The following is a 144,179-nucleotide window of genomic DNA, read 5'->3' as shown; positions in this document are numbered from 1 at the left end:
CATAACCCACTTTTCACCCTTAATGAATGAAATTCCAGGTAAAAACTCCTTTGCCATGAAGAAGATCCAAATTCAACCAGTTCAGGCTAGTAAACCTGTTTGAAAGACCTTTTTTCAGTGAAATGCAGCTTAGTGCAAAAACAGACTGCTCTCGCTCTGAAACGCTCATTTTTCACATAAGCCACTTTTCAGCCTTCGGCGACTGTACAGTGCTAAAACAGCCTCCAATCGCTCTGAAACGCTCATTTTTCACATAACCCACTTTTCAGCCTTAATGAATTAAATTCCAGGTAAAAACTCATTTGCCATGAAGAAGATCCAAATTCAACCAGTTCAGGCTAGTAAACCTGTTTGAAAGACCTTTTTTCAGTGAAATGCAGCTTAGTGCAAAAACAGGCTGCTCTCGCTCTGAAACGCTCATTTTTCACATAAGCCACTTTTCAGCCTTCGGCGACTGTACAGTGCAAAAACAGGCTGCTCTCGCTCTGAAACGCTCATTTTTCACATAAGCCACTTTTCAGCGCTAAAACAGCCTCCAATCGCTCTGAAACGCTCATTTTTGACATAAGCCACTTTTCACCTTTAATGAATGAAATTCCAGGTAAAAACTCCTTTGCCATGAAGAAGATCCAAATTCAACCAGTTCAGGCTAGTAAACCTGTTTGAAAGACCTTTTTTCAGTGAAATGCAGCTTAGTGCAAAAACAGGCTGCTCTCGCTCTGAAACGCTCATTTTTCACATAAGCCACTTTTCAGCCTTCGGCGACTGTACAGTGCTAAAACAGCCTCCAATCGCTCTGAAACGCTCATTTTTCACATAAGCCACTTTTCACCTTTAATGAATGAAATTCCAGGTAAAAACTCCTTTGCCATGAAGAAGATCCAAATTCAACCAGTTCAGGCTAGTAAACCTGTTTGAAAGACCTTTTTTCAGTGAAATGCAGCTTAGTGCAAAAACAGGCTGCTCTCGCTCTGAAACGCTCATTTTTCACATAAGCCACTTTTCAGCGCTAAAACAGCCTCCAATCGCTCTGAAACGCTCATTTTTGACATAAGCCACTTTTCACCTTTAATGAATGAAATTCCAGGTAAAAACTCCTTTGCCATGAAGAAGATCCAAATTCAACCAGTTCAGGCTAGTAAACCTGTTTGAAAGACCTTTTTTCATGTGAAATGCAGCTTAGTGCAAAAACAGGCTGCTCTCGCTCTGAAACGCTCATTTTTCACATAACGCACTTTTCAGCCTTCGGCGACTGTACAGTGCTAAAACAGCCTCCTATCGCTCTGAAACGCTCATTTTTGACATAAGCCACTTTTCAGCCTTAGGCGACTGTACAGTGCAAAAACAGGCTGCTCTCGCTCTGAAACGCTCATTTTTCACATAAGCCACTTTTCAGCGCTAAAACAGCCTCCAATCGCTCTGAAACGCTCATTTTTGACATAAGCCACTTTTCACCTTTAATGAATGAAATTCCAGGTAAAAACTCCTTTGCCATGAAGAAGATCCAAATTCAACCAGTTCAGGCTAGTAAACCTGTTTGAAAGACCTTTTTTCAGTGAAATGCAGCTTAGTGCAAAAACAGGCTGCTCTCGCTCTGAAACGCTCATTTTTGACATAAGCCACTTTTCAGCCTTAGGCGACTGTACAGTGCTAAAACAGCCTCGAATGGCTCTGAAACGCTCATTTTTCACATAACCCACTTTTCAGCCTTAATGAATTAAATTCCAGGTAAAAACTCCTTTGCCATGAAGAAGATCCAAATTCAACCAGTTCAGGCTAGTAAACCTGTTTGAAAGACCTTTTTTCAGTGAAATGCAGCTTAGTGCAAAAACAGGCTGCTCTCGCTCTGAAACGCTCATTTTTCACATAAGCCACTTTTCAGCGCTAAAACAGCCTCCAATCGCTCTGAAACGCTCATTTTTGACATAAGCCACTTTTCACCTTTAATGAATGAAATTCCAGGTAAAAACTCCTTTGCCATGAAGAAGATCCAAATTCAACCAGTTCAGGCTAGTAAACCTGTTTGAAAGACCTTTTTTCATGTGAAATGCAGCTTAGTGCAAAAACAGGCTGCTCTCGCTCTGAAACGCTCATTTTTCACATAACGCACTTTTCAGCCTTCGGCGACTGTACAGTGCTAAAACAGCCTCCTATCGCTCTGAAACGCTCATTTTTGACATAAGCCACTTTTCAGCCTTAGGCGACTGTACAGTGCAAAAACAGGCTGCTCTCGCTCTGAAACGCTCATTTTTCACATAAGCCACTTTTCAGCGCTAAAACAGCCTCCAATCGCTCTGAAACGCTCATTTTTGACATAAGCCACTTTTCACCTTTAATGAATGAAATTCCAGGTAAAAACTCCTTTGCCATGAAGAAGATCCAAATTCAACCAGTTCAGGCTAGTAAACCTGTTTGAAAGACCTTTTTTCAGTGAAATGCAGCTTAGTGCAAAAACAGGCTGCTCTCGCTCTGAAACGCTCATTTTTGACATAAGCCACTTTTCAGCCTTAGGCGACTGTACAGTGCTAAAACAGCCTCGAATGGCTCTGAAACGCTCATTTTTCACATAACCCACTTTTCAGCCTTAATGAATTAAATTCCAGGTAAAAACTCATTTGCCATGAAGAAGATCCAAATTCAACCAGTTCAGGCTAGTAAACCTGTTTGAAAGACCTTTTTTCAGTGAAATGCAGCTTAGTGCAAAAACAGGCTGCTCTCGCTCTGAAACGCTCATTTTTGACATAAGCCACTTTTCAGCCTTAGGCGACTGTACAGTGCAAAAACAGGCTGCTCTCGCTCTGAAACGCTCATTTTTCACATAAGCCACTTTTCAGCGCTAAAACAGCCTCCAATCGCTCTGAAACGCTCATTTTTGACATAACCCACTTTTCAGCCTTAATGAATGAAATTCCAGGTAAAAACTCCTTTGCCATGAAGAAGATCCAAATTCAACCAGTTCAGGCTAGTAAACCTGTTTGAAAGACCTTTTTTCAGTGAAATGCAGCTTAGTGCAAAAACAGGCTGCTCTCGCTCTGAAACGCTCATTTTTCACATAAGCCACTTTTCAGCGCTAAAACAGCCTCCAATCGCTCTGAAACGCTCATTTTTGACATAAGCCACTTTTCACCTTTAATGAATGAAATTCCAGGTAAAAACTCCTTTGCCATGAAGAAGATCCAAATTCAACCAGTTCAGGCTAGTAAACCTGTTTGAAAGACCTTTTTTCATGTGAAATGCAGCTTAGTGCAAAAACAGGCTGCTCTCGCTCTGAAACGCTCATTTTTCACATAACGCACTTTTCAGCCTTCGGCGACTGTACAGTGCTAAAACAGCCTCCTATCGCTCTGAAACGCTCATTTTTGACATAAGCCACTTTTCAGCCTTAGGCGACTGTACAGTGCAAAAACAGGCTGCTCTCGCTCTGAAACGCTCATTTTTCACATAAGCCACTTTTCAGCGCTAAAACAGCCTCCAATCGCTCTGAAACGCTCATTTTTGACATAAGCCACTTTTCACCTTTAATGAATGAAATTCCAGGTAAAAACTCCTTTGCCATGAAGAAGATCCAAATTCAACCAGTTCAGGCTAGTAAACCTGTTTGAAAGACCTTTTTTCAGTGAAATGCAGCTTAGTGCAAAAACAGGCTGCTCTCGCTCTGAAACGCTCATTTTTGACATAAGCCACTTTTCAGCCTTAGGCGACTGTACAGTGCTAAAACAGCCTCGAATGGCTCTGAAACGCTCATTTTTCACATAACCCACTTTTCAGCCTTAATGAATTAAATTCCAGGTAAAAACTCATTTGCCATGAAGAAGATCCAAATTCAACCAGTTCAGGCTAGTAAACCTGTTTGAAAGACCTTTTTTCAGTGAAATGCAGCTTAGTGCAAAAACAGGCTGCTCTCGCTCTGAAACGCTCATTTTTCACATAAGCCACTTTTCAGCGCTAAAACAGCCTCCAATCGCTCTGAAACCCTCATTTTTGACATAAGCCACTTTTCACCTTTAATGAATGAAATTCCAGGTAAAAACTCCTTTGCCATGAAGAAGATCCAAATTCAACCAGTTCAGGCTAGTAAACCTGTTTGAAAGACCTTTTTTCAGTGAAATGCAGCTTAGTGCAAAAACAGGCTGCTCTCGCTCTGAAACGCTCATTTTTCACATAACGCACTTTTCAGCCTTCGGCGACTGTACAGTGCTAAAACAGCCTCCTATCGCTCTGAAACGCTCATTTTTGACATAAGCCACTTTTCAGCCTTAGGCGACTGTACAGTGCAAAAACAGGCTGCTCTCGCTCTGAAACGCTCATTTTTCACATAAGCCACTTTTCAGCGCTAAAACAGCCTCCAATCGCTCTGAAACGCTCATTTTTGACATAAGCCACTTTTCACCTTTAATGAATGAAATTCCAGGTAAAAACTCCTTTGCCATGAAGAAGATCCAAATTCAACCAGTTCAGGCTAGTAAACCTGTTTGAAAGACCTTTTTTCAGTGAAATGCAGCTTAGTGCAAAAACAGGCTGCTCTCGCTCTGAAACGCTCATTTTTGACATAAGCCACTTTTCAGCCTTAGGCGACTGTACAGTGCTAAAACAGCCTCGAATGGCTCTGAAACGCTCATTTTTCACATAACCCACTTTTCAGCCTTAATGAATTAAATTCCAGGTAAAAACTCATTTGCCATGAAGAAGATCCAAATTCAACCAGTTCAGGCTAGTAAACCTGTTTGAAAGACCTTTTTTCAGTGAAATGCAGCTTAGTGCAAAAACAGGCTGCTCTCGCTCTGAAACGCTCATTTTTCACATAAGCCACTTTTCAGCGCTAAAACAGCCTCCAATCGCTCTGAAACCCTCATTTTTGACATAAGCCACTTTTCACCTTTAATGAATGAAATTCCAGGTAAAAACTCCTTTGCCATGAAGAAGATCCAAATTCAACCAGTTCAGGCTAGTAAACCTGTTTGAAAGACCTTTTTTCAGTGAAATGCAGCTTAGTGCAAAAACAGGCTGCTCTCGCTCTGAAACGCTCATTTTTCACATAAGCCACTTTTCAGCGCTAAAACAGCCTCCAATCGCTCTGAAACGCTCATTTTTCACATAAGCCACTTTTCACCCTTAATGAATGAAATTCCAGGTAAAAACTCCTTTGCCATGAAGAAGATCCAAATTCAACCAGTTCAGGCTAGTAAACCTGTTTGAAAGACCTTTTTTCAGTGAAATGCAGCTTAGTGCAAAACAGGCTGCTCTCGCTCTGAAATGCTCATTTTTCACATAAGCCACTTTTCAGCGCTAAAACAGCCTCCAATCGCTCTGAAACGCTCATTTTTCACATAACCCACTTTTCAGCCTTAATGAATTAAATTCCAGGTAAAAACTCCTTTGCCATGAAGAAGATCCAAATTCAACCAGTTCAGGCTAGTAAACCTGTTTGAAAGACCTTTTTTCAGTGAAATGCAGCTTAGTGCAAAAACAGACTGCTCTCGCTCTGAAACGCTCATTTTTCACATAAGCCACTTTTCAGCCTTCGGCGACTGTACAGTGCTAAAACAGCCTCCAATCGCTCTGAAACGCTCATTTTTCACATAACCCACTTTTCAGCCTTAATGAATTAAATTCCAGGTAAAAACTCCTTTGCCATGAAGAAGATCCAAATTCAACCAGTTCAGGCTAGTAAACCTGTTTGAAAGACCTTTTTTCAGTGAAATGCAGCTTAGTGCAAAAACAGGCTGCTCTCGCTCTGAAACGCTCATTTTTCACATAAGCCACTTTTCAGCACTAAAACAGCCTCCAATCGCTCTGAAACGCTCATTTTTGACATAAGCCACTTTTCACCTTTAATGAATGAAATTCCAGGTAAAAACTCCTTTGCCATGAAGAAGATCCAAATTCAACCAGTTCAGGCTAGTAAACCTGTTTGAAAGACCTTTTTTCAGTGAAATGCAGCTTAGTGCAAAAACAGACTGCTCTCGCTCTGAAACGCTCATTTTTCACATAAGCCACTTTTCAGCCTTCGGCGACTGTACAGTGCTAAAACAGCCTCCTATCGCTCTGAAACGCTCATTTTTCACATAAGCCACTTTTCACCCTTAATGAATGAAATTCCAGGTAAAAACTCCTTTGCCATGAAGAAGATCCAAATTCAACCAGTTCAGGCTAGTAAACCTGTTTGAAAGACCTTTTTTCAGTGAAATGCAGCTTAGTGCAAAAACAGGCTGCTCTCGCTCTGAAACGCTCATTTTTCACATAACGCACTTTTCAGCCTTCGGCGACTGTACAGTGCTAAAACAGCCTCCTATCGCTCTGAAACGCTCATTTTTGACATAAGCCACTTTTCAGCCTTAGGCGACTGTACAGTGCAAAAACAGGCTGCTCTCGCTCTGAAACGCTCATTTTTCACATAAGCCACTTTTCAGCGCTAAAACAGCCTCCAATCGCTCTGAAACGCTCATTTTTGACATAAGCCACTTTTCACCTTTAATGAATGAAATTCCAGGTAAAAACTCCTTTGCCATGAAGAAGATCCAAATTCAACCAGTTCAGGCTAGTAAACCTGTTTGAAAGACCTTTTTTCAGTGAAATGCAGCTTAGTGCAAAAACAGGCTGCTCTCGCTCTGAAACGCTCATTTTTGACATAAGCCACTTTTCAGCCTTAGGCGACTGTACAGTGCTAAAACAGCCTCAAATGGCTCTGAAACGCTCATTTTTCACATAACCCACTTTTCAGCCTTAATGAATTAAATTCCAGGTAAAAACTCCTTTGCCATGAAGAAGATCCAAATTCAACCAGTTCAGGCTAGTAAACCTGTTTGAAAGACCTTTTTTCAGTGAAATGCAGCTTAGTGCAAAAACAGGCTGCTCTCGCTCTGAAACGCTCATTTTTCACATAAGCCACTTTTCAGCGCTAAAACAGCCTCCAATCGCTCTGAAACGCTCATTTTTGACATAAGCCACTTTTCACCTTTAATGAATGAAATTCCAGGTAAAAACTCCTTTGCCATGAAGAAGATCCAAATTCAACCAGTTCAGGCTAGTAAACCTGTTTGAAAGACCTTTTTTCATGTGAAATGCAGCTTAGTGCAAAAACAGGCTGCTCTCGCTCTGAAACGCTCATTTTTCACATAACGCACTTTTCAGCCTTCGGCGACTGTACAGTGCTAAAACAGCCTCCTATCGCTCTGAAACGCTCATTTTTGACATAAGCCACTTTTCAGCCTTAGGCGACTGTACAGTGCAAAAACAGGCTGCTCTCGCTCTGAAACGCTCATTTTTCACATAAGCCACTTTTCAGCGCTAAAACAGCCTCCAATCGCTCTGAAACGCTCATTTTTGACATAAGCCACTTTTCACCCTTAATGAATTAAATTCCAGGTAAAAACTCCTTTGCCATGAAGAAGATCCAAATTCAACCAGTTCAGGCTAGTAAACCTGTTTGAAAGACCTTTTTTCAGTGAAATGCAGCTTAGTGCAAAAACAGGCTGCTCTCGCTCTGAAACGCTCATTTTTCACATAAGCCACTTTTCAGCGCTAAAACAGCCTCCAATCGCTCTGAAACGCTCATTTTTGACATAAGCCACTTTTCACCTTTAATGAATGAAATTCCAGGTAAAAACTCCTTTGCCATGAAGAAGATCCAAATTCAACCAGTTCAGGCTAGTAAACCTGTTTGAAAGACCTTTTTTCAGTGAAATGCAGCTTAGTGCAAAAACAGGCTGCTCTCGCTCTGAAACGCTCATTTTTCACATAAGCCACTTTTCAGCCTTCGGCGACTGTACAGTGCTAAAACAGCCTCCTATCGCTCTGAAACGCTCATTTTTGACATAAGCCACTTTTCAGCCTTAATGAATGAAATTCCAGGTAAAAACTCATTTGCCATGAAGAAGACCCAAATTCAACCAGTTCAGGCTAGTAAACCTGTTTGAAAGACCTTTTTTCAGTGAAATGCAGCTTAGTGCAAAAACAGGCTGCTCTCGCTCTGAAACGCTCATTTTTCACATAAGCCACTTTTCAGCGCTAAAACAGCCTCCAATCGCTCTGAAACGCTCATTTTTGACATAAGCCACTTTTCACCTTTAATGAATGAAATTCCAGGTAAAAACTCCTTTGCCATGAAGAAGATCCAAATTCAACCAGTTCAGGCTAGTAAACCTGTTTGAAAGACCTTTTTTCATGTGAAATGCAGCTTAGTGCAAAAACAGGCTGCTCTCGCTCTGAAACGCTCATTTTTCACATAACCCACTTTTCAGCCTTAATGAATGAAATTCCAGGTAAAAACTCCTTTGCCATGAAGAAGATCCAAATTCAACCAGTTCAGGCTAGTAAACCTGTTTGAAAGACCTTTTTTCAGTGAAATGCAGCTTAGTGCAAAAACAGGCTGCTCTCGCTCTGAAACGCTCATTTTTCACATAAGTCACTTTTCAGCGCTAAAACAGCCTCCAATCGCTCTGAAACGCTCATTTTTGACATAAGCCACTTTTCACCTTTAATGAATGAAATTCCAGGTAAAAACTCCTTTGCCATGAAGAAGATCCAAATTCAACCAGTTCAGGCTAGTAAACCTGTTTGAAAGACCTTTTTTCAGTGAAATGCAGCTTAGTGCAAAAACAGGCTGCTCTCGCTCTGAAACGCTCATTTTTCACATAAGCCACTTTTCAGCCTTAGGCGACTGTACAGTGCAAAAACAGGCTGCTCTCGCTCTGAAACGCTCATTTTTCACATAAGCCACTTTTCAGCCTTAATGAATGAAATTCCAGGTAAAAACTCCTTTGCCATGAAGAAGATCCAAATTCAACCAGTTCAGGCTAGTAAACCTGTTTGAAAGACCTTTTTTCAGTGAAATGCAGCTTAGTGCAAAAACAGGCTGCTCTCGCTCTGAAACGCTCATTTTTCACATAAGCCACTTTTCAGCCTTAGGCGACTGTACAGTGCAAAAACAGGCTGCTCTCGCTCTGAAACGCTCATTTTTCACATAAGCCACTTTTCAGCCTTAGGCGACTGTACAGTGCAAAAACAGGCTGCTCTCGCTCTGAAACGCTCATTTTTCACATAAGCCACTTTTCAGCCTTCGGCGACTGTACAGTGCTAAAACAGCCTCCTATCGCTCTGAAACGCTCATTTTTGACAAAAGCCACTTTTCAGCCTTAATGAATGAAATTCCAGGTAAAAACTCATTTGCCATGAAGAAGACCCAAATTCAACCAGTTCAGGCTAGTAAACCTGTTTGAAAGACCTTTTTTCAGTGAAATGCAGCTTAGTGCAAAAACAGGCTGCTCTCGCTCTGAAACGCTCATTTTTCACATAAGCCACTTTTCAGCCTTCGGCGACTGTACAGTGCTAAAACAGCCTCCTATCGCTCTGAAACGCTCATTTTTGACATAAGCCACTTTTCAGCCTTAATGAATGAAATTCCAGGTAAAAACTCATTTGCCATGAAGAAGACCCAAATTCAACCAGTTCAGGCTAGTAAACCTGTTTGAAAGACCTTTTTTCAGTGAAATGCAGCTTAGTGCAAAAACAGGCTGCTCTCGCTCTGAAACGCTCATTTTTCACATAAGCCACTTTTCAGCGCTAAAACAGCCTCCAATCGCTCTGAAACGCTCATTTTTGACATAAGCCACTTTTCACCTTTAATGAATGAAATTCCAGGTAAAAACTCCTTTGCCATGAAGAAGATCCAAATTCAACCAGTTCAGGCTAGTAAACCTGTTTGAAAGACCTTTTTTCAGTGAAATGCAGCTTAGTGCAAAAACAGGCTGCTCTCGCTCTGAAACGCTCATTTTTCACATGAGCCACTTTTCAGCCTTAGGCGACTGTACAGTGCAAAAACAGGCTGCTCTCGCTCTGAAACGCTCATTTTTCACATAACCCACTTTTCACCCTTAATGAATTAAATTCCAGGTAAAAACTCCTTTGCCATGAAGAAGATCCAAATTCAACCAGTTCAGGCTAGTAAACCTGTTTGAAAGACCTTTTTTCAGTGAAATGCAGCTTAGTGCAAAAACAGGCTGCTCTCGCTCTGAAACGCTCATTTTTCACATAAGCCACTTTTCAGCCTTCGGCGACTGTACAGTGCTAAAACAGCCTCCTATCGCTCTGAAACGCTCATTTTTCACATAAGCCACATTTCACCCTTAATGAATGAAATTCCAGGTAAAAACTCCTTTGCCATGAAGAAGATCCAAATTCAACCAGTTCAGGCTAGTAAACCTGTTTGAAAGACCTTTTTTCAGTGAAATGCAGCTTAGTGCAAAAACAGGCTGCTCTCGCTCTGAAACGCTCATTTTTCACATAAGCCACATTTCACCCTTAATGAATGAAATTCCAGGTAAAAACTCCTTTGCCATGAAGAAGATCCAAATTCAACCAGTTCAGGCTAGTAAACCTGTTTGAAAGACCTTTTTTCAGTGAAATGCAGCTTAGTGCAAAAACAGGCTGCTCTCGCTCTGAAACGCTCATTTTTCACATAAGCCACTTTTCAGCCTTCGGCGACTGTACAGTGCTAAAACAGCCTCCTATCGCTCTGAAACGCTCATTTTTGACATAAGCCACTTTTCAGCCTTAATGAATGAAATTCCAGGTAAAAACTCATTTGCCATGAAGAAGACCCAAATTCAACCAGTTCAGGCTAGTAAACCTGTTTGAAAGACCTTTTTTCAGTGAAATGCAGCTTAGTGCAAAAACAGGCTGCTCTCGCTCTGAAACGCTCATTTTTCACATAAGCCACTTTTCAGCGCTAAAACAGCCTCCAATCGCTCTGAAACGCTCATTTTTGACATAAGCCACTTTTCACCTTTAATGAATGAAATTCCAGGTAAAAACTCCTTTGCCATGAAGAAGATCCAAATTCAACCAGTTCAGGCTAGTAAACCTGTTTGAAAGACCTTTTTTCAGTGAAATGCAGCTTAGTGCAAAAACAGGCTGCTCTCGCTCTGAAACGCTCATTTTTCACATGAGCCACTTTTCAGCCTTAGGCGACTGTACAGTGCAAAAACAGGCTGCTCTCGCTCTGAAACGCTCATTTTTCACATAACCCACTTTTCACCCTTAATGAATTAAATTCCAGGTAAAAACTCCTTTGCCATGAAGAAGATCCAAATTCAACCAGTTCAGGCTAGTAAACCTGTTTGAAAGACCTTTTTTCAGTGAAATGCAGCTTAGTGCAAAAACAGGCTGCTCTCGCTCTGAAACGCTCATTTTTCACATAAGCCACTTTTCAGCCTTCGGCGACTGTACAGTGCTAAAACAGCCTCCTATCGCTCTGAAACGCTCATTTTTCACATAAGCCACATTTCACCCTTAATGAATGAAATTCCAGGTAAAAACTCCTTTGCCATGAAGAAGATCCAAATTCAACCAGTTCAGGCTAGTAAACCTGTTTGAAAGACCTTTTTTCAGTGAAATGCAGCTTAGTGCAAAAACAGGCTGCTCTCGCTCTGAAACGCTCATTTTTCACATAAGCCACTTTTCAGCGCTAAAACAGCCTCCAATCGCTCTGAAACGCTCATTTTTGACATAAGCCACTTTTCACCTTTAATGAATAAAATTCCAGGTAAAAACTCCTTTGCCATGAAGAAGATCCAAATTCAACCAGTTCAGGCTAGTAAACCTGTTTGAAAGACCTTTTTTCAGTGAAATGCAGCTTAGTGCAAAAACAGGCTGCTCTCGCTCTGAAACGCTCATTTTTCACATAAGCCACTTTTCAGCCTTAGGCGACTGTACAGTGCAAAAACAGGCTGCTCTCGCTCTGAAACGCTCATTTTTCACATAAGCCACTTTTCAGCCTTCGGCGACTGTACAGTGCTAAAACAGCCTCCTATCGCTCTGAAACGCTCATTTTTCACATAAGCCACTTTTCACCCTTAATGAATGAAATTCCAGGTAAAAACTCCTTTGCCATGAAGAACATCCAAATTCAACCAGTTCAGGCTAGTAAACCTGTTTGAAAGACCTTTTTTCAGTGAAATGCAGCTTAGTGCAAAAACAGGCTGCTCTCGCTCTGAAACGCTCATTTTTCACATAAGCCACTTTTCAGCGCTAAAACAGCCTCCAATCGCTCTGAAACGCTCATTTTTGACATAAGCCACTTTTCACCTTTAATGAATGAAATTCCAGGTAAAAACTCCTTTGCCATGAAGAAGATCCAAATTCAACCAGTTCAGGCTAGTAAACCTGTTTGAAAGACCTTTTTTCAGTGAAATGCAGCTTAGTGCAAAAACAGGCTGCTCTCGCTCTGAAACGCTCATTTTTCACATAAGCCACTTTTCAGCCTTCGGCGACTGTACAGTGCTAAAACAGCCTCCTATCGCTCTGAAACGCTCATTTTTCACATAAGCCACTTTTCAGCCTTAATGAATGAAATTCCAGGTAAAAACTCATTTGCCATGAAGAAGACCCAAATTCAACCAGTTCAGGCTAGTAAACCTGTTTGAAAGACCTTTTTTCAGTGAAATGCAGCTTAGTGCAAAAACAGGCTGCTCTCGCTCTGAAACGCTCATTTTTCACATAAGCCACTTTTCAGCGCTAAAACAGCCTCCAATCGCTCTGAAACGCTCATTTTTGACATAAGCCACTTTTCACCTTTAATGAATGAAATTCCAGGTAAAAACTCCTTTGCCATGAAGAAGATCCAAATTCAACCAGTTCAGGCTAGTAAACCTGTTTGAAAGACCTTTTTTCAGTGAAATGCTGCTTAGTGCAAAAACAGGCTGCTCTCGCTCTGAAACGCTCATTTTTCACATGAGCCACTTTTCAGCCTTAGGCGACTGTACAGTGCAAAAACAGGCTGCTCTCGCTCTGAAACGCTCATTTTTGACATAAGCCACTTTTCACCCTTAATGAATTAAATTCCAGGTAAAAACTCCTTTGCCATGAAGAAGATCCAAATTCAACCAGTTCAGGCTAGTAAACCTGTTTGAAAGACCTTTTTTCAGTGAAATGCAGCTTAGTGCAAAAACAGGCTGCTCTCGCTCTGAAACGCTCATTTTTCACATAAGCCACTTTTCAGCCTTCGGCGACTGTACAGTGCTAAAACAGCCTCCTATCGCTCTGAAACGCTCATTTTTGACATAAGCCACTTTTCAGCCTTAATGAATGAAATTCCAGGTAAAAACTCATTTGCCATGAAGAAGACCCAAATTCAACCAGTTCAGGCTAGTAAACCTGTTTGAAAGACCTTTTTTCAGTGAAATGCAGCTTAGTGCAAAAACAGGCTGCTCTCGCTCTGAAACGCTCATTTTTCACATAAGCCACTTTTCAGCCTTAGGCGACTGTACAGTGCAAAAACAGGCTGCTCTCGCTCTGAAACGCTCATTTTTCACATAACCCACTTTTCAGCCTTAATGAATTAAATTCCAGGTAAAAACTCCTTTGCCATGAAGAAGATCCAAATTCAACCAGTTCAGGCTAGTAAACCTGTTTGAAAGACCTTTTTTCAGTGAAATGCAGCTTAGTGCAAAAACAGGCTGCTCTCGCTCTGAAACGCTCATTTTTCACATAAGCCACTTTTCAGCGCTAAAACAGCCTCCAATCGCTCTGAAACGCTCATTTTTGACATAAGCCACTTTTCACCTTTAATGAATGAAATTCCAGGTAAAAACTCCTTTGCCATGAAGAAGATCCAAATTCAACCAGTTCAGGCTAGTAAACCTGTTTGAAAGACCTTTTTTCAGTGAAATGCAGCTTAGTGCAAAAACAGGCTGCTCTCGCTCTGAAACGCTCATTTTTCACATGAGCCACTTTTCAGCCTTAGGCGACTGTACAGTGCAAAAACAGGCTGCTCTCGCTCTGAAACGCTCATTTTTCACATAACCCACTTTTCAGCCTTAATGAATTAAATTCCAGGTAAAAACTCCTTTGCCATGAAGAAGATCCAAATTCAACCAGTTCAGGCTAGTAAACCTGTTTGAAAGACCTTTTTTCAGTGAAATGCAGCTTAGTGCAAAAACAGGCTGCTCTCGCTCTGAAACGCTCATTTTTCACATAAGCCACTTTTCAGCCTTAATGAATTAAATTCCAGGTAAAAACTCCTTTGCCATGAAGAAGATCCAAATTCAACCAGTTCAGGCTAGTAAACCTGTTTGAAAGACCTTTTTTCAGTGAAATGCAGCTTAGTGCAAAAACAGGCTGCTCTCGCTCTGAAACGCTCATTTTTCACATAAGCCACTTTTCAGCCTTAGGCGACTGTACAGTGCAAAAACAGGCTGCTCTCGCTCTGAAACGCTCATTTTTCACATAACCCACTTTTCAGCCTTAATGAATGAAATTCCAGGTAAAAACTCCTTTGCCATGAAGAAGATCCAAATTCAACCAGTTCAGGCTAGTAAACCTGTTTGAAAGACCTTTTTTCAGTGAAATGCAGCTTAGTGCAAAAACAGGCTGCTCTCGCTCTGAAACGCTCATTTTTCACATAAGCCACTTTTCAGCCTTAATGAATTAAATTCCAGGTAAAAACTCCTTTGCCATGAAGAAGATCCAAATTCAACCAGTTCAGGCTAGTAAACCTGTTTGAAAGACCTTTTTTCAGTGAAATGCAGCTTAGTGCAAAAACAGGCTGCTCTCGCTCTGAAACGCTCATTTTTCACATAACCCACTTTTCAGCCTTCGGCGACTGTACAGTGCTAAAACAGCCTCCTATCGCTCTGAAACGCTCATTTTTCACATAAGCCACTTTTCACCTTTAATGAATGAAATTCCAGGTAAAAACTCCTTTGCCATGAAGAAGATCCAAATTCAACCAGTTCAGGCTAGTAAACCTGTTTGAAAGACCTTTTTTCAGTGAAATGCAGCTTAGTGCAAAAACAGGCTGCTCTCGCTCTGAAACGCTCATTTTTCACATAAGCCACTTTTCAGCCTTCGGCGACTGTACAGTGCTAAAACAGCCTCCTATCGCTCTGAAACGCTCATTTTTCACATAAGCCACTTTTCACCCTTAATGAATGAAATTCCAGGTAAAAACTCCTTTGCCATGAAGAAGATCCAAATTCAACCAGTTCAGGCTAGTAAACCTGTTTGAAAGACCTTTTTTCAGTGAAATGCAGCTTAGTGCAAAAACAGGCTGCTCTCGCTCTGAAACGCTCATTTTTCACATAACCCACTTTTCAGCCTTCAGCGACTGTACAGTGCTAAAACAGCCTCCTATCGCTCTGAAACGCTCATTTTTCACATAAGCCACTTTTCACCCTTAATGAATGAAATTCCAGGTAAAAACTCCTTTGCCATGAAGAAGATCCAAATTCAACCAGTTCAGGCTAGTAAACCTGTTTGAAAGACCTTTTTTCAGTGAAATGCAGCTTAGTGCAAAAACAGGCTGCTCTCGCTCTGAAACGCTCATTTTTCACATAACCCACTTTTCAGCCTTAATGAATGAAATTCCAGGTAAAAACTCCTTTGCCATGAAGAAGATCCAAATTCAACCAGTTCAGGCTAGTAAACCTGTTTGAAAGACCTTTTTCAGTGAAATGCAGCTTAGTGCAAAAACAGGCTGCTCTCGCTCTGAAACGCTCATTTTTCACATAAGCCACTTTTCAGCGCTAAAACAGCCTCCAATCGCTCTGAAACGCTCATTTTTGACATAAGCCACTTTTCACCTTTAATGAATGAAATTCCAGGTAAAAACTCCTTTGCCATGAAGAAGATCCAAATTCAACCAGTTCAGGCTAGTAAACCTGTTTGAAAGACCTTTTTTCAGTGAAATGCAGCTTAGTGCAAATACAGGCTGCTCTCGCTCTGAAACGCTCATTTTTCACATAACCCACTTTTCAGCCTTAATGAATTAAATTCCAGGTAAAAACTCCTTTGCCATGAAGAAGATCCAAATTCAACCAGTTCAGGCTAGTAAACCTGTTTGAAAGACCTTTTTTCAGTGAAATGCAGCTTAGTGCAAAAACAGGCTGCTCTCGCTCTGAAACGCTCATTTTTCACATAAGCCACTTTTCAGCCTTAGGCGACTGTACAGTGCAAAAACAGGCTGCTCTCGCTCTGAAACGCTCATTTTTCACATAACCCACTTTTCAGCCTTAATGAATGAAATTCCAGGTAAAAACTCCTTTGCCATGAAGAAGATCCAAATTCAACCAGTTCAGGCTAGTAAACCTGTTTGAAAGACCTTTTTTCAGTGAAATGCAGCTTAGTGCAAAAACAGGCTGCTCTCGCTCTGAAACGCTCATTTTTCACATAAGCCACTTTTCAGCCTTCGGCGACTGTACAGTGCTAAAACAGCCTCCTATCGCTCTGAAACGCTCATTTTTCACATAAGCCACTTTTCACCCTTAATGAATGAAATTCCAGGTAAAAACTCCTTTGCCATGAAGAAGATCCAAATTCAACCAGTTCAGGCTAGTAAACCTGTTTGAAAGACCTTTTTTCAGTGAAATGCAGCTTAGTGCAAAAACAGGCTGCTCTCGCTCTGAAACGCTCATTTTTCACATAACCCACTTTTCAGCCTTCGGCGACTGTACAGTGCTAAAACAGCCTCCTATCGCTCTGAAACGCTCATTTTTCACATAAGCCACTTTTCACCCTTAATGAATGAAATTCCAGGTAAAAACTCCTTTGCCATGAAGAAGATCCAAATTCAACCAGTTCAGGCTAGTAAACCTGTTTGAAAGACCTTTTTTCAGTGAAATGCAGCTTAGTGCAAAAACAGGCTGCTCTCGCTCTGAAACGCTCATTTTTCACATAAGCCACTTTTCAGCGCTAAAACAGCCTCCAATCGCTCTGAAACGCTCATTTTTGACATAAGCCACTTTTCACCTTTAATGAATGAAATTCCAGGTAAAAACTCCTTTGCCATGAAGAAGATCCAAATTCAACCAGTTCAGGCTAGTAAACCTGTTTGAAAGACTTTTTTCAGTGAAATGCAGCTTAGTGCAAAAACAGGCTGCTCTCGCTCTGAAACGCTCATTTTTCACATAAGCCACTTTTCAGCCTTATAGGCGACAGTACAGTGCAAAAACAGCCTCCTCTCGCTCTGAAACGCTCATTTTTCACATAAGCCACTTTTCAGCCTTAGGCGACTGTACAGTGCTAAAACAGCCTCCTATCGCTCTGAAACACTCATTTTTGACATAAGCCACTTTTCAGCCTTAATGAATGAAATTCCAGGTAAAAACTCCTTTGCCATGAAGAAGATCCAAATTCAACCAGTTCAGGCTAGTAAACCTGTTTGAAAGACCTTTTTTCAGTGAAATGCAGCTTAGTGCAAAAACAGGCTGCTCTCGCTCTGAAGCGCTCATTTTTCACATAAGCCACTTTTCAGCCTTAGGCGACTGTACAGTGCAAAAACAGGCTGCTCTCGCTCTGAAACGCTCATTTTTCACATAAGCCACTTTTCAGCGCTAAAACAGCCTCCAATCGCTCTGAAACGCTCATTTTTGACATAACCCACTTTTCACCTTTAATGAATGAAATTCCAGGTAAAAACTCCTTTGCCATGAAGAAGATCCAAATTCAACCAGTTCAGGCTAGTAAACCTGTTTGAAAGACCTTTTTTCAGTGAAATGCAGCTTAGTGCAAAAACAGGCTGCTCTCGCTCTGAAACGCTCATTTTTCACATAAGCCACGTTTCAGCCTTAGGCGACTGTACAGTGCAAAAACAGGCTGCTCTCGCTCTGAAACGCTCATTTTTCACATAACCCACTTTTCAGCCTTAATGAATGAAATTCCAGGTAAAAACTCATTTGCCATGAAGAAGATCCAAATTCAACCAGTTCAGGCTAGTAAACCTGTTTGAAAGACCTTTTTTCAGTGAAATGCAGCTTAGTGCAAAAACAGGCTGCTCTCGCTCTGAAACGCTCATTTTTCACATAAGCCACGTTTCAGCCTTAGGCGACTGTACAGTGCAAAAACAGGCTGCTCTCGCTCTGAAACGCTCATTTTTCACATAACCCACTTTTCAGCCTTAATGAATTAAATTCCAGGTAAAAACTCCTTTGCCATGAAGAAGATCCAAATTCAACCAGTTCATGCTAGTAAACCTGTTTGAAAGACCTTTTTTCAGTGAAATGCAGCTTAGTGCAAAAACAGGCTGCTCTCGCTCTGAAACGCTCATTTTTCACATAAGCCACTTTTCAGCGCTAAAACAGCCTGCAATCGCTCTGAAACGCTCATTTTTGACATAAGCCACTTTTCACCTTTAATGAATGAAATTCCAGGTAAAAACTCCTTTGCCATGAAGAAGATCCAAATTCAACCAGTTCAGGCTAGTAAACCTGTTTGAAAGACTTTTTTCAGTGAAATGCAGCTTAGTGCAAAAACAGGCTGCTCTCGCTCTGAAACGCTCATTTTTCACATAAGCCACTTTTCAGCCTTATAGGCGACAGTACAGTGCAAAAACAGCCTCCTCTCGCTCTGAAACGCTCATTTTTCACATAAGCCACTTTTCAGCCTTAGGCGACTGTACAGTGCTAAAACAGCCTCCTATCGCTCTGAAACGCTCATTTTTGACATAAGCCACTTTTCAGCCTTAATGAATGAAATTCCAGGTAAAAACTCCTTTGCCATGAAGAAGATCCAAATTCAACCAGTTCAGGCTAGTAAACCTGTTTGAAAGACCTTTTTTCAGTGAAATGCAGCTTAGTGCAAAAACAGGCTGCTCTCGCTCTGAAACGCTCATTTTTCACATAAGCCACTTTTCAGCCTTAGGCGACTGTACAGTGCAAAAACAGGCTGCTCTCGCTCTGAAACGCTCATTTTTCACATAACCCACTTTTCAGCCTTAATGAATTAAATTCCAGGTAAAAACTCCTTTGCCATGAAGAAGATCCAAATTCAACCAGTTCAGGCTAGTAAACCTGTTTGAAAGACCTTTTTTCAGTGAAATGCAGCTTAGTGCAAAAACAGGCTGCTCTCACTCTGAAACGCTCATTTTTCACATGAGCCACTTTTCAGCCTTAGGCGACTGTACAGTGCAAAAACAGGCTGCTCTCGCTCTGAAACGCTCATTTTTCACATAACCCACTTTTCAGCCTTAATGAATGAAATTCCAGGTAAAAACTCATTTGCCATGAAGAAGATCCAAATTCAACCAGTTCAGGCTAGTAAACCTGTTTGAAAGACCTTTTTTCAGTGAAATGCAGCTTAGTGCAAAAACAGGCTGCTCTCGCTCTGAAACGCTCATTTTTCACATAAGCCACGTTTCAGCCTTAGGCGACTGTACAGTGCAAAAACAGGCTGCTCTCGCTCTGAAACGCTCATTTTTCACATAACCCACTTTTCAGCCTTAATGAATGAAATTCCAGGTAAAAACTCATTTGCCATGAAGAAGATCCAAATTCAACCAGTTCAGGCTAGTAAACCTGTTTGAAAGACCTTTTTTCAGTGAAATGCAGCTTAGTGCAAAAACAGGCTGCTCTCGCTCTGAAACGCTCATTTTTCACATAAGCCACGTTTCAGCCTTAGGCGACTGTACAGTGCAAAAACAGGCTGCTCTCGCTCTGAAACGCTCATTTTTCACATAACCCACTTTTCAGCCTTAATGAATTAAATTCCAGGTAAAAACTCCTTTGCCATGAAGAAGATCCAAATTCAACCAGTTCATGCTAGTAAACCTGTTTGAAAGACCTTTTTTCAGTGAAATGCAGCTTAGTGCAAAAACAGGCTGCTCTCGCTCTGAAACGCTCATTTTTCACATAAGCCACTTTTCAGCGCTAAAACAGCCTGCAATCGCTCTGAAACGCTCATTTTTGACATAAGCCACTTTTCACCTTTAATGAATGAAATTCCAGGTAAAAACTCCTTTGCCATGAAGAAGATCCAAATTCAACCAGTTCAGGCTAGTAAACCTGTTTGAAAGACTTTGTTTCAGTGAAATGCAGCTTAGTGCAAAAACAGGCTGCTCTCGCTCTGAAACGCTCATTTTTCACATAAGCCACTTTTCAGCGCTAAAACAGCCTCCAATCGCTCTGAAACGCTCATTTTTGACATAAGCCACTTTTCACCTTTAATGAATGAAATTCCAGGTAAAAACTCCTTTGCCATGAAGAAGATCCAAATTCAAGCAGTTCAGGCTAGTAAACCTGTTTGAAAGACTTTTTTCAGTGAAATGCAGCTTAGTGCAAAAACAGGCTGCTCTCGCTCTGAAACGCTCATTTTTCACATAAGCCACTTTTCAGCCTTATAGGCGACAGTACAGTGCAAAAACAGCCTCCTCTCGCTCTGAAACGCTCATTTTTCACATAAGCCACTTTTCAGCCTTAGGCGACTGTACAGTGCTAAAACAGCCTCCTATCGCTCTGAAACGCTCATTTTTCACATAAGCCACTTTTCAGCCTTAATGAATGAAATTCCAGGTAAAAACTCCTTTGCCATGAAGAAGATCCAAATTCAACCAGTTCAGGCTAGTAAACCTGTTTGAAAGACCTTTTTTCAGTGAAATGCAGCTTAGTGCAAAAACAGGCTGCTCTCGCTCTGAAACGCTCATTTTTCACATAAGCCACTTTTCAGCCTTAGGCGACTGTACAGTGCAAAAACAGGCTGCTCTCGCTCTGAAACGCTCATTTTTCACATAAGCCACTTTTCAGCGCTAAAACAGCCTCCAATCGCTCTGAAACGCTCATTTTTGACATAAGCCACTTTTCACCTTTAATGAATGAAATTCCAGGTAAAAACTCCTTTGCCATGAAGAAGATCCAAATTCAACCAGTTCAGGCTAGTAAACCTGTTTGAAAGACCTTTTTTCAGTGAAATGCAGCTTAGTGCAAAAACAGGCTGCTCTCGCTCTGAAACGCTCATTTTTCACATAAGCCACTTTTCAGCCTTATAGGCGACAGTACAGTGCAAAAACAGCCTCCTCTCGCTCTGAAACGCTCATTTTTGACATAAGCCACTTTTCAGCCTTAATGAATGAAATTCCAGGTAAAAACTCATTTGCCATGAAGAAGATCCAAATTCAACCAGTTCAGGCTAGTAAACCTGTTTGAAAGACCTTTTTTCAGTGAAATGCAGCTTAGTGCAAAAACAGGCTGCTCTCGCTCTGAAACGCTCATTTTTCACATAAGCCACTTTTCAGCGCTAAAACAGCCTCCAATCGCTCTGAAACGCTCATTTTTGACATAAGCCACTTTTCACCTTTAATGAATGAAATTCCAGGTAAAAACTCCTTTGCCATGAAGAAGATCCAAATTCAACCAGTTCATGCTAGTAAACCTGTTTGAAAGACCTTTTTTCAGTGAAATGCAGCTTAGTGCAAAAACAGGCTGCTCTCGCTCTGAAACGCTCATTTTTCACATAAGCCACTTTTCAGCCTTAGGCGACTGTACAGTGCAAAAACAGGCTGCTCTCGCTCTGAAACGCTCATTTTTCACATAACCCACTTTTCAGCCTTAATGAATGAAATTCCAGGTAAAAACTCATTTGCCATGAAGAAGATCCAAATTCAACCAGTTCAGGCTAGTAAACCTGTTTGAAAGACCTTTTTTCAGTGAAATGCAGCTTAGTGCAAAAACAGGCTGCTCTCGCTCTGAAACGCTCATTTTTCACATAAGCCACGTTTCAGCCTTAGGCGACTGTACAGTGCAAAAACAGGCTGCTCTCGCTCTGAAACGCTCATTTTTCACATAACCCACTTTTCAGCCTTAATGAATGAAATTCCAGGTAAAAACTCATTTGCCATGAAGAAGATCCAAATTCAACCAGTTCAGGCTAGTAAACCTGTTTGAAAGACCTTTTTTCAGTGAAATGCAGCTTAGTGCAAAAACAGGCTGCTCTCGCTCTGAAACGCTCATTTTTCACATAAGCCACTTTTCAGCGCTAAAACAGCCTGCAATCGCTCTGAAACGCTCATTTTTGACATAAGCCACTTTTCACCTTTAATGAATGAAATTCCAGGTAAAAACTCCTTTGCCATGAAGAAGATCCAAATTCAACCAGTTCAGGCTAGTAAACCTGTTTGAAAGACTTTGTTTCAGTGAAATGCAGCTTAGTGCAAAAACAGGCTGCTCTCGCTCTGAAACGCTCATTTTTCACATAAGCCACTTTTCAGCGCTAAAACAGCCTCCAATCGCTCTGAAACGCTCATTTTTGACATAAGCCACTTTTCACCTTTAATGAATGAAATTCCAGGTAAAAACTCCTTTGCCATGAAGAAGATCCAAATTCAACCAGTTCAGGCTAGTAAACCTGTTTGAAAGACTTTTTTCAGTGAAATGCAGCTTAGTGCAAAAACAGGCTGCTCTCGCTCTGAAACGCTCATTTTTCACATAAGCCACTTTTCAGCCTTATAGGCGACAGTACAGTGCAAAAACAGCCTCCTCTCGCTCTGAAACGCTCATTTTTCACATAAGCCACTTTTCAGCCTTAGGCGACTGTACAGTGCTAAAACAGCCTCCTATCGCTCTGAAACGCTCATTTTTGACATAAGCCACTTTTCAGCCATAATGAATGAAATTCCAGGTAAAAACTCATTTGCCATGAAGAAGATCCAAATTCAACCAGTTCAGGCTAGTAAACCTGTTTGAAAGACCTTTTTTCAGTGAAATGCAGCTTAGTGCAAAAACAGGCTGCTCTCGCTCTGAAACGCTCATTTTTCACATAAGCCACTTTTCAGCCTTAGGCGACTGTACAGTGCAAAAACAGGCTGCTCTCGCTCTGAAACGCTCATTTTTCACATAAGCCACTTTTCAGCGCTAAAACAGCCTCCAATCGCTCTGAAACGCTCATTTTTGACATAAGCCACTTTTCACCTTTAATGAATGAAATTCCAGGTAAAAACTCCTTTGCCATGAAGAAGATCCAAATTCAACCAGTTCAGGCTAGTAAACCTGTTTGAAAGACCTTTTTTCAGTGAAATGCAGCTTAGTGCAAAAACAGGCTGCTCTCGCTCTGAAACGCTAATTTTTCACATAAGCCACTTTTCAGCCTTATAGGCGACAGTACAGTGCAAAAACAGCCTCCTCTCGCTCTGAAACGCTCATTTTTCACATAAGCCACTTTTCAGCCTTAGGCGACTGTACAGTGCTAAAACAGCCTCCTATCGCTCTGAAACGCTCATTTTTGACATAAGCCACTTTTCAGCCTTAATGAATGAAATTCCAGGTAAAAACTCATTTGCCATGAAGAAGATCCAAATTCAACCAGTTCAGGCTAGTAAACCTGTTTGAAAGACCTTTTTTCAGTGAAATGCAGCTTAGTGCAAAAACAGGCTGCTCTCGCTCTGAAACGCTCATTTTTCACATAAGCCACGTTTCAGCCTTAGGCGACTGTACAGTGCAAAAACAGGCTGCTCTCGCTCTGAAACGCTCATTTTTCACATAACCCACTTTTCAGCCTTAATGAATGAAATTCCAGGTAAAAACTCATTTGCCATGAAGAAGATCCAAATTCAACCAGTTCAGGCTAGTAAACCTGTTTGAAAGACCTTTTTTCAGTGAAATGCAGCTTAGTGCAAAAACAGGCTGCTCTCGCTCTGAAACGCTCATTTTTCACATAAGCCACGTTTCAGCCTTAGGCGACTGTACAGTGCAAAAACAGGCTGCTCTCGCTCTGAAACGCTCATTTTTCACATAACCCACTTTTCAGCCTTAATGAATTAAATTCCAGGTAAAAACTCCTTTGCCATGAAGAAGATCCAAATTCAACCAGTTCATGCTAGTAAACCTGTTTGAAAGACCTTTTTTCAGTGAAATGCAGCTTAGTGCAAAAACAGGCTGCTCTCGCTCTGAAACGCTCATTTTTCACATAAGCCACTTTTCAGCCTTATAGGCGACAGTACAGTGCAAAAACAGCCTCCTCTCGCTCTGAAACGCTCATTTTTGACATAAGCCACTTTTCAGCCTTAATGAATGAAATTCCAGGTAAAAACTCATTTGCCATGAAGAAGATCCAAATTCAACCAGTTCAGGCTAGTAAACCTGTTTGAAAGACCTTTTTTCAGTGAAATGCAGCTTAGTGCAAAAACAGGCTGCTCTCGCTCTGAAACGCTCATTTTTCACATAAGCCACTTTTCAGCGCTAAAACAGCCTCCAATCGCTCTGAAACGCTCATTTTTGACATAAGCCACTTTTCACCTTTAATGAATGAAATTCCAGGTAAAAACTCCTTTGCCATGAAGAAGATCCAAATTCAACCAGTTCATGCTAGTAAACCTGTTTGAAAGACCTTTTTTCAGTGAAATGCAGCTTAGTGCAAAAACAGGCTGCTCTCGCTCTGAAACGCTCATTTTTCACATAAGCCACTTTTCAGCCTTAGGCGACTGTACAGTGCAAAAACAGGCTGCTCTCGCTCTGAAACGCTCATTTTTCACATAACCCACTTTTCAGCCTTAATGAATGAAATTCCAGGTAAAAACTCATTTGCCATGAAGAAGATCCAAATTCAACCAGTTCAGGCTAGTAAACCTGTTTGAAAGACCTTTTTTCAGTGAAATGCAGCTTAGTGCAAAAACAGGCTGCTCTCGCTCTGAAACGCTCATTTTTCACATAAGCCACGTTTCAGCCTTAGGCGACTGTACAGTGCAAAAACAGGCTGCTCTCGCTCTGAAACGCTCATTTTTCACATAACCCACTTTTCAGCCTTAATGAATGAAATTCCAGGTAAAAACTCATTTGCCATGAAGAAGATCCAAATTCAACCAGTTCAGGCTAGTAAACCTGTTTGAAAGACCTTTTTTCAGTGAAATGCAGCTTAGTGCAAAAACAGGCTGCTCTCGCTCTGAAACGCTCATTTTTCACATAAGCCACTTTTCAGCGCTAAAACAGCCTGCAATCGCTCTGAAACGCTCATTTTTGACATAAGCCACTTTTCACCTTTAATGAATGAAATTCCAGGTAAAAACTCCTTTGCCATGAAGAAGATCCAAATTCAACCAGTTCAGGCTAGTAAACCTGTTTGAAAGACTTTGTTTCAGTGAAATGCAGCTTAGTGCAAAAACAGGCTGCTCTCGCTCTGAAACGCTCATTTTTCACATAAGCCACTTTTCAGCGCTAAAACAGCCTCCAATCGCTCTGAAACGCTCATTTTTGACATAAGCCACTTTTCACCTTTAATGAATGAAATTCCAGGTAAAAACTCCTTTGCCATGAAGAAGATCCAAATTCAACCAGTTCAGGCTAGTAAACCTGTTTGAAAGACTTTTTTCAGTGAAATGCAGCTTAGTGCAAAAACAGGCTGCTCTCGCTCTGAAACGCTCATTTTTCACATAAGCCACTTTTCAGCCTTAATGAATTAATTTCCAGGTAAAAACTCCTTTGCCATGAAGAAGATCCAAATTCAACCAGTTCAGGCTAGTAAACCTGTTTGAAAGACCTTTTTTCAGTGAAATGCAGCTTAGTGCAAAAACAGGCTGCTCTCGCTCTGAAACGCTCATTTTTCACATAAGCCACGTTTCAGCCTTAGGCGACTGTACAGTGCAAAAACAGGCTGCTCTCGCTCTGAAACGCTCATTTTTCACATAACCCACTTTTCAGCCTTAATGAATTAAATTCCAGGTAAAAACTCCTTTGCCATGAAGAAGATCCAAATTCAACCAGTTCATGCTAGTAAACCTGTTTGAAAGACCTTTTTTCAGTGAAATGCAGCTTAGTGCAAAAACAGGCTGCTCTCGCTCTGAAACGCTCATTTTTCACATAAGCCACTTTTCAGCGCTAAAACAGCCTGCAATCGCTCTGAAACGCTCATTTTTCACATAAGCCACTTTTCACCTTTAATGAATGAAATTCCAGGTAAAAACTCCTTTGCCATGAAGAAGATCCAAATTCAACCAGTTCAGGCTAGTAAACCTGTTTGAAAGACTTTTTTTCAGTGAAATGCAGCTTAGTGCAAAAACAGGCTGCTCTCGCTCTGAAACGCTCATTTTTCACATAAGCCACTTTTCAGCGCTAAAACAGCCTCCAATCGCTCTGAAACGCTCATTTTTGACATAAGCCACTTTTCACCTTTAATGAATGAAATTCCAGGTAAAAACTCCTTTGCCATGAAGAAGATCCAAATTCAACCAGTTCAGGCTAGTAAACCTGTTTGAAAGACTTTTTTCAGTGAAATGCAGCTTAGTGCAAAAACAGGCTGCTCTCGCTCTGAAACGCTCATTTTTCACATAAGCCACTTTTCAGCCTTATAGGCGACAGTACAGTGCAAAAACAGCCTCCTCTCGCTCTGAAACGCTCATTTTTCACATAAGCCACTTTTCAGCCTTAGGCGACTGTACAGTGCTAAAACAGCCTCCTATCGCTCTGAAACGCTCATTTTTGACATAAGCCACTTTTCAGCCATAATGAATGAAATTCCAGGTAAAAACTCCTTTGCCATGAAGAAGATCCAAATTCAACCAGTTCAGGCTAGTAAACCTGTTTGAAAGACCTTTTTTCAGTGAAATGCAGCTTAGGCGACTGTACAGTGCAAAAACAGGCTCGTCTCGCTCTGAAACGCTCATTTTTCACATAAGCCATTTCTCAGCCTTAATGAATGAAATTCCAGGTAAAAACTCCTTTGCCATGAAGAAGATCCAAATTCAACCAGTTCAGGCTAGTAAACCTGTTTGAAAGACCTTTTTTCACTGAAATGCAGCTTAGTGCAAAAACAGGCTGCTCTCGCTCTGAAACGCTCATTTTTCACAAAACCCACTTTTCACCCTTAATGAATGAAATTCCAGGTAAAAACTCCTTTGCCATGAAGAAGATACAAATTCAACCAGTTCAGGCTAGTAAACCTGTTTGAAAGACCTTTTTTCAGTGAAATGCAGCTTAGTGCAAAAACAGGCTGCTCTCGCTCTGAAAGGCTCATTTTTCACATAAGCCACTTTTCAGCGCTAAAACATCCTCCTCTCGCTCTGAAACGCTCATTTTTGACATATCCCACTTTTCAGCCTTAATGAATGAAATTCCAGGTAAAAACTCCTTTGCCATGAAGAAGATCCAAATCCAACCAGTTCAGGCTAGTAAACCTGTTTGAAAGACCTTTTTTCAGTGAAATGCAGCTTAGTGCAAAAACAGCCTGCTCTCACTCTAAAACGCTCATTTTTGACATAAGCCACTATTCACCCTTAATGGACTAAATTCCAGGTAAAAACTCCTTTGCCATGAAGAAGATCCAAATTCAACAAGATCAGGCTAGTAAACCTGTTTGAAAGACCTTTTTTCAGTGAAATGCAGCTTAGTGCAAAAACAGGCTGCTCTCGCTCTGAAACGCTCATTTTTCACATAAGCCACTTTTCAGCCTTAGGCGACTGTACAGTGCTAAAACAGCCTCCTCTCGCTCTGAAACGCTCATTTTTCACATAACCCACTTTTCACCCTTATTGAATTAAATTCCAGGTAAAAACTCCTTTGCCATGAAGAAGATACAAATTCAACCAGTTCAGGCTAGTAAACCTGTTTGAAAGACCTTTTTTTCAGTGAAATGCAGCTTCGGCGACTGTACAGTGCTAAAACAGCCTCCTCTCGCTCTGAAACGCTCATTTTTGACATAAGCCATTATTCACCCTTAATGGACTAAATTCCAGGTAAAAAATCCTTTGCCATGAAGAAGATCCAAATTCAACCAGTTCAGGCTAGTAAACCTGTTTGAAAGACCTTTTTTCAGTGAAATGCAGCTTAGTGCAAAAACAGGCTGCTCTCGCTCTGAAACGCTCATTTTTCACATAAGCCACTTTTCAGCCTTAGGCGACTGTACAGTGCTAAAAAAGCCTCCTATCGCTCTGAAACGCTCATTTTTCACATAAGCCACTTTTCAGCCTTAATGGACTAAATTCCAGGTAAAAACTCCTTTGCCATGAAGAAAATCCAAATTCAACAAGATCAGGCTAGTAAACCTGTTTGAAAGACCTTTTTTCAGTGAAATGCAGCTTAGTGCAAAAACAGGCTGCTCTCGCTCTGAAACGCTCATTTTTCACATAAGCCACTTTTCAGCCTTAGGCGACTGTACAGTGCAAAAACAGCCTCCTCTCGCTCTGAAACGCTCATTTTTCACATAACCCACTTTTCAGCCTTAATGGATTAAATTCCAGGTAAAAACTCCTTTGCCATGAAGAAGATCCAAATTCAACAAGATCAGGCTAGTAAACCTGTTTGAAAGACCTTTTTTTCAGTGAAATGCAGCTTAGGCGACTGTACAGTGCTAAAACAGCCTCCTCTCGCTCTGAAACGCTCATTTTTCACATAAGCCACTATTCACCCTTAATGGACTAAATTCCAGGTAAAAACTCCTTTGCCATGAAGAAGATCCAAATTCAACCAGTTCAGGCTAGTAAACCTGTTTGAAAGACCTTTTTTTCAGTGAAATGCAGCTTTGGCGACTGTACAGTGCTAAAACAGCCTCCTCTCGCTCTGAAACGCTCATTTTTGACATAAGCCACTATTCACCCTTAATGGACTAAATTCCAGGTAAAAACTCCTTTGCCATGAAGAAGATCCAAATTCAACCAGTTCAGGCTAGTAAACCTGTTTGAAAGACCTTTTTTCAGTGAAATGCAGCTTAGTGCAAAAACAGGCTGCTCTCGCTCTGAAACGCTCATTTTTCACATAAGCCACTTTTCAGCCTTAGGCGACTGTACAGTGCTAAAACAGCCTCCTATCGCTCTGAAACGCTCATTTTTCACATAAGCCACTTTTCAGCCTTAATGGACTAAATTCCAGGTAAAAACTCCTTTGCCATGAAGAAGATCCAAATTCAACAAGATCAGGCTAGTAAACCTGTTTGAAAGACCTTTTTTCAGTGAAATGCAGCTTAGTGCAAAAACAGGCTGCTCTCGCTCTGAAACGCTCATTTTTCACATAAGCCACTTTTCAGCCTTAGGCGACTGTACAGTGCAAAAACAGCCTCCTCTCGCTCTGAAACGCTCATTTTTCACATAACCCACTTTTCAGCCTTAATGGATTAAATTCCAGGTAAAAACTCCTTTGCCATGAAGAAGATCCAAATTCAACAAGATCAGGCTAGTAAACCTGTTTGAAAGACCTTTTTTTCAGTGAAATGCAGTTTAGGCGACTGTACAGTGCTAAAACAGCCTCCTCTCGCTCTGAAACGCTCATTTTTGACATAAGCCACTATTCACCCTTAATGGACTAAATTCCAGGTAAAAACTCCTTTGCCATGAAGAAGATCCAAATTCAACCAGTTCAGGCTAGTAAACCTGTTTGAAAGACCTTTTTTTCAGTGAAATGCAGCTTAGGCGACTGTACAGTGCTAAAACAGCCTCCTCTCGCTCTGAAACGCTCATTTTTGACATAAGCCACTATTCACCCTTAATGGACTAAATTCCAGGTAAAAACTCCTTTGCCATGAAGAAGATCCAAATTCACCCAGTTCAGGCTAGTAAACCTGTTTGAAAGACCTTTTTTCAGTGAAATGCAGCTTAGTGCAAAAACAGGCTGCTCTCGCTCTGAAACGCTCATTTTTCACATAAGCCACTTTTCAGCCTTAGGCGACTGTACAGTGCTAAAACAGCCTCCTTTCGCTCTGAAACGCTCATTTTTCACATAAGCCACTTTTCAGCCTTAATGAATGAAATTCCAGGTAAAAACTCCTTTGCCATGAAGAAGATACAAATTCAACCAGTTCAGGCTAGTAAACCTGTTTGAAAGACCTTTTTTCAGTGAAATGCAGCTTAGGCGACTGTACAGTGCTAAAACAGCCTCCTCTCGCTCTGAAACGCTCATTTTTCACATAAGCCACTTTTCAGCCTTAATGAATGAAATTCCAGGTAAAAACTCCTTTGCCATGAAGAAGATCCAAATTCAACCAGTTCAGACTAGTAAACATGTTTGAAAGACCTTTTTTCAGTGAAATGCAGCTTGGTGCAAAAACAGGCTGCTCTCGCTCTGAAACGCTCATTTTTCACATAAGCCACTTTTCAGCCTTAGGCAACTGTACAGTGCTAAAACAGCCTCCTATCGCTCTGAAACGCTCATTTTTGACATAAGCCACTTTTCAGCCTTAGGCGACTGTACAGTGCTAAAACAGCCTCCTATCGCTCTGAAACGCTCATTTTTGACATAAGCCACTTTTCACCCTTAATGAATGAAATTCCAGGTAAAAACTCCTTTGCCATGAAGAAGATCCAAATTCAACCAGTTCAGGCTAGTAAACCTGTTTGAAAGACCTTTTTTCAGTGAAATGCAGCTTAGGCGACTGTACAGTGCAAAAACAGGCTCGTCTCGCTCTGAAACGCTCATTTTTCACATAAGCCATTTCTCAGCCTTAATGAATGAAATTCCAGGTAAAAACTCCTTTGCCATGAAGAAGATACAAATTCAACCAGTTCAGGCTAGTAAACCTGTTTGAAAGACCTTTTTTCAGTGAAATGCAGCTTAGTGCAAAAACAGGCTCCTCTCGCTCTGAAACGCTCATTTTTGACATAAGCCACTTTTCAGCCTTAATGAATAAAATTCCAGGTAAGAACTACTTTGCCATGAAGAAGATCCAAATTCAACCAGTTCAGGCTAGTAAACCTGTTTGAAAGACCTTTTTTCAGTGAAATGCAGCTTAGTGCAAAAACAGGCTCCTCTCGCTCTGAAACGCTCATTTTTGACATAAGCCACTTTTCAGCCTTAATGAATAAAATTCCAGGTAAGAACTACTTTGCCATGAAGAAGATCCAAATTCAACCAGTTCAGGCTGGTAAACCTGTTTGAAAGACCTTTTTTCAGTGAAATGCAGCTTAGTGCAAAAACAGGCTCCTCTCGCTCTGAAACGCTCATTTTTCACATAAGCCACTTTTCAGCCTTAATGAATTAATTTCCAGGTAAAAACTCCTTTGCCATGAAGAAGATCCAAATTCAACCAGCTCAGGATACAAAACCTGTTTGAAAGACCTTTCTTCAGTGAAATGCAGCTTAGTGCAAAAACAGGCTGCTCTCGCTCTGAAACGCTCATTTTTCACATAAGCCACTTTTCAGCCTTAGGCGACTGTACAGTGCTAAAACAGCCTCCTCTCGCTCTGAAACGCTCATTTTTCACATAACCCACTTTTCACCCTTATTGAATGAAATTCCAGGTAAAAACTCCTTTGCCATGAAGAAGATACAAATTCAACCAGTTCAGGCTAGTAAACCTGTTTGAAAGACCTTTTTTTCAGTGAAATGCAGCTTCGGCGACTGTACAGTGCTAAAACAGCCTCCTCTCGCTCTGAAACGCTCATTTTTGACATAAGCCACTATTCACCCTTAATGGACTAAATTCCAGGTAAAAAATCCTTTGCCATGAAGAAGATCCAAATTCAACCAGTTCAGGCTAGTAAACCTGTTTGAAAGACCTTTTTTCAGTGAAATGCAGCTTAGTGCAAAAACAGGCTGCTCTCGCTCTGAAACGCTCATTTTTCACATAAGCCACTTTTCAGCCTTAGGCGACTGTACAGTGCTAAAACAGCCTCCTATCGCTCTGAAACGCTCATTTTTCACATAAGCCACTTTTCAGCCTTAATGGACTAAATTCCAGGTAAAAACTCCTTTGCCATGAAGAAGATCCAAATTCAACAAGATCAGTCTAGTAAACCTGTTTGAAAGACCTTTTTTCAGTGAAATGCAGCTTAGTGCAAAAACAGGCTGCTCTCGCTCTGAAACGCTCATTTTTCACATAAGCCACTTTTCAGCCTTATGCGACTGTACAGTGCAAAAACAGCCTCCTCTCGCTCTGAAACGCTCATTTTTCACATAACCCACTTTTCAGCCTTAATGGATTAAATTCCAGGTAAAAACTCCTTTGCCATGAAGAAGATCCAAATTCAACAAGATCAGGCTAGTAAACCTGTTTGAAAGACCTTTTTTTCAGTGAAATGCAGCTTCGGCGACTGTACAGTGCTAAAACAGCCTCCTCTCGCTCTGAAACGCTCATTTTTGACATAAGCCACTATTCACCCTTAATGGACTAAATTCCAGGTAAAAACTCCTTTGCCATTAAGAAGATCCAAATTCAACCAGTTCAGGCTAGTAAACCTGTTTGAAAGACCTTTTTTCAGTGAAATGCAGCTTAGTGCAAAAACAGGCTCCTCTCGCTCTGAAACGCTCATTTTTCACATAAGCCACTTTTCAGCCTTAGGCGACTGTACAGTGCTAAAACAGCCTCCTATCGCTCTGAAACGCTCATTTTTCACATAAGCCACTTTTCAGCCTTAATGGACTAAATTCCAGGTAAAAACTCCTTTGCCATGAAGAAGATCCAAATTCAACAAGATCAGGCTAGTAAACCTGTTTGAAAGACCTTTTTTCAGTGAAATGCAGCTTAGTGCAAAAACAGGCTGCTCTCGCTCTGAAACGCTCATTTTTCACATAACCCACTTTTCAGCCTTAATGGATTAAATTCCAGGTAAAAACTCCTTTGCCATGAAGAAGATCCAAATTCAACAAGATCAGGCTAGTAAACCTGTTTGAAAGACCTTTTTTTCAGTGAAATGCAGCTTAGGCGACTGTACAGTGCTAAAACAGCCTCCTCTCGCTCTGAAACGCTCATTTTTGACATAAGCCACTATTCACCCTTAATGGACTAAATTCCAGGTAAAAACTCCTTTGCCATGAAGAAGATCCAAATTCAACCAGTTCAGGCTAGTAAACCTGTTTGAAAGACCTTTTTTTCAGTGAAATGCAGCTTAGGCGACTGTACAGTGCTAAAACAGCCTCCTCTCGCTCTGAAACGCTCATTTTTGACATAAGCCACTATTCACCCTTAATGGACTAAATTCCAGGTAAAAACTCCTTTGCCATGAAGAAGATCCAAATTCACCCAGTTCAGGCTAGTAAACCTGTTTGAAAGACCTTTTTTCAGTGAAATGCAGCTTAGTGCAAAAACAGGCTGCTCTCGCTCTGAAACGCTCATTTTTCACATAAGCCACTTTTCAGCCTTAGGCGACTGTACAGTGCTAAAACAGCCTCCTTTCGCTCTGAAACGCTCATTTTTCACATAAGCCACTTTTCAGCCTTAATGAATGAAATTCCAGGTAAAAACTCCTTTGCCATGAAGAAGATACAAATTCAACCAGTTCAGGCTAGTAAACCTGTTTGAAAGACCTTTTTTCAGTGAAATGCAGCTTAGGCGACTGTACAGTGCTAAAACAGCCTCCTCTCGCTCTGAAACGCTCATTTTTGACATATCCCACTTTTCAGCCTTAATGAATTAAATTCCAGGTAAAAACTCCTTTGCCATGAAGAAGATACAAATTCAACCAGTTCAGGCTAGTAAACCTGTTTGAAAGACCTTTTTTCAGTGAAATGCAGCTTAGGCGACTGTACAGTGCAAAAACAGCCTCCTATCGCTCTGAAACGCTCATTTTTCACATAAGCCACTTTTCAGCCTTAGGCGACTGTACAGTGCTAAAACAGCCTCCTATCGCTCTGAAACGCTCATTTTTGACATAAGCCACTTTTCACCCTTAATGAATGAAATTCCAGGTAATAACTCCTTTGCCATGAAGAAGATCCAAATTCAACCAGTTCAGGCTAGTAAACCTGTTTGAAAGACCTTTTTTCAGTGAAATGCAGCTTAGTGCAAAAACAGGCTCCTCTCGCTCTGAAACGCTCATTTTTGACATAAGCCACTTTTCAGCCTTAATGAATAAAATTCCAGGTAAGAACTCCTTTGCCATGAAGAAGATCCAAATTCAACCAGTTCAGGCTAGTAAACCTGTTTGAAAGACCTTTTTTCAGTGAAATGCAGCTTAGGCGACTGTACAGTGCTAAAACAGCCTCCTATCGCTCTGAAATGCTCATTTTTGACATAAGCCACTTTTCAGCCTTAGGCGACTGTACAGTGCTAAAACAGCCTCCTATCGCTCTGAAACGCTCATTTTTGACATAAGCCACTTTTCAGCCTTAGGCGACTGTACAGTGCTAAAACAGCCTCCTATCGCTCTGAAACGCTCATTTTTGACATAAGCCACTTTTCACCCTTAATGAATGAAATTCCAGGTAAAAACTCCTTTGCCATGAAGAAGATCCAAATTCAACCAGTTCAGGCTAGTAAACCTGTTTGAAAGACCTTTTTTCAGTGAAATGCAGCTTAGTGCAAAAACAGGCTCCTCTCGCTCTGAAACGCTCATTTTTGACATAAGCCACTTTTCAGCCTTAATGAATAAAATTCCAGGTAAAAACTCCTTTGCCATGAAGAAGATCCAAATTCAACCAGTTCAGGCTAGTAAACCTGTTTGAAAGACCTTTTTTCAGTGAAATGCAGCTTAGTGCAAAAACAGGCTCCTCTCGCTCTGAAACGCTCATTTTTCACATAAGCCACTTTTCAGCCTTAGGCGACTGTACAGTGCTAAAACAGCCTCCTATCGCTCTGAAACGCTCATTTTTCACATAATCCACTTTTCAGCCTTAATGAATAAAATTCCAGGTAAAAACTCCTTTGCCATGAAGAAGATCCAAATTCAACCAGTTCAGGCTAGAAAACCTGTTTGAAAGACCTTTTTTCAGTGAAATGCAGCTTAGGCGACTGTACAGTGCAAAAACAGGCTCCTCTCGCTCTGAAACGCTCATTTTTCACATAAGCCACTTTTCAGCCTTAATGAATGAAATTCCAGGTAAAAACTCCTTTGCCATGAAGAAGATCCAAATTCAACCAGCTCAGGATACAAAACCTGTTTGAAAGACCTTTTTTCAGTGAATTGCAGCTTAGGCTACTGTACAGTGCAAAAACAGGCTCATCTCGCTCTGAAAGGCTCATTTTTGACATAAGCCAGTTTTCACCCTTAATGAATTAAATTCCAGGTAAAAACTTGTTTGCCATGAAGACAAGGGCGCAATTTCCACTGGGAACAGGGGGGACATGTCCCCCCCACTTTTCAAAATCATATTTTTGTCCCCCCCACTTTTTACAGTTTGAAAACTAACAGTAGGCACAGGCTGTAGTTGCAAAACAACAAGAAACCCTGCGTGTACTGACCGCTCGGAAGCCCCCCTCCCCCTCCCCTCTCACTACGTGCTCAATCAAAGACACAGACAGGACGCGGCACAGCAGCAAAAAGATGAAAAGCAGCCGACAGCTCAACTTAAAGTCCTTATTTGGAACGGGACTAAAAAGGAAGAAAGAAAATGTGGGTTGATTAGTCATTACTTGCATTTCTAACTTTACTCTATACGCTATTGTAGCTAACGTTAGCTAACTAATATGTTAAACCAGGTGCTTAGCCATCTCTGTTTAAAACGTGTATGCAGCGCACTGATCACACAAGGAAGAGAGGAGGTGAAAAGAGACAACAACACCGTTACCTGTTGTATACTGGCCTCAGGCTGTACGATCGCTAAAACGCTGACGACCAGTGAGTAACGAGTTTGAAAGTAGCCTCTAACTTAATCAATCAATCAATCAATCAAATTTTATTTGTATAGCACTTTACAATAGCCAGATGGTACCCAAAGTGCTTTACATCAAAACAATAAAATAATACATAAAAACAATACATAAAAAACACAGGAAAGTGCTACAGTGCTGCAAGAAAACACAAGAAAGTACTACTAGTGCTGCAGGGTGTTAAAGGCCCTCCAAAAGTGCATTAAGTAAAAAACAGGCAAAATAAGTACACCTAAGAGCAGGACTACCCTAGTCAGAGTTAAATGCCAATCTAAAAAAGTGTGTCTTCAGCTTCGATTTAAAAAGGCTGAGGTCAGTAGTGGTGCGAATGTCAGGGGGCAGTCTGTTCCACAGCCTGGGAGCTGTGACAGCAAAAGAACGATCGCCCCACTGTTTAAGTCTTGACCTTGGGACCTCTAACAGGAGCTGGCCGGAAGAACGGAGGGCCCTGCCATGATCGCGGACAGTTAAAATCTCTGACAGGTAGGAGGGAGCCAGGCCATTAATGGCGTAAAAAACAAACAATAAAACTTTAAAATCAATTCTAAAACGAACTGGAAGCCAGTGGAGTGACGACAGCACAGGGGTAATGTGTTCACGCCTGGACATGCCTGTTAAAAATCAGGCAGCAGCGTTCTGAACAAGTTGGAGATGCGAGATTAAAGACTGGCTTCATGAACGCAGCTCAAACCAACCCGGTGCCTCAGCATGGTGACCAAGCTTTGATAAATACACCGGATCCGCGCATCCTCATGCATTTCAGCCGGGTCGCTACCGGAGCTAAATTTAAAAAGAAAAAGAAAAAAAAAAAAAAAGCGCTCCTTGCGGTGGAGCTGAGAACAGCGGAGTTTCCTCTACTTCAGCTGAACAGCTGACATGTGGTCAAGACGTACAGACCTGTCACAGTCTCACGGTGCATTTCATAATTATAAACTTCAACCTCAGAGCTCTCTGTCCTCAGACTGTCCTTACCTGTCCTGAACATCACACAGGGACAACATGGAGCCATGGAGCTGCTTGTGTGATTGGTTACTGAGTTGAGTTGATTTGTGTCTGACTGTCAGTCTGTGACCAACACTGTCTATGGTGCTGAAAGCTCAAGCAGGTTGATGTCTGGCTGAGTCAGTAGCTACCATGTCTTTGGTACAACACAAACATTAAATGGACACAGACAGTCTATAATTAACATGGTAGCTACATGACTTAGACATGGTAGCCACTGACTCAGACAGTGACCTGTGTGTGTGTGTGTGTGTGTGTGTGTGTGTGTGTCAGAGGGGGCGATCTGTGGCATTGTCTTCTGCAGAAATATTTAGTGTGACTAGCATGTTTAAATAATGGAATAAATGCAATGTTTAAATAACTATCACAAGGGCCCATCGAGAATGCTCCTCCCTCTCTGTGCTGAGACCCACGCTCCGCCACTGGCAGTATGGCTAATGACAAAATAGTAGGCTAGGGTTAAATAGAAATGGCATGATTTAAGCTCTACGCAGGCAGAAATCGAGCGCAATATGCGTGCACAAATTTGCCGTTCCTTCTTGTGTCCCCCCGACTTCTGAAACTAAAGTTTCGCCCTTGGTTAAGTATATTTCTCCAGGAAAGTTTCTTCTGCCTCTCAAGTTTATAATTACAGTTTATAATTCAAGAGAAGGTCCAAACAGTCTGATGACATTATTTTGCATATGAATTAGCTATGTGCTTCTGTTCCTTCGCAGACCATGTCAATAACACCCGAAGACATAGTGTAGTCGGATTCTCTGAGCACCGCAGACAGTTCAGTCCTTCTGAATTCTCCTTCACATCTTTCTTTGACCTAATGACGCTTTCCAACAAGGTCAAGGTGTGGTTTGGTAAACACTAGGAGGTCATTTTTGACTATGCGCGTTCCTCCCAAAACGGCGCTGACGTCCCCTGCAGAGTTTAATCTTGATATTTTCAACACGTCCTCTATATAAAATCACAATCGAGTAAATCGAAATTAAAAAAAGCGTCGAGCATGGAAACGTAATTTGTTACATACTGGTTGAAATAAAATCCTTGGTGACTACAGCTGTGGCTAGTGGTTGTGGCTAACCTAGCATGCCACCATATGCACAAAGGATTGTGCCATGAGAACAGCTCATGGCAGTCTATCACAGATGTTAATCATTAAAATCTGAATCACTTTCACTGTTTGTTTCAATCTCGTAATTTATGTATTTTGTAACGTTACAATCGACCTAATACGGCTTGGCTTGGCTTTATTCGCGGACTTCATGCTACGAGGATACGATAGACGATAGTAATTAAGGTTTCAAACATTTAGTAAATGGGGTAATTTGAATGTTGACAAGATAACATGCAAAAATTAATTTTAAAAAAATAGTGCCGCAAACATACCTCCAGTCCTCAGTCGACTTCCCGCACGATCCACTTCTCCGATTGCATTCACAGGCAGTGGGAAACTTCACTGCTCTAGGCAGTGGGAAACTTCACTACTGTTATGGCCGGTTACATGCTGCTATTCCGACATGCCGCTATTTAGACAGTGACCTCTAATTGTCGGAACAGCGGCATTAAAGTTATTTTTCAAGCGTCCCACTATTTCGACATTGTTTTTTGTAATTGTCGGAGACATGTCGGAATAGCGGCATGTCTGAATAGAGGCATGTCGGAATAGCGGGATGTCGGAATAGCGGGCGAACCCCGTTATGGCCTCAAATTGAAAGGAAACTTTTATCAAATGTTTCAATGCAAAAATACTACAGATTGAGGTAATTACTCCCATATTAAATAATTACTTCAAATATAGTTTTAAGCAGAGTGAAGAATACGAAAACTGCCCATTAAAAATTAAATAATCTTAATATTCTCAGTCATGCAAGCCATGGGATGGTTTTCATTAGTAAAAACGAGTTCAAATAGTTTTTTATCTTTAAATAATTTCAAATCATAAAGGGATTAAGAAGTTATACATGTATTAATAATCATTATTTATTCAGTTCCAGGAAATCAGTAATACCTGCCTGCCTTGAACGCAGCAGTGTTTTTGGAGGGAGTTTGGAGGTGCAGGTGCATTGAAAGCTCCCCTCCCCCACCCTGACTTGCACCTGACCTGACTGTGAACTTTCAGAGGAGCATGTAGTATGGCACTTATTCAATCTGAGATACAGAGCAGCACAAGTCTGAACTTTTTAAATGCTGTTTATCTTCAATAGGGATTTTCACATATTTTATACCCCAGGTGAAAAAGTATTATACTTAAATATATTAAAAATATATTTGTAGCATACAAAGGTTATTAAAAATATACTTTTACTTTTTGTGCTTAATTTGTAGTATATTTAATATATTTTAGAAAGTGTACTTTAAAATATATGTGATTAAGTTCATCTTTAATATACTAAAATTAAACATACTAATTATGCAATAATTAAAGTTGTACTTTATTGTACTTATTAGAAGTGTACTTCACTGTAAGTCTATTGTAAATTGTTCTAAAGTATACTTTTAAAAAGTATACTTTATTTCAATGCACTTATAGTAGTAGATTAGTATTCTTATTAAAAGTGTACTTATTTTTGAGTCATTTGTAATATACGGTTAATATACTTTATTAAAGTACACTTAATTTGCACTTCTTTGGAAGTAAACTTAGGTACACTTATTAAAAGTGTACTTCACTGTAAGTCTATTTTAAATTGTTCTAAAGTATACTTTTACAAAGTATACTTTATTTCAAAGCACTTATAGTAGTAGATTAGTATTCTTATTAAAAGTGTACTTATTTTTGAGTCATTTGTAATATACGGTTAATATACTTTATTAAAGTACACTTCATTTGCACTTCTTTGGAAGTGAACTTAGGTACACTTATTAAAAGTGTACTTTATTGTAAGTCTATTGTAAATTGTTCTAAAGTATACTTTTACAAAGTATACTTTATTTCAAAGCACTTATAGTAGTAGATTAGTATTTTTATTAAAAGCATACTTATTTGTAATATGTAGTTAGTATACTTTAAAGTGCCCTTAAATTTAACATCATTGGAAGTGAACTTAGGCACACTTATTAAAAATGTACTTTAATAGATAACTGGGAATGAAATGAAAACAAACAAACTAGCACATACATGCAATATGTAGAAAGTGTATTGCTAAGTAATTACTCCTTTCATAAGTACTACACTAAATTACCACTGTTAGAACTATTTAATATACATTTTATGAAGAAGTACAGCTTAAAACAAACTCAACTTCCTTTTGCACTCTTTTAAGTGTACCTAAATTCATTTCCAATTAAGTGAAACTAAAGTGCAATAAACCATACTAACTGTGTATTACAAAAGACTTGAAATCAGTATGCTTTTATTATGAATACTAATATAGTACTATAAGTACTTTGAAATAAAATATACTTAGTAAAAGTATATTTTAAAACAGACTTACATTAATGCACAAATACTTGATTGTCAGAAAGATATAAGTTTATTTAGCCTATGGAAAAAACAGTTACAGTACATTATAGTCAATCTGAGCAGGGATTTTAAAAAAAATATTGTTTGGAAAGAAAGGCGCCTAATTCAAATAGCAACGTTTGCATCTTTGCCGTCCAATCAGCGCACTGCGCTCAGCTCCGCCTCTTTGAGCTCCACCATTCACGGCGCTTCATTCTGGTCACGTTGCTGTTGAATGACATTGACCCGCTAAAGTCTCCGTCTCGAAGCGAAGCAAGCCCAAGCCTACTTCGGATTCACAGTAAGTACATTCAATGTTTTTATATTCTGATCGAATGGTCTCTATATTTTCATTCGTCACAACGGCTAATTTTATGATTTCGTTGGCGAGTCATGACGTGATTCAGTAACTTCAGTCATATTAGCTAGCCAGATAACCAACGTTAACGTTAGCTAACGTCAGTCTTACAGCTACTGTAACTGTAAGTTAACCTATTATTACTGCTCTTGGTAGCGGCAGCGTTACGCCTGTGTGTATGTGCTTCAGTAGCACAGTGTAATATTACATGATGAAGAGGAGCAGTGCGTGTGTGTGTAGAGTCTGTGTCTGTGCAGACATTAGCAGAGTAGAGGAAGAGGTTAGCCGTGTGTGTACAGTTCAGTATGTGGCCGAATAAACGCACAAGCTTCTCCAGACCACGTAACGTCGCTCCTATTGTTTTACCAACTGCTGTCTGGCAGCAAAGTGAAGTGTGTGTTAGCCCTGAAGCTAACCGGCTTCAGCGCAGGAGGAAAACGGACTCCCCTGCGCTCTCCCGTCCGGTCTGGGACCATAGGTCAGCACGTGTTTACCTGTTCACATTCAGTGTTAAGTTGTTTTGCTTAGTACACTTGTACAGTCTACTGGTTTAGCCTACATATTAACCGGTCGTCTAGCTGCTTAGTTTATGATTTCGATTTAAACAACTTCCAAGAAATAACGGACCTTATCAGCCAACCTGAAGCTTATGTATGAAAGCTGTTCATGTCTGCAGTAAGATACAGTAAAGGCATGTCAGTACAGTATCTGAATGCAAAAACGACAAAATAACGTGACCTCTATTGATCCTACACCAGTAACTTGTAATAGCAGCGCAAGAGTCAAAAGTAGAGGAAAAGATTGATTAATTGATAAATAAAATCAAAATAAATAAATGTATACATGATATACGCCTCTCACTGACCACAGTTGGATAATTGCACAAAAGTGAGCACATCTTTGTAATATAAAGATAAAATGCTGTGTAGCATTAATCAAAAAATATAGCCTGTAAATGTGGTAATTGCACAGAGATTGGTATTTCACAGGACTTGCGCACTTGTTCAGCACACCATGTTTATGCTGTGATTCATAGTTGTAACCACTGTTATTATTTCCATGTTGTCTTCAGATGAGCACTAAACCAACGAGCCACAAAGCAATGGGAGTAGGGGAGGTGGACGGTGAGACTGAGGACATTCGCCAGCTCTGGGGTTTGGCCTGCTGGAGGAGGCAACAGACCAGCCCCGAGGCAGCGCAAATGACATGATCTCTCCCAGAAGGTAAAGTACAGCAAAATATCCACCTATTACTCATGACCATGCATATCACTAGATGAGAAATAGTCATTCTGATGGTGCAGATTGTATTAATCTGACCATGGACTGTACACTGAGTGTCTCACTCCAGGCTGAATACAATTCTGATTGTTTCAGATTGAGAAATGCCCCATGCAGGCCTGTGGACAGACCACCCTCTTTAGAGGGTTCATGGCCTCTAGTTGTGGATTTCACACTGTTAAGGTGAGCTTTAGAAAAATTACATCTCGCATGTCTGTTTACATTGCTGTTATGCTGTTGCTGTTACAGCACATGTCATAATGCTGTTGTTTTAGCAGCCTGCCACTCAGTCTTCTGCTGATGTCCAGCCTGTGGTCTCAGTCTCAGCCCTTGATGCAACTGATAATGCAGCCCAGCAGTCTTTCCTGCGCCCCCTCCAAGTTTAGCTATGGTGAATATTGTTGCGGTAGTTAATGTCTTGTATGAATTGTTTGTATGCGTTGCATCATAAAATTAACTCATCATTATTGTTTCTCTTTCCAGTTCACTAAATCACGATTTGGTGGAGCACAGTCAGCCTCAGTAAAGCCGAATTTAGTGGCTAGAAGGACTCCCAGACCTTCTCCTTCTCCTCTGTCCCCTGTGAAGACCCCAAGCCCAACTTCATCCTCTGTGAGGCCCCGCTGCCCTGCTCCATCCTTTGTGAGGACCCCCTCTACGGCCTCTGTGAGGATTCCCAGCCCCGCTCCATCCTTTATGAGCCATCCTGTCTGCTGTTCGGGAGTAACTACTGTTGCAACATACACTACCCAGTGGGACTACGCTCAACAGTTCCTCCAAAGGTACAGTTTCTTTCTTGTTACATTATTTAATAACACAAGACATTTGATTTCACTCTTCAGTTGTATATTAATACATGTATATTTTCTTTTCATAAAAGAGTTTCTTCTCTTTAAATCCAGAGATTTATAACAATTTTATACATTTTACTTTGTTGGCATGCAAATTATATACGCACAGGGAGTTCATTCAAGACCCAGATTTTATTTGACTACCTGCTTATTTGACTACTTGTTAGGTTCTGTTGTGGGGATGACCATTGGTGGTTTGATAAATAATCATCAGTAATGTACCATTATGGTCACAGACTCAAGCCCTGCATATGGTTTGCATGTTCCATGTTTTATCTGTGTCATGCAATGTGGAGCTTGCACTGGCCTTTGTCCTGGTGTTCACAGTCTTGACTCAATCCCTCAAACACTTTGTCTTGTCACGAAACACTCTGGTCTTGACTCTCGGTAGACGTCAAAACAATACTTGCCATAAATGGACTGAATGGTTGTTGCTGCAATTATGGGTGATTCTTGTTCTTTAATATTGCAGCTTTTAATATCAGATTGGCCACTGACAAGAATCCCATAATTGCAAAACACAAGCTAATGATGTCACCAAAAAACCTGACCTAAAGGCAGGTCAGATGAGCTCCACACTGTCTGCATAAATAATGTTCATTTTCTAATTTCCTATGAATTATTACCAATCAATAACAAAAAATTAATAAGTAAAAGAAATAAACAAATGATAAATTAAAATTACAATCTTCACAACTATCAATTAAATTTTAAAGCCTTTTAAGTATATTTTTAACATACTGGTGGTCTTATATAATTGTACTGCAAGTGTATTTCAAATCAGGTGGTGGGTGTACTTGTGCAGATGTACTTTAGTACACTTAAAGTTTGTAAAAAGTTGTTCCAATTTAACATACTATTTACACTTTAAGTGTACTTAAGTAGTACTCAAGTAGTACTTAATGACTACTTGAGCACACTTAATTATACATAAAGGCGACAAAAAAAGCATACAGCATACTAAATATGTACTTTAGTACACATTTAGTATGCTGTACTTTAGTACACTTAAAGTTTGTAAAAAGTTGTTCCAATTTAACATACTATTTACACTTTAAGTGTACTTAAGTAGTACTCAAGTAGTAGTTAATGACTACTTGAGCACACTTAATTATACATAAAGGCGACAAAAAAAGCATACAGTATACTAAATGTGTACTTAGTACAGGCTGTAAAAGTATAATTCAGGTATAGTATTTTTTCACCTAATACGAAATCAAGTATTAATTCCTGCTTCATTTTTCCACAGACGCTGTGAGGGAGAAATTCCCAAATACGGAGGTCAGTGAGATCCGAGCCATGCTCCGAAGGAAGTACAATAATGAGGGCTATGCCAAGGTTAATCTGTGATCGTTTTTCCAGTAAATCTACTGCATTTTTTGTTTTATTTTGTTACAAACTGTTATGTTCGTGCAGCATTGTTTAATTGCCTGGATACCTTGGTTGAGAGGTTTTGTGTTTTAATATAAATAAATTTGATTTTGTTTTTTCAATAATTTGAAGTGGATTTCTTTCATAGAGCTGAGTAGCACACTTTTAGTGTACTAGTGGTACCAGAAATTAAGTAGATCGAAGTGCATGTGGTGACATTAAGTATACTTCTGTACCACTAACACAGTGTACTATACAGTACTAATACCTGCAACACCTATTGCACTTCAAATACACTTCTAAACCATACATTATAGTATAATAATACTATACTTGAAGTACATACCTTTTTGATGCTTAAATTGTGATATTACTTCACTATAAATGCATTCTTATTAACATAATAGTGCATTTGAAAAGTAATATAAATAGTCAGAGAGTGCACTTGATGTAAACTTGAAGTATTATATTTTGTATATTCATATTATACTTGAAGTATACCTTTTTGATGCTTAAATTGTGATATCACTGCATTATAAATGCATTTTTATTAACATAATAGTGCACTTGAAAAGTAATATAAATAGTCATAGAGTGCACTTGATGTAAACTTGAAGTATTATATATGGTATAATAATAATATACTTGAAGTGCATACCTTTTTGATGCTTAAATTGTGATATTACGTCACTATAAATGCATTTTTATTAACATAATAGTGCACTTGAAAAGTAATATAAATAGTCAGAGAGTGCACTTGATGTAAACTTGAAGTATTATATATGGTATAATAATAATATACTTGAAGTACATACCTTTTTGATGCTTAATTTGTGATATTATGTCACTATAAATGCATTTTAATTAACGTAATAGTGCAATTGAAAAGTAATATAAATAGTCAGAGAGTGCACTTGATGTAAACTTCAAGTATTACAAAGGCATGCTAGAATAATGATAAGTGCATTAAAAATACAATCCCACACAACTATCAATTTAATTTTAAGGCCTTTTAAGTATATTTTTAACATACTGGTGGTCTTATACAATTGTACTGCAAGTGTATTTCAAATCAGGTGACGGTGTACTTCTGCAGGTGTACTTTAGTACACTTAAAGTTTGTAAAAAGTTGTTCCAATTTAACATACTATTTACACTTTAAGTGTACTTAAGTAGTACTTAATTACTACTTAATTACTACTTGAGCACACGTAATTGCACATAAAGGCGACAAAAAAAGCATACAGCATACTAAATGTGTACTTAGTACAGTCTGTAAAAGTATAATTAAAGTATAGTTTTTTTTTACCTGGTACCAAATATGTATATTTAAATTACTATTGAAAATAAAATAAAAAATACAATTAGAATTTTTCTTTTCTATTAAATTTTGTTACTTGTAAAAAATGACTTATCATGGAAGGCTGAATATTGAGACAATATTTAGGAAAGACTGATATTTTAGCTCTGGCAGCTCATTGTAGTGACACTGAAGGTCAGTTTCTAAGCCTGTTGAGTGGCATCCTATGGTGGCATCCCCTCCCCCACCCTGAGTCCTCTCTTAACAGCCTTAGCTTTGAAGTCTGTCTTCTCCCTCTCACTAGAGAGATTTCTGATGCTGCTCGGGAAATTGCCTCCATACAGAATTGGGGGAGCATACGTCAGTCCGACCACCCAAAAGTCCGACTACCCATTAATCCGAGTTACTTTACAGTGTTAGGGTTAGGTTAAGGGAGATGTAATCAAATAATGCCCTATTTGCATATTTAAATATACATTCATGGAAACCTCCAATACAAAGGATGTTCTTATTCATGTCAGTGATCAACCTGTGAAGTTTCATGGAGATATCTCTTAGTTTAAATTTTTGCCCTATTCACCTCAATTATACAGGGGCTAATATTGTGATAAAAAAGCAAAAAATTAACTTGGTTGTCCATATAGCTTGTAATCCTACTGGGTCATAGATATTTTTCTGGTGGCCAACCTTTTATAACATTGCAAATGCAGCACCCCGGGTGGATCATCTTATTTGTCCTCCAACATGTCAATCATTCTGAGGAAATGCTCACGTCACGCTGTCATGCATGCTCTTTCCTGGCTCGTTTCCACTAGCTGCACGTGCACTTTGATTATTTATGTGTCCCATGAAATGTCTGCGAGGACTTTTACCCCAGTTGGTGTGACAGTGGAGCATTACCGGCGGCCCGGTGGATGGTGCAGCAGGGGCTCCACCGGCCGGGACCGCACAGTAAAGCCGGGGGCATGGAGGGGGTGAAAGGGGAGGCTATACAGTAGGATATACAGTAACATGTTTTAATAAAAGTATTTTAAACATGCACAGAACAGTAACACTCTTGCATAAAAGGTATGCCCCAGTGGTCAGCATAATCCGACTCGAAGCAGACTGGTGCATTGGTGTGCAGATTAAGAGGAATAACAGAGTTTGTCATCCTGAATGTGTACAGAGGGTTTTGAATAGGAAAGCTAAGTAGCTTTAGAAAGCTCTAATCATTATGGGACAAAAATATTTTTGTATGACACTTATTAGTGAGCAACATAAAAATCTGGCTAAATCCCTTCAATCCTGTTTTTTCACCTTTAATACCCCCTGTCTCTTTGGCTGCCATGCGGCCCCCTTTCACCCTAGAGACCCCAAAATTTGCATGGAGGTTGTCTTGGGGCCCCTACACAAGAATACGAAAGCAAAATATAAGTCATTTAGAAAAAAGGTCCTTTTCAAAAACCCAAGGGTGTTACGTCCTCTGACATACTGACAAATTTATAGCATTTTTTTTATAGAGGTCGCGGAAGTCTGAGCTTTTGATATGTTGTTCTGTAGCCCCAGATGAGTAGATAAGCATTGGTTTGGCTTTGATTAGACATCTACTTGTTGGTAGGCGGGCCTTCAAAATTTCACATTTTCAAACCAAATGAGGCTCACCATTCCAACAAACTGAATGACTTGAAACTTGTTATCTATTCCAAAAGCTCACAACTGCTGGCCACTAGGAAAGCGAAGCAAGCTCCAGAGGGAGTCGTATGCTAGCAGCTGCCATAGCTTAGCTTAGGATGGGAGCGGCCAAGATGGCGACCTGGGTAGATGCTTTCCTGTGAGCTCGTGGATTTTCAAAGAGTACCAGACGTTTAAAATGATCTAAATGGACTCAAAGAATGTTTTTTGCGTTTCCGAAGACAGTGAACTAGCTAGCTTATAAAGGAAAAGTTAGCTAACAGCAAGTGACTGGCTAGCACTGAAAATATGGCCAAAAAAGAAGCAAGACGAAAGGGAGGACTGGTAATGGAGCTGGAGTCTGATCAAACTTTCCCAGGCTTATGCTCACCTCTTCCTGAAACCCCTCTCAACAGCCCCAGCTCAAAGAAGATCCGCACCGAAACTTCGGAGGACAAAGTGGAAAGTGTGTCCAACACTGACATCTTGAAAGCTATTTACGGGCTGAATGACCGATTATCCAAGTTTGAAGAAATAGTGAATAAGAACACGGCGGAGATTATTGCCATGCAGGAGCATGTGAAAGGCCTTGGGATGCAGTGTAAGGCGACAGATGACATCGTAAAGAAGTTGAACGAGCGGACGACTACACTCCAGGAGAGACAGGAGGAGGCGGAGAGGTACAGCCGACGATGGAACCTCCGTCTTCTGAATCTCTTTATGTCAGACTTCCATTTTAGTTCCTTAAAAATTGCATCTCTTAATGTTAGAGGTATCCGTGACAGCACCAAAAGAAAATCTACTTTTATTTTCTGCAGACGTAAAAATGCGGACTTAATCCTTTTACAAGAGACGCACTCAAATGAAAATGATGTGAAATTTTGGAAAGCACAATGGGGTGATCAATGTTATTTTTGTCATGCCTCTCAACAATCTGCAGGTGTAGCCATTCTTCTCAACAAATTTAAAGGTATTATTATTGAATCATTATCTTCAGATGAGGGTAGATGGATTATTTTGGTTTTCAAACTGGATAACGCCTTTTTTATAGTCTGTAACTTATATAATTATAACAACACAGATCTAGCAAAGGCAATGTGTATGCAATTGTGTAAGAAACTTGAAGCTCTTAAATTGAAATACAAAGAAGCACAATTGATTCTTGGGGGAGATTATAATGATGCTCCAGATGATCTTTTAGATCAGATACCGATAAGAACAATCCAACATTCAAGATTTAAAAGCACTGCATTTATCTGTGAACAACTTTCAGTTATAGATGTATGGCGATATTTAAACTCTGATATCAAAGAATTTACCTGGAGTAATACAAATAGATCTTTACAATCCAGAATTGACCTGTGGCTTATATCACCTTCTTGCATACAATTTGTTTCAGAATCATCTCATGATTTTGCTCCCTTGTCTGATCACAAATTGATTAAAATTCATTTTGTAGGAACTAAACAAAAAGAAAGGAATCTACGTGGCTTCTGGAAACTAAATAATGATTTATTAAATGATGATATATTTTGTGATGTTGTTAAAAAAACAGCGAAACAGATATTCAGGGATACCGAAATGAATCACACTCAGAAATTGGAATACTTTGAGTTTAAGGTAAGAGAAGCAGCAATGAGACGAAGTAAAGAAATAAAAAACAATAATGCCTCTAAAGAAATAAGTATTATGAACGAATTAATTATATTACTGAAGAAAGATAGTCTATCAGAGGACGAAGAAATTAAATTGAAGAGACTGAAAGAAGAAATAGATGATACATATATTAACATGGCTAAAGGAGCCTTCATAAGGTCAAGAGCAAAATGGCTTGAACTAGGCGAAAGGAATTCTAGCTACTTTTTTGCTCTTGAGAAACGAAACCAAAAGAAAAACAATATTTCTGCACTCAAGATTAATGATATCATAACCACCAATCATTTGGACATTTCAAATTATGTTGGTTCATTCTACAGTAATATATACAAGTCAAATTCTCATATCAATGATTGCGATAAATATATTGAATTAATAAAAAAACATACACCAACTATTTCAGAACACTTTAAAACAAATTGTGAACGACCCATCACAAAACCTGAAATTTCAGAGGCAATCCAATCAATGAAAAAGGGCAAATCTCCAGGCAACAACGGTCTCTCGGTGGAATTCTATTTACATTTTTGGAACATTATTGTGGATCCTTTAATGGAATTATTTAAGGAATGTCATGATAGGAAAGAAATGTCCACAAGTATGAAACAGGGTATCATAACACTAATCCCCAAACCGGAAAAAGATCACTTACTGATAGAAAATTGGAGACCTATTACACTCTTGAAAATTGATTACAAGATTATCTCATTGGTATATGCTAGAAGGTTAAAAAAAGATCTTGGAGAGATTATTGCTGAAACACAAACTGGATTTATGACCAACCGTCATATCAGTTCAAACATAAGGCTTGTTCTTGATTTATTAGACTACTCTGACAACATTGATAATGACTCCCTTATAGTTTTTCTTGATTTTTATAAAGCTTTCGATACGGTGGAACATAATTTTTTATTTAAAGCACTCCAAACTTTTGGTTTTGGTCCAAACTTTGTATCAACTATCGAAATGTTTTATAAAAATATTGACAGTTGTGTCATACTATACCCAAACACTACCAAAAGATTTCCAGTCCTGAGATCTGTCCGTCAAGGCTGTCCGATATCGCCTTTTTTATTTTTGATTGTTGTCGAATTACTCTCATTACATATTTTAAATAACTCAGTAATTGAAGGTTTGTCTATTTTTGGTAAGGAAATCAAACTGACCCAACTAGCTGATGATACAGCATTATTCTTAAAGGACAAACACCAGATTGAAAACGCTGTAACATTAATAGACGAATTCTCAGCTGCTTCTGGACTAAAACTAAATAAATCTAAATGTGAAATTTTATGTTTGTTTGAAACAAATGTAAAAACCATATATAATATACCTGTCAAAAATTGTATTAGATATCTCGGTATTTTTGTTTGTAAAAATGTCACAGAACGCCAACAACTCAACTTCTCCCCCAAATTGAAAAAATCTAAAACTATATTGAACTTATGGCTTCAAAGAGATTTATCAATCTTAGGAAGGGTCCTTTTGACTAAAGCTGAAGGTGTTTCTAGATTTGTGTATCCAGCACTCTCCCTTAATGTCTGTGATTCTACATGTAAAGAAATCAATGATATGTTTGTTAAATTTGTATGGAAGAATAAGCACCATCATTTGAAAAAAACTTTACTTTCTGGTCCTAAAGCTAAAGGTGGTTTCGATCTACTAGACTTTATGGATTTAAATTTTACATTGAAAGTTAAATGGCTAAAGGAATGCTTAAAAGCTCCGGATTCATTATGGAATTTTATTCCACATAATATATTCAAGAATGTTGGAGGTCTCAAGTTCTTATTATCTTGTAACTATAATATCTCAAAATTACCAGTTAAGATGTCAGAATTTCATCAACAAGCTTTGTTAGCCTGGAAGCTAAGTTATTCACACAACTTTTCACCACATAAATCTATCATTTGGAACAACAAATGCATTATTAAAAGGAACAAATCACTGTATTTACAAAATTGGATAGATAAAAATATAATTTATTTAAAAGACTTATTTAACCCTAATGGCCAACTACTTAGCTATGAAGACTTTCTTACACAGAAAACATTCCCTATAAAATTTAAAGAATTTAGCTCAGTAATTAACTCAATTCCCAGCGGAATGATAGAATTAATGAACAGCTATAAAGAACAGAATGTGCAACATACAACTTCTAACATTCTTTATATAAACGGTATTGACATCCTGAGTAAAAAATGTACTAATAAACATATTAGAGAATGCCTCTACAATGCTAAGAAAATAACACCTAGAGGGAAATTCTTTTGGAATGCTATTTTTATGGATATTAATTGGCACAAGGCATGGCTTGTCCCTTTCAAATTCTGTCACAAATAAAATCAGAGAATTACATTAAAAAATACTACATAACATATACCCATCTAAGATGTATATTTCAAGATTTCTCGACATCGATAACAAATGTACCTTTTGTAAAATTGAACTTGAAAATGTAACTCATTTGTTTTATGGTTGTACATATAGCAGTACATTTTGGAAAGAACTTGAGAGCTATATTTTATGTAAAACAAAACATAAAATCAACATTGAGGGGAAGAACATTATAACGTATTTTGAATTCAAAGATAAGAAACTATGTACTATAGTCAACCTTTATATTTTATTAGGAAAATTTCACATACATAAATGTAAATTTCAGAATTCTTCACCATCATTTAAACTGTTTTTGATTGAGGTTGATTATTATTTTAAGTCTCTTAAATTAATTACAAATAAGAAATGTATATCAATAATGAAATTATTTTCATGGATTACAAGAAAGAAATTTCTTCTTTTTATTTGTTTATTTATTTTATTTTATTTTAGTTATTTGTTTATTGTTAATCTGTTTATCTCCTTCTTTGACTTAATTCTTAGATCGTTATTATATTTGTACACCTGTATTGTTACTAGTTTATGGAATGTGAAAATGTGAACTGGAATGACTGAATTATTTGTTATTGTTACAACTTTCAATAAAGTTATAAAAAAAAAAAAAAAAAGCTGCCATAGCTTAGTGTGGGAGCAGATGGCTATTTGTCAGAGCGGTCGTCTTATCGTGAGTCAGTGTGTTTACAGCAGGTTTGGATTGCGTTATCATGGACATGGTAAATTATTGAGTTTGTGGTGGTTTCACAAACTCCAACCTGTCACGACACCGAGTCCACCGGTTTCCTAGCAGAAAAAAAACGGTGCTATCTTCCGTGCCTGGGTGCGTGTTGTGCAGCTGAAGAGACGGGGCTTGACCTCTGCGTCAGCTACGAAAAACTCGGTTGTGTGTCGCTCACTTTAAACCAGAGGATTATCACTCCAGCGATCTGATGGAGTTCAACTGGGATTCCGAAGCAAGAACTGTGCGACCCCCCTCTCCCCTCCCAACCCCCGGTGTGGTGCGGTGCGGTGCCTTCGGTGCCGACAGCCTCATCTGGACCACTGTCTGTCAGCAGCTGCTGGTGCTGCCGCCCCGGCAGGAGACAGTCACGGATCAGACAGAGACTCAGCTGAACGTGAACAGCCACTTGTAAGTCTTGTTTATTAACATTTGCTAAGTACCCATTTACTGGACGTACATAAGAAGCAACGTGACATGTTGTTGTAGAGCAGCGCAGCTAGCTTGCTAATAAGGGAGCAATGCTAGCTGCAATGCAACGTTTTTTGCACAACCTATCTTATGAAAAGGCACTCGGTTTGCCAATATATGAAGTGTCAAGTTTAGTTACAGCCCAGTGACCCTGTTTGCACAGTTAAAACATTCCTAATGTATTTTATGCGCTATATTTTGAAGGATTTGGGAGACATCGGCAGTAATGAGGCAGGGGAGATGACAGTCAGTGCTGCAGCAACAGGCTTTCCCTGGCTCCTCAGTGCCACACTGCGGCTCACAGGTCCGTGTACGTTTCGTTAGTTTGATTTTTCCTTTAAACCGAACTGTCAGAAAACGAAAGTCAGCTGGTAATTTGGTTTTCCGTTTCAAACCAAAAACCAAAAAACCAAAATTCAGGCTGGTTTTTTCGTTTTTTGGTTTTTGGTTTTAAAACGAAAAAACGAGGAAACCAAAATCAAATTACGGTTAAATTTTGATTGTCTTTTCGTTTTTTGATCTTAAACAGCACATTAAGGCCGATGACTGACCGGAAGTGTCTGAACTTCAAAATAAAAGCCCAGTGAATTAAGTTTTAGCCGTAGACACTAGATGAATGGCCTATAAAAAAAAATTCTTCTTTGTAAATGTTGTGTTTTGAGCACATTAATACATATTCAAAGCTGTGTTTATTTTTACACATTAGCGACAAGCTCATCGTTTAGTTCATCTTCTCCTCGCTGCGCTGGGTCTCTGTCTCCGCTGCGCACGCTGTAGCGCTTCGCTTCCATTCAGTCAGATCATTTTCACAGCGTGTTCTGCCGCCCGTCTCCGGTCCCAACCGGGCTCCGGACACGGAGCAGAGACTGTCCGACAGGCTGTCCCTCTTTGAAGCAGAGGATGAGGTAAGCTTCACTCCCGCTTCTGATCTTAAACAACACTGAACTTCAAAATAAAAGCCCAATGAATTGAATTATAGCCATAGACTGTGCCGACTCAATCCGACCCTGAGATCTCCAACCCCGGGCATATTTGGCAGGTGGCAGCGGCCCCTTTATGGTTCTTTTCTACTGTCCTGATCGTCCCAGCTACACCCAGGCGCAAGAGGGCAAGAGGACTTCTTGTCCCACCACTCTCAGGAGTTGTAGTGGTAACTGTTAAGTGTAGCCTATTTGGCAGCTTAGATGAGGGGATCACCTCCGCCGTGCGTAATAGTCGCGCGAAAATGATCTGACTGAATGGAAGCGAAGCGCTACAGCGTGCGCAGCGGAGACAGAGACCCAGCGCAGCGAGGAGAAGATGAACTAAACGATGAGCTTGTCGCTAATGTGTAAAAATAAACACAGCTTTGAATATGTATTAATGTGCTCAAAACACAACATTTACAAAGAAGAATTTTTTTTTATAGGCCATTCATCTAGTGTCTACGGCTAAAACTTAATTCACTGGGCTTTTATTTTGAAGTTCAGACACTTCCGGTCAGTCATCGGCCTTAATGTGCTGTTTAAGATCAAAAAACGAAAAGACAATCAAAATTTAACCGTAATTTGATTTTGGTTTCCTCGTTTTTTCGTTTTAAAACCAAAAACCAAAAAACGAAAAAACCAGCCTGAATTTTGTTTTTTTGGTTTTTGGTTTGAAACGGAAAACCAAATTACCAGCTTACTTTCGTTTTCTGACAGTTCGGTTTAAAGGAAAAATCAAACTAACGAAACGTACACGGACCCTCACAGTGCAGCCTCAGACCTTCTCATCGTGAAACAGGTAGTGTAACATAACTCATATAGAGAATGTCAGCATTCACACTATTGTTCTTCTGGAATTTATTATTCCGTATTCCGTACGTTTTTCGGCTCGTTTCTCCTCCTACAAATTTTGAAACCATTCAACTATCAAAATCTTCAGCTCGTTAAGGACATTACTGCTTGTATTCTTGGCATTTCTATCTTTTATACTTTTGGAAATATTGAGCTTTTTCTGCAAAATTTTCCCCATTCATCCTTATGGGGATTTTTTCAAATTTCATTCTGCTACTACTTCAGCATACGTTCAGCTATAGAAACCATTCAACTATCAACATGTTCAGCTTTTTAAGCTCTTTCAGCACTTTTCAGCTTTTTCAAATATTCAGCTTTTTCAGAAAAAAAATTAATATGGAAGCAAATGGGAAAATCTTCAAATCCTCATCAAAACTCATCCACTTTCAAGCTCTTCTGCTCCCTCATACTTTGAGCTAGAGACACCATTCCAACTTTAAAATAGTTACAGGACCTTGAACTATTTGGCATGTCTTCAGCTTTTTAAAATCTTTTACGTTTTGAAATTATCACAGCTTTAGTTTTAAGGAATTTGAGCTTGTCTTCTGGGTTTATAATGGGTGTGTATTGCGTGAGCTAGAGTGGGTGACATCATCGCTAGAGTGGAGAGCAGCTGCAAAAACTCTCTTCAGCTTGATTTGGGTCCCACAGCTTTTACTTCACATAGACAATATATACATAGAAATGTAGGAAATCTTGTTGGCTTTCAGATGATGTTCTTATTTCAGATGTAGGACTTAAACTTTTGGCTGTAGAAGCCCTCGAGCGACAAGCACTCCAGCAACTCCCCCATAAGCTGCAGTGTTAACTTTGAGCCTAAATTTCTGGAGTGGAGCAGACGGTACCGGTTTTGTCTCTCGCTCTGGCTCCCTCATTTTTCACTTTACAGAAATAAAAAACACATTACATGGTTCAGCAATGTCTCCTGTTACTCACTGTATACATATTTTGGCCATAACCATTACACTTTTTGCTAAACCTGCAGGAGTTTGGGAGGTGTTTTCCCATTCATTCTTATGGGGACATTTTCAACTTTGGTTCTGTTACTGCTCCAGCATACAGTAGTAGCCGTTCAAAATGTCCCCTTCCAGCTGAAAGCCAGCCGAATGGTCTACGTTTTCCAGCCAACTTCCCTCCAAATCCCCTGCAAATCCCCTTCAAATCCCAGCCGCTGGAGTTGCCCCCCTCTTTCTCATGGGAGTGTCAATGTTTTACTGTAACCCCTCCCATTCATTGAAATACACGGTTTGACCAGGAGATGGTGCTTCTCTCACAAAATTCTCATCGCCCACAGTCATTCTGATGTTATCTGAATTTCCACTTACCGCCAGAGGCGGCACTTAAAGCACCTCTGGTGGTCAGTCAAAATTCATTAAACCGCAATTACATACATAATCATCATTTGATTTGAGCCATGAAATTATAACAGGCCTATGCGATGGCCAATATTTTATTCAGAAATGAATGCTAGTAATACCTCCCGTCAAATAGCCTATTTGATCACGATGTAATCATTATAAATCTCCATTTAAAGTGGAAAAATTTCAGGTGATGAAAAGAATTTTGGAAGATGTTTGCAGCTGTGCAGGTATTCAGTGCATGCCTTATGACTTAGGCCAGGGAATTAGCATTATCAGTTAGGGATGTTGCTGATGCTCATGTGTTTATCTACTAAACAGGATTTTATGTGTGTTAGGATGTGTGATGTGTGGTGTGCTGTGCTGTACTACAAGTTGAAAGTACTGTAACTAGTAAGCAAGCTGAGTTAGCATTATAATTGCTCAACCTTTTGTTTGCACTGAGTGGGCATTTAGTCTCCCATTGTCACACAAATCAGAGAGCCGAAATGCAGCTGGCGGGGGAGGTTATTGGAAGGCTGTGGGCCTGAACTTCTACTGAGCTAGGCTATCTCCTGTTACCATTTCATCAGCAGCCACAGTGTTGGGCAAATTACTCTGGAAAAGTGATTATAACCCTGTAAGACCCCCGTTGCAAAATTAATAAGTCAAACAATTTCCCAATTTTAAAATGCTGTTAGCTATACAAATGCAAAAAGTTGCAGGGGGAGTTTTACCCCAGGTGACATTTTTTTAAAAGGTATTAACTTCATTAGAAAATCTATGGCATAACTAGATCAGGCTCAGAATGGCCTAATTATAGATTCTTAAATTTAAGCTTGAATTGATGTATTTAATGAAAGTATGCTAGATTAATTACTGTGTATGTCATTAGCAATGACCAATGTTATGTAAAAAAGATACACAAACAATTTCTGAGAGCGAGATTAGTGGAAACTCCAGGGGAAATAAAGACTTACAAACATGGACCAAAACGGCTCCATAATACGCACAAAAATCAAAAAGAAATTATAGCTGCTGTGCAGCGATGGGTCGGGTCCAGGCTATTTTTCGCAAATTTAGGCAATTTAGAGCAACAAACAGGAGAATAGGAAGACAAGACAGTTGACATCAATGTTAAGTTTGGACCACTTGAGGCTTGAACCCACAACTTCTGGAACCATAGACTGTCATCTATCACTCTGAGCTAATTGGCAAGTGGCAATACAACAGTGGCTTCACAAACTGATTAAGCCATTCACTGTTGTGCAGGCAGATTTGAAACCACTGTGAAAAATTCAGTTATCAAGACAAAAATCTGAAAATACGCATATTGCAGCATGGAGATGTTGGTAATTTTAAAAATGATGGATTTGCTCCATAAGTGAATAACTGGTGTTTAGCTATGTCATTATTGCATTGACTCCAGTTGTTCCCATGAGAGCAGAATTCAAAATGTTCTCAAAAATTCAGTTTTTGAGATAAAATTCTGATATTCTCTCGGCACAAGGACAACAAAGAAATGAAAATAGTTTATTCTTGGTCACATCAAAGTGAAATACTTATTGTCCATCTGATTATCGACCCCTGGTTTAGACTACTGAGAGCAGAGCATTAAAATCACTGCTCCTCCCCGTGGACAAAAGAGACATTGCAGCTGGTTTTCACTCAGGCTGCTTAGGGGCGGAGCCTCACTGATGACGTCATCGCGGGGGATTACATTACCCTCATGGACCTGTAGGCTACCAGCCAAGGACCAGTCAAGGACCAGCCAAGGACCAGCCAAGGGCCAGCCAAGGTCCCATCATGGAAACAGGGGACATTTTGAGTGGCTACTACTGTATGTGCAGCTACAGAAACTGTTTGGCTGTCAAACTGTTCAGCTTTTTAAGCTCTTTCAGCCTATTACTTTTCAGCTTTTCAACCTTTTCATCCTTTTCAAATATTCAGCTTCATGTTCAGCTAGAGAAACTGTTCAACTATCAAAATGTTCAGCTTCGTGTTCAGCTAGAGAAACTGTTCAGCTTTCAAAATGTTCAGCTTTTAAGCTCTTTCAGTTCATTACTTTTCAGCTTTTCTCCCTTTTCAGCTTTTTCAAATATTCAACTTGATGTTTAGCTAGAGAAACTGTTCAGCTATCAAAATGTTCAGCTTTTTAAGCTCTTTCAGTTCATTACTTTTCAGCTTTTCTGCCTTTTCAGCCTTTTCAAATATTCAGCTTTATGTTCAGCTATAGAAACCATCCAACTATCAAAATGTTCAGCTTTTTAAGCTCTTTGAACCTATTACTTTTCAGCCTTTGACTTTTCAGCTTTTAAAAAAAGTCAGCTTTTTCTGCAAATTCTTGACCATTCATTCTCATAGTTTTATGCATTTTTTTATGCATTAGGCAAGTGTTTTCCAGCACATTCAGCAGATTTCCGAAATCACTTCAGCCGTCAGCATTCACACTGTATTTTCGCAGGAAATACAATTTTTTTAGTTATATATGCTATCTATATGCATTAGGGATGGGCATTTCGAGTAATTTTCTAACCGAGTACCCGAACCTGGTCCTAATCGAGTAACCGAGTAATAAAATATATGACTCATAAATGCGCTCTGTCCATCAGACAGCGCATTGCTGACACACAGCGTCGTCAGACAAAATATCAGGTGGTTAATAAGAGTAGATTGGAGTTTAAGATGCACATATGAGTTTATGACTGGGAAAAAAAAAAGTTTCCCCTCTGGACGGAGCGCATTTATACCCCGGGATTTTTTTTAAATTTTTTTTCAGTAATTAGCGGTGCTTATGCTTTCGTGTTTCTTGAACCTTAAGTGGTTTCGCATCGAACTCGTTGAGTGGTTGTAAGCCAGTTTAAGGTTACAAATGCGGTTACATGCTGCTATTCCGACATGCCGCTATTTAGACAGTGACCTGTAATTGTCGGAATAGCGGCATTAAAGTTATTTTTCAAGCGTCCCACTATTTCGACATTGTTTTTTGCCATTGTCGGAGACTTGTCGGAATAGCGGCATGTCTAAAGAGAGACATGTCGGAATAGCAGGCGGACCCCGAAATATTGCATACATGTTAATTTACGCATTATTTATTAGGATTTACGGGAGATTTCCTGATAGTAGTGATCACACACGGCAACAGAGCAACCATCTTGATGTAAATAAACGATCTTTGGCAGATCATGTTTTCCCATTGGATTTTAGCCCGTCATGTGATGGCACACGGGTCCCTATTGGACAGGCTTGACTGCTCGGCTTCTGGGTAAGCTAACGTTACAAACACACCGGTGGGGTCGGTGTAAAGGCTGAAATAGACGAGAAACAGAGCGACTATACACCCGGCATCGCCGACAATGAAATAATCCTAGGTTAACCAGTTAATAATTCGTAACCGATTAGCAGATTGTCTACTCGGGTACCCGAGTATCCGAGTAACCGTGCACATCCCTAATATGCATACAGGCGGTACAACTCCAACACTGTCTGACCTCCATTTTTAACACACTTGAACACATTCTGTGACAGAGCTGTTGTATGGGATTGCAGGTTGGACAAGGGTATATGTAGTAAACCAACCATTGAATGTATTAAGTTACATAATTGTATAAAGATTGACCTTTTATTATCCTAGCTTTCCAGGCACAGCCCAAGATGTGTCATGGTGCAAATTAATAGGTAATTTTCTTTTTTCAGGGCTACTGACAAGTTCATTGTGTGTCAAAGCCAGCTTATGTCTCTATTTACTAACTGCTCAGCCTGTTGTGGAGAAACTGAAGTAAGTAACTCCAACAGAAGGAAACATTAAGACGCAGGAGGGAACTTGTGCAAAAATAAAGCAGGTAAGGGTCTTCTTGTGATTTCTGATGAAAAAGTATCATAACTTGTATTTCAGTTTGTATATCTTGTGTTATTTATGTACTGTAATCTTCTGCCTTTCACATATGTCTTTCATGTCTGTCAGCATTTTTGGCTCCTCATGGATTCTCTGAGAGTGCGAGAGTGCAGCACTGTCCTGTCCTCGTCTGCTGCGGCTCCCCTTTCCAGATCCCTCCAGAAGATCAACAAGGAGGAAGCTGTTGGCATATTCACTGCACAGCATTCATGATTTAATACAGGACATTGATAACTCTGAGGCTTTTCATACTCATAACACTTTTTTTTTTTTAAAATGGTTCAGATGGTATATATCTTTTGATTATTAATGGATAATAACCGTTTTTTACAATCTGGACCTTATTTCTAGCATAAAATACAATCATTTACTCACCCAGATAACTTTGGTGTCATTACAAGTCGTTCCGACGAAATTAGATCCAGCTGAGAGCCGCGTATATCTGTATACTGCAAGTACACAGGGCAGTGCAATGAAGCCTCTAAATAACACATTATCTGCCGCAAAATTCGTTAATTTCACCAATATTTTGTTATGATACGCTACTGCTATCCCATCTGAGTCCGGGGTTAGCTGTTGGTCTGTAGGTTGACCTACTAACCTCTGATCTGGATGATGTCATCTCCGACCGCGGCGCGGCTTGTTGCTATCGCTAATGCTACGGTTCGTTTCTGCGTGTTTCCGACTTGTCTGAACAAAATGAGCAGCTGGACGAAGTTCAGCTTCCTCTCCGCAACCTAGACTTACTAAAGCTCTGGCTAGTTGCACTAAAAATGGACCCGAATGCCGAAGCGGAATGATTATTATCAGAATGAGCCGGGCAGCGGTCGGAGATGATATCGTCCAGGTCAGAGGTCAGTAGGTCAACCTACAGACCCTGGGTGTTGATAACCGCTAACCCCTGACTCAGAGGGGAATAGCACTAGCGTATCATAACAAAATATTGGTGAATGAACGAGTTTCGCGGCAGATAATGTGTTATTTAGAGGCTGCATTGTGCTGCCCCGTATACTCATTATACGGATATACGCGGCTCTCAGCTGGAGCTAATTTCGTCGGAACGACTTGTAATGACACCAAAGTTATCTGGGTGAGTAAATGATCGTATTTTATGCTAGAAATAAGGTCCAGATTGTAAAAAATGGTAATTATCCTTTAATAACATTTGGCACATCTGTATAATAGTTGCAATGTTCGTTAAGTTAACACTTAGTTTACATGTGTTGTACAGGATGTGCTTAATTGTGTTAACTTTAATTCATGAACATAATTTATGAAGGACATGTTTGTTAGCAGTCTTAAGCTGCTGCTGCTGCTGCATGCAGGTTTAACCATCAAATGCAGATCTGACTGTACCCTTCTGTTAAAGAAAGAAAAACCTATATAGGCTAGGCCCAGTGGACAATCTTCCTGCTGTATGCAGTGTAGTGGTATTCCTTTATTTTCTTTCTCTCTTGCACTTATTGGTATTTTTGAGATATTTATGCTGTTGCAAAATGTTGTTGTGTTATCGTGAGCACTGTCTATGAGAACCTGGGCAACCTCATAGAGTGTTTTGAGACCATCAGGTCAGACACACCTTTGACAGCACCATGGTGAGGGAGGCATCTGGCTTCCTGAGGATGCTGCAGGATGAAAATTTTGTTTTTTTCCTGCAGCTGTTTCATCAAATCATGCCTCATGTTGACATGATGTACCAACAGCTCCAGAAGAGGGACATTGACATGGTGTTCATCAAACGTGCCCTGCAGAACTTCACCAGCAGTGTTCAGGCCATCAGGTAAGATAATATAGAGTAATTATAATAATAGTTATGCACATGTTCATTACTTAATGTCAGCATGCTGTGATGGTTATAATGTATAGGAACTCAAAAGTAATGAGCCACTTTAGTCATCTGCATTTGTGTGCATAAGTAAGTTTAGCACATCCAGAAATAGTGATTTTCAGCCATTTCCAGAAAGTTGTGCAACACAGGCAATTTTTTATTACTTACTAGTATTACTGTTTTTTTTAAAGACAGTAATTATTGATAATGGCATTGACATACTGTAATCATATTCTCACACTTTTGATCTGTCTCCCTTCAGGGACCAAAGCTCCTCTCAACAGCAGCAGCAAGAAGCACCAGGTACCACAAGATCAAGGAGAGCCTTAGGAACAAGAGTAGCAGAGGCTGTCAAAAGAGGTATCTGCATTCATTACTGACCAATGATGTAGGCATACTCAAGTGTTGGAACCAAGTGATAAAGTCACAATCTCTGTTTTTACAGAGTTAGATTCAGTAATGGATGGTAGTCATTTTTTTTACTCACCCATTACTTGTCCATTATACTCACACAAGGATACAGTAATAAGTCTGCATGAATAATAAAATGCATACTTTGGAACTGGGAGACAGTAGATACAGTAGATCATGGCCACATTCATGCCAACACCAGTAGAATTTTTTTTTTTACAATTGTGTGTTACTGACTATACATTTTTATCATTTTAACAGATCTGTGAAACAATCCTGGGCCATGCCAAAGACAGGTTCTCCTTCACCAGCTACCTTGTGAGTGCCGTGCTGCTAGAGGCAGAGCTGTTTGACCGGCATCTGAAAACATTCCCTGAAGAGGCTCTGAATACCACCGTGAGGGCATACCCCATGCTACACAAGGAGAGGCTCAGGACTGAGCTTTCTCTCATCTGCAGTGCACTGGCTCTGTACCAGGTTCTACAGAGCTACAACCTCCAGGAAACCTTCTCTGAGACTGTGGCGCTGTTGAACATCCTCATAACCACTCCAATGACAACAGCTGAAGCTGAGAGGTGTTTCTCCACCTTAAAGAGGATCAAGACATTCCTGAGAAATACAATGGGACAGGAACGTCTGAATGCATTGGGCCTGCTTTCCATGGAAAGGGAACTTGTCAGGAACATGCCTGATTTCAATGAGAGGGTGATTGATCGCTTTGCTTGCTTGAAAGACAGGCGAGCTAAATTCCAATACAAGTGATGAGTGAGTGTGTTCTTAAATGGTGAGTTGTGTTATGTTGTACTCTCCAAATGTTGAATTGTAAATAGTTGTATTGATTGCATATTGCCAGCCAAATATAAACTGAATATGTTCTGGAAAATTTTGATTAATTACAGTTTTGATGATAGTGTAATTTGATTTGATTATCGCTATGGCATCCATGATGGCTATAAATTGTAGACTGTGCTAAATGTGATTTCATGGGCAAACTATTAGATGACAATGTATCTGTTAAAGGATAACTACCGTTTTTTACAACCTGGACCTTATTTCTGGCAAAATATATGATCATTTACTCACCCAGATACCTTTGGTGTCATTCGGCGTCGTTCGGACGAAATTAGATCCAGTGTAGCGGCGATATATCCATATAATGGGAGAGACGGGGCAGCGACACACAGCCTCTATATAACGCATTATCTGCCACGAAACTAGTTCATTTCATCAATATTTTGTTATGAAATGCTAGCGCTATTCCCCTCTGAGTCCGGGCTCGTCCGTTATCAACATCCGGGGTCAAACTAGCAGTAGCAGCTACAGGTAAACAAGCCGCGCTGTCGCGGGTGCGCGCTAGGGATGTGCACGGTTACTCGAATACTCGGGTACCCGAGTAGACAATCTGCTAATCGGTTGCGAATTATTAACCGGTTAACCTAGGATTATTTCATTGTCGGCGATGCCGGGTGTATAGTCGCTCTGTTTCTCGTCTATTTCAGCCTTTACACCGACCCCACCGGTGTGTTTGTAACGTTAGCTTACCCAGAAGCCGAGCAGTCAAGCCTGTCCAATAGGGACCCGTGTGCCATCACATGACGGGCTAAAATCCAATGGGAAAACATGATCTGCCAAAGATCGTTTATTTACATCAAGATGGTTGCTCTGTTGCCGTGTGTGATCACTACTATCAGGAAATCTCCCGTAAATCCTAATAAATAATGCGTAAATTAACATGTATGCAATATTTCGGGGTCGGCCTGCTATTCCGACATGTCTCTCTTTAGACATGCCGCTATTCCGACAAGTCTCCGACAATGGCAAAAAACAATGTCGAAATAGTGGGACGCTTGAAAAATAACTTTAATGCCGCTATTCCGACAATTACAGGTCACTGTCTAAATAGCGGCATGTCGGAATAGCAGCATGTAACCGCATTTGTAACCTTAAACTGGCTTACAACCACTCAACGAGTTCGATGCGAAACCACTTAAGGTTCAAGAAACACGAAAGCATAAGCACCGCTAATTACTGAAAAAAAAAAAAAAAAAATCCCGGGGTATAAATGCGCTCCGTCCAGAGGGGAAACTTTTTTTTTTCCCAGTCATGAACTCATATGTGCATCTTAAACTCCAATCTACTCTTATTAACCACCTGATATTTTGTCTGACGACGCTGTGTGTCAGCAATGCGCTGTCTGATGGACAGAGCGCATTTATGAGTCATATATTTTATTACTCGGTTACTCGATTAGGACCAGGTTCGGGTACTCGGTTAGAAAATTACTCGAAATGCCCATCCCTAGTGCGCGCGCAGCTCAGAGACGACATCTTCCAGGTCAGAGGTAGTAGATCAGCCTACAGACCCCGGATGTTGACAATAGACGAGCCCGGACTCAGAGGCTAATAGCGCTAGCATTTCATAACAAAATATTGATGAAATGAACTAGTTTCGTGGCAGATAATGCGTTATATAGAGGCTGTGTGTCGCTGCCCCGTCTCTCCCATTATATGGATATATCGCCGCTACACTGGATCTAATTTCGTCCGAACGACGCCGAATGACACCAAAGTTATCTGGGTGAGTAAATGACCATATATTTTGCCAGAAATAAGGTCCAGGTTGTAAAAAACGGTAGTTATCCTTTAATGTGTGTTTTATTGTGGAACCAAATTTATTGTATTTGAGACATTTAAATAGCCTAGCTATACAAAAAATACTGAATAGTATGAACATTTTATGTCTGGTGTTGCCATCTAGTGGTTGAACAGGAAAACCAAATTAATCAATGAAATGTGACACTGTAAAGCTGGCTATCTGACTTTTATTTATTATTATTTTAGCCATTGAATCTCTCTTAGCCATCATTGCAACTTTTGCCTAGTGGTGGTGAAACCGAAGCTTTCTGAAGCACTGAACCACTTTGACACAGTTGCCCGGAAAGTGATGCACTGCTTCGAAGCATTCGATACAGTCAAAATAGTGACATCTGCTGGCTGTTGAGGGGAAGAATTGACGTCATGACTTTCACGAGTCAGTTTTTAATAAAATGTATGTTCTCTCACCAAACTTGTGTCATAATGTTACTGTAGTCAATCTAAATATTCTATATATTCTGTCATTGGTAAGTATCAGTACTCCGACATGTATTAGATAATCAATACTAGTTTTTTTATTGCATGATACATGGTAGTAATCTGTACGATGTTGTGATGTGAGCATATCCGTAGCTAATGCGTAAACGGTAAGCTAAGGCACCAGTCTCTGACCAACTCTGCACTGACTGTCCTGACACCACAGCTCAATTTCTCTCTCTGGCCATTAATTCTCCCCCTGGTGTCTCTCTGCTCTCTAATGTGCATAATGGACTCATAGTTATACAGTTGTGGTCTGTCGTATTTGTAATTATACACATGTAAAGTTTCCTCGGGGTCAGAACCAGCACCACAATCCATTGTTTTTCTATTGTTCAAATCGACCGCTCTCCCTCTGCCTACGTCACTTCCGTTAAGGGTTTTTCGATGCGGAAGTAAAATTTTCTCCCAAAAACGGAAGTCTTATTTATAAATGTATATTTATAAATATAATTTTGAGAAAAACTTGTTCCTACATTATATTTCTAAGCATTGGTTTAAGGGGGGGGGGGGGTCTAACCTGCAATATGCTCTTTACAGTAGTAGCCACTCAAAATGTCCCCTGTTTCCATGATGGGACCTTGACTGGTCCTTGGCTGGTAGCCTACAGGTCCATGGGGGTAATGTAGTCCCCCGCGATGATGTCATCAGTGAGGCTCCGCCCCTAAGCAGCCTGAGTGAAAACCAGCTGCAATGCCTCTTTCGTCCATGGGGAGGAGCAGTGATTTTAATGCTCTGCTCTCAGTAGTCTAAACCAGGGGCCGATAATCAGATGGACAATAAGTATTTCACTTTGATGTGACCAAGAATAAACTATTTTCATTTCTTTGTTGTCCTTGTACCGAGAGAATATCAGAATTTTATCTCAAAAACTGAATTTTTGAGAACATTTTGAATTCTGCTCTCATGGGAACAACTGGAGTCAATGCAATAATGACATAGCTAAACACCAGTTATTCACTTATGGAGCAAATCCATCATTTTTAAAATTACCAACATCTCCATGCTGCAATATGCGTATTTTGAGATTTTTGTCTTGATAACTGAATTTTTCACAGTGGTTTCAAATCTGCCTGCACAACAGTGAATGGCTTAATCAATTTGTGAAGCCACTGTTGTATTGCCACTTGCCAATTAGCTCAGAGTGATAGATGACAGTCTATGGTTCCAGAAGTTGTGGGTTCAAGCCTCAAGTGGCCCAAACTGAACATTGATGTCAACTGTCTTGTCTTCCTATTCTCCTGTTTGTTGCTCTAAATTGCCTAAATTTGCAAAAAATAGCCTGGACCCGACCCATCGCTGCGCAGCAGCTATAATTTCTTTTTGATTTTTGTGCGTATTATGGAGCCGTTTTGGTCCATGTTTTTAAGTCTTTATTTCCCCTGGAGTTTCCACTAATCTCGCTCTCAGAAATTGTTTGTGTATCTTTTTTACATAACATTGGTCATTGCTAATGACATACACAGTAATTAATCTAGCATACTTTCATTAAATACATCAATTCAAGCTTAAATTTAAGAGTCTATAATTAGGCCATTCTGAGCCTGATCTAGTTATACCTTAGATTTTCTAATGAAGTTAATACCTTTTTAAAAAATGTCACCTGGGGTAAAACTCCCCCTGCAACTTTTTGCATTTGTATAGCTAACAGCATTTTAAAATTGGGAAATTGTTTGACTTATTAATTTTGCAACGGGGGTCTTACAGGGTTATAATCACTTTTCCAGAGTAATTTGCCCAACACTGTGGCTGCTGATGAAATGGTAACAGGAGATAGCCTAGCTCAGTAGAAGTTCAGGCCCACAGCCTTCCAATAACCTCCCCCGCCAGCTGCATTTCGGCTCTCTGATTTGTGTGACAATGGGAGACTAAATTCCCACTCAGTGCAAACAAAAGGTTGAGCAATTATAATGCTAACTCAGCTTGCTTACTAGTTACAGTACTTTCAACTTGTAGTACAGCACACAACACATCACACATCCTAACACACATAAAATCCTGTTTAGTAGATAAACACATGAGCATCAGCAACATCCCTAACTGATAATGCTAATTCCCTGGCCTAAGTCATAAGGCATGCACTGAATACCTGCACAGCTGCAAACATCTTCCAAAATTCTTTTCATCACCTGAAATTTTTCCTCTTTAAATGGAGATTTACAATGATTACGTTGTGATCAAATAGGCTATTTGACAGGAGGTATTACTAGCATTCATTTCTGAATAAAACATTGGCCATCGCATAGGCCTGTTATAATTTCATGGCTCAAATCAAATGATGATTATGTATGTAATTGCGGTTTAATCAATTTTGACTGACCACCAGAGGTGCTTTAAGTGAATTTCCACTGGCGGTCAGTGGAAATTCAGATAACATCAGAATGACTGTGGGCGATGAGAATTTTGTGAGAGAAGCGCCATCTCCTGGTCATACCGTGTATTTCAATGAATGGGAGGGGTTACAGTAAAACATTGACACTCCCATGAGAAAGAGGGGGGCAACTCCAGCGGCTGGGATTTGAAGGGGATTTGCAGGGGATTTGGAGGGAAGTTGGCTGGAAAACGTAGGCCATTCGGCTGGCTTTCAGCTGGAAGGGGACATTTTGAACGGCTACTACTGTAAGTCTTTTAGAATGTGAAAATTTCTAAAAATAAAGGGGTTTATTTGAAGACCTCACATGCACCGGGATGACCTTTGCAAGTTTCTGAAGGTTGTATGGGCTGGGGACTTCACAAACTGCAGAGGCCATGTCAGGATTTCAGCCTTCTCGGACAAAGCTTTGATCATTTATTAAAGAAAAGGGATTGTCCTGCCTTTTTATAATTCAAATGTGTTGGAGCGGTGTTTAGTTCAGTTGGTAGAGCACCCGCCCCATGTGTAGAGCAGGCGGCCCTGGTTTGAATCCTGCATTCAGCGGCCCTATCCTGCCTGTCATTCCCCCTCTCTGCCTCCCATTTCCTGTCACTCTCTGAACTGTCCTATTAATTAAAGGCATAAAAGCCCCAAAAATATACTTAAAAAAAAAAAAATTCAAATGTGTAAAACCTGTCTCTCTTTTTTTTTTTTTAACCTTAAATAGTCCCCTTTGACCCTAGTCAAAGTCACTCTAGGGTCTAATAAACTCAAATACAATTGGCCCATGTATCGCGTACCATCACATAAACGGTATCATCATTGCCAGACTTGGCCCACATCTGGTTAACATACTATTTGCCTTGTCAGAAATAGACCAGAAGTGCCGGCTTGATGCCAGATCTGGCCCAGACCTGTCTGCTACGTATATGGGCCACATACAACTAACCACAAATGGCCCACATTTGGCATGCCATTACATAAACGGTGCTATCATTGCCAGACCTGGCCCACATCTGGCTAACATACTATTTACCAGGTCAGAAATAGGCCAGAAGTGCCGGCTTGATGCCAGATCTGGCCCAGACCTGTCTGCTACAGACCTGGGCCACATACACCTAACCACAATTGGCCCACATTTGGCATGCCATTTCATAAACGGTGCCATCACTGCCAGACCTGGCCCACATCTGGCTAGCATACTATTTGCCATGCCAGATGTAGGCCATAGGTGCCGGCTTGATGCCGGATCTGGCCCAGACCTGTCTGCTACAGACCTGGGCCACATACACCTAACCACAATTGGCCCACATTTGGCATGCCATTACAAAAACGGTGCCATCACTGCCAGACCTGGCCCACATCTGGCTAACATACTATTTGCCATGCCAGATGTAGGCCAGAGGTGCCGGCTTGATGCCGGATCTGGCCCGGACCCGCTTGCTATGTGGGGCTGGCATTTCTAACAAGAAAACGGCTTGAAAACAATCTCACTGCACACACCTCTGCTGTGTGTGTGACTGCGGGCACAGCGGGGTTGGTTGCACCATGAGACATGAGAGGGGGGGATTCAATTACATTTTATAAAGATTAAAACACTTTGTTTCATGCTCTAGTCGACTGCCTATACCCCCTATGCCAAGAGCTGGCCCTGCCATCTCCTCTAGGACAAGTATCCAACATTTTAAACTGCCTCATTAAAACAGGTAACACACAACTGAACATCTGCTAGGCTTGCTAGCACAATGTTTCCTTCTGGAAGCGTGGCAAAGCACATAAAAAATACGGACCCGCCATTTCTGCTATTTTTTTCGACACGCACCCAAAATACAACTAAATGTTAGTATATTAACAATATGTGAACATTCAAAACTTACAGTAAGTCCAGTGAGGCTGACTGTTGCCACGTAGGTCCAACTTTCTGCAGTGCTCCGTGCTGCCTCTCTTCGGTGCTCCCCCCCTTTTATTGTATTTTAGCATGTTCAAGGCCTATTATTAAATTCCACCTATTTGAAATAATAGAAATAAGAAGACTTTACCATTCTTATATGTAGGCCTTAATTCTATTAACTTGTGCTTAAGTTGTGTTTTTAAGTTATGCTTACTTAATAAAGAAATATTTCAATTTAATCAAACATTATTAGTATAAAGTACATAAAAAGAAAGAACATGTTACACAAACTTGACGTAATTAAGTTAGTAGAACTTTTTTAAAACTTTGAGTATACAGTACTTAATCTATTTAATTAATTTGAACGTTCGGGTTTACAGTGTAGCATAAGCTGTATTTGACTGAAAAAAGGTCTTTCACTGAAGTTTCCTTGCCTGAACTGGTTGAATTTGGATCTATTTCATGACAAACAAGGTTTTACCTGATCTTTAATTCATTGAGGGTGAAAACTGGCTTATGTCAATTTTGAGCATGAGTCGAAATATACACAGTAGAAATAAAGACGAGACAATAGAAATACACAGAGAAATACAAATCACAGTAGAAATACACATCACAATAGAAATACACAGTGGAAATACACATCACAGTACAAATACACTAGAAATACATAGCACACAGTGGAAATACACAGTAGAAATACACATCACAATAGAAATACACGGTAGAAATACACAGCACAAAGTCAAAATACACAGTAGAAATACACAGCACACAGTGCAAATACACTAGAAATACATAGCACACAGTCGAAATACACAGTAGAAATACACAGCACACAGTAGAAATACACTAGAAATACATAGGACAGTCGAAATACATTGTACAAATACACATCATGAAGTCCAAATACACTGTAGAAATACACATCACAGTAGAAATACACAGCACACAGTACAAATACTATAGAAATGCATAGCACACAGTCAATATACACAGTAGAAATACAGAGCAGACAAGAGAAATACACAGTAGAAATACAGAGCCAACAATAGAAATAAACAGTAGAAATACACAGCACAGAGTTGAAATACACTTGAGAAATACGGAGCAGACAATAGAAATACACAGTAGAAATACACATCACAGTATAAATACAGAGCAGACAATAGAAATACACAGTAGAAATACACATCACAGTAGATGTACACATCACAATAGAAATACACAGTAGAAATGCACATCACAATAGAAATACACAGTAGAAATACACAGCACATAGTACAAATACACTAGAAATACATAGGACACAGTCGAAATATACAGTAGAAATACACATCACAATAGAAATACGCAGTAGAAATACTCAGCAGACAGTAGAAATACAGATCAGACAATAGAAATACACAGTGGAAATACACATCACAGTAGAAATACACATCACAATAGAAATACACAGTAGAAATACACATCACAGTAGAAATACACATCACAATAGAAATACACAGTAGAAATACACATCACTGTAGAAACACACAGTAGAAATACACAGCACACAGTGCAAATACACAAGAAATACATAGCACACAGTCAAAATACACAGTAGAAAAAAGGAGACAATAGACATACACAGAGAAATACAAATCACAGTAGAAATACACAGTAGAAATACACATCACAGTAGAAATACACATCACAGTAGAAATACACATCACAATAGAAATACACAGTAGAAATACACAGCAAACAGTAGAAATACACTAGAAATACATAGGACACAGTCGAAATATACAGTAGAAATACACATCACAATAGAAATACGCAGTAGAAATACTCAGCAGACAGTAGAAATACAGATCAGACAATAGAAATACACAGTGGAAATACACATCACAGTAGAAATACACATCACAATAGAAATACACAGTAGAAATACACATCACAGTAGAAATACACATCACAATAGAAATACACAGTAGAAATACACATCACTGTAGAAACACACAGTAGAAATACACAGCACACAGTGCAAATACACAAGAAATACATAGCACACAGTCAAAATACACAGTAGAAAAAAGGAGACAATAGACATACACAGAGAAATACAAATCACAGTAGAAATACACAGTAGAAATACACATCACAGTAGAAATACACATCACAGTAGAAATACACATCACAATAGAAATACACAGTAGAAATACACAGCAAACAGTAGAAATACACTAGAAATACATAGCACACAGTCGAAATACACAGTAGAAATACATAGCACACAGTCGAAATACGCAGTAGAAATACAAAGCACACAGTACAAATGCACTAGAAATACACAGCACAGTCGAAATACACAGTAGAAATACAGAGCAGACAAGAGAAATACACAGTAGAAATACAGAGCCAACAATAGAAATACACATCACAATAGAAATACACGGTAGAAAGACACCGCACACAGTACAAATACACTAGAAATACATAGCACACAGTCGAAATACACAGTAGAAATACACAGCACAGTCGAAATACACAGTAGAAATACACAGCAGACAGTAGAAATACAGATCAGACAATAGAAATACACAGTGGAAATACACATCACAGTAGAAATACACAGTAGAAATACACATCACAATAGAAATACACAGTAGAAATACACATCACTGTAAAAACACAGTAGAAATACACAGAACACAGTGCAAATACACAAGAAATACATAGCACACAGTCAAAATACACAGTAGAAAAAAGGAGGAGACAATAGACATACACAGAGAAATACAAATCACAGTAGAAATACACAGTAGAAATACACATCACAATAGAAATACACAGTAGAAATACACAGCAAACAGTAGAAATACACTAGAAATGCATAGCACACAGTCGAAATACACAGTAGAAATACGCATCACAGTAGAAATACACAGTAGAAATACAAAGCACACAGTACAAATGCACTAGAAATACACAGCACAGTCGAAATACACAGTAGAAATACACAGCACAGTCGAAATACACTTTAGAAATACAGAGCAGACAATAGAAATACGCAGTAGAAATACACTTCACAGTAGAAATACACATCACAATAGGAATGCACAGTAGAAATACACAGCACACAGTCAAAATACACAGTAGAAATACACATCACAATGGAAATACACATCACAATGGAAATACACATCACAGTAGACATACACAGTAGAAATACACTTGAGAAATACGGAGCAGACAATAGAAATACACAGTAGAAATACACATCACAGTATAAATACAGAGCAGACAATAGAAATACACAGTAGAAATACACATCACAGTATAAATACAGAGCAGACAATAGAAATACACAGTAGAAATACACATCACAGTAGATGTACACATCACAATAGAAATACACAGTAGAAATGCACATCACAATAGAAATACACAGTAGAAATACACAGCACATAGTACAAATACACTAGAAATACATAGCACACAGTGGAAATACACAGTAGAAATACACATCACAATAGAAATACACGGTAGAAATACACAGCACACAGTACAAATACAGATCAGACAATACAAATAAACAGTAGAAATACACATCACAGTGGAAATACACATCACAGTAGAAATACACAGTAGAAATACACAGCACACAGTGCAAATACACAAGAAATACATAGCACACAGTCGAAATATACACAATAGAAATAAAGACGAGACTATAGAAATACACAGAGAAATACAAATCACAGTAGAAATACACATCACAATAGAAATACACAGTGGAAATACACATCACAGTACAAATACACTAGAAATACATAGCACACAGTGGAAATACACAGTAGAAATACACATCACAATAGAAATACACGGTAGAAATACACAGCACAAAGTCAAAATACACAGTAGAAATACACAGCACACAGTGCAAATACACTAGAAATACATAGCACACAGTCGAAATACACAGTAGAAATACACAGCACACAGTAGAAATACACTAGAAATACATAGGACAGTCGAAATACATTGTACAAATACACATCATGAAGTCCAAATACACTGTAGAAATACACATCACAGTAGAAATACACAGTAGAAGTATAGATCACAGTAGAAATACACATCACAGTAGAAATACACAGCACACAGTACAAATACTATAGAAATGCATAGCACACAGTCAATATACACAGTAGAAATACAGAGCAGACAAGAGAAATACACAGTAGAAATACAGAGCCAACAATAGAAATAAACAGTAGAAATACACAGCACAGAGTTGAAATACACTTGAGAAATACGGAGCAGACAATAGAAATACACAGTAGAAATACACATCACAGTATAAATACAGAGCAGACAATAGAAATACACAGTAGAAATACACATCACAGTAGATGTACACATCACAATAGAAATACACAGTAGAAATGCACATCACAATAGAAATACACAGTAGAAATACACAGCACATAGTACAAATACACTAGAAATACATAGGACACAGTCGAAATATACAGTAGAAATACACATCACAATAGAAATACGCAGTAGAAATACACAGCAGACAGTAGAAATACAGATCAGACAATGGAAATACACAGTGGAAATACACATCACAGTAGAAATACACATCACAATAGAAATACACAGTAGAAATACACATCACAGTAGAAATACACATCACAATAGAAATACACAGTAGAAATACACATCACTGTAGAAACACACAGTAGAAATACACAGCACACAGTGCAAATACACAAGAAATACATAGCACACAGTCAAAATACACAGTAGAAAAAAGGAGACAATAGACATACACAGAGAAATACAAATCACAGTAGAAATACACAGTAGAAATACACATCACAGTAGAAATACACATCACAATAGAAATACACAGTAGAAATACACAGCAAACAGTAGAAATACACTAGAAATACATAGCATACAGTCGAAATACACAGTAGAAATACATAGCACACAGTCGAAATACGCAGTAGAAATACAAAGCACACAGTACAAATGCACTAGAAATACACAGCACAGTCGAAATACACAGTAGAAATACAGAGCAGACAAGAGAAATACACAGTAGAAATACAGAGCCAACAATAGAAATACACATCACAATAGAAATACACGGTAGAAAGACACCGCACACAGTACAAATACACTAGAAATACATAGCACACAGTCGAAATACACAGTAGAAATACACAGCACAGTCGAAATACACAGTAGAAATACACAGCAGACAGTAGAAATACAGATCAGACAATAGAAATACACAGTGGAAATACACATCACAGTAGAAATACACAGTAGAAATACACATCACAATAGAAATACACAGTAGAAATACACATCACTGTAAAAACACAGTAGAAATACACAGAACACAGTGCAAATACACAAGAAATACATAGCACACAGTCAAAATACACAGTAGAAAAAAGGAGGAGACAATAGACATACACAGAGAAATACAAATCACAGTAGAAATACACAGTAGAAATACACATCACAATAGAAATACACAGTAGAAATACACAGCAAACAGTAGAAATACACTAGAAATGCATAGCACACAGTCGAAATACACAGTAGAAATACGCATCACAGTAGAAATACACAGTAGAAATACAAAGCACACAGTACAAATGCACTAGAAATACACAGCACAGTCGAAATACACAGTAGAAATACACAGCACAGTCGAAATACACTTTAGAAATACAGAGCAGACAATAGAAATACGCAGTAGAAATACACTTCACAGTAGAAATACACATCACAATAGGAATGCACAGTAGAAATACACAGCACACAGTCAAAATACACAGTAGAAATACACATCACAATGGAAATACACATCACAATGGAAATACACATCACAGTAGACATACACAGTAGAAATACACTTGAGAAATACGGAGCAGACAATAGAAATACACAGTAGAAATACACATCACAGTATAAATACAGAGCAGACAATAGAAATACACAGTAGAAATACACATCACAGTAGATGTACACATCACAATAGAAATACACAGTATAAATAAACATCACAATAGAAATACACAGTAGAAATACACAGCACATAGTACAAATACACTAGAAATACATAGCACACAGTGGAAATACACAGTAGAAATACACATCACAATAGAAATACACGGTAGAAATACACAGCACACAGTACAAATACAGATCAGACAATACAAATAAACAGTAGAAATAAACATCACAGTGGAAATACACATCACAGTAGAAATACACAGTAGAAATACACAGCACACAGTGCAAATACACAAGAAATACATAGCACACAGTCGAAATATACACAGTAGAAATAAAGACGAGACAATAGAAATACACAGAGAAATACAAATCACAGTAGAAATACACATCACAATAGAAATACACAGTGGAAATACACATCACAGTACAAATACACTAGAAATACATAGCACACAATGGAAATACACAGTAGAAATACACATCACAATAGAAATACACGGTAGAAATACACAGCACAAAGTCAAAATACACAGTAGAAATACACAGCACACAGTGCAAATACACTAGAAATACATAGCACACAGTCGAAATACACAGTAGAAATACACAGCACACAGTAGAAATACACTAGAAATACATAGGACAGTCGAAATACATTGTACAAATACACATCATGAAGTCCAAATACACTGTAGAAATACACATCACAGTAGAAATACACAGTAGAAGTATAGATCACAGTAGAAATACACATCACAGTAGAAATACACAGCACACAGTACAAATACTATAGAAATGCATAGCACACAGTCAATATACACAGTAGAAATACAGAGCAGACAAGAGAAATACACAGTAGAAATACAGAGCCAACAATAGAAATAAACAGTAGAAATACACAGCACAGAGTTGAAATACACTTGAGAAATACGGAGCAGACAATAGAAATACACAGTAGAAATACACATCACAGTATAAATACAGAGCAGACAATAGAAATACACAGTAGAAATACACATCACAGTAGATGTACACATCACAATAGAAATACACAGTAGAAATGCACATCACAATAGAAATACACAGTAGAAATACACAGCACATAGTACAAATACACTAGAAATACATAGGACACAGTCGAAATATACAGTAGAAATACACATCACAATAGAAATACGCAGTAGAAATACACAGCAGACAGTAGAAATACAGATCAGACAATGGAAATACACAGTGGAAATACACATCACAGTAGAAATACACATCACAATAGAAATACACAGTAGAAATACACATCACAGTAGAAATACACATCACAATAGAAATACACAGTAGAAATACACATCACTGTAGAAACATACAGTAGAAATACACAGCACACAGTGCAAATACACAAGAAATACATAGCACACAGTCAAAATACACAGTAGAAAAAAGGAGACAATAGACATACACAGAGAAATACAAATCACAGTAGAAATACACAGTAGAAATACACATCACAGTAGAAATACACATCACAATAGAAATACACAGTAGAAATACACAGCAAACAGTAGAAATACACTAGAAATACATAGCATACAGTCGAAATACACAGTAGAAATACATAGCACACAGTCGAAATACGCAGTAGAAATACAAAGCACACAGTACAAATGCACTAGAAATACACAGCACAGTCGAAATACACAGTAGAAATACAGAGCAGACAAGAGAAATACACAGTAGAAATACAGAGCCAACAATAGAAATACACATCACAATAGAAATACACGGTAGAAAGACACCGCACACAGTACCAATACACTAGAAATACATAGCACACAGTCGAAATACACAGTAGAAATACACAGCACAGTCGAAATACACAGTAGAAATACACAGCAGACAGTAGAAATACAGATCAGACAATAGAAATACACAGTGGAAATACACATCACAGTAGAAATACACAGTAGAAATACACATCACAATAGAAATACACAGTAGAAATACACATCACTGTAAAAACACAGTAGAAATACACAGAACACAGTGCAAATACACAAGAAATACATAGCACACAGTCAAAATACACAGTAGAAAAAAGGAGGAGACAATAGACATACACAGAGAAATACAAATCACAGTAGAAATACACAGTAGAAATACACATCACAATAGAAATACACAGTAGAAATACACAGCAAACAGTAGAAATACACTAGAAATGCATAGCACACAGTCGAAATACACAGTAGAAATACGCATCACAGTAGAAATACACAGTAGAAATACAAAGCACACAGTACAAATGCACTAGAAATACACAGCACAGTCGAAATACACAGTAGAAATACACAGCACAGTCGAAATACACTTTAGAAATACAGAGCAGACAATAGAAATACGCAGTAGAAATACACTTCACAGTAGAAATACACATCACAATAGGAATGCACAGTAGAAATACACAGCACACAGTCAAAATACACAGTAGAAATACACATCACAATGGAAATACACATCACAATGGAAATACACATCACAGTAGACATACACAGTAGAAATACACTTGAGAAATACGGAGCAGACAATAGAAATACACAGTAGAAATACACATCACAGTATAAATACAGAGCAGACAATAGAAATACACAGTAGAAATACACATCACAGTAGATATACACATCACAATAGAAATACACAGTATAAATAAACATCACAATAGAAATACACAGTAGAAATACACAGCACATAGTACAAATACACTAGAAATACATAGCACACAGTGGAAATACACAGTAGAAATACACATCACAATAGAAATACACGGTAGAAATACACAGCACACAGTACAAATACAGATCAGACAATACAAATAAACAGTAGAAATACACATCACAGTGGAAATACACATCACAGTAGAAATACACAGTAGAAATACACAGCACACAGTGCAAATACACAAGAAATACATAGCACACAGTCGAAATATACACAGTAGAAATAAAGACGAGACAATAGAAATACACAGAGAAATACAAATCACAGTAGAAATACACATCACAATAGAAATACACAGTGGAAATACACATCACAGTACAAATACACTAGAAATACATAGCACACAGTGGAAATACACAGTAGAAATACACATCACAATAGAAATACACGGTAGAAATACACAGCACAAAGTCAAAATACACAGTAGAAATACACAGCACACAGTGCAAATACACTAGAAATACATAGCACACAGTCGAAATACACAGTAGAAATACACAGCACACAGTAGAAATACACTAGAAATACATAGGACAGTCGAAATACATTGTACAAATACACATCATGAAGTCCAAATACACTGTAGAAATACACATCACAGTAGAAATACACAGCACACAGTACAAATACTATAGAAATGCATAGCACACAGTCAATATACACAGTAGAAATACAGAGCAGACAAGAGAAATACACAGTAGAAATACAGAGCCAACAATAGAAATAAACAGTAGAAATACACAGCACAGAGTTAAAATACACTTGAGAAATACGGAGCAGACAATAGAAATACACAGTAGAAATACACATCACAGTATAAATACAGAGCAGACAATAGAAATACACAGTAGAAATACACATCACAGTAGATGTACACATCACAATAGAAATACACAGTAGAAATGCACATCACAATAGAAATACACAGTAGAAATACACAGCACATAGTACATATACACTAGAAATACATAAGACACAGTCGAAATATACAGTAGAAATACACATCACAATAGAAATACGCAGTAGAAATACACAGCAGACAGTAGAAATACAGATCAGACAATAGAAATACACAGTGGAAATACACATCATAGTAGAAATACACATCACAATAGAAATACACAGTAGAAATACACATCACAGTAGAAATACACATCACAATAGAAATACACAGTAGAAATACACATCACTGTAGAAACACACAGTAGAAATACACAGCACACAGTGCAAATACACAAGAAATACATAGCACACAGTCAAAATACACAGTAGAAAAAAGGAGACAATAGACATACACAGAGAAATACAAATCACAGTAGAAATACACAGTAGAAATACACATCACAGTAGAAATACACATCACAGTAGAAATACACATCACAATAGAAATACACAGTAGAAATACACAGCAAACAGTAGAAATACACTAGAAATACATAGCACACAGTCGAAATACACAGTAGAAATACATAGCACACAGTCGAAATACGCAGTAGAAATACAAAGCACACAGTACAAATGCACTAGAAATACACAGCACAGTCGAAATACACAGTAGAAATACAGAGCAGACAAGAGAAATACACAGTAGAAATACAGAGCCAACAATAGAAATACACATCACAATAGAAATACACGGTAGAAAGACACCGCACACAGTACAAATACACTAGAAATACATAGCACACAGTCGAAATACACAGTAGAAATACACAGCACATAGTACAAATACACTAGAAATACATAGGACACAGTCGAAATATACAGTAGAAATACACATCACAATAGAAATACGCAGTAGAAATACACAGCAGACAGTAGAAATACAGATCAGACAATAGAAATACACAGTGGAAATACACATCACAGTAGAAATACACATCACAATAGAAATACACAGTAGAAATACACATCACAGTAGAAATACACATCACAATAGAAATACACAGTAGAAATACACATCACTGTAGAAACACACAGTAGAAATACACAGCACACAGTGCAAATACACAAGAAATACATAGCACACAGTCAAAATACACAGTAGAAAAAAGGAGACAATAGACATACACAGAGAAATACAAATCACAGTAGAAATACACAGTAGAAATACACATCACAGTAGAAATACACATCACAGTAGAAATACACATCACAATAGAAATACACAGTAGAAATACACAGCAAACAGTAGAAATACACTAGAAATACATAGCACACAGTCGAAATACACAGTAGAAATACATAGCACACAGTCGAAATACGCAGTAGAAATACAAAGCACACAGTACAAATGCACTAGAAATACACAGCACAGTCGAAATACACAGTAGAAATACAGAGCAGACAAGAGAAATACACAGTAGAAATACAGAGCCAACAATAGAAATACACATCACAATAGAAATACACGGTAGAAAGACACCGCACACAGTACAAATACACTAGAAATACATAGCACACAGTCGAAATACACAGTAGAAATACACAGCACAGTCGAAATACACAGTAGAAATACACAGCAGACAGTAGAAATACAGATCAGACAATAGAAATACACAGTGGAAATACACATCACAGTAGAAATACACAGTAGAAATACACATCACAATAGAAATACACAGTAGAAATACACATCACTGTAAAAACACAGTAGAAATACACAGAACACAGTGCAAATACACAAGAAATACATAGCACACAGTCAAAATACACAGTAGAAAAAAGGAGGAGACAATAGACATACACAGAGAAATACAAATCACAGTAGAAATACACAGTAGAAATACACATCACAATAGAAATACACAGTAGAAATACACAGTAGAAATACACAGCAAACAGTAGAAATACACTAGAAATGCATAGCACACAGTCGAAATACACAGTAGAAATACGCATCACAGTAGAAATACACAGTAGAAATACAAAGCACACAGTACAAATGCACTAGAAATACACAGCACAGTCGAAATACACAGTAGAAATACACAGCACAGTCGAAATACACTTTAGAAATACAGAGCAGACAATAGAAATACGCAGTAGAAATACACTTCACAGTAGAAATACACATCACAATAGGAATGCACAGTAGAAATACACAGCACACAGTCAAAATACACAGTAGAAATACACATCACAATGGAAATACACATCACAATGGAAATACACATCACAGTAGACATACACAGTAGAAATACACTTGAGAAATACGGAGCAGACAATAGAAATACACAGTAGAAATACACATCACAGTATAAATACAGAGCAGACAATAGAAATACACAGTAGAAATACACATCACAGTAGATGTACACATCACAATAGAAATACACAGTATAAATAAACATCACAATAGAAATACACAGTAGAAATACACAGCACATAGTACAAATACACTAGAAATACATAGCACACAGTGGAAATACACAGTAGAAATACACATCACAATAGAAATACACGGTAGAAATACACAGCACACAGTACAAATACAGATCAGACAATACAAATAAACAGTAGAAATACACATCACAGTGGAAATACACATCACAGTAGAAATACACAGTAGAAATACACAGCACACAGTGCAAATACACAAGAAATACATAGCACACAGTCGAAATATACACAGTAGAAATAAAGACGAGACAATAGAAATACACAGAGAAATACAAATCACAGTAGAAATACACATCACAATAGAAATACACAGTAGAAATACACTAGAAATGCATAGCACACAGTCGAAATACACAGTAGAAATACGCATCACAGTAGAAATACACAGTAGAAATACAAAGCACACAGTACAAATGCACTAGAAATACACAGCACAGTCGAAATACACAGTAGAAATACACAGCACAGTCGAAATACACTTTAGAAATACAGAGCAGACAATAGAAATACGCAGTAGAAATACACTTCACAGTAGAAATACACATCACAATAGGAATGCACAGTAGAAATACACAGCACACAGTCAAAATACACAGTAGAAATACACATCACAATGGAAATACACATCACAATGGAAATACACATCACAGTAGACATACACAGTAGAAATACACTTGAGAAATACGGAGCAGACAATAGAAATACACAGTAGAAATACACATCACAGTATAAATACAGAGCAGACAATAGAAATACACAGTAGAAATACACATCACAGTAGATATACACATCACAATAGAAATACACAGTATAAATAAACATCACAATAGAAATACACAGTAGAAATACACAGCACATAGTACAAATACACTAGAAATACATAGCACACAGTGGAAATACACAGTAGAAATACACATCACAATAGAAATACACGGTAGAAATACACAGCACACAGTACAAATACAGATCAGACAATACAAATAAACAGTAGAAATACACATCACAGTGGAAATACACATCACAGTAGAAATACACAGTAGAAATACACAGCACACAGTGCAAATACACAAGAAATACATAGCACACAGTCGAAATATACACAGTAGAAATAAAGACGAGACAATAGAAATACACAGAGAAATACAAATCACAGTAGAAATACACATCACAATAGAAATACACAGTGGAAATACACATCACAGTACAAATACACTAGAAATACATAGCACACAGTGGAAATACACAGTAGAAATACACATCACAATAGAAATACACGGTAGAAATACACAGCACAAAGTCAAAATACACAGTAGAAATACACAGCACACAGTGCAAATACACTAGAAATACATAGCACACAGTCGAAATACACAGTAGAAATACACAGCACACAGTAGAAATACACTAGAAATACATAGGACAGTCGAAATACATTGTACAAATACACATCATGAAGTCCAAATACACTGTAGAAATACACATCACAGTAGAAATACACAGCACACAGTACAAATACTATAGAAATGCATAGCACACAGTCAATATACACAGTAGAAATACAGAGCAGACAAGAGAAATACACAGTAGAAATACAGAGCCAACAATAGAAATAAACAGTAGAAATACACAGCACAGAGTTAAAATACACTTGAGAAATACGGAGCAGACAATAGAAATACACAGTAGAAATACACATCACAGTATAAATACAGAGCAGACAATAGAAATACACAGTAGAAATACACATCACAGTAGATGTACACATCACAATAGAAATACACAGTAGAAATGCACATCACAATAGAAATACACAGTAGAAATACACAGCACATAGTACAAATACACTAGAAATACATAAGACACAGTCGAAATATACAGTAGAAATACACATCACAATAGAAATACGCAGTAGAAATACACAGCAGACAGTAGAAATACAGATCAGACAATAGAAATACACAGTGGAAATACACATCATAGTAGAAATACACATCACAATAGAAATACACAGTAGAAATACACATCACAGTAGAAATACACATCACAATAGAAATACACAGTAGAAATACACATCACTGTAGAAACACACAGTAGAAATACACAGCACACAGTGCAAATACACAAGAAATACATAGCACACAGTCAAAATACACAGTAGAAAAAAGGAGACAATAGACATACACAGAGAAATACAAATCACAGTAGAAATACACAGTAGAAATACACATCACAGTAGAAATACACATCACAGTAGAAATACACATCACAATAGAAATACACAGTAGAAATACACAGCAAACAGTAGAAATACACTAGAAATACATAGCACACAGTCGAAATACACAGTAGAAATACATAGCACACAGTCGAAATACGCAGTAGAAATACAAAGCACACAGTACAAATGCACTAGAAATACACAGCACAGTCGAAATACACAGTAGAAATACAGAGCAGACAAGAGAAATACACAGTAGAAATACAGAGCCAACAATAGAAATACACATCACAATAGAAATACACGGTAGAAAGACACCGCACACAGTACAAATACACTAGAAATACATAGCACACAGTCGAAATACACAGTAGAAATACACAGCACATAGTACAAATACACTAGAAATACATAGGACACAGTCGAAATATACAGTAGAAATACACATCACAATAGAAATACGCAGTAGAAATACACAGCAGACAGTAGAAATACAGATCAGACAATAGAAATACACAGTGGAAATACACATCACAGTAGAAATACACATCACAATAGAAATACACAGTAGAAATACACATCACAGTAGAAATACACATCACAATAGAAATACACAGTAGAAATACACATCACTGTAGAAACACACAGTAGAAATACACAGCACACAGTGCAAATACACAAGAAATACATAGCACACAGTCAAAATACACAGTAGAAAAAAGGAGACAATAGACATACACAGAGAAATACAAATCACAGTAGAAATACACAGTAGAAATACACATCACAGTAGAAATACACATCACAGTAGAAATACACATCACAGTAGAAATACACAGTAGAAATACACAGCAAACAGTAGAAATACACTAGAAATACATAGCACACAGTCGAAATACACAGTAGAAATACATAGCACACAGTCGAAATACGCAGTAGAAATACAAAGCACACAGTACAAATGCACTAGAAATACACAGCACAGTCGAAATACACAGTAGAAATACAGAGCAGACAAGAGAAATACACAGTAGAAATACAGAGCCAACAATAGAAATACACATCACAATAGAAATACACGGTAGAAAGACACCGCACACAGTACAAATACACTAGAAATACATAGCACACAGTCGAAATACACAGTAGAAATACACAGCACAGTCGAAATACACAGTAGAAATACACAGCAGACAGTAGAAATACAGATCAGACAATAGAAATACACAGTGGAAATACACATCACAGTAGAAATACACAGTAGAAATACACATCACAATAGAAATACACAGTAGAAATACACATCACTGTAAAAACACAGTAGAAATACACAGAACACAGTGCAAATACACAAGAAATACATAGCACACAGTCAAAATACACAGTAGAAAAAAGGAGGAGACAATAGACATACACAGAGAAATACAAATCACAGTAGAAATACACAGTAGAAATACACATCACAATAGAAATACACAGTAGAAATACACAGCAAACAGTAGAAATACACTAGAAATGCATAGCACACAGTCGAAATACACAGTAGAAATACGCATCACAGTAGAAATACACAGTAGAAATACAAAGCACACAGTACAAATGCACTAGAAATACACAGCACAGTCGAAATACACAGTAGAAATACACAGCACAGTCGAAATACACTTTAGAAATACAGAGCAGACAATAGAAATACGCAGTAGAAATACACTTCACAGTAGAAATACACATCACAATAGGAATGCACAGTAGAAATACACAGCACACAGTCAAAATACACAGTAGAAATACACATCACAATGGAAATACACATCACAATGGAAATACACATCACAGTAGACATACACAGTAGAAATACACTTGAGAAATACGGAGCAGACAATAGAAATACACAGTAGAAATACACATCACAGTATAAATACAGAGCAGACAATAGAAATACACAGTAGAAATACACATCACAGTAGATGTACACATCACAATAGAAATACACAGTATAAATAAACATCACAATAGAAATACACAGTAGAAATACACAGCACATAGTACAAATACACTAGAAATACATAGCACACAGTGGAAATACACAGTAGAAATACACATCACAATAGAAATACACGGTAGAAATACACAGCACACAGTACAAATACAGATCAGACAATACAAATAAACAGTAGAAATACACATCACAGTGGAAATACACATCACAGTAGAAATACACAGTAGAAATACACAGCACACAGTGCAAATACACAAGAAATACAGAGCACACAGTCAAAATACACAGTAGAAATACACATCACAATGGAAATACACATCACAGTAGACATACACAGTAGAAATACACAGCACACAGTCAAAATACACTGTAGAAAAAAGGAGGAGACAATAGACATACACAGAGAAATACAAATCACAGTAGTAATACACAGTAGAAATACACATCACAATAGAAATACACAGTAGAAATACACAGCAAACAGTAGAAATACACTAGAAATACATAGCACACAGTCGAAATACACAGTAGAAATATGCATCACAGTAGAAATACACAGTAGAAATACAAAGCACACAGTACAAATGCACTAGAAATACACAGGACAGTCGAAATACACAGTAGAAATACACAGCACAGTCGAAATACACTTTAGAAATACAGAGCAGACAATAGAAATACGCAGTAGAAATACAAAGCACACAGTAGAAATATACTAGAAATACATAGCACACAGTCGAAATACGCAGTAGAAATACAAAGCACACAGTACAAATGCACTAGAAATACACAGCACAGTCGAAATACAGAGTAGAAATACAGAGCCAACAATAGAAATACACATCACAATAGAAATACACGGTAGAAATACACCGCACACAGTACAAATACACTAGAAATACATAGCACACAGTCAAAATACACAGTAGAATTACACATCACAATGGAAATACACATCACAGTAGAAATACACAGTAGAAATACACAGCACACAGTGCAAATACACTAGAAATACATAGCACACAGTCGAAATACACATTAGAAATACAGAGCAGACAAGAGAAATACACAGTAGAAATACACAGCACACAGTAGAAATACACAGTAGAAATACACAGCACACGGCCAAAATACACTTTAGAAATACAGAGCAGACAATATAAATACACAGTAGAAATACACAGGACACAGTAGAAATACACAGTAGAAATACACAGCACACAGTAGAAATACACAGTAGAAATACATAAAAATACATAGCACACAGTAGAAAAACATTGTAGAAATACACATCACAAAGTCCAAATACACTGTAGAAATACACAGTAGAAATACACATCACAGTAGAAATACACAGTAGAAATACACAGCAGAAATACACAGCACACAGTAGAAATTCATTAGAAATACATAGCACACAGTAGAAATACATTGTAGAAATACACATCAAAAAGTCCAAATACACTGTAGAAATACACAGTAGAAATACACATCACAGTAGAAATACACAGTAGAAATATAGATCACAGTAGAAATATACATCACCATAGAAATACACAGTAGAAATATACATCACAGTAGAAATACACATCACAATAGAATTACACAGTAGAAGTTCACAGCACACAGTGCAAATACACAGTAGAAATACACAGCGCAGAGTCAAAATACACTTTAGAAATACAGAGCAGACAATAGAAATGCACAGTAGAAATACACATCACAGGAGAAATACACAGTAGAAATAAACAGCACACAGTCGAAATACACTTTAGAAATACAGAGCAGACAATAGAAATACACAGTAGAAATACACAGCACACAGTAGAAATACACAGTAGAAATACACAGCACACAGTAGAAATGCACTAGAAATACATAGCACACAGTAGAAAGAAGATCCAAATTCAACCAGTTCAGGCTAGAAAACTTCAGTGAAAGACCTTTTTTCAGTCAAATGCCGCTTAGGCTACTGTACAGTGCAATAACATGCTCCTCACGCTCTGAAACGCTCATTTTTCACATAAGCCTTAATGAATGAAATTCCAGGTAAAAACTCCTTTGCCATGAAGAAGATCCAAATTCAACCAGTTCAGGCTAGAAAACCTGTTTGAAAGACCTTTTTTCAGTGAAATGCAGCTTAGTGCAAAAACAGGCTCCTCTCGCTCTGAAAGGCTCATTTTTGACATAAGCCAGTTTTCACCCTTAATGAATTAAATTCCAGGTAAAAACTCATTTGCCACGAAGAAGATCCAAATTCAACCAGTTCAGGCTAGAAAACTTCAGTGAAAGCCCTTTTTTCAGTCAAATGCAGCTTATGCTACTGTAAGTGCAAAAAAAGGGCTTTTCTCGGTCTGAGACGCTGAAAATTGTCATGAGCCAGTTTTCACCCCTAATGAATTAAATTCCAGGTAAAGCCTCATTTGCCATGAAGAAGATCCAAATTCAACCACTTCAGGCTAGAAAACTTGTTTAAAAGACCTTTTTTCAGTGAAATGTAGCTTAGGCTACTGTACAGTGCAGAAACAGGCTCCTCTCGCTCTGAAAGGCTCATTTTTGACATAAGCCAGTTTTCACCCTTAATGAATTAAATTCCAGGTAAAAACTTGTTTGCCACGAAGAAGATCCAAATTCAACCAGTTCAGGCTAGAAAACTTCAGTGAAAGCCCTTTTTTCAGTCAAATGCAGCTTATGCTACTGTAAGTGCAAAAAAAGGGCTTTTCTCGGTCTGAGACGCTGAAAATTGTCATGAGCCAGTTTTCACCCTTAATGAATTAAATTCCAGGTAAAGCCTCATTTGCCATGAAGAAGATCCAAATTCAACCACTTCAGGCTAGAAAACTTAAGTGAAAGACCTTTTTTCAGTCAAATACAGCTTATGCTGTTGCCCAGCAGCCAGTCAGCCCAGCACAAGTGTGGGCAATGATGACGACGAGCAGCCCAGCTGCTCCACATCATCATCTACTATGCCTGAGTATTAGAGGAGGCTGAGAGGGGGCGCCCGTTGCTTGAACATTGACTGTTGTGGTCAGGTTAGCCGGCTGTGTACTAGCAGCACTCGTAAATCTTCGAATACACTGTATTGTATATCTTTGCTAATCCTGTTCTCCTCTTTGTTTGTTCTAGGCTCCCTCCTTTAACCAGTGTCTCCTCGCTCCATCCACGCCTTCCAGGCCCCTCACCTTCACCCTCACCTAACCACCACGTGGACCCTCCACCCTCTTTCCTCTCCCTGGATACCCAGTCTCTCCCTCCTCGGCCCAGCTCCACTCCCACGTAAAGTTGTTTAATAAAGTTGTTAAACTTGAAGCACGGGTCTGTGTCTTTGTCTCTGGGGTACCTGGCACATTTGGCTACTGTAACTTTAGAGCCTAACAGAACGTTCAAGCCACCATGAGCCAAGCCGGGTCCCCAGGGGCAGGGAACCAGACTCCTGCAGATTTAGGAGGTTTGATTGCCAAACAGGCCTGTGACCTTGCCGAGCTGCAGCAGGAGTTGAAGAAGGCCTTTCCCACTGTGCAAAGTCAGATAGCAGTGCTTGAAAGTGCCTCCCGTTCCACAGTAGGAACTGAGGCGTCCCTTTCCACTAGGGGTGTGCAGAGCAGCCGATATTTGTATCTGTATTTGTATTTGTTGAGGGGGGAAAAGTATTTGTATTTGTATTTGTATTCGAGTAAAATTCAAAATAGGCATAAAAATAATATTTTTTTTTAGTTACTGTGAGCCTCGGTGCTCACAGGAAGGGCAGGAAGGAGGCAACAGCGTGGGATGGAGGTGATGACAGTTTTATTTACCAGCCGGCAGACAACGTGGCTCACAATCATAGACAAACACAAAGGAACAGCCGTCGCGCCCGAGGGTAACGACTGCCTGCCGTCTGCTGTCGTCGTTGGGTGCTCGGTCCTCTCCCAGGACCCAGCCTACTGCAAGAGACCAGAACCAGGTTACAAGCGTGCTTATATAGGTGATTGATAACCTGATTCTGTCCAGCTGTCTGAGCACCGGCTGAGCAACTCCTCCCTCTCCTCCAGCAGCCGGCGCCTCAACCACACCCCACTGCCACAGTTACACTTCTAATTTTCGTTATAGTGTAAGTATTCTTTAATTATCCATTATAATAATTATGGATATGCAATATCGGTTGATGTTTTTCCATAAATCCAGCAATGAACATGTAACAAGGAATGTCATTGAAAAGAAAATAACATAACAGCCATTACCTCATCCATGGTTAAACCAACAACTAATAAAATATCATTGTGAACATTATGAACCCCACCACCACCACCAGGACGTTGAACAGACAGAATAAAAACAAATAATACTTAAAAGAACTGTTCTTTCTAATGCACAGAGTTCCAAGAACTAAACTTGATCTGTAAATAATATGACATAGTAGCCTATAGCTAACGGTCATTATGCTTCTGGCCTCTACCTGGTCTTTTTACTAAACTTAACCAACTCCTTTCTTCATTGCCTAAAACCCAACCAAAGCACCGAGCAAAGAATTTTTTTTCTCCCCCGGTCTGCTGTCAGCAGGGTCGCCGGCTGCAGCAGCCTCGCGCCCGTGAAGTGGGCTCAAGCCACGTTCATCCGTGCTCGAGCGGAGTGGGGGAGAGAAACAATGTGTATTTCTTTTACTCTGTGGAAGATCTCCCAACGGAGTGAGGGACAAAGCAAGTGGGACAGATCTGCCCAGTCCCTGAGCAGCGCGCGTTTCACAGACAAGCCACAACGCAGAGTGTAAACAACGTCACCTGGTTCAGCAGCACCATGGACAGCTGCGGGGGTGTCGGAACAGCGGTGTTTTGACGCCCCCACCCCCGACTCCTGAACGTCACTCACTCAGTCATCCGGGCATGTACTGCGGTCTCATGAGGAAACGTAGCTTTTTGATATGTTTTTCTTCTTCCCGAATACAAATATTTTTAAAAGTATTTGTTCAAAATAAGTATTTGTAAAAAACACGTTATTTGTGCCTTTCCGAATACCGTATTCGGGTTCGGCTCCACCCCTACTTTCCACCCAAGTGAGCGCCATCTCCGGAGCGTTGGCCGACATTCAGAAATCCCTGGATACCCTTACAGCCCGAACACCGGTCAGCGGACTTCCAGCTCCCGTCACCAACACCAGCCCCAGCCCTCCCAGTGCAGCGGCGGGTTCAGCGGCCTCCCCAGCCCAGTCGCACCCCCAAACTGAGCCCAACTTGGTCAGCCCTAGGCCGTTCGACGGAGACTTCGACCACTGTCGGGGTTTCCTCGCTCAATGTGAGTTACTTTTCACTCATCAGCCGTCTAGATATTCTTCTGATGGGTCTAGGATTGCCTTGGTCATGTCTCTTCTGGTTGATGAGGCTCTCAGTTGGGCTATAGCTGCAGTTGAAGGCAACCTTTCTCTTGCTACTGACTACTAGTTTAAGAGGGAGTTTCAGGCAGTGTTCGATCACCCTGTAGACGGGAAGGACGCCGCCAGTCGTTTGCTGGTAATCCGTCAGGGGTCTCGCTCTGTGGCTCAGAGCGAGACCGGATGCTCAATCCCATCATCCCCATCTTGAATTTGGGCCACACCCCTTATTAGGACACCACTTATGTAGTGCTGTGTTGGGCAGTGTTTTTCATTGCTGGTCTGTGTCTCATCGAGCGTTGGCTTTTTTGCCTGTATTTGTATTTTTTACAAGCGTTTTTGTGGTGGCTTTTTTGCCTTGAAACCTGTATTGCTTTTGCAATTTTTGATGCGCTTGTTTTTTTTCAGGGGGTTTGTTACGCTTTGTGATAATTTTTCAATACAAATAAGTCAGTAGCCATAGTTCAGGATGGAGTTTATTTTGGAAGAGTTTGTTAAGCAGCCTTCTCTTGAAGTGTTTCATAGATGCACTAAGGATAATTTGACTTCTATTGCTGATCATTATAGTATCATAGTCTCAAAGACAAAAGCAAAGAAAGTGATAAAACATGAATTATGGACTGCATTGTTCGAGAAAGGCATGTTGCCTGACCCTGGCGTGGCTGTTTCGCCAACAAAACAGGCCTTTCCTGATCAAAGCATTAGGAAGTTGGAATTGGAGCTAGAGCTGCGCCGGCTAGAGTTGCAGGACAAAGCTAGTGAGAGGGAGGCAGCAGCCAGACTTAAAGAGCAGGAGTTAAAGTTTAAACAGATGGAATTGGAAGAGCAGACTAAACGAGAAATACGCTTAAAAGAGCTAGAGCTAAACCAGGCCCCTCCCCCACAACATGGCAGTGGTGCACAAGCTGATTTTGATGTTAACAAATGCATCCGTATGATTCCTCCATTTAATGGTAAAGATGTTGATGAATACTTTGCTCTGTTTGAGCGTACGGCTGACACCTTGAAATGGCCCACAAAGGTTTGGCCGTTACTATTGCAATGTGTGTTAACTGGGAAAGCCCAGGAGGCATATACATCGTTGTCACCAGCTGACAGTCTTGACTATGACAAAGTCAAGGCTGCCGTGCTTAGAGCATTTGAATTGGTGCCTGAAGCCTATAGGCAAAAGTTTCGCCGGTATAAAAAGTTAGACAACCACACTTTTTCTGAGTTTGGTCGGGAGAAAGAGGCTCTGTTTGACCGCTGGTGTCATTCATCTAAAGTAACAGCGTTTGAACAGTTACGTGAGCTCATCCTGCTAGAAGAGTTTAAAAACTGTTTATCAGATAGGCTGGCAACCTATATTAATGAGCAAAAGGCTTTGACACTCGCAGCTGCAACTGTCCTTGCGGATGAGGATGTGCTCACCCACAAGGACAGTTTTGAACGGACTCCTGTGTCAGAGCGTGGTTCTTACTTCTCATGGCGCAGATCTAACACTCCTCACTCAGACAGCTCTTCTCACTCAGACAATGTTCCAGTAAAAACCTATGTTCCATTTGTTAAACGGGAGGGTGAAGAGAAGCCTGAAAAGTCAGACACTGGGGAGGGTGTGAAGGAGAGGCCAACCTGCAGTTATTGCAAGAAAATTGGTCACACTATTAACAAATGCTTTACTCTTAAGAACAAGTCTCAACCACCGAAATCTGTTGTGTTAATTAGAAGTGAGTCTTTGATTTCAGCTCCAGCAGAGCCGGTGCGTATTCCTGACCCGGAGTTCCAGCCCTTTTTAATGAAAGGTTTTGTCTCTTTGACAGAGGGGGACCCTAAGGTACCAGTTCATATCATCAGGGACACTGCGTCCAACCAATCTGTAATCTTGGAGCATGTGTTACCATTTTCAGATAAGTCTGCTGTTAAAACAGATGTGCTTGTTAGAGGTTTTGATATGCAATATGTGGGCCTGCCGCTTCATAACATCTGTCTTGAGTCAGATTTGGTCAAGGGGTGCCTTAAGGTGGGGCTCAGCGCGCAACTCCCAATTGAGGGGGTGACTCTGCTCTTGGGCAATGATTTGGCTGGTGGTAAAATGCTCATTAATCCAGAGGTAATTGCTGTTCCTCTGCCAGAAAACTCCGATGATTTGGCATTGAAATTTCCCAAAGTGTTTTCTGTCTGTGCCGGGACGCGGGCAATGGCCGAGCGTCAAAAACTGGAGGCTGAGGTGGAACTGTCTGACAGCTTTCCGGTTGACTGTTCAGCTTCCCCACCCGCCTCTCTAGAGATCCCTGCCCGTTCTGTTTTGCCTCAACTTGACTCCAAAATTTGCATGTCACGTGAGCAGCTAGTTGCCGTTCAGAAGCGGGACGCGTCACTAGCTCCTCTCTTCGACGGTGTGATTTCAGGGGGGGCGTTGGATGATTTGTCAACAGGGTTCTTCCTAAAAGGTAACGTGCTCATGCGTAGGTGGACACCTCCACAGTTATCTGACCATGACAGTTGGGGGGTGGTGGAACAGGTCGTTATCCCTCAAATATATCGAAATGAGATTTTGAAACTAGCACATGATGATCCACTTTCTGGTCACCTAGGGATTAATAAGACTTTTGATCGTATCTTGCGGTACTTTTTCTGGCCAGGGCTAAAAGGTGACGTGCGTCACCATTGTAAAACTTGTCATGTTTGCCAGGTTGCTAAAACTCAAACCATCTCTCCATATCCACTTTATCCAATCCCTGTTATTGGTGAGCCGTTTGAGCGTGTGCAAATTGACTGTGTTGGGCCTTTCCATCGCACCAAGAGTGGTAACAAGTACTTGTTAACTATAATGTGTACAGCGACTCGCTTTCCCGAGGCCATTCCTTTGCGTTCTATTACAGCTCCAGCTGTTGTGAAAGCCTTGGTCAAGTTCTTCTCTGTGTTCGGCCTTCCCAAAATTTTACAATCCGACCAGGGAACTAATTTTATGTCGCGTGTTTTTGCACAACTTATGAAACAGCTTAACATCACTCATTTGTGTTCGAGCGCTTATCACCCAGAGAGTCAGGGAGCCATCGAGCGTTTCCATAGGACATTGAAGTCTATGTTGCGCACCTACTGCCTTGAGTTTGACAGGGACTGGGACGAGGGTGTCCATCTCCTCCTCTTTGCCGCTCGTGAGGCGGTACAAGAATCCCTCGGTTTTAGTCCTGCCAAGCTGGTGTTTGCACACACTGTGAGAGGGCCCCTTAGACTCTTGCAGGAGAAGTGGCTGGGTGATAGCAAGCCTCAAAATCTGCTCGACTATGTGTCAAAGTTCCGTTTCAACCTCCGCCGCGCTTGTGAATTGGCGAAGCAAAACATGACCGTTGCACAGGGCAAAATTAAGAGATGGTTTGACAAAGGTGCAAAAAGCAGGAGTTTTAGTCCCGGTGATAAAGTGCTGGTTTTATTGCCTATTCCTGGCTCTTCTCTGCAGGCGCGCTTTAGCGGCCCTTACCAAGTCAAAGAGAAGGTGGGCGATCGAGACTACATCATTGACACCCCTGAACGTCGACGGCGTAGTAGGCTGTGTCATATTAATATGTTGAAGCCTTATTTTGACAGGGAGTCTCAGTCTGTTTACACCTCTTCTGATGGTCCGGAGGTCAGTGTGGCACCGGAGCTGTCCAGTGGAGGAATTGCTGATGGTGACAAGGTGACTCTGGCGCTGTCTAGCAACGCCAGCAATCCTCCTCCTGAATCTCAGGATGACCAAGAAGATATTGTAGGTATATCCAGTGATGTTATTCATGGGCGGCTAAAGAACTCGGAAATGCTTTCTAATCTTCATGATTGTCTTCCAAATTTGGTTCAGTCTCAGCGTGAGGATGTGATCGGGTTAACTGGCTCTAATTTAACTCTCTTTTCAGATGTGCCGACTCGCACGCATGTGTTGCAGCATGACATTGATGTTGATAATTCTCCCCCAATCAAGCAACACGCCTATCGCGTTAATCCTGAGAAAAGGCTTCGTCTCCAAAAACAGGTGAACTACATGTTGGAAAACGGCATAGATGTGCCTAGCACAAGTGCTTGGAGTTCACCCTGTCTTTTGGCTACCAAATCTGACGGCTCGGATCGGTTTTGTACCGATTATCGAAAAAGTGAACGGGGTCACAAAACCTGACTGTTATCCTCTGCCTAGAGTAGATGATTGTGTTGATAATGTTGGCTGTGCCAAGTATGTCACAAAACTCGACCTACTAAAAGGTTATTGGCAGGTGCCGTTAACACCTAGGGCTCAAGCTATATCTGCCTTTGTGACCCCTGACGCTTTCCTAGAGTACACCGTAATGCCATTTGGAGTTCGAAACGCTCCAGCAACGTTCCAGCGTTTAGTCAACACGGTTCTGTCGGGTTTATCGGGCTGCGAGGCTTATTTGGACGACATTGTTGTTTATTCCAAAACATGGGAGGAACACATTCAACAGCTTTGCGCAGTGTTTGGCAGATTGAGTGCGGCCAATCTCACTCTGAATCTTGCCAAGTGTGAATTCGGGCAGGCTACAGTGACATACCTCGGCAAAATTGTGGGTCGGGGTCAAGTTAAGCCTGTCCATTCTAAAGTAGAAGCAATCCTTTCATTTCCTCGTCCTGTCACTCGCCGTGGTCTGATGCGCTATTTAGGAATGGCAGGATACTATAGAAGTTTTTGTAAGAACTTTTCTGCCGTCGCAGCCCCGTTAACCTACCTGTTGAGCCAAAAAGTGCGTTACCAATGGTCTCCGAGCTGTCAGCATTCTTTTGATGGTATAAAAGCCCTGTTAACTAATGCTCCAGTTCTTGCTGCACCTGCGTTCGAGCGGCCATTCAAACTCGCTGTGGATGCAAGTGATGCGGGGGCGGGTGCGGTCCTAATTCAAGATGGGGATGATGGGATTGAGCATCCGGTCTCATATTACTCAAAAAAATTTAATCGGCATCAACGTGCGTATTCCACAGTTGAGAAAGAAGCGCTTGCGCTTATTCTGGCCCTAAAGCATTTTGAGGTTTATGTAGGCTCTTCTATTGAACCTACGCTCATTTATACTGATCATAACCCTCTTGTTTTTCTGAACCAGATGCGGAACACAAACCGAAGGTTAATGAGGTGGTCAATATTCTTGCAGTATTTCAACGTTGAGATCAGGCATGTCCGTGGCAAGGATAATGTCCTGGCCGACACATTGTCACGCTCTTTTTCTGATGAGTGAATGACCTCACGTTGCACTCCCGGTATTCGCCATCATAGGGTGGGGGTGTTGTGCGTGGCCATGACATCACTCACTCACTCACTCAGACATCACTGTGCTGTGCCTAAACACCCATGTTTCTCCTTTCTCATCAGGCTGGCACACTCAGGCTGACACACCTGCAGCAGATCAAGATCATTACAGCCCAATTACCAGCCTGCTGTATAAGCCGGCCAGTTCAGTTGCTCTAGAAGACAGACCCAGCAACACCTTAGTCCCACAGTATGATTTGTTAAACACCCTTTTCTTTCAGCAATCTTTAACTTAGTTATTTTATTTTGGCCTGGAGATGGCCGGCAGTCCTTCTTTTTCGCTTAGTTTTTAGTTTATAATTTGGTTTTGTTAGGCCAGGGGGGGCCAGCTTCGATGTCCCTATAGGGGGTGGCCTGGTTCCCCCCTCCATTTTGCTGAGTTGGCTGGCATCTCCAGGTTCCTTCTGGTTTGATGATTTCTCACTCGGTAAAGTATTTATATTGTAGTTCTGCTATGGTTTCATAAAGGATGTTTATTGTGGGAACAGTTGGTTAATAAAACCTGTGAAAATGTTCTATTTTCTGGTGTCCTTCTTTTATGTTGAGGTCTCCAATTTGAGCCACTGTTACTTTATTTAATTGTTTGGAGGCCGTAACAACCCTGGAGTTCCGAATCCTGGCAGCGGAGAGCCGATTGGACACCAATGCCCTTCTCAGTGTTTATCACAAGGGGCTGAGTGATGCCATCAAGGATCTCATTGTCCGTGACTGCCCTGAAACCCTCAACAACTTAATATCCCTGGCCCTCCTAATGGACTCCCGGCTTCAGGAACGTCGCACAGACAGAGCCCATCGAGGCTCTCCTCGCCAACCCTCCCACCGCCCAGCTACGGAGGTTCCAACTCTGTTCTCTGCTAGCCGAGCTCAGCCCCCTCCTTCACCTTCCCCGGCTCCTTCTACACCTGGCCCAGGGGAACCCATGGAGATTGGCCGATCATGACTAACACCAGAGGAGAGAGAACAGAGACTGAACAACAGGCTGTGTCTCTACTGTGGTGAGTCAGGTCATTTCATTCGCTCTTGCCACACTCGCCCAAAAGATCCTGCTCGCTGGTAGGGGCTATACTGGTGAGCAAGACTAATTTCCCCCAGCCCAAGAAGAATCCCAACTGCCTCTTCCCTGCTACGCTGGCCTGGGGCACAGAGACACTTTCTGTCAGCGCCCTCATTGACTCTGGTGCGGATGAATGCCTCATGGACGTTTGCTTTGCTCGCCAAGCAGGTGTCCCCTTGGTTCCCTTGGACCACTCGTTGTTCCCCCAGGCCATAGACGGACATCCATTAGGCGCTATCTCCTATTCTACCAGGCCCCTCATGCTCACCCTTTCAGGTAATCACACTGAGTCAATCTGTTTCTTTGTTCTACATGCCCCGACTGCGCCCTTGGTGTTGGGTCGACCTTGGTTGGAGAAGCATGAGCCCCACATCTCCTGGGCCTCCGGCCGGATCCTGGGATGGAGCACTTCCTTGCCATGCAACTTGCCTGCGTTCCGCACTGTCCCCGCCCTGTGGTTCCCAAGCGGTGCCCTCTCCCCCGGACCTCACAGGTGTTCCCCCCGAGTATCATGATCTTGCCCCAGTGTTTAGTAAGGACAGGGCTATGTCGCTTCCCCCTCACCGGCCGTATGATTGTGCCATCAATCTCCTACCTGGGACCCCCTTCCCGAAGGGACAGCTTTACAACATCTCTCTTCCAGATAAGGAAGCAATGTGCAACTACATTGCGGAATCCCTGCATTCAGGCATCATCAGACCCTCATCTTCCCCCCTTGCAGCAGGCTTTTTCTTTGTGGCTAAAAAGGATGGCGGCCTGAGACCATGTATTGATTACCGTGGGCTAAACAAACTCACTGTGAAGAATAAATATCCTCTTCCCCTTATCAGCTCCACCCTCGAGCCACTTACTCATGCCAAAGTTTTCACGAAGCTTGACCTCCGCAACGCCTACCACTTAGTCCAGATCAGGGAGGGCGACGAATGGAAAACAGTCTTCAACACCCATCTTGGCCACTTCGAGTATCTGGTTATGCCGTTTGGCCTGTCCAATGCCCCGGCCGTTTTCCAAGCCCTTGTGAACGACGTGCTGAGAGACATGCTTTACATCTTTGCGGTGGTGTACCTGGACGTCATCCTCGTCTTCTCCAAGTCTTTGGAGGAACACCACCAGCACGTCCACCTGGTTCTTCAGCGGCTGTTGGAGAACCGCCTGTATGTCAAGGCTGAAAATTGTGTGTTCCACTCTGACTCTGTTACGTACCTGGGCAATGTACTGGAGAATGGACAGACCCGGGTGGATCCTGCCAAGGTCAAGGCAGTAGAGGAATGGCCGCGTCCCAACGACCGAACTCAGCTAAGGCGTTTCCTGGGGTTTGCTGGCTTCGGCCGCAGGTTCATCAAGGGTTTCAGTCAAATAGCAGGCCCTCTCAATTCCCTCACCTCCCCCTTTCGCCCTTTCTCCCGGACAGCTTTCTGTAAGCTTAAGAGCCTGTTCGTTTCAGCTCCTGTGCTGGTCTACCCCGACCCAACAAGGCAGTTTATCATCGAAGTAGATGCCTCGGATACGGGCATCGGGGCAGTTCTCTCTCAACGGTCTGAGGGGGACCAGAGAGTGCATCCTTGTGCCTACTTCTCAAGGAGTTACAACCTCACTGAGAGGAACTACGACGTGGGTAATAAGGAGCTACTGGCGGTCCATGATGCACTGGACACTGGTTGGAGGGAGCGAAGCTGCCAATCATAGTGTGGTCAGACCACAAGAATTTGACCTACTTGAGGACAGCAAAGAGGCTTAACTCCAGACAGGCCCGCTGGGCCCTATTTTTCAGCCGGTTTGATTTTGCCCTCAGTTACCGCCCGGGTTCCAAGAACATCAGGGCTGATGCTCTCTCCCATCAGGTCACTGGGGAACTACCTGAGGTCCAAGAGGTGCCGAACACCATCCTTTCCCCCACCCGAGTCGTGGGTGTAGTCACCTGGCCTATAGACTCCATGGTAAGGCGGGCCCAGCGAACCCAGCCTGATCCGGGCAATGGACCCCTAAACAGACTGTTCGTTCCCACCTCTGTCCGCCCACAAGTGTTGGAGTGGGATCACTCCAGTCACATTGCCTGCCACCCAGGGGAACGCCGAACAGCAGTATTCATCAGCCGCAGATTCTGGTGGCCCTCCCTCAACAAGGATGTTAAGGAGTTTGTAGCTGCCCGCACCGTCTGCGCCCGGAGCAAGGCTTCCCATCGTCCTCCAGCGGGCCTGCTTCAACCTCTCCCCGTCCCCACTCGGCCATGGTCCCACATAGGTATGGACTTGTTACAGGGCTCCCGGTATCCCAGGGCAATAATACCATCCTGACTGTGGTTGACCGGTTCTCTAAGGCTGTCCACTTTATTCCACTCCCCAAGCTTCCTTCCGCTGCAGAGACTGCAGACCTCCTCACCCTCCATGTTGTTCGCCTTCATGGAATTCCCTCAGACATTGTGTCTGACCGTGGTCCCCAATTCCTCTCGAAGGTGTGGCAGGCCTTCTGTAAGGGAATCGGGGCCACAGTCAGCCTCTCCTCTGGCCACCATCCACAGACCAATGGGCAAACAGCGTGCCAACCAGACACTTGAGACGGCCCTTCGCTGTGTCACCACCAGCAACCATTTGACCTGGTCCAGATACCTGCCCTGGGTGGAGTACTCTCTCAACGCCATGGAGAGCGCAGCAACTGGTATGTCCCCTTTCCAATGCTCACTGGGTTACCAACCCCCTCTGTTTCCCCAACAGGAGCTGGAGGTGGCAGTCCCATCCACCAGGGTCCACCTCCGCCGGTGTAGACGGGTCTGGAAGGCGGCCTGGGCTGCGCTACTTCGTGCCACCACACAAGCCCAGCGTAGGGCCAACCGGCGGAGGGTATGTGCTCCTGTCTACCAACCTGGCCAGAAGGTTTTGCTGTTGGCCCGGGACCTGCCCCTCCAGACCTCCCAGACCTCAACCTGCAAGCTGAATCCCCAGTATGTTGGCCCCTACTCTGTGGACCGTGTCATTAGCCCTGTGGCAGTACGTCTGATTCTCCCTCCTGCTCTCAAGGTTCACCCAGTTTTCCACGTCTCTCAGCTTAAACCTGTGGCCACCAGCGCCTTGTCTCCTGTTTCAGCTCCTCCGCCTCCCCAAGTCCTGGCTGATGGTGGACAGTTCACAAGCTGCTCGCCGTCCGTCGCCGTGGTCGGAGATTCCAGTACTTAGTGGACTGGGAAGGCTATGGTCCCGAAGAACGATGCTGGGTGCACTCGTCTTACCTCGCTGACCCCTCCTTGTTGAATGCTTTCTACAGGGACAACCCAGGTACCCCCGGGCGGTTGTCCGGTGCCTCCCCTGGGGGGGGGGGTACTATTGGGGCTGCCCAGCAACCAGCAGCCAGTCAGCCCAGCACAGGTGCTGGCAATGGTGACGACGAGCAGCCCAGCTGCTCCACATCGTCATCTACTCTGCCTGAGTATTAGAGGAGGCTGAGAGGGGGCGCCCGTTGCTTGAACGTCGACTATTGTGGTCAGGTTAGCCGGCTGTGTACTAGCAGCACTCGTAAATCTTCAAATAGACTGTATTGTATATCTTTGCTAATCCTGTTCTCTTTGTTTGTTCCAGGCTCCCTCCGTTAAAACCAGTGTCTCCTCGCTCCATCCACGCCTTCCAGGCCCCTCACCTTCACCCTCACCTAACCACCACGTGGACCCTCCACCCTCTCTCCTCTCCCTGGATACCCAGTCTCTCCCTCCTCGGCCCAGCTCCACTCCCACGTAAAGTTGTTTAATAAAGTTGCTAAACTTGAAGCACGGTTCTGTGTCTTTGTCTCTGGGGTACCTTTCACATTTGGCTACTGTAACTTTAGAGCCTAACGTGCTACTGTAAGTGCAAAAAAAGGGCTTTTCTCGGTCTGACACGCTGAAAATTGACATGAGCCAGTTTTCACCCTTAATGAATTAAATTCCAGGTAAAGCCTCGTTTGCCATAAAGAAGATCCAAATTCAATCACTTCAGGCTAGAAAACTTAAGTGAAAGACCTTTTTTCAGTCAAATACAGCTTATGCTACTGTAAGTGCAAAAAAAGGGCCTTTCTCGGTCTGACACGCTGAAAATTGACATGAGCCAGTTTTCACCCTTAATGAATTAAATTCCAGGTAAAGCCTCGTTTGCCATAAAGAAGATCCAAATTCAACCACTTCAGGCTAGAAAACTTAACTGAAAGACCTTTTTTCAGTCAAATACAGCTTATGCTACTGTAAGTGCAATAAAAGGGACTTTCTCGGTCTGACACGCTGAAAATTGACATGAGCCAGTTTTCACCCTTAATGAATTAAATTCCAGGTAAAAACTCCTTTGCCATGAAGAAGATCCAAATTCAACCAGTTCAGGCTAGAAAACTTGTTTGAAAGACCTTTTTTCAGTGAAATGCAGCTTAGGCTACTGTACAGTGCAAAAACAGGCTCCTCTCGCTCTGAAAGGCTCATTTTTTACATAAGCCAATTTTCACCCTTAATGAATTAAATTCCAGGTAAAAACTTGTTTGCCATGAAGAAGATCCAAATTCAACCAGTTCAGGCTAGAAAACGTGTTTGAAAGATCTTTTTTCAGTGAAATGCAGCTTAGGCTACTGTAGAGTGCAAAAACAGGCTCCTCTCGCTCTGAAAGGCTCATTTTTGACATAAGCCAGTTTTCACCCTTAATGAATTATATTCCAGGTAAAAACTGGTTTGCCATGAAGAAGATCCAAATTCAAACAGTTCAGGCCAGAAAACTTGTTTGAAAGACCTTTTTTCAGTGAATTGCAGCTTAGGCTACTGTACAGTGCAGAAACAGGCTTCTCTGGCTCTGAAAGGCTCATTTTTGACATAAGCCAGTTTTCACCCTTAATGAATTAAATTCCAGGTAAAAACTTGTTTGCCATGAATAAGATCCAAATTCAACCAGTTCAGGCTAGAAAACCTGTTTGAAAGACCTTTTTTCATTGAAATGCAGCTTGACATAAGCCAGTTTTCACCCTTAAGGTGGAGGAATGTGAATGGCTAGTCCTTCACTTCTTACTTCCACTTTATGTTGTTTTATACTACTACTTCATTCCATTTTAGAAGGAAATATGGTACATTTTCCTCCTCTAAACATGTAACTATTTGATCAAATCCAATACATCAATGAAAATGCTGCTGAGACAATAATGTGTCAGTGCTTACCAATCTACCGATAGCTGTTTGCATACAGCGAAAGCCTTAGAAATGTAAAAACAGGTGACAGCAGAGCTTGTTATGAAGGCTCATTTTTCATCCGGGTAACAGGATTTGCCTTATTTCTGGACGTATCCTACCTGCACTACTGGCCTGTTTTGGGTTGCAAGTGTGGCTTTCGGCCATACTACTCTGAACACGCCCCTTTTGGTGAAGTAGACAGTGTGTGTATCGGTGAGAAGCTCCAGCAAATTATAAGTGCATCATCGTTGTTTATTTAGTTAATTTCGTTTGGAAAAAAGTTCATCCTAAGTTTGAAAGTCATTCCCCAGACAGCTTCAGCTGTTTGGGGGACCTTTCATTAAAATAATGCATCGGACGGACAACATGGTGACAGAAAATGGACTGAATACACGACATGAGAAATGGCTCACGGACAACAGAAACCACAGAAAGATCTTTGAAAAAAGATTAACGCTGGTGGTGGAGATTGAAGGGGATGACAGAGTGACTGTGATGGAGGTCCTAAGAAAAGTAAAGGGAGAATGTGGAGAGGTGATCGGGCGCAGATTTAAAACACCAAAAAGCTACGAACTAACTATGAAGGACAACATTGGAAAAGCAAAAATCATGGACGGACTAAAAATCAAAAACAATATAATCATGGCGAGGGAATTGTGCATACACGAAATGGTGGTCTCTTTTATTAATTTGCCCACTTATATTGAGGACATGGCAATACTGGAGAAATTAAGAGACTGGGGAGTAAAGCCTGTCTCTTACTGGGCCGGCAGGAGAGGAGCAGAGTGGGGCAGGAGAAACGGGAGACAATGAGGAGAAGATGCAGGAGGAAGAGGAGCAGGACGGAGCGGGAGAAACAGCAAGGGAGACACCTATGGAAGGTGATGTAGGAACACATGTCCATCGCCTCTGCATTTCATTTGAGGTTATGTTTCTTGCATTAATTAATCCTTTCATCTGCAATAGGGGTGGAGCTGAACCCGAATACTGTATTCGGAAAGGCACAAATAGCGTGTTTTTTACAAATACCTATTTCGAACAAATACTTACAAATATTTGTATTCGGGAACAAGAAAAACCTCATATCAAAAAGCTATGGTTCCTCATGAGACCACAGTACATGCCCGAATGAGTGAGTGAGTGACGTTCAGGAGTCGGGGGTGGGGGCGTCAAAACACCGCTGTTCCGCCCCCCCGCCCCCGCAGCTGTCCATGGTGCTGCTGAACCAGGTGACGTTGTTTACACTCTGCGTTGTGGCTTGTCTGAAACGCGCGCTGCTCAGGGACTGGGCAGATCTGTCCCACTTGCTTTGTCCCTCACTCCGTTGGGAGATCTTCCACAGAGTAAAAGAAATACACATTGTTTCTCTCCCCCGCTCCGCTCGAGCGCGGCTGAACGCGTCTTGAGCCCACTTCACGGGCGCGAGGCTGCTGCAACCGGCGGCCCTGCTCACAACAGACCGGGGGAGAAAAGTTTACTAAAAAGACCAGGTAGAGGCCAGAAGCATAATGACCGTTAGCTATAGGCTACTATGTCATATTATTTACAGATCAAGTTTAGTTCTTGGAATTCTGTGCGTTAGAAAGAACAGTTCTTTTAAGTTTTACTTGTTTTTATTCTGTCTGTTCAACATCCTCCAACAAGGACGGGTGGTGGTGGGGTTCATAATGTTCACAATGATATTTTATTAGTTGTTGGTTTAACCATGGATGAGGTAATGGCTGTTATGTTATTTTCTTTTCAATGACATTCCTTGTTACATGTTCATTGTTGGATTTATGGAAAAACATCAACCACTATTGCATATCCATAATTATTATAATGGATAATTAAAGAATACTTACACTATAAAGAAAATTAGAAGTGTAACTAAAAAAAAAAAAAATTTTTATGCCAATTTTGAATTTTACTCGAATACAAATACAAATACAAATACTTTAACCCCGTCAACAAATACAAATACAGGTACAAATATCGGCTGCTCTGCACACCCCTAGTAGCTTCTTACCCATAAGTACATTATTTCGATACCACAACTGCCATCATGCGCAGCACGATAGCTCAGTAGCGCCCCCTAACACCGCCCTTATGGCTTTTCCCATTCATTTTTTTTTCTTTTCTATTCTTCATACTTTATTTAACTGGTCCAACAGATTTAATGCCACAGACTTCACACTCACTATATATCATCTTTAGACCTCGATGATGGCACCTTGTGCAAAGCTTTTGCCTACGTTAGTCCTGGTGGGCGTGGCAGTGCGTTGAATTGTGATGACCCCCTTATGGCTTTTCCCATTTTGTAGGTACCCATTTCTATGCCTCATACTTTATTTAACTTGTCCTACAGATTTAACACTACAGACTTCACATTCACTCAGTAGCATCTTTAGACCTTCAACAGCCTGCCTTGTGCTTGGTGGGTGTGGCAGTGCCGTCAATTTCGATCCTTCGCCATCGCGCAGGAAGTCCTTATAACTTCCACATACAATTTCCTATCTTCACCAAATTGTAGAGGGGTTGTCCCTGAATACGTCTTTGCATTATTACTGTGTTAAGTGAACAAATGGCTCCATAGCACCCCCTGGAATATTTCAAACTTGAAGCCCCGCCTTCTACATGCACATACATGAACAAAAGTCGGTACGCATATGTATCATGACCAGACGCACAAAAAACCCTCTTGGACACATACCCTCAGTCCAACAGGAAGTCCACCATTTTCCTTCAAAGTTGATCGAGGGCCCGAGCACAAATCTCGTGCGATGACCTATTGTATCTGCTAGGATTATTAGGGCCCGAGCACGAATCTCGTGCGAGGACCTATTGTATCTGTAAGGATTATTTATTATTAGGGCCCGAGCACGAATCTCGTGCGAGGACCTATTGTATCTGTAAGGATTATTTATTATTATTATTATTATTATTATTATTAGGGCCCGAGCACGAATCTCGTGCGAGGACCTATTGTATCTGCTAGGATTATTATTATTTTTTTTTTTTCCTGTTCAGATCGCATATTTGGCGGCCTGAACATACCCCAAAACTCACCAAACTTGGAACATACATCATATGTGGCGAAAAATTTTATAATCTATGGTCATCGTGAACTTCCACCACGCGTTAGGCTTCCTCTTATGGCTTTTCCCATTCATTTTTTTATTTTTTCTATGCCTCGTACTTAAGTTAATTGGTCCAACAGATTTAACGCCACAGGCTTCACATTCGCTCAGTAGCATCCTCATACCTTGTTGATGAAAAGTTGTGCTCAGCTTTTGCCTACGTCATTCCTGGTGGGCGTGGTGATACGGTTTATTTCAATAACCCCCTAATGGGTTTTCCCATTCTGTACGGACCCAAGTTCTATGGCTTGTAGTTTAACTATCTTTTCCTACAGATTTAAAACCACAGACTTCACATTCACTCAGTAGCATCCTCATACCTTCAACAGCCTACGGTGTGCCTGGTGGGCGTGGCCATGTGGTCAATTTCGATCCGTCGCCATCGAGCAGGAAGTCCTCATAACTTCAACATACAATTTCCCATCTTCACCAAATTGGTCACACATGTAGAGGGGCTGGCCCTGAATACATCTATGCATCAATACTGTATCACATCTATAGCGCCACCCACTGGACACAGGACTGAAGATGTCACTGTTGTGTTTAGTGTGACACGCATCCCATTTAGGTAGGACATTTCCACAGGCAACGGGTGAGCACACATCTGAACACTGCAGTTTAGACATGCGTACACAATAATCCGGCAATGGGGCCGGGTAAGTGGCACGCCCTGACATCCGCAGACCCCGACGCGCGTGGACTGCGAGGGCCCGTTCTTCGCTGCTTGCAGCTTTAATTAGGGTCCGAGCACGAATGTCGTGCGAGGACCTATTGTATCTGCTAGGATTATTAGGGCCCGAGCACGAATGTCGTGCGAGGACCTATTGTATCTGTAAGTATTATTTATTATTAGGGCCCGAGCACGAATCTCGTGCGAGGACCTATTGTATCTGCTAGGATTATTTATTATTATTATTATTATTTATTTTATTTTTTTTGTCTGTCCCCAAGATCGCATATTTGGCGGCCTGAACATGCCCCAAAACTCACCAAACTTGGAACATACGTCACATGTGGTGAAAAATGTGATAATTCAACATGATTGGGGGTGGGTGGGGCCAGAGGACTCCATAGCGCCACCTAACGTTGAGTCATGTGTGAGAAATTAAATAGTTTTCCATTCAGTAAGAAATATACTGTAAACACCATATCAGGATGTGAGAACAAAAGGGGAGAAACCCCTTTTGCTGTAAGTGTCATAGAGTCAGACGAGAGACAATTGCCTCTGCCTGAAGTGTTACAGGAAGATAGATGGTAGACGACATTTACATTCAAATGAAGTAGCAAAAGGGTCACTGTCCTGGGAAAGAGACGATCCACCAAACATCAAGGGGTCATTGTTCTGGGAAGAAATGTTGTAACCCCCCACTCTGTTTTGTATTTAAGTCAGAAACATTTGGAAGACGGGAGAGAACACTTCAGGTCTTCTCTCCATGCTGCATGTATTAAAGAGATCTGATTCATCACGCTGAGTCTACAATTCTTCTGAGATTTAGCAACTCTCAACCTCACAAAGGAGAATTTCCCTTACACATGTGACCAAAAACTTTCTCGGATCCTCATGAAATTCACAGGACTTATGGGTCTCAAGGACTTAAAATGGAATTATTTTTGTTGGAATTTTTGCCGCCACAGGAAGTCGGCCATGTTGAATGGCGTGTGGCGATTTTCAATTTTCCGATGCTGTTTTCGGGACTTTAGGATATTCGCAGACTCACCAAATTTGGCATGTAGCTTCTTACCCATGAGTACGTGTTTTTGATACCACAACTGCCCTCATGCATAGCACGAAAGCTCAGTAGCGCCCCCTAACGCCCCCTTTATGGCTTTTCCCATTCTGTACGGACCCAATGTCTGTGCCTCGTACTTTAATTAACTCGTCCTACAGATTTAACACCAAAGACTTCACACTCACTATATATCATCTTCAGACCTTGATAATGAAAAGTTGTAAAAAGCTTTCACCTACGTTATTTCTAGTGGGCGTGGCAGTGTGTTCAACTTCGCGACCCCCCTTATGGCTGTTCCCATTCTGTAGGAACCCATTTCTAAGCCTCGTACATTGTTTAACTTGGCCTACAGATTTAACACCACAGACTTCCCAGTCACCAAGTATCATCCTCATGCCTTGATGATGAAGAGTTGTGAAAAGCTTTTGCCTACGTTATTCCTGGTGGGTGTGGCAGTGTGGTCAATTTCGATGACCCCCTTATGGCTTTTCCCATTCTGTACGGACCCAATGTCTGTGCCTCGTACTTTAACTAACTCATTCTACAGATTTAACGCCACAGACTTCACATTCACTCAGTAGCATCCTTTTACCTCAACAGCCTGCATTGTGCTTGGTGGGCGTGTTGGTGCGGTCAATTTAGATCCTTCACACATGTAGAGGGGCTCGCCCAAAATACGTCTAAGCAGCAATACTGTATCATATCTATAGCGCCACCCACTGGACACAGGAAGTCACTGAAGGTGTCACTGTTGTGTTTTGTGTGACACGAATCCCATTTAGGTAGGACATTTACACAGGCAAGGGGCAAGCACACATCTGGGTGCACAGGCCTCCGACGGCGCCACAGCCCAGCGTACGTGGGGGGGCGAGGGCCCGTTCATCACTGCTTGCAGTTTTAATTGTATCTGTATTTGTATTTGTTGAGGGGGGAAAAGTATTCGTATTTGTATTCGAGTAAAATTCAAAATAGGCGTATATATTTTTTTTTTTTGAGTTACACTTCTAATTTTCGTTATAGTGTAAGTTATCTTTAATTAGTCATTATAATAATTATGTATATGCAATATTGGTTGATGTTTTTCCATAAATCCAGCAATGAACATGTAACAAGGAATGTCATTGAAAAGAAAATAACATAACAGCCATTACCTCATCCATGGTTAAACCAACAACTAATAAAATATCATTGTGAACATTATGAACCCCACCACCACCCGTCCTTGTTGGAGGACGTCGAACAGACAGAATAAAAACAAATAATACTTAAAAGGAAAATACGGAAAAGAACTGTTCTTTCTAATGCAAAGAATTCCAAGAACTAAACTTGATCTGTAAATAATATGACATAGTAGCCTATAGGTAACGGTCATTATCCTTCTGGCTTCTACCTGGTCTTTTTACTAAACTTAACCAACTCCTTTCTTCATTGCCTAAAACCCAACCAAAGCACCGAGCAAAGAATTTTTTTTTTCTCCCCCGGTCTGCTGTCAGCAGGGTCGTCGGCTGCAGCAGCCTCACGCCCGTGAAGTGGGCTCAAGCCGCGTTCAGCCGCGCTCGAGCGGAACAGGGGAGAGAAACAATGTGTATTTCTTTTATTCTGTGGAAGATCTCCCAACGGAGTGAGGGACAAAGCAAGTGGGACAGATCTGCCCAGTCCCTGAGCAGCGCGCGTTTCACAGACAAGCCACAATGCAGAGTGTAAACAACGTCACCTGGTTCAACAGCACCATGGACAGCTGCGGGGGTGGGGGGGTCGGAACAGCAGTGTTTTGACGCCCCCATCCCCGACTCCTGAACATCACTCACTCACTCATCCGGGCATGTACTGCGGTCTCATGAGGAAACGTAGCTTTTTGATATGATGTTTTTCTTGTTCCCGAATACAAATATTTTTTAAAGTATTTGTTCGAAATAAGTATTTGTAAAAAACACGTTATTTGTGCCTTTCTGAATACCGTATTCGGGTGCGGCTCCACCCCTACTGTCTACCTAAGTACCTGCCTGCGTGCACTCCAGCCTATAATCATCCTATTATCCACATATGACCAATATGTCCAAACATGATCTACAAATATACAATTTAACAGAACTATGAATTAAGTAGTTGAGCTGAAACTATTTGGGACAATTTGGACATTAAATAATAATAAATAAATCAAACCAAGTTAATGCAGCAAGACACTGATAGCAAGTTTACAACCAATGCAAGCCTTTATAAATTATGAGCAATACTTGCAATCCTACTCATGTTAACTGGCAAGCGGCGAAAAAAAAATGTTTCAGATTCAGCATCAGTGTTCAATGCATATTTCTCGTCAACTTGCCGGGTTAAATGTAACTGTGGCTATATTCTGTTTGATTCATTCAAAATTACTTTAACATTGCAAGAGAAACGATATGTCATTCATTCAATCAGATTTAACCAACAATAACTCCTGTGTTCTTTTTTCTAACTCCTAGATTCCACTGGGACTGTCACGGCTGCGATATGGTTGCCGGAGCTGATCACGGCCATTCTAGTCAATGCTCATGTTTCAACCAGTTGCACCACGTTATGTCTCAGCAGCGTCCCAGCATTTGCTCGGCAGAGAATACGCGCGGGTCTTTTTTTTATGGAGATGGTCCGCAGTCGCGTCAAGCTGCACGGAGCAGATCATGCCGGGCAGGAAGTCACAAACAGGAACAGCATTGTGCATCTGGTCAATTTTCAAAATAAAACACCCTGTTACATTTTGGGATCATGTTTCACTTCACTACATCGAACATTTAAGTACATTTACATTTAAGTAATTAGCCTACTCGGCCATGGTAGAAGCACAAAAATGAAGGAGAATGTGATGAAATAAGCAAAATCTCAGGAGGTCTATTCTATCAGCGGGCAGCACGCCCCGCTTCTGTAACGCTCTTAGTGGGATATGCAGTCGTGTGGAGAACGGAGCAAAATAGCGTCACACACGTAACGTAAGACACGTGCCCGATGGAAGCCAGGGGTAACTGACGCTTACCCCTATACCCTGTTGCACATTTCACAACATTTAATCCTACAGTGGAGGCAAGGCACGAAGATTTGAATTAATAGATATGTACCCACACTGCAATGAATTAAAAGAATAAAGATGCCGCTGTTGGGTACAAGGGTGCAAACTAGGGAGATAATTAGATCGCCAGATCGTTGAAGTATAAAGTCCTCATAACGATTTAACCCTATAAACCCCTATCCAGTGGCAGAAGTTAGTAACGATGGGCCCCCAGTGCTGGCTATTATGGCAGCCTGCACCGCTGATAGTTACAACACTGCCCTAATCCATATAAGCGTGACATATTCCCACTTCTGGAGATAAAGTTCTAGGACCTGTTTTAAAGAAAGCTAGCCCGTGGAGAATAAAGGCGTCCTTGCCATTATTATGGTTCTATCTCAAGCTGAGAGAGAGGAGAAGAAGAAAAAAGTCTGTTCAAGCTCCAGTTCTGTGCTTCAGTGAGTCAATGCAACTGTAGTCTATTAAATATAAAAAAATTTAATTATTCAAGAAGGATTGAGAAAAAAATTGTGAGACATTTTGCTGCAAAAGCCATGAGAAAAGAAGGAATGAGAAACAAAAAACTCTGCTCAGGATGTCTTGGCCAGAAGACTTGCAGTGTGCCTGCACATAAAAGGGAAAGCAACTTCTTGGATTCATTGAACTGCAGGTGCCTGATGAGAAACACCATTACCTTATGCTCATTCCAGGTAGCCTTGTCCTTACGTGCTGCTTCAACTATACGTTCTCGGTCCTGAACCTCAGGAATTTGACTATGATCAACCTCGGCCTGGTTCTGGTGGACACCTAGCTCCAATCCTATGCACATGGTCAATCTCCAGTTGTCCGGGACGTTGATTTTCCAATGTCTTTGGAATAATATCACAGAGCAATGCCTGAGCTCGCCATGTTCACACCCCTCCGGGAAGCCAATAAAACATAACCTGTTCCTTCTTTTCCTGTTTTCAATATTGTTCAGCTTCTGCCTGAGCTGTTCAATCTCGTCTGTGGTGGCAGGGGGTTAACTTGAAGTTCTGGATGAGCTTCAAGAAAGGCTATCCTGCTCTCAACATGGTTGAGACATTCTGAAATCTCTGTCAGCTTGGTTTCGATTGCAGATGTCATTCTTTTTGTAACAAGTTTCTTGTCTTGGGCTTCAGATGTGTCTTTGGACATCTTGGCTAGCTCTCTTCACCACTTCACTGTTGGTGGTCGCAGGGCCTTCGGTAAAGCTAGCTGTTAGCTCTTCTCGAGACATTCCCTAGCCTTATTAGCTTGATCCATAGTTCATGCTGGCCACTATAAAACTTGAAAGCGGCTTTGAACTTCCATCTTTTCTGGAACTGTCTTGAGGCATCTTGCCATATCCTGTCAGAAATGAGCCAACAAAACCAAATTTTCAACTGCTTATTTGAATTTTTACTGCTAGGGTGGACAGAGGTAGTCTCTCAAGCAGCCATCCTCACCACCCACATCATGTCAGAGATTTGGAGATATGGCCCAGAGGAAAAACATCCCCAGGGAGATGGGGAGGTGAGAGGGGTAGATATTTAAGCTGGTGAAAGGGAGGCAGCTACTCAGAAGGTCCTGGAGGAAAGTAAAAGAGGATGAGAAGCAGGGTCTGAAGGTACTCTGTGACCAGATCAAAAGCAGGCATGCAACACTGAGGAGGGCAGAGCAGATCCGGAAGCAAAGAAGTAAGAAAGCGAAGGAGAGGGTGGGGTTCTTGCCGGATCCCTTCAAGTGTGCCTGGAGTCTGCTGGAGGAGAAGAAGAATGGGAAGTTGGATGCAACTGTGTAGTAACTTGAGAAGCACATCAAGAGTCAGCTAGGCGACTGTGAAAAGAACATCCCACTTGGCTCACCATGTGCCTCGCCCTGCTGAACCAGTTTCCCAGCTCGACACCACACCACCCAAACGTGCAGAGATCAAGCAGGTGGTAGACAAGGCAAGATCTGCCTCAGCACCAGGACTGAATGGCATACCCTACAAGGCATATAAGAACTACCCACTGGTGCTGAAGTTGCTGTGGAAACTGCTGAGAGTTGCCTGGAAGGCCCAAGTAATCCCATCAGAGTGGAGGATAGCAGTGACCACCTTCATCCACAAAGAACAAAATCCCTGCAACATCAACCAGTTCAGAGGCATTGCCCTACTGAAGGTAGAAGAGAAACTCATCTTTTCTGTGTTAGAGAAACGAGTGACCAGCTACCTCCTGGACAACAATTATATCGACACCAGCTGCCAGAAGGCCAGCGTCCCAGGGTTCCAGGCTATGTGGAACACTCAACCATGATCTAGGAGCAGATTCAGACAGCCAAGCGTGAAAAATCAGACCTCCACATAGTCTGGCTGGATCTAGAGAATGTCTATGGCTTCATCACCCACCAGTTTATCACCTTTGCCCTTGAGTTCTTTTGCATACCACCCTGTATCAAGAACTTGGTATCCAGCTACTTTGGCAGTTTTCATACCCTTCGCACAGCCCACTATGGACACCTATAGCTTTGCTATAGAGGTGTCCATAGTGGGCTTGCGAGCACAGCCCACTAAAAAGAAATTCCAGAAGAAGAATAGTGTGAATGCTTTGAAGCATTCACACTAATAATAAAAAGAGGCCCGGGGAATAACAATAGTGGGCTTGCGAGCACAGCCCACTATGGACACCTATAGCTTTGCTATAGAGGTGTCCATAGTGGGCTTGCGAGCACAGCCCACTAATAATAAAAAGAGGCCCGGGGAATAACAATAGTGGGCTTGCGAGACAGCCCACTATGGACACCTATAGCTTTGCTATAGAGGTGTCCATAGTGGGCTTGCGAGCACAGCCCACTAATAATAAATTCCAGAAGAACAATAGTGTGAATGCTGTGTCAAAACTGGCAAGTTAAAGTAAGTCATATGAAAGAAATCATTGAAAAATTCAAATAATCTTGATGTTAAAATGAAAGGCAGGGTTTCCCCTACATTCATTTATTTGTGGTGGCCCACCACAATATCAACATTGGCTGTTACATGTTGATTTTCTATTTTTGGAGCTTTGTGCGCTGTCCAGTATTACCGAGTATATTATTGCGCAGATTGTGGTAATGCCATTATGCCATTGTTTTAAAAAGAAACCCCCCTCCACTGGCAGCTCAGAATTGTGTGCGAAAAATCAGAAAAATTAATTGTGTTTCATGGGCAGCTTTAAAAAACATTGCAACATTGCCCTTTACCATACCATCATCCTTCTGGAGGCTCTGTCTCAGTCTCCCTGAATCTATAAGCGCAGTACTATAGGCCACATTTGTCCTACCGACAAGAATGCTAAAAACATTCTGAAAAACACTGCATCTCTGAAAATGTTTCTTTGTTGTCCCGCAAGCACAAGCGTGTCCAAGCTGTCTTCCTGTCCACCTTTCACTCTTTCCCTCTTTGTTCTCTCTCACTTTTCACTCAGGCTTCTCTGTGTTGGACAAATTCCATTCAAAAGCTTTATTGGCATGGAAGTTTCAAAAACAATTTTGCCAAAGAAATAGGGTACAAGTATTTCTAGAATACAAAGAAAAAACAAGTATTAGCAATGAATACATTGAAGAAAAGAAAGGGGAACAATGTCACAATATACAAATGTATAAATTACTAAAAAACTATCTATATGTATTTTTAATTTGTATTCATCATTTAGGGCCACATAACAATTAGTACAATATTTATTTTGAGTTGAGTTTGAGTTCACCAAAGTTCCAGATAGGCATTCAACAATAGGTATTGTTGAATGAATAATTTGATTTTCTCTGATTAGAGTTTGGAAAGCAAAATGCTCTACATGCTTTTAGCTTCAGTGCATACTCCACCAGACCATCAGCCAACTCGCCCTCCATGAGATTCAGCCTCTCCTCTTGTTTCTCTCTCTCATTGTGTGAACGTTGTCTCTCTCTCTGTCTGTTTCTCATGTTTTATGAATGGTGTACTTGAGGTGTGCTCTTGTGAGTTTGTATACTCTGTCCCTTTTGTTACCAAATCCATTCCTCATATAATCCTCACATATAATCTTAATACTGCAATTTTAATATGCTGGTCAACATCTATCACATGTTCTGTCCATCTTGGGAGATGGATTTGACCACTGTTCTCCCAAGGTTCCTCCTAGTTTTTTGAGGAAAATAATATATTTATCACACACATATTGTTATGCTTGGTGGTTGGAGTAGAGGGACCCAAAAGCAGACACCAGAAATTGAGATGAAATTAGTCTATAGAACACAACAGTAAATGTAGCAGTGGAGGGCTGAGGAGAAGGCTGGAATAAGGTGGTTCAGTTTATGATGGAGAAGGCTGGGGCTCAAGGGGGGGACGTGGCACTGGCAGTCCTGGGTGAAGCTGGCTGGTGACAGAGGTGCGGGAGGCTTGATGGTAGTAGGCCAGAGAAAATCCAGGAGTGAGGTGATCACTGGTGGAGGCAAAAAGAGACATGAGTTAGTTCACTGGAGGTCACAAGCAAAAACACTAGAAATACTGGTTGACACTGGAGTTGCAAAGAGGAGCCTTACACCATGTCTGGTGGAAGAAATAATCTGGCAGCGAGTAGAGAGGAGACCAGGGCTTTTAACCAGGAGTTGATTGCCTCAATACACTGCAGGTGTGGGATCAGTGTCAGCTATATATACAATAGCATATAGCATATATACATATATATATGTAGAGACAAAAGCAAGACAACTCCCCAAAAGGGAATGGTTTTGTATGTGGCAACAGACAATTGCTCTCTCCTTATCCTTCCTGGCTTATTCTTCTTTAGTTTTGTTTTCTGCTAGTGCTTGTCCCTACATGTAGCATGAGGCGGTACCTGCAGTCCATTCAGGTTGCACAGGTAGTCCAGCTCCTCCAGGATGACACATCTATATGTGTGGTTACAAGAAGGTTTGCCGTGTCTCCCAGCACAGTCTCTTGATGCATGGAGAAAATACCAGGAGACCGGCCGTTGCACAAGGAGAGCTGGACAGAGGGTGGCATGAAAGCCTGACGTCTTCTAGTGGGACCTGTGCTCACAGCCCAGCACCATGCCTGCTCGATTTACATTTGCAAGAGAACACCAGTATTGGCAGGTCCACTATTGGTACTTTGTTCTCTTCACAAATGAGAGCAGGTTTACACTGATGTGACAGACATGAAGAAAGAGTCTGGAGATGCTGTGGTGAATTTTATGTTGCCTGTAACATCATCAGCATGATTGGTTTGGCGCAGTGGTGTAGTGGTCGCTGGAGAAGGGGGTATACTCTCATTTTTTCCCCTTTTTTAACGCAGCCCAGAAAGACTCCCTGTTTTAGAAACAGTGACATGTAAGACTACTCTACTTAGTTCACCCAAAAATCCGTCAGTAGTATTTGCTTATTGTCACATAATTTCTGCTGCTTGATCTCAGGGAGGAAGGATTATGAAATTACTAAACCAATACTGGCCCAAAGACTAGTGAGAGACAACTATGCATTTTGAGTGAACTATTCCTTATTCAAGGAATGACACCTATTCTCTCACTTGGCAAGTCAGTAGTTTCTTTTGCAAACTGTCTCTTTGAACAGCTGATTTGCAACAGATAGCGTGGGCCAGAGTGTGCCACTATTATAAAATTAACATGACTTGATCAGGAGCAGTTTGTAGGTATTACTGGTCACACAGGCAGCCTGCATGAATGTAAAATATAGATGAGGCAAACATGGTGTTTCAGTTATTTTTTGAACATTTATTTAAACTAGGGCCGGGACTCGATTAAAAAAATTAATCTAATTAATTAGAGGCTTTGTAATTAATTAATCGAAATTAATCGCATTTTTAATCCCTTATAAATATTTGACCTGAGAACAGTGAGAAGCAATTTTTTTCATATAGGTTTTAGTATACCATTGAATAATGACTGAATAAAAAAAAAGAAAGAAAAAAAAAAGTTCCTTTGTAATATTTACAATTTTGGGGATGCTGAATTTTAGGTCTTCATTGAATGTTAGCCATAATTATTACTATTAAAATAAACTGAATAAATAAAGACATGGGATGATTCATTCAGTGTGTAATGGACATATATATAATGTATTAGTTTCACTTTTTGAATTGAATTAGTGACATAGGCCTTAATAAACTCTCCCATGACATTCTAATGCACCTGTACATCAGAAACAATAGGAGTGATAGGTACAGTAGGATATGCAATAATTAACTACTGCATACATCTTGACAGCTCTTCTTTACACTGTTGATTTGTATAATCCCAACAGACATGTCCAGTGATTTTCAGCTTTCTGTGTTTACATTTGTCTGTTTTGATGATACAAGTCAGCGGTCCTGAAATGTGTGTTTCTCTTCTATAAAACACATTCTACATCGCGGAGGCAATGTCTTTCCACTTAGGGCTTCCTTCACCTTTGAAACGGGGCAGAGCTCCGTGGGAAACACCTGCCTGACAGCAACGTAGGGAACCGTGCACATCCGCGGCGCACAGCTCCACGGACATGCACGGGGGGGGGAAACGGCGTCGCCGTCGCACAGAATGCACGCGGCTACGCGCCGCTTATATAAGTGCGATTAAAATGCGTTAATTTTTTTAACGCGTTAATTTTTGTGTAATTAATTAATCTTAATTAACGCGTTAAAGTCCCGGCCCTAATTTAAACAATATACTTCAGATCTGAATTTGACAATGCATCCTTGTTCATATTTCACCTTAGATTAAAAAAAAAAATCATTCTCTTCCACACATCAAAACCAATCAGATAAACTCAAAAGTGCACTGGCGTAAAATTGAAATAAACACTATTTTAGCATAACTCCTTAGATATATATAAATATCATATGATGATTGAACATCATCATTCAAATTATTCAACAAAACAATATGCTACAAAACAACAATATTTAGTTAACAATGAAAAAAAGAAATGCATTGACAACACATCAACAGTCATATACTCTCTCAATCCTGTTTTTTTTATTTATTTTTTTTTAAATGCAAATCATTCTTTTCCACACATCAAAGCCAATCAGATAAACTCAAAAGTGCACTGGCGTAAAATTGAAATAAACACTATTTTAGCATAACTCTTTAGATATATATAAATATCATATGATGATTGAACATCACCATTCAAATTATTCAACAAAACAATATGTAACAAAACAACAATATTTAGTTAACAATGAATCAATATATATGCATTTACAACACATCAACAGTGATAGACTCTCTCAACCCAGTACTGGGTTTCTAACCTTTGCTCATACTACAGTATATTCCAGACAGACTTGCTTTCTGCAGGAATTTTTTACACTGCACTGTCTAGAACGCACAGAAGAGGCAGCACGATGGCTCTTCAACCAGGTCCTTGTATACTTCCTAGGATCAAACTTGGAAGTAGGCGGGCCATTGATATTAATCATCAAGTTTGATATGTTTGAGATCAGTAGGACAGCCCTCTTGTCTGAGCTTATATTGTTCATAAGGCTAAAGTTCCTCTCACACTCTGCTGTACTGACAGGGAATGTTTTCATACAGTTCATGAGTGGTTTTAAGTCCTTGGGCTCACTACTGGGCTCTTACAGTAGGTCCCGGATCCCATTCAGTGCTTGGTCTGTGCACAAGTTAAAGCGCTTGCACAGTCGCTTAATTTGTTCTTCACCATGGCGGATGCTGGGCTTTGATGGCCATTTACTCTGATCGAGGATGCTGAGGTCCTTGATGGTCTCATCCTCAAAAGACAAGCGTTTTTCCAGATTGTTCACAAGGCTTTGTAAGAACTGGCCTGGATTGATAGACTTCAGCTTTGCAATTGTTTCCAGTGCTGTAGACCGATACTCCCCAGTCTTTTTTGCTTCTAAAGCCTCACTATATTTCTCACCTGGACTCTCTTTGAATGACTGGATCACTCTGATTGAGCGTTTCAGCAGATGCTCTGCTCTGAGCAGAGTTATTGAACGAGACTGAAGCTCCTGTGACAGGAGACTTAGTTCATGCAGACATACATGAGCCCAAGGTCACAAATAAATTCTGACTTTGAACACGGTCTAGTAAACCTCTGTACATTTGCCTCTCTTTGGTGGACCTTGTCTCATCACAGCAAGCATTTTTAAAGTGCTGCACAAGAGCTCCCAGGGATGTCCAAACAGCATGAACAGTCCGAAAGCTACTGGCCACCCAGCGTACATCCAAGATTCTGCCAATGCGAAGAAGTTGTGAGTCTACTTCAGCGGCTGCATTTATGAGTTCACGTTCATTTTTGTTTGACGTACTATACAGAGAATATAGCTTCTGGATAAAAGTTTTTAAGTGATTGACAGAGTTTACCTCATCAACTGCATCTGACACAGCGAGTTCAAGTCTATGGTTCATACAGTGCCATACAAAAAGCTTTGGGAATCTCGAGGTCAGCCTGGTTGCTACTCCTGACTTCTTTCCTAACATGACACTGGCTCCATCAGATACAAATATTACCCAGTTTTCATGAAGCCACTCTTCTGTAAAGCCAGCATTAGTTAAACAGGTGAGTAACGCCTGTTCTATGCCATCTGCTCTCTGATTTTCCAGTTCAACAAGTTCAAGGAATATGAACTCAGGGCTTTCTTCTTGAATTGATGCTTTAATAGAAACTGTCATGACAGCTTTATGACTTAAAGAAGTTGCCTCGTCAACTAGGACAGCTAACTTACTGGATGATGCTATAATGCTACTGACGATTTTGCTCTGCATCTCGCTGGCAACATGCTGTATTATTTGTGTTGCACTGTAATGTGAATTAAGTATTGAGCCCATATTTACACCATTCAGTTCCTGCAGCTCAACGAGACTCTCATGGTCAGAAAAGGGTCGGTTCTTTTTGGCCAGATGGTAGGCTGTTCGAAACACAGCTTCAGTTTCCTTCATGTAGGACTCAGTCATAGCCTCCATTGCATTCTCAATGGCAGCTTTGTTCTGTTGCTCTGCCACCTTTAGAGCCTGAGTGTGGGCCTTGGACAAAGCATGTTCCCTCACCTTATTTCTCAAGGCTGACAGACTTGTTCTACTTCTGGCCAGACAGTTCATCCATTCTCTTGAGAGTGATACACCTTGCTCCTTGTTGATCCCAATGGAGTTCACACTGCTACAGACCAAACATCCTGTGAGGCATAAACAAACAATGCAACTACTGTATCCACAGCTGTATGTGTGCATGGTCCATTTCTTCCACATACATCCAAGGACACACAGACACACACACACACACACACACACACACACACACACATACACAATATTTCTCTGTGTCCACTGTTTCAGAAATTACCCAAACTAGCAATCTACGTGACATTGTTTGTTTGTTTTTTTTATTCGCGCACACGACTTACTATCTAGTGCGTGCGAGTTACTATCTTGCACGTGCGATACAGATGAACGCATCTATATGAAATGGACTAAAAGAGCGGTCATGCCCTTACGAAAAATAAGTTTATTCAAGTGTGCTATTAGTATACTTCTTTTAAACTAAAAAATAAGAAAGTATGCTTTCAGTATACTTTTTATGTACTAATCAGAGATATACTTAACAAAATTATACTTTAGTATACTTGGCTTATCTTATATAAGTATACAGAAAAGTCTGAGTATATTTGGCCTATACTTGTACAATCTTTTGATTGAGATATAATTAAGAAAAGTATAATTAAGTATTCTTGCCTTACATAGAAAGTTGAAGTATACTTGGCTTGTAGTTGTGCTTACTCTTATGATAGAGGAGCCTATTTAAAATGTTTGCACGCATATTGGCTTCTTTGAGGTAGTACTCCAGCATGTTTTACATACTATCTTATAACTTATATGTTAAAGTTTATAGTAACACATCAGTTTTGGGGTGGAATAGCTGAGAGTAAATAGTACACAAGTGGAACTGAAACTGATCTTATGTGTACACGGTGTTATTAACCCACACGTAAACAGATAAACATTTGCCTGATTTTATTAACAATTCTTCCAAGGTGTGAGAGTATTGTAACAGACTTGATTCATACTGGCTGCTATTATAAGCCATTACCAGAAGACATTTATATTTAAATCTCATCACAAAACATCAAGTCTCTCATCTCATCACAAAAGGAGCAAGTCTCTTTATGTAATACATAAATCTTTGGCTACAACACAACTCATGACAGCTCTTTTAGTCCATTTCATATAGATGCGTTCATCTATATGTATCTCATAGTCGCGCGCGAGTTTTAAAAAAAACCCCACATCCATGTCACATCCAGGGCTCCGTAATTACACATGCCCTGACATGTTATTAACATCATTTACAAGGGCCTGCAATAAAAAAAAAAATAAGGGCCCACGCCCACCTACCGTAGTTGACGTCTTCATCCGAAGTTGTACCGGCATCTTTGGCTGTGGGCGAAGAGGCAGCATCTCCTTCACTGACAGCATCCTCTCCGACGGGGGTGGGGGCCAGAGAGGGCGGTGACATTGGGCTTACCGGTGTAGCATCGCTAACATTAGCTGAGCTACTGGCTGATGTTGATTCGCGAGGACGTTTGTAATTGTGAAATGAAATTTTTGTTTGAATAGCTCGCTTCATCTTACCAATTCATTACAAATCCTAAAGGCAAATCATTTAAAGTAAACTTGTAAAAGTAAATTCGCCGGTTAGCAATATTTATACAATTTATACAATATTTACCTCGGCATGACCCAGCCTTCTCTGCCTCCGATTGGCTCATCAGTCCTAATACCTAAAGTTAGTTAACCATTCTAATCGGTAAAGGCAGCGAGTACTAGCCAATTAGAGGCAGAGTAGCGTGGGTCATCGCTTCACTATCACTGGGGGAAAATGGGCAATTTGGCTCGCAGATACTACTGAATGGTGCACATCAGGGGTGATTTAGAAGTGGGTATACGCAATGCTGACTGAAAAATAAGTGGGTATACGCCGTATACCCGCGTATACCCTGGACTACACCTTTGGTTTGGCGGTGGGTCAGTGATGTTCTGGAGAGGCATGTCCTTGGAATGTTGCACAGACTTCTATGTCATAGCCAACGGTACCCTGACTGCTGTTAGGTATCGGGAGAAATCCTCAGAGCGATTGACGGACCTTACACTGGTGCAGTTGGCCCTGAGTTCCTCCTAGTGCAGGACAATGCCTGGACTCATGCAGCCAGAGTGTGTAGGCAGTTCCTGGATGACAAAGACATTGATGCCATTGACTGGCTCTCTCGTTCCCCTGACCTTAATCCAATCGAGCACCTGTGAGACGTTATGTGTCATCCAATGCCTCCAAGTACTGCCACAGACTGTCCAGGTGCTCACTGATGCCCTGATCCAGGTCTGGGAGGAGATCCCCCAGGACACCATCCGCCGACTCATTAGGAGCATGCCCAGACATTGTCGAGAGTGCATATAGGCACACGGGGGCCATACACACTACTGAGTCACATTAGGAGTTGCTGTGATAAAATTCACACAAGTTAAGCCTTCCTGTCCTGGGCTGTGCATACGTAGCTGTGTCAATATGTTGCACATATTATCATTTTATTTTATTTCTAATTTTTTATTTTGGTGAACATTCTCAAAACCTGTGTGTAATATTCTTTGCCACAATGTCCACATTTCTGTATCACCAGCATTATTTTGAATAAGTGTTTTCATTTTGTAGCGGGGTGGGGGGGGGAATTTAATAAACGGTACACGAAGACGCTATAGTGACGTAGCTTTACCTTCCCGGCAAAACTTAGGACGCTTTTGTGCTGGTAAGATGGGTTGTGATGCTCTCTGTCTGTTGGTTAAGTTAGCATAAGTTATTTTGTCTTAAACTGTATATAAACTTAACAATATCATTGCTAACACACTGCTGAATATTTACGTTCGTTTTGCCCAGCGAAAACCGCTGTTTATTTTGTTAAATTTGATGAAAATGTTGCCCTTATTTGCATATCTTACGACCTGCTGCAGGAGACTGAGAGAGCATCTGACAGCCTGAGTGTGTACTGACTGTGTCCCTTGCTACCCCTATAGGTGTGTTATGGTACAAAATTGCTATTTGTAACTTTGTTATGTACTTTTATAAAGGACTGTTTAACAACATGAAAATAAGCCATATATTAAAGGTACAATTTATTTTTCTCATGAAGAAACTATTCCTATTTCTAAGTGTTAGGCACTTTGTGAGAATGTTACATTTTGTTTCTTTTGTAAATTTCTAACTCAGTATTCCTGTTTTATTTGTAATTTAAGTTTCAAATAAAAAATGTTTTATCACTGTAAGGGCACACATTATTTTGGTGTGTACATTTTAGTTATAGCAGTATTTTTTAAGGTATATTTTAAGAAAAAAAACAACTTGGGAAGCTTTTGTGCTGGAGACTGAGAGAGTGTCTGACAGCCTGTGTGTGTACTGAATGTGTCCCTCGCTACCCCTATAGGAAATAAATGTGCAGATCCTGATTCCTGGTCTGAGTGGTGTTCTTCAGTTTATAAGCAACCACATTAAAGCTGCTACACATGAAACATGCCAGTTTGTGATGTTTCCATTCAGGATGCTTTCTATTGCCCCTCTGTAAAAGTTGACCAGGATCTTGCTCCGGAATTTAGCCTTTCAAAGTTTCGGGAGGAAGTAGAGCCTTTTTAGTGCTTTCTACCAGGGTGGTGATGTGTGATGACCAAGGTTCTCAGTGACAGTGGTAATTCCAAGGAACCTATATCTGTTCACCAGCTTCACCTTAGCTCTACTGATGTAGATGGGTGTGTGTCTTTGCCTCCCTTTTTCTAAAATCAACAATAGTAGTATAAGGTAGCCTCCTTTGCACGTGCGTGTGAAATATGACTGTGCGTATAGGTTCCAATGCGCGTGCATGAGGGGAAAAAATGTGTGTGTGTGTGTTCGTCTGTGCGTGTGTGTGTGTGTGTGGGGGGTGCTTATGGCCCATAGCATCCTGGTGTGTTTGTGTGTGTGTGTGTTTATGGCTCATGGCATCCTCCTCCTGGTGTGTGAGAGAGAACACCTTTCAGGTCCCATGTCATCCTTCTGTGTGAATTTGCAGGTTGTGTGTGTGTGTGTGTGTGTGTGTGTGTGACAGGGAGACAGTACCTTTTGGTGACCTTTCTGATGTGAATCTCCCCCCAAAAATCGCTATATCCATGCTAAAAAACACTTTGTTCACACCCCACCTGTCTCGCTCAGCATGGGGGGTGGTTTTACACCTCAAGCTACCACTCTGTCTGCAGATACGGCATAACGTGTGTGTGTGTGTGTGTGTGTGTGTGTGTGTGTCTTTGGTTTTATCTGACATATGGTGTTTGAGTTGAAGTGTCTTCAGATATTTCTACAGGATCATAGTATGGTTGTAGTTGTGGGAAAGTAGTCTCTGTGTTTTACGCGTCTTTAACCTGAAACATCTCCCCCCAAAATCCACTATTTACAGGATAAAACACTTTCAACCACAATGTCTGCAAACAAGGTACATCTTGTGGGTGACTCTTGTGATTCTACTGAATCTTGTTGTATTTATAATGAGCTTCTTTGGTTTTATCTGACACAGGTCTTATATGCTGTTTGAGTAGAAAAATAGTGGTTAAATTGAAAAAATATATATATATCAAACTGGTGTTTTATAGTAACTAGTTATATTCAGACTGAATACTATTAAAGAGGTCCCCACTGACACGTGGGTCGGGTGTGACCACACCTCCTGTCTTGGGCCCTCCCTTGGGGCGTCCTCCCACTGTTTGGATGTATATATAAGACTTGGTCATTTGTGTCCATTTACCCTTGGATTTCTTCCAAGCGACAAGAGACCTCTCGCAGTCATGGCAAACGGTGGACGTGTGGATCTGGACCAGGCCTGTGTTTTTGATGGTATGTCGCCCTCTGCACACCCTAATGTCGACGTAGTGGATCATCCTCGCCGTCCTGAAAAGAGACGTGTGAGGGGCGGCCTTACTACCAATGCTAGTGCAGCGTCAGGGTCTGGATTGGATCTTGAATACTTGGGTCTAAATGGGTATGTTTACTCTGTAAAGTATCATGAAGGAAGAGTTAGTTTGGGTATTGGATGGCAAACGTGTCTTTGAATTGTGGATGATGAGACACGAAGAGGTAGTATGTCTGTGAAAGATTGGAAGTTGTTTCGTTCTGTTGTCTGCGCAGACCTTGACCAGCCTGGCTTTCCTGAGACAATTTATATATATATAGACGTCTTGCCCCAGTAAAAAACGTTTAACATCGGTTAGCCTAGGTGTAACCCCTGTAGATTCCCTGACGGCGTTGCGAAGCTTGTAGATACTTCCAAGTCCGCCCGGATGAGCAGGATCATGATAAATCTTTTGCAGTGTGCTTTCCATGATAGTGATGAGACTGGAATGGTCAGAATATGTTTCTTACACAAGCTTTTATTTCACAGTTAAACAATTGTTTTGCTTTTCAAACACACACTAAACAAAAAAAACAAAAAAAAAAAACACAGAAAAAAAAAGAATAATCAAAACAAAAATAAAAAAGAAAGAAGGAAAAAAACAAAACAAAAAAAAACATAGAACAACACCAATGTAAAGTGGCATCAACAGTTGTTATAGTACATCTCAATGATCTTGTCCTCTCCAATAGTCACTTATGACTCGTAGTTGTGCCGTTTCCATATAGCAATCGCCAATCTTTGTGTCATACATTTCCTTGATTTTATCCGTGATCTTCTCGACTGATTTCAGCTCATATAGAATAGCTTCTACAGCCCCGTTGATTCTTTCTTTATCGACATAGATGCGTTTTGAAGACAAGTAGAGCTGGATGGCTGGGATAAAACGGCCGGTCCACAGTCTCTCTGTAAGCTGGTCAAACCGGCTCTCATAGAAAAAGTCAGGGATTCCCCACACGCAATCATGATGCTTCTGACTGGGGTGGTTGATCTGACAGCCATAACAGATCTCCTCCCAATACTGGTACACAACAATGTTGAGGAGGTGTAGGACCACGTTTTTAACCCCCTCAATGAACACGATAGACACTGCGCCTTTGTTTTCGTCACTAGTAACATCCGGTGTGTCACTAATCACACCTTCTGAGTAAAATAATGGAGGTGAAGGGGTCCGGACCAGCAGAGATGGAGCGGAGGGAGATGAAAAAGGCGTCTGCATCGACGAATGTGGTTGCGATATAGTAGATGAAAGCGTAGGAGATGATGATGGAGATGATGTTGGAGATGATGGCGGTGATGATGAAGGTGACCACGGAGGTGGCCAAACCAGAGTCGGGTTAAGAGGAGTGGGAGTAAGTGTTTCCAAAAGGCTTGGAGAGGCAGGGCTGTATTCTGATAAAAAGAAGGGGGGGGGAAAAAAGACATCATATTTAGATTTAGAGTAGAAATACACAGGGACATTTACTCACATATAAGCATGATTGCATACAAAAAAAAAAATATATATATATATATATATAATATGCCTACCATTTGTTCTCAGTAGTTGGAGTGTCTGATGATTTTCGGCCTACACAAGGTAGGAGGCTGGTCACGCTGGATACCAGGCGACATGCCATCAAAAACAAGGCGTTTTCTAATATTCTCATAGCTGCTGTTGATTCTGTCTTTTTTGATGGCCTCGTCAACTTCTCTAAACAACTTTTGCAGAGATTGCCAGTCGCACCACTGGATAAGAAAAAGGTTTTTGAACCATGATTTTATTCTCCCAGTGTGAGAGGGTACGGTTGACTTTTCCATTCTTCAAGCCCTCTAGCAGCAATCAACCTCTCCCTGTCTTCACACACACTGAGAAAAATAAAATCGTCTTGCTGACGGAAAAAACGATCAGCTGCGATCCGATAAAGCTCCGGTCCTGTAGCACTAACTATCTGCGACACATAAATTGTCTCAGGAAAGCCAGGCTGGTCAAGGTCTGCGCAGACAACAGAACGAAACAACTTCCAATCTTTCACAGACATACTACCTCTTCGTGTCTCATCATCCACAATTCAAAGACACGTTTGCCATCCAATACCCAAACTAACTCTTCCTTCGTGATACTTTACAGAGTAAACATACCCATTTAGACCCAAGTATTCAAGATCCAATCCAGACCCTGACGCTGCACTAGCATTGGTAGTAAGGCCGCCCCTCACACGTCTCTTTTCAGGACGGCGAGGATGATCCACTACGTCGACATTAGGGTGTGCAGAGGGCGACATACCATCAAAAACACAGGCCTGGTCCAGATCCACACGTCCACCGTTTGCCATGACTGCGAGAGGTCTCTTGTCGCTTGGAAGAAATCCAAGGGTAAATGGACACAAATGACCAAGTCTTATATATACATCCAAACAGTGGGAGGACGCCCCAAGGGAGGGCCCAAGACAGGAGGTGTGGTCACACCCGACCCACGTGTCAGTGGGGACCTCTTTAATAGTATTCAGTCTGAATATAACTAGTTACTATAAAACACCAGTTTGATATATATATATTTTTTCAATTTAACCACTATTTTTCTACTCAAACAGCATATAAGACCTGTGTCAGATAAAACCAAAGAAGCTCATTATAAATACAACAAGATTCAGTAGAATCACAAGAGTCACCCACAAGATGTACCTTGTTTGCAGACATTGTGGTTGAAAGTGTTTTATCCTGTAAATAGTGGATTTTGGGGGGAGATGTTTCAGGTTAAAGACGCGTAAAACACAGAGACTACTTTCCCACAACTACAACCATACTATGATCCTGTAGAAATATCTGAAGACACTTCAACTCAAACACCATATGTCAGATAAAACCAAAGACACACACACACACACACACACACACACACACACACACACGTTATGCCGTATCTGCAGACAGAGTGGTAGCTTGAGGTGTAAAACCACCCCCCATGCTGAGCGAGACAGGTGGGGTGTGAACAAAGTGTTTTTTAGCATGGATATAGCGATTTTTGGGGGGAGATTCACATCAGAAAGGTCACCAAAAGGTACTGTCTCCCTGTCACACACACACACACACACACACACACACACACACACACAACCTGCAAATTCACACAGAAGGATGACATGGGACCTGAAAGGTGTTCTCTCTCACACACCAGGAGGAGGATGCCATGAGCCATAAACACACACACACACAAACACACCAGGATGCTATGGGCCATAAGCACCCCCCCCACACACACACACACACATTTTTTCCCCTCATGCACGCGCATTGGAACCTATACGCACAGTCATATTTCACACGCACGCGCAAAGGAGGCTACCTTATACTACTAACAATCAACTCCACACGCAAAGTTGAGCAGTAGATTGTTCTCTGTGCAACACTCAGCAAGATTGTTGATTTCTTCCCAATATGAGTGTTAAAATAATTCTGCGTTAATTTAGAACTGGAGGAAGGAGATCGGAGTCAGCTCAAAGTTCAAACAAGGTTTTAATCTTGTACAAGAGGAGCATTCACAGAGCAACACGCAGGTCAGTTCCAAAGTGAAGACTCAATTTCTGAACAGCAAGGCTTGGTATTTATCTATCTTTTGTGGGTGTGTTTTCACTCTGAAAGCTTCTAATTTATGGCCCCCTGCACTTAAAGGAATAATTCACAGAGAAGGGAGTGTTAACCTTCAGTGATTATAGTCTAGTAGGAAGAGGGGGGTATCATGCACCCCCCGGAAATATACTTTTAATCAGTGTTTCTAAAATGGAAAAAATGTGTAGAAAATGATGAGCCATGTTAAAAAGTTGTCAGGATGTCCCACGTATAATTTTTATGCAAATAAGTGCCGCCATTATCAAAAAAATCTAATTTCACTATATCTCAGCCAATATTGCAGATAACTGAACAAATAAGGTGTCTAGACCCATGTTTTGAGGGTCAGAGATCATAATAAAACTATTCATAAAGTGATCACATGTTGGTGGCATGCTAGTAAGCAACCATAACCTGTTTACCAATTACGAGACGCCAATATTGGAGATACCAAACAAGGTGAACAGAGGTAGACAGAGGTTGTTGTGTGTTTAACCAAGGTTTATTTATCTGTAGAAGGATCAAACACGGATCAAACAAGGACCAAACATCATAATAGTTTAGTTACAGTCGAGTAAATGGTTCTCCACTCTGAATCATTCATCATCACTGAAATCATCAGTGTCAAACTCATCCTCTCCTTCCTCTTTCTCCTCCTCTTCCTGTTCGTGCTCTCCAGTGTCAATGAGATCAACCAGTGAAGTTGGTAGGATAGGACCACAGGACCACACCAGTTTCAACACTCCTTCATCAGTCTTCATCCATTCCTGCCCCTCATCATAGGGTTTTGGTTTTTCCAAAATAGGTTCATCAGCTTGCTTGTACAAGGCGACACGGTGGTTCACACATTGGATGTGCGGCTTCAGAGCCGAGTGGCATGGAGGAAGGCGAGCCAGGTCGATCTTAGACTTGCAAGTGAGTTTCTTGTCCTCCCTCACCATGTTGCGTAGCAACTTGGCACGGACAACATCCACTGAAGACTCACGACTCTGTCCGTACATCAGACAGGTGAATTGCTCCAACTGCCTCAGCACCTCAGGCTTGACATTCCAGCTGTCACCGAGTTGACTGAACGCTTTGTGAAACCTGGGGTTCTTCTCAAGCTTTTTCAAGGGCCCCACCTTCCCTCTCCCTTTGAAGGCACTGGTACAGTCTTCTCCGCTGAACACATAGAACCTGAGAAGAGTGGCACAGTAGTTTTCTCCCAGGGATTCTGCAAGCTCAGAGATGTTGAGAAGTTGACGATGTTTCCCTGACCCCGTTTCCAGGTATACAGTCAACTTGATGGCATGAGCATGGTAGAGAAGAATCAAGAAGATATCTGTGTCAGGTGTTCTGACCACAGCGTTCTTGTATCCAAGGGAAGCAGCATGATGGAGGTACAGTACCACCCTTGTATCAGTCTCCTCCTTGTTGCTATAGATTGTGGGGAGCTCACGTACCTCAACCTAAAACACAAAGGGTCACTTCAATCAACAGTCACCACCAATTCTAGATCTACACAAAAATCACAGACAATCACTTTTAATCATAATCACAATTTACCAATTTTACCATTATTTAAATATAAGACTGAAAGAAAAATGTAAAGATTTTACACTAATATTCACCAATCACCAAGAAGCACTCTGGCAATATTATTATTATTACACAATCAGCACTGCCATCTCTGTTCTCTCCAGCCTTGAAGCTGCCTGTTGATCACTCCATACACGCAGTAGGAGCTGGCAGATCTGCTTTTTGTTGTCGTCATTTGCAAGGAACATTTTGAAGTCATATGGCTTCCTGGTCGCTGGTCCAGCCAAAATGATCTTCTCTGAGCTGCCACGCCTCAACCTCTCCTGCGCTTTGATAGATTCCGGATTGTAGCTGTCAGTCGAGAACAAAAAGTGCTTCTTGGCCACCATTTGGTCGAGCAACTGTAAGCATATCTCACCACAGGTTGGGGGAATGTTGGCAAGGGTATGGAGCAGCGCCATGGCATCCTGGATGAACAGGGCATCCTTGGGGTATGTCAGATCTTGTGGGGTGGTGCCCTCCAGAAGGTAGTGCAGAATAGAGGCTTTGTTGGTCTTTGAAAAAAATCCATCTGGTGTCCCAAGGCTGGATGGCACATGAAGGATGCATGTTGATGTAGAGCATTTGTGGGCTGCAGGACCTCCACTCCATTTTTGTTTGGACATGCCGGCCTAATATCAACTTCTACACAGTGTTAGAGAAATGAATAAGAAATTACCATTAATGGTAAAGGTGCCCTGTTATGAAATCTCAAATGTTTTAGTGATACCCACCTGTTATAACAACAGAAGCCTGTAGGCTAGATTTTAAGAGGCTAGCTATCTATAGTGAACATGGCGCTAGCTTACTCAGCTATGATGCTGCCTGTTTCTGATTCCATACAGAAACTGACATCCACATGTATGTGTAGCTAATAGTTGGCACTAACAAATGTTTTAATGATACCATCAATTATAACAACAATTAGAATAGAAACCTACGTAGATTTTAAGAGGCTAACTATATGGTGCTAGCTAGCTCAGCTGTGACACTGCCTGCTTCTGGTTTCATGCAGAAACTGATGTCCACATGTGTGTGTAGCTGAGTTAGCTTCTTACCTTGTTTGTTTGGAGGTTGACCCAGCAAAATACACAGTTGGCATCGGCGAAGACGCTGAACTTTTAACAGAGGTATTGAATACAGGAATGGAAATACCACCAACATGTGATCACTTTATGAGTAGTTTTACTATGATCTATGACCCTCAAAACATGGGTCTAGACACCTTATTTGTTCAGTTATCTGCAATATTGGCTGAGATATAGTGAAATCAGATTTTTTCGATAATGGCAGCACTAATTTGCATAAAAATGATACGTGGGACATCCTGACAACTTTTTAACATAGCTCATCATTTTCTACACATTTTTTCCAATCTAGAAACACTGATTAGACGCATATTTCCGGGGGGTGCATGATTCCCCCCCCTTCCTACTGTACTATTACTCAATACTTTACATGGGTCATAAGACAAGGTCACAGGTCACACACTGAAAGAAGGAACATGTTGGATTAACTTAATTCAATAGTGGACATTGGTTGCACACAGATGTTTTGCTTTGGCAGCAACTTAAACAATTGAGTTAAATTAACACAAGTTATTCATGTTCAATAAACCTGTGTATTTTGTGTTGATACAGTGTGATTAAAACATGTTTTGATAAAGTAATTTGAGCTCTTGGAACATTTTAATCCTTCACAATTCTATCACTTTATTTCAACACTATTCAATAACTTTTACTCGAATACTATTTGGCCACTTAAATACTACAAGTTATTTTCATAATTACATGTTAGTATTCTATTCTAGTGTCGGTTACACAATTTTACAATGGAGGCCTTAAAACAGATTGTTTGTATTGTTCTCAGAAGATGGTTGCCTGTAACCACTAGTAACCTTTCAAAATAAAATGTTTAATTTCACTGCAGTGACAGTAGGTAAAGAATTGAACTGACATTACTGTTCTACTGTAATACAAATCAACAGTGAACAAGCAATGTCAGTTTTTCAGTGTTTTACCGACACAGACACACCGTCACAGAATGGAAATTAGACCTTTTCTTTTGAAAAAGGTTACAGGCAACCATCAATTATGTTCAAGGTCTCAATTGTCAAGATTAAATTAAATAACAATTGTAACTGTTAACAATTCGATGTAACTATAGAACTGATTTGAAATGCAAAAATGTTACTTACCATTGCCATTCCAGCAATCATTTATTTTAATGTCAAATACCTTTCTATAAACTCTCTTAATCATTAACATTACCCATTTTTACCCCAATTAAAAATAAAAATGAACAGTTGCATGTCAAAACCTTTATTCAAGAGCCATAGGATAAACAGCCATGACTGACCTTATTGTGACATCTTGGTTCAAAACAGTATTCTTAGAAGTATTCAAAATTCTTTACTACATCTGAAACATCCCATTTCACGCGGCCCTGCTGGGACTATTTAGACTGTGTACAGTTCTCCATCGCTTCACTTGTACATGGGTTTAAATAAACTATAGCATCAGAATTGCTGCATTCAAAAGCGATACATTTTTTTTTTTTTTTTTTTTAAAAGCTTCAAGAAATGTTTTATCTTTAACCAGGACATGACTGAGGCCACTGCACTGAGTGCCACTGAGAAAACGACAGTGGGAATCTACGTCACCAGAGAGATGCCAGGCAATGACTTTTCTGATGTTGGCATCATCATCGAGGGTGTGGTGGTTCTTCAAGATCTGGATGATGTGGCCCTTGCAACAGCCTTCCTGTTTGGACTTTTTTACTCTTTGAACATGAGGTATCCGTCACAGCTCTGCTACACTTTCGAAGTGATTCAAAAGGTGGTAATGGAGTTGGATGTGACTCAACTCTCGAGGAAAGCCCAAAGCTTAAAGACAAAACTGCTCCAGTAAGGAGAGCTCACTGTTGTTGTGCACGTGAGGCGGTTAGCTCCAGGTAGGAGGACAATTAAAGCTCACACTTGCTCTCCTGCAAGTCCACCAACAAAAAATAAAGTGTCAGTCACGTTACACTTCTCCTTCACAAAGTATTTATTCCTTAACTGCCATGTGGACGGGGCCAGTTTTTTCCCTCTTCCTCTCCTCTACAAGTTCTCTGATTGGCAGCATTCTTCAATTTTAGTTTCGATCTATCTTTACAGGTGAAGAGATGGAGAACTGTACACAGTCTAAATAGCGCCATCAGGGCCATGTGAAACAGGATGTTTAGTTTAATTCAGTTGGAGTAAAGAATGTTCAATACTTCAAAGAAGAATACTACTTCTAAGAAAACAACTCAGACATGGCTCTTGTAGGGATCTTTTTTTTTTCCTGTACAGGCCCTACCTGTGGGACCAGAGATGTGTTTAGGTTAGATGGTTTTAGGCTAATGTGTAATTTATGAAACTTTAACCTTGTGTAGATTATTTCAGGTTCAACTGGTGTTCCAATTGCTACAACAGTATTGCATTAGATATTTATATTTATATTATATTTATATTTTTATTTATATTACTTATGTACAGGGTGAATTCATGGCCGGACTGAAGGCAGTGTAACAGTTTTTAAATATTTACCTGTCACTTGTATAAGTGACACTTAAACCTTGAATCTTAGTTGATGACCAGATTCTTTTTTTTTTTCCACATGGCATCTTTCAGATTATTGGAGACAAAACACGGTTTATTTATTTTATTACACTTTTTGTATTTGGGTCTGTAGATTTCAGTTACATATTTTAAAGGCAGTTGTCTCAAAATGAATGTATATTTGCTGTGCACTCGCTGTATATTTCATAGCTGGAGTTACAGGACATTTTATTCAAAAAACCTTAACTGCCATGTGGACGGGGCCAATTTCCCCCCTCTTCCTCTCTGCTAAAAGTTCTCTGATTGGCAGCATTCTTCAATTTTAGTTTCTATTTGTCTTTACAAGTGAAGCGATGGAGAACTGTACACAGTCTTAGAAGTAGTATTTGGCCGTAGTAATAGCAGATTACTACGGCCAAAGATTGCCCTGCCATGCTGCCATTCATGGTCAATTTCTGAGAGAAAAAAAATAAAAAATACAGACATAACAAATTCCAGGTCAAATGAAGAGGAGCCTTCAAGCTTTATAAACTAATGTAAAGATTGAATTCTCGTCCTCATTTTTTCTGGAAGTTGTTTTCATGTTCCTGGATGATTTTTATCATTAACCTGGATTTACTCCAGGGCTGTATCCCAGTCCCAATTCTGCCCTTGTCAGATGAGGGTCAGTGCAGTGTAGGAAGATGGTGGATTTTTCCTTCTTTCACTAGATTCACAAATTTGAAGTGTTTTCACACTGGTGTAATCCCTAATGTAAGAGAAACAATATTGTTTCACTCTGTGGCAGAGGGGTCAAAATAGGTGGTTTTTCACTTTCATGACGGGGGACTATGGAGAAAAAGTGGACTGTTTGGACCATTTGTTTTAATCTCAGCACTGGAATCACTTTGCCAAGATGATAAAGAGGGCAAATGGACCTAAACAGTCCAAGTAGGATCACAGGATTAACTGAATACGTTTTAAAACGTAGCAAAGCCACAATCTACTCACAAAACACTCACCATGTACTCCTGCACCAAGACGTCGGGATTCTCATTCAGATAGATGCAGAGTCCTTTAATGGGGGACTGATTCTACGGTTAAGAATGGAGTTTGATTACACATTTTACTGTAAAAGTTGATGTTTTTACCATCGGAAAACACCTTGTTTTGCCCCAAAATTAGCATGAAAATACTATATAAAATAAAGTTTGTGCCATGAAATATGAAGGGTTTTAACTGTAAAATTAACAGTCTAAATTATAAAATACAAACATACTCTGTAAACATTTCCATAAATTACTGCAAAAATAAAGGTTTTGTCAGTATTTTTTAACAGTAAAACACCGGCAGCTGCGGTTGCCAGAACTTGACTGTAAAAATGATGGCCAGATATTTTATATTATTACGGTAAATGAGCACTAGTATTGCTGATTCTACGGTTAAGAATAGTGTTAGATTTCACATTTTACAGTAAGAATAAATGTTTTTACCTTTGAAAAACACCTTGTTTTGCCCCCAAATTAGCATGAAAATACTATATAAAATAAAGTTTGTGCCATGAAATATTAAGAGTTTTAACTGTAATATTCACAGTCTAAATTATAAAATACAAAATTACTCTGTAAACATGTCCATAAATTACTGCAAAAATAAAGGTTTTGTCAGTATTTTTTGACAGTAAAACACCGGCAGCTGCGGCTGCCAGAACTTGACTGTAAAAATAATGGTCAGACATTTTAAACTATAACCGTAAAAGAGCACCAGTACTGCGGATTTTACGGTTAATAATTGTGTTAGCGTCCATAAGTTTATGTAAAACTAAAGGTGTTTGCCCTGAAGAAAAAAAACAAAACATTGTTTTGTCTAAAAATTAACATGAAAATATTATATAAAATAACGTTTGTGCCATGAAATATTAAAGGTTTAACTGTAATATTCAGTCTAAATTATAAAATACAAAATTAATCTGTAAAATTGTCCATCAATTATGACAAGAAAAAAAGGTTTTGCCAGTGTTGTTTAACAGTAAAAAACCGACAGCTGCAGTTGCCAGAACTTCACCGTAAAAATTACAAGGCATTTAATACCATTACAGTAAAAAGTGTATTAGTACTGCTGATTTCACAGATAAAAACGTCATAGTTTTAAATACCAAATAATACCATAAAGATTTAAGATTGAATGTCAGAAGTAAAAAGTAAAATATGTACATATTGTACATAAAACAACCACAAAAAATAATCAAACTTCTTTTTTTTATAGAACATTTTCATTTAATGAAAATTATCTGTGAGGCTGTGTACATCAAGAATAAGAACTTCAAACACACACTCCCCTTTAAGCTATCGTGCCTAACTATCACATATAAACTGTTGACATTCCTGCACTGGCGAACAGCATTTTAACGTTATTTTAATATCACCCTCGGTCTATCAAAACATGGGAAAGACTTCTAAATCACATCACATCATCAATCACATTCATCCCTTAGTAAACAGCGAGACCTGCCCAGCTGTTTCCCGAGGGACAATATGAGGTAGAGCCGTAAGGGAGGAGTAACCAGGTCGCGGTAGATTTTTCCACATATAAATTCACACTTAGACGAGTTAACAAAGGCGCTATACATACAACACCATCAAGCAACAAAGACATTGTATAAGTTTTAGATGCTGAGGTTGTTTGTTTGAACAGTGTTTTTTGTGATCACTCACTATTCTTACATTAATAATCTCAAGAAACACTATAACTGTAAGGACATTTGAACGTAATCCTGGATCTAGAAAGATTACCACAAGTGGGTAGACAGTTTTCAGAAAACATGGCATAAAATCTACTGCAGTAAAGCAGAACATGTACAAAGTGCAATCTACTGCAATGAACAGTACCACACAATTCACCTAGTAAAAATTTACAGCAACTTTCAGAACTTTTGGTGCAGTTTTAACAACAATATTATCTGCAGTGTATGTTACAGTCAGTATACCTTCATCACATTGCAGGAAGGTCTAGGTCCACTCATGGTCTGCAAGGTCCGAGATCAGAGTGAGGACTCTTGGATTGACTGAGAACACTTTCTTCTTCTTCTTGTGCTCGACCTTGGTGCCTCTCTCAGGATTTATAGAAAAGAAACACCTTGATGAAAAAAAGAAAGAAAAATGTATCTTAGGTGTCTAATCAAATGCATTGTATTTTTAAATATCTTAACAAGAAAGAAATCTGTACCTTTGGAGGAACTCTAGTGTTGACCGCAATTCACCCGGGTAGTATATATTAAAACAGAAGTAACTGCCGAACAACAGGCAGATGGCGGATGTGAAGGAAGTGATGTGGTCGTTGACAACCTTTTGGTCAATGCTCAACATGAATATCTCAGCAGCAAAGCAGGAGGACCCTGAGAAAAAACAACATGAACAAAAAAATAAAATTGAAAAAATTGAATAATAACATCATCGATGTCAGCCATTAAAGCAAATACAATAGTTATTACATTCAACTACATTCTAAACTTGGTTCAGTTTACTTACCACACACAATGAGGCAGGGTGTTGCTGGCACATTCTCCATCTGAACCTCCTCAGCAAGGCTTGTCTTCTCAACGTAATGGAACAGATGTTCTGCTTTCTCACCAAAATGAGCCAGTAAAAGAAGTACCGTCTCTGTCAGTTCCTCTGAGCAACCGCTGGACTGGCTTCTTTCAGTTTGAAGCTTGAGGAGAGAATCCAGGACTTGTTTGCGTTTTTGTGCAGACACAGTTTTGAGGAAGTTTAAGAGGAGCCTCCCCTTTTTGTCCACATTTGCAAAGAAGGTCTCAATCAGATTTACACCAGTAAGATGCTGGAAGTGTCCTTCCATACCAGCTTCATGAAACAAAAAAGGCCATTCTTGGCATAGCTTCTGGATGCTTGTACCTTTGTTGATGTCCTTTCGCTGCGTGTAATAGGTGGACTTGACTAATTCTTTCACATCTTCAGCTGTGTAGTTCTTCTCTTTAAACATCTTCTTCATTTCTTCTTTTTTTTCATGCTGACTCTCCACAGTCTCAGGAAGTGGCAAATATTTTGGCTCCCAGTTGACACAGCCATATGTGTCTTGAATACTGGCTTTTTGTTCAGCAGGTATTTCGTCAGTGTCCTCTCCTGATTCTGCCTTGCGTTTCGTTATCTTTGGTGTGTCTGGTCGTTTGACATTTTCAATTCTTGACTGGAGTTGCTTTACCAGGGAATGGAATCCAAGTCCAATAACATCACCATCAATCACATCTTCAGGTGACTTTGGATACTTAGCCACCATTCTTTTTGCTATCTCAGTAGTGTTGCGTTTGGTTGGACTCTTACAAATCTTCATCATTTCCGAAACGATAATCCTTACCATTTCTCTTCGTAGTCGTGCACTTGGCCTTTTCTGTCTTTCCAAAGTCTGCATTAACTCTTCAGGGAGCTTCTGCCAGGGAATCTGAAAACTGTCTACCCAGTTTGGCACAAATGGGGAGCAGCTTATTGAGGATGATGAGGTAGCTGTGGATGACACTGGTGAAGACTGGGATAGGACCGAAGTTGGAGAGGAATGAACAGACAGTGGAGAAGAACACACGAAGTTCGGAGTTGAAGCAGTTGAGTCTGTGAAAGTACAACAAATGAAATTTGAAAGCATTAAATATTGAATGTTTTGGTACTCTGTGAAATAATGTAGTGTATCAATAAATTACAAGATATTACAGCTGCACAATATGGTCAAAAATGAATACTGCAGTTATCATGACAGCCAAAATCCACTTAATCAAGTTCTCATATTGCATAAACACAAGTAGGTACATGTACTCTGGTTTTTACTTTTACTGCAGTCTTTTAATCCCGTGCATAGAGATTATATAATATTAGGTAACAGTTATTGTAGTTTCTTTTCTAAACACAAGACACTGTGTCTCTTGCCCAGGGACTATAGCTGTAAATCAGCTCATAGTTAACTCTGTTGGAGCAAAGAAGCTGCATGTTGTCCTTGTCAAACATAACAAACACATGAAATATGATTCAACTTTTTGCATCACTACTATAATTTTCATAGAAAATGCTTAAATACTTAAATCATGATGATGTGACATGTGTTATAACATGTTTCACCTGGAGATCAAGATATAGGGACTAGTCCATCTCTGTAACAGTGGTTTAACCTTCATCAAAAAATTTGCAGTTTTTGGCGATTTGAATATTGCACTTATGTATAGAGATTTCAATTATATTTCAATTACTTGTGCAGTTTGAAATGTAAAGGATATTTCTTTTTATGTAAAAGTTACAACAGTTCTTTTTCAATACACTCACCATTTTTGGCCCAAGCATTAACCAGTCTTCTGGCTTGTATGGGCTTTAATACGGGCAGTAAGTCTCCTTCTGTGATGTACTTTAGATCATCTGTGGTGGTAGCACCAAGTGCTTCCAAAGTATCCTCTACCGACTCCACAACTTCATCTGGAAGACCTGGAAGCACTGCTGCAATTGCATCACTTATCTTCTTTGGTATTTGAGTTTCCATCATATCTGTTGAGATACACAAACCTAAAACAGGTTAATCTCTGGCCCACTAACATCAAAGCATTTACTCTGACAAGACACTGTGCTTCAATGGGACAAACTGGTATCCATTGTTTGTGTAAGATGATAAAGGCCACATGTCAATCAGCTTACTAATGTGTCTGCATTCTAATCTTCCTCCAGTCTTCTTCTTTACCAAGTACATGTGGTATTGTGGAAGAAATTGTCCATCATACACTCTCATCAGAAAATGAAGTGCAGAATCATCTTTCACGAATATCAGGATGAGTTCACCAAACTCCACTGACTCATCATTCCTAATGACTACAAATTGGCCCTTCCTGTAAGTTATCCCGTTATACTCTATTCTCTATTATCAGGCTGCCCTAACAAGTCTCTAAAGAGTCTCCAGCTGGTCCAGAATGCTGCAGCACGTGTACTGACAGGAACTAAGAAAAGAGATCATATTACTCCTGTATTGGCCTCTCTGCACTGGCTCCCTGTAAAATCAAGAATAGAGTTTAAAATCCTTCTCCTAACTTACAAAGCTGTTAATGGTCAGGCACCATCATATCTCCAGGAGCTCATACTACCCTATCACCCAACTAGAGCATTACGCTCCCAGAACGCAGGATTACTTGTAGTTCCTAAAGTCTCCAAAAGTAGAATGGGAGCCAGAGCCTTCAGCTATCAAGCTCCTCTTCTGTGGAACCATCTTCCTGTTTTGGTCCGGGAGGCGGACACCCTCTCTACCTTTAAGAGTAGACTTAAGACCTTCCTTTTCGATAGAGCTTATAGTTAGAGCTGGTCCAGGACAGGCCCAGGCCTGTCCTGGACCAGCTCTTAGTTATGCTGCTATAGGCCTAGTCCGGGGGACAATGACACACTGAGCTTCTCTCTCCTCCCCTCTCCTCCCCTCTCCTCTCCTCTCCTCTCCTCTCCATCTGTATACATTATGCCTGTATACATGCCCCATCTCTGCATGTCACTGACTTACTTCTTCCCCGGAGTCCTTGTGCTTTCTAGTCCTACAGGCTCCCATGGATCCTGGCCGCGCCCGGGTCGTGGATTGTGGATGCGCCCACTGCTATGGCCCTGCCTGATCGTGGATGCGCCTACTGCTATGGCCCTGCCTGATCGTGGATGCGCCTACTGCTATGACCCTGCCGGATCGTGGATGCGCCTACTGCCATGACCCTGCCTGACACCCACCACTACTGTCGCTAATATTAGTCACATCTGTTACATACGTTCCACTACTATTATTGTAGTGCATTACTACATACTATCCTTACCATTAATCACTACTACTGTTATCACTAGTAATCACATTTCCATGTGCATTTCATTATTATTGCTGTAATACATCTTTATGTACTTTCACTCCTGTCAACCATCGCTTATAATTGAATACATTGTGATCTCGTTGATCTGCTCTGTACATGCGACATCTATTGCACGTCTGTCCGTCCTGGGAGAGGGATCCCTCCTCTGTGGCTCTCCCTGAGGTTTCTTCCGCATTTTTTTCCTCACTCGAATCGAGGGTCGAAGGACAGAGGGTGTCGTCTCTGTACAGATTGTAAAGCCCTCTGAGGCAAACTGTGATTTGTGAATTTGGGCTATACAAATAAAATTTGATTTGATTTTGATTTGATACTGCAAATCAACAGGAATCCTTGTATTTCTTTCAGTGAAACCAAAATGTAGGACTGCACCTTTAACTTCCTCACTGTAAAGTTCGGAGTAAAACGGTGAGCCATCTCTTATTTGCAAGGTTGGGGGACTCACTGTTCCAGCAGAAAGAAAGGCCTGAAACATCTGGTGCCTCTCTGAAAGAGTCGAACACAGATTTTTGAAATTCTTCAGATGCCTGGTGCATCTTTTGAAGTAACTATGTTTGCTCTCAAAACGCATAGTCCATAGCCTGATGAGTGGGCCAAATTTCAGGATCAGTCCTGGATAGTGCCGTAAATAATGATGTTTAGGTCTCAACTTGATATCTGGAAACAGTGCCTTCCTGGTTTCCAAATATTCTTGGATGAGAATATCCAGATATGCAACCTGAGGCTTGGAAATTTGCTGAGCACAAATCAGGTCAACAATGTCCTTAAGCTGCAAAGTTAACTGCCACACATTATCTTGTGGGTCCTGCACCATGTCTCCAATTAACAGAGGCAGCAGTCGCAAGAAGTTCCAATTTTGTACAGCTTGTCCAGTAAGTTTCAGTGTTTTAGGAGTGACCACACAAGGTTTGGAACAAGCATCTGCTGCTTTGTATTTGAACTGTTTGATGCGCCTGTTCAAACTTGTGTACGTGAACCATTTTTTTTTGTTGACCAAGTATTTAAGATAAAGAGCAACATCGTATGAGAGGACACCCTCAAAGATGTCATGGCCCAGACAAGGGGGCATGCCTGGTGAACAAACATTAAAGTTCTGTAGAGTATTAAACACTGACCTGAACTTTATCCCTTGTACTTCTGTCACATCTTCCGTCTCCAGCTGTTCAATGGCAGAACTATAGGTTTCTGGAGTCCGCTCCGGTCCAACGATGGCTGGATCAGCACCCTGAAATTCAGTCCGAGTGATCAGACAATATCTACAGAAGTACGCAGAGGAACTGAAATTTTCCGTAAAACCACCAATGCAGTGAGAGCCCAAGTTGTCTCCAGCGATGCAGTACAGTGCTCCTTTCACAACAGATTCATCATCCATTGTTACTCCACTCTCCCCTAGTAGTTTCAAGTCAGCCAGCAGTTCTGAAAAAACCTTGTCATGGCCAAATTCCTTGAAGTCCTTCTCTCTACACAACAAAACCAGCTGCATATGATCAGTATTTGATCGGACATGGGGGGGCATGTTGAGTAGAGAGAAGTAAACAGCCAAAACCTTGTGCTTCGTTTTCGCAGAGCCCAATGGGTTCACAACCTCAAATGCGTCCTGGTATAAAACCAGCTTGAGACAACTTGGGTTTTCCTGAAAAAATGTGTTGGACATAAACATCTTACCATCATGACAGTCACAGAGAATATCTGTTTTGGAAACATCATTAGGATCCCCTAACATGAGGCCCTGCCAAAAACTGGAATCCAGCATACCCTTTAAAGTATTTAGCACAGGAACATAGTAGGCAAATCTCTCTGTCCTGTTCTCATCTCTGCCCAAAAACACTTTTTTGGGCTCAACATATTTGAACATGTCTTTAAAACACTTTGCTCTCGAGTAAGCAGTTCTCATGGGTCCTGTGTGGCAAGCTGTGAACAAGTCAGATTGCTTTATTGTGTCACAGATTTTTACAATGTCTTCATCTGCAACTGACATTTCTCTAAGAAGCGAATTCAATCTATTTAGAGTATATGTCTGTCCCACATCGTGTATATTCTGTATCTCTTCCACAATGTTTTGAATGGTAGATGCTGGAAGAAGATGCTGTCCCTGTAGTTTTATGTAAAACATAGATACATTTCTTAGATACAAGTCACTGAAACAAGGCATATCTGTAACAGTGTCTTCAGCATCTGACACACTGGCAGCTTCTTGCATGGTAGCACTTGCAGCACTAGTAGCTTCGTTAGTCGATCCACAAAACACATTTTCCAAACAATGTCTGTGTTTTCTGGACATATGAGAGGTAAAGGAAGATTTTACACTGAATACACGTTTGCATCCTCTCACAGGGCAAGTTACTTGGCGCCCCTCTACTATGTGCTCATTAAAGTGAGCAACCAAAGATTTTACCCCCACACACTGCCGTTCACAAAGTGAAACAGTGCATTTCAATGTTGTCAAAGTTGTATCCTGACTAAGTGTTGGCATGCTATTATGATGACGATAGAAGTGCGCCTTTAATGCTGCATAACCAGTACACACCTGCTTGCAACTTGCTGCAACACACTTGAACATACACCTTGGTTAATTGCGATGCAGTTTGCAATGGACAACAAATGCTTTAACAGACTGAACTGTTTCTGCACAAATGTTACAAGAATACATCTTAAATAGACTACACTAATGGTTAGCATGCAGTACACTACACTACACTACACTACACCAAAGGTTAGCATGCAGTACACTGCAATACACCAACGGTTAGCATGCAGTACACTCCTCTACACCAACGGTTAGCATGCAGTACACTGCACTACACCAACGGTTAGCATGCAGTACACTGCACTACACCAACGGTTAGCATGCGGAACACTACACTACACCAACGGTTAGCATGCAACCTTGAGGCTGCAAATACACACGTTGAGCACGGTTTTTTGTTTTGTTTTTCGAACTCAATTAACCAAATGCAATTAAAACATTTAACTTCATGTAACCTTTTGTAAAATTTCCATACCTGGGAAACTGAGGAGAAGCTGTAGTCGAGAAGTCTGGATGAGATAAAATCCGAAGGTAGCACACAGACCGAGAGTGGATTCGGCAAAAAAAAACCTTCCCACTAGTCGTCAGACGCAGTGTGCTGATTGGACTGTTCAAATTCAGGCGCCTCTCTGTCAAACGATGCAATTGAAACTGTTGAAAAAAACTCGCTGTGATGAACCGCTGCAGCTCAACTGCGCACGTTGGAGAGGCCAGGTGCAGGGCGGAGTAACCGAAATGGACTTCATGGTGCGTTCAAGTGCATCTCGTAAATTCAAAAATCTTTACAAAGTCCTCAAATCGCCACAAAGTTTTTTTTTAACGGGAAAGTTTCTATGTTTTCTTATTTTCCTTTGTTGCAATACATCTGTTTACATCTACCATTACTGTCTTGTTCTTTATTTACAGCATTTTAAGTAATTAGATGACGTGGCGGCTGGTGAAAAATATTTTAGGTGGGGCTGTGTGTGCCAGAAGCTTACAGTAACTATTCCAATAAAAGAACTCAAACCAAAAGATATCATTCTTTTAGGCGTAAACAATGATTATTTAATTGCCCTTAAGAAATCAACAGTTTGACAGATAATAACAATGATATGAGATGTATATTAGTAAGTACTACATATGTAGCAATTGGATTAAATATTGGATCAGTGAATACTAATTACAATACAAAATTACAATACGATTGTATATTATTGTAATATTTACAGGTGGATGATGATTAAACATTAACACAGAAAAACTGGCAAAGGAACATAAAATGTACCAATATTGGTTGTATATGTGTGTGTTTTTTAGTGTGTTAGAGTATGTGAGTGAGTGAGTGAGTGAGTGAGAGCTCTTATTTGTGCATGAACTTTACTACAGCAGAATCAGAGAGGTGCTTCTCTACTTTAAAGAGGATAAAAACCTTCCTTAGGAACACCATGGCACAAGACCGCCTGAAAGCACTGGCTATGCTCTCCATGGAGAAAAACCTGATACAGACATTCCTGACTTCAACACCAAAGTCATTGAGAGGTTTGCTACTCAGAAAGACAGAAGAGTCATCGGTGTGGTGCTGAGAATCTTAAGATGACTTGGTCTCACTGAATATGTCGTGGAGGTTGTTTTCCATGAAAACCTGCATGAGAGCCAGTGCACCACTGCAAGCCTTGAACTCTTCATTTTCATAGACCAGGGACAATTCTGTCTTCAGTTTGGCCTTGTCCAGTGTCGGATAGGCTTCCACAGTGGTTTCCAGTGCTGAATCTGGGAACTTTACGCTGTGTTGGGGGAACAACTCTCCTTGCAGCAGAGTGGCACTGATGAGGTGCTTGGTGAAAGAGAACCTCTACTTCATTGAGTTTTCTCACCACAATCCTGTGTCCTTCATCCAGCTGCACAGCTATGCTAGTCCTGCCTAGCATGGCTAGCCTATCAGTGTTGTTCATGTGTACCTTCGAGCATTCATTTTTTTTAATCCACTCTGACAGATGTTTTAGGGCTCTAACTCCTGTTACAGTCGGGAACAGCTCGACGTTCCGAAACACCTCCATTGCGAAACCCCTCCATTCTGGAACACCCCCACTCCGACACACCGCTGTTCCAAATCCGACTTTCAAGTTCCAATTACTTCTCAATAGGGTTAGGGTCAGGGGCTCCCCAATAGCCTTTTTGGAATAGCGGGGTCTTTAGAAAAAATGGGAAACCACGCCATTAAGAAGAAGAATGGAAGTCTATTTTCAGAACAGCGGGGTTTCGGAAAGTTGGGGTGTAACCGTTACAGTCCATGTAGTATCTGTCCCTGGCATTTTAAAAGTAAACACAGGAAGTACAATACTGTATTTGCAAAACTACATCCAATTAGCCAAGCCTTCCTGTCATACCAATTCAGAGAGAGGCTCCTCTGGTACACTTTATCTTTCTCATGTGTCTGCTGTACTGAATTCAGACCGGGCTTTCAGGTCCAAGTTCTTTAACACACGTTTTTCCTTTAAAGTTCTCCTTTCAAAGGGGTTTAGCGAGAGAGACTTTACAGAATTCATGGGTAGCTGAAGCCCTGTGTGTTCTTGTTCTTGTCTACTTGACGCCGCCATCTCGATTTCCCACACTTGTTTCTGGTTGCCAGGATACTTAAACATAGGCTTGGGGCAATATTTTCAGCGCTACACGCTTATCAAATTTGACAACGCTAATTGGCTAAATTATCCA

At 40.5% G+C, this 144,179-nt stretch overlaps 4 protein-coding genes and 1 long non-coding RNA gene across 6 annotated transcripts; 3 read left to right on the top strand and 2 right to left on the bottom strand.

The window, feature by feature from the left end:
- Positions 1 to 39,798: 39,798 nt before the first annotated feature.
- LOC311267853 lies at positions 39,799 to 43,616 on the top strand. Of its 2 annotated transcripts, none has more exons than XR_014623881.1 (6): positions 39,799 to 39,938; positions 41,068 to 41,218; positions 41,372 to 41,458; positions 41,551 to 41,666; positions 41,759 to 42,057; positions 43,376 to 43,616. It is a non-coding gene; the product is annotated as an uncharacterized lncRNA (long non-coding RNA). The 2 variants fall into 2 exon arrangements; XR_014623882.1 differs by having other exon boundaries at positions 39,803 to 39,938; positions 41,554 to 41,666.
- A 7,381-nt stretch (positions 43,617 to 50,997) lies between these two features.
- LOC311268452 (uncharacterized protein) lies at positions 50,998 to 111,768 on the top strand (the record flags this gene model as incomplete). Its single annotated transcript, XM_084372128.1, has 7 exons — positions 50,998 to 51,632; positions 87,903 to 88,052; positions 100,009 to 100,160; positions 102,377 to 102,484; positions 108,915 to 109,139; positions 110,632 to 110,697; positions 111,362 to 111,768. The coding sequence occupies exons 1-7, from the start codon at positions 51,433 to 51,435 to the stop codon at positions 111,766 to 111,768; spliced, it is 1,308 nt and encodes a 435-aa protein (XP_084228254.1). The 5' UTR covers positions 50,998 to 51,432.
- Positions 60,436 to 62,011, top strand: LOC311267686 (zinc finger MYM-type protein 1-like). The gene is made up of 3 exons (XM_084370885.1): positions 60,436 to 60,521; positions 60,832 to 60,872; positions 61,242 to 62,011. The coding sequence occupies exon 3, from the start codon at positions 61,392 to 61,394 to the stop codon at positions 61,740 to 61,742; it is 351 nt and encodes a 116-aa protein (XP_084227011.1). The 5' UTR covers positions 60,436 to 60,521; positions 60,832 to 60,872; positions 61,242 to 61,391; the 3' UTR covers positions 61,743 to 62,011.
- A 15,601-nt stretch (positions 111,769 to 127,369) lies between the features above and the next one.
- Positions 127,370 to 129,685, bottom strand: LOC311267982 (uncharacterized protein). Its single transcript, XM_084371281.1, has 2 exons — positions 128,902 to 129,685; positions 127,370 to 128,413 (listed from the first exon to the last, which is right to left on the bottom strand). The coding sequence occupies exons 1-2, from the start codon at positions 128,965 to 128,967 to the stop codon at positions 127,562 to 127,564; spliced, it is 918 nt and encodes a 305-aa protein (XP_084227407.1). The 5' UTR covers positions 128,968 to 129,685; the 3' UTR covers positions 127,370 to 127,561.
- Positions 129,686 to 134,501: 4,816 nt separating this feature from the next.
- Positions 134,502 to 142,142, bottom strand: LOC311267819 (uncharacterized protein). The gene is made up of 6 exons (XM_084371056.1): positions 141,961 to 142,142; positions 140,074 to 140,183; positions 137,406 to 137,621; positions 135,612 to 136,703; positions 135,310 to 135,478; positions 134,502 to 135,219 (listed from the first exon to the last, which is right to left on the bottom strand). Exons 3-6 carry the CDS (start codon positions 137,617 to 137,619, stop codon positions 135,093 to 135,095), a joined length of 1,602 nt encoding a protein of 533 aa, XP_084227182.1. The 5' UTR covers positions 137,620 to 137,621; positions 140,074 to 140,183; positions 141,961 to 142,142; the 3' UTR covers positions 134,502 to 135,092.
- Positions 142,143 to 144,179: the final 2,037 nt, after the last annotated feature.

Source organism: Pagrus pagrus (genome assembly GCF_965226575.1).
Source record: "Pagrus pagrus genome assembly, chromosome: 13".
Lineage (NCBI taxonomy): Eukaryota > Metazoa > Chordata > Actinopteri > Spariformes > Sparidae > Pagrus > Pagrus pagrus.
Note: the sequence above shows the minus strand (reverse complement) of the source record. Positions and strands in the feature narration are given on the sequence as shown.

Coding starts and splice junctions, on each gene's coding strand:
- LOC311267686 (XM_084370885.1), top strand. CDS start 61,392: ATGCTACACAAGGAGAGGCTCAGGACTGAGCTTTCTCTCATCTGCAGT.
- LOC311267982 (XM_084371281.1), bottom strand. CDS start 128,967: ATGCCCTGTTCATCCAGGATGCCATGGCGCTGCTCCATACCCTTGCCA. Junction 128,414..128,901: donor CAACATTCCCCCAACCTGTG/GTGAGATATGCT, acceptor TTTGTGTTTTAG/GTTGAGGTACGTGAGCTCCC.
- LOC311267819 (XM_084371056.1), bottom strand. CDS start 137,619: ATGATGGAAACTCAAATACCAAAGAAGATAAGTGATGCAATTGCAGCA. Junction 136,704..137,405: donor TAATGCTTGGGCCAAAAATG/GTGAGTGTATTG, acceptor GTACTTTCACAG/ACTCAACTGCTTCAACTCCG. Junction 135,220..135,309: donor ACACTAGAGTTCCTCCAAAG/GTACAGATTTCT, acceptor TTTTTCATCAAG/GTGTTTCTTTTCTATAAATC.